This window comes from Mustela nivalis (genome assembly GCF_964662115.1).
Source record: "Mustela nivalis genome assembly, chromosome: 15".
In the NCBI taxonomy this organism is placed as follows: Eukaryota; Metazoa; Chordata; class Mammalia; order Carnivora; family Mustelidae; genus Mustela; species Mustela nivalis.
Genome location: NC_139034.1, coordinates 5,274,354 through 5,383,086, shown reverse-complemented (window position 1 = coordinate 5,383,086; position 108,733 = coordinate 5,274,354). Strand labels below are relative to the sequence as shown.

At 41.3% G+C, this 108,733-nt stretch overlaps 1 long non-coding RNA gene across 1 annotated transcript; it reads right to left on the bottom strand.

The window, feature by feature from the left end:
• Window positions 1–30,412: 30,412 nt before the first annotated feature.
• LOC309848875 lies at window positions 30,413–88,844 on the bottom strand. Its single transcript, XR_014303353.1, has 2 exons — window positions 88,657–88,844; window positions 30,413–30,735 (listed from the first exon to the last, which is right to left on the bottom strand). It is a non-coding gene; the product is annotated as an uncharacterized lncRNA (long non-coding RNA).
• Between the last annotated feature and the right edge of the window lie 19,889 nt (window positions 88,845–108,733).

The following is a 108,733-nucleotide window of genomic DNA, read 5'->3' as shown; positions in this document are numbered from 1 at the left end:
GTCCCCTGAGGACCAGGAAGGTGGGAAACCCTTCCCTTGATGAGGGGTGGGAGGTGGGGGTCTCTGCTGTACTCAGAAGGCTGGCCAGTGATCATGGTGTACCACAGCCATCCCAGAGAGGGGAACGAAAATATGTTTTGTGTGCCATGTAAAGTAGGGTAGCCACAGAAAAGGGAGTGACACAATAACCTGCCTGAGAAAGGAAGGCTCTGGTAAGGAAGTTGAGATCGCTCATGCAGCTGAAATCAAACCTTCTGGGGGTCAAAAGGAAGGTGGAGCAAATTCATCAGGACCCCCACAAACATGAAGTATGCCCTCTCCAGAACAAACCACCCAATCTCCTCACCCCTACACCACTCTCTAGCTCACCAGCCACTAGTCCCCCTACTTTCAACCCACACATCCAAGCAGGTAGTTCTGAACTTTTTCTCCTCACCATCCACCTCATTCTCACTACCACTGCTCTGCTACAGATCCACCTATCCCTCCCAGAATCCAACAGGACCTTGCCACTAGTCTTCCAGACTCTGGTCTCCACCTCTTCAAAATGCCACCCTCCACACTACATCCAGAGAGGTCCATCTGAAGGACAAAGACAAGTGGGTCTCCCCCTATGCAACAACCCTCTGATGACTTCACACCGTCTACTCTGAAAGGTCTGTGTTCCTCATCGTGGCATATAACTGGGACTTAATGCTGTTTGTGATAATCAGGCAACACACTCAATTCAGATCCTCTGAGGCTGTAGGAACTATTTAGGGATCCTCTCACTTGTGGCAGTTGGCAACACAGCGCTAACAGAGCTGAAGGAGAAGCCCATCAAATAATGCTCACCAGTCACTTCCAACATCCCTGGAAACTCTCCCATCACACATTTAGAAACAAGTTTGCCAAACAATGATTCCACCGAGTCCATGTCAGTTTGTCTCATACTTTAATAATTTGTCCCTTTCTACCCTCAAAATATAAACCATTAATCCCCAAAGTGGAATCCTGGGTCTACACTCTTCGGCATCACACACAGACTCCCAGGTACCCGGGAGCCCAGTCAACCCAGTACCCCAGACACAAGACCTCAAGTCTCCATATTGAACAAGTTCTTCTCTTTTTCTCAATACACACCAAAAGGTTAGTACCACTGATATGTACTATCTAAAGTATAATTTAGGCTTTCCCATATATATTTCAGTCTGTCTCCATGTTTTGAAGTGGAAAGTGTTCAACTGCTTTGAATTTTACTAGCTTGCCACAGATGAAAGAACCATCGTGCCTCATCAGTGGGGTCTGTGGGCCCCGGGCTCTATTCTCCTTCACTACAATACATGGTCCCCCTCCTTTGAGGAAAATGTGAGCAGCATTGGGCTGATTACCTGTGTGGTCCATTTCAAGAGATTAGGAGCTACTCTCTGAAAGGGCAGATGGAACAATCTATTGTAGCATTTTTCACGTTAACAATCTCAGGACACACCTGGGGTCTCATTCAAGACATTGTTACAAGAAGACTTTACCTTCAAAGGTTGTGAAACCACCAACGACATTTTAAAGGGAAGACAAAGGCCGGGAAGATGAAATTGAATCAAAAGTATGCAGGGCTGCTCTGCCATGGTCTGGCTTTTCAGACTTTCCAATTCCTAAATGCTGCTTTGTCCAGCTCCACTCTGTATTTTCTGTGGAAATGCTTGCTTTTGTGATCGACTCTTTATGGATTTTCAATACTGTCTCAAAAACTCAAATACAGAAGTCACTCTTGCCCTCCTTGGGACAGGGTAGGGAATGAGGTAGGAAGGAGTGTTAAGGCTGTGAGAACAGCCAACAGGGACCCGTGCCACAGGGGCTGAGGTGGCAATGGAAGCAATGGAAGTAGGTGCCCCTGGGCCAGGCCTACATGTTCGTGAGCGTATTTTCCCCCCATCCCTCCAGCTGCGCGCCACCACACCCCACCCGGTGATGGAGGATGGACGGTGTGGCTCACATAGAGGAATTTCTTCACATTCCCGAGCAGATAACTTCTCCAGAAGCAAGGCCCTTGTCTGAGTCACAGGTCCCAGAGCACGTGTTTACTGCCTCAGTTTCCCCAGTGAGATCAGTCATGGGAAACGGAGGAACCCCACAGGCTCACATAGGCTTGGGATTTATTGGCTACCGTCTCGGGGGAGTCTTGGACATATGTTTTCCTGAACCTTTGTTTTTCCCGTGTCTCTCCAGACATTCTCCATATGCCTCTGTGAGAAACAGAGCAGAGAGGGTCTGGGAATGCAGAAACACGCCCTGGGTTCCTGGCTAGAGAGGGGAGAGGCAGGATTTTTTTCTTCCATTAAGCCCTACCCTGAGCAGAAAGAAATCATCTCTAAGCTCTTGTCCTGGGTGACATTTTCCCTGACACAGGGTTGCTTTTCCTCACCTGTCTAAACTAAGTAAAGAGGATCCAATATCCACTCAGTGCTGATCTTTTCAGCAGATACTCAAAGGATAAAGGAAGGATAATTTATTATTCTTCTGTTTAATCCCATAGAGTGGATTGTGAACTTCCAAACAGTAAGGCATTCTTCTGAGAAAAGAGCCCTCCTTATCAGTTTGGCCCCGTCCAAAGTAACGATGACTTCACATTGGCTTGGGCTTCAGGATGTATTTGTCTCCTGTCAGTTACTGATGCTCAAAACAGGACTGCATGTACCCTCCTTATAAGGGAAATCTGGAAAACGTGAAAACCCACTCTTTCTCAGTAAATGCCCCTTCCCACTTTCTTGTGCTCTCCAAGGAACCCTGAAGTGGAGAAGAGAAGGCCGGCCTTCTTCCATTTCTCTTGGCTCAGCTGGGAGTAGAGGATCTTCAGGACAACCAAACACACCCACCAACTTTACTCAGAAGATATTTCTTTTATAAGGCATAATATCCCAGCGGGCTTGGCATACCTCATGAACAAAAAATTTAACTTGCCATTGAATTGAATTTTAAATACTTTTAGACGTAACCACAGATTATTCGTTTGCTTGTGCAGGATAAAATTAGAGCTGACCCTCCATGTAAATAAATAAACAAAGCTGTGGGAATCTGTGCCATGCCACCTGTTCGCGACTTATGGGACACCAGATACCAGTGCAAACCAGCAATTTGGGGTGGTTTCACATTTTCCCATTTCCTTGTGTGAGGACTTTGGGGTTCTCAGGGAGCCCATTTAGGTAGACCTTTCTCATTAAGTGAATGGTGTCAAGATGGAGTTTCATTTCAATGGCCAAGGCATATATATGAGTGCACACAACCACATGCACATTCACACACAGACACCCAGTGCCTGTATTTATTTATACAGGTGTACTTAAAATACATCCCTTAAAATAGTACGTATGCAGAGAAACTATTCCCCAGGAACAAGAGGGCCATCCTTCTCACCTTTAGATTCCTTGCAGAAGTTTTCAGTCAATACCAGAGTATTTGGTTCCCGCCAGAATTTGCCTGATTTCTGAATTTTTTCATTTAGATTTATCTATTGAGCGCCAACTGTGTTCTCGGAGGCACCGGGATACCAAGATCCCTCCAGGAGCGCATCATACACTGAACTAAATATTTTGATCTTGCAAAATGAATTCCTAAGAGTGCTCTCAAATATTTAAAGTCAGAGGGCTAAGGTTTAGCAGACAAGTCCCAAAATGTTTTACTTTGTACGCAACCAAAGTATATACTGCTTGCTCAGAGAAGAAGATAATAGCAGCCTTTAAATCCTTCCCTTCTTGTCTATTTGTTTTCTAAGTCTTCACTAGAGTATGCAGTCCTTGCGGGCAGAAACCACGGCTCACTGGTCACTGCATCCCTACCTCCTGGCACATGGCAGGCATTCATTGTCCGAAGTCTGACCGACTTACCAAGTAAACCAATATAAAAATTTTCAACATTTGAAATATCTGAATAAAAACAGATAGGATGTGCCAAAGAAATAAATCAGCTTCCCCTATCCTCCCCCAAGCCCACTCCTAAAAGATATATTCCATGAGAAGGCAGAAGAGCTTCCAAAGTTAGGCTCGCTGGTATGAAAGTACAGGAATTTCAGGAATCCCTGCATCTCCCCATAGCTCTGCCAGCCCAAGGCTGGGGCTACAGGAGCAGAGCCTCAGGTCAATCAGAAAGACTTATGATTATGACTTTCCTATTGTTATTTTAAAAGTTGCTAATTCTCACAGCCAAGAGATTGGCTATTATATTCACTTCAGTGTGGCCTAAAAGGAAGGAAATGAATTGACAGGATGGTAAAGAGGGTTTTTTTTTTTTTTCCTTTTAATCCATATCCATAAGTTTCATCAGGCTGAGATGCCTTTAAGTAATACTGACCACTGATCCAAGCTAAGAAAGAATTACACATGACGTGATCACATGGATGGCTGCCGTGGGAGAAATAGCGTCATGTGCTCCCAATCCTCCTTCATGCTGACATCCACAAGCAGATAATGCCAGGAGTGATACTAATTCTAGGTGGAGAGGACTAGCCTGTCCAGCCCTGTGTTCTGAGGTATGACCAAGAGACTACACAGAGCAGAAGAGCAATGATAAATAGTGACCGACACATTGAACTCCCTGTGTGAGATGCTCCATCACTCCATTCTCTGCGGGCATAGAACCGGTCACATCTGAATGGTGGCTGCTCCATCGTGGGTCCCTGAGGGACTGTAGCAAGCAGAATAACTCACGTAAAGGAAACGAGGTATGGATAAGACAGACTGTTTTGTTTTATGTCACTAAGATGTGGGCGTTTTTGTTTGTCATTATTACAGCATAATCTAGTTTATTCTGCCTGATATACCAAACTATTAGCAGAGCTAACAAAGTAGGTTAGAGCCAAGGAACCCCTGATGACAGTGCCACCAAGCCTCTGCACCACTCCGTTTTGCTAGGAGAGAAATGCATTTCCCACATAGGGTGAAAAACAGAAATATGGATATGTCCTTTGCAATGTTGTTGCATTTATATATAATACATATAAAGGCTTTTATTTTATTTATAAATGTTTCCTGCGCATAGTAAGTGCTCTGAAAATGAAGCAATTTATTAATATAATCTTAGCCACAAGAACCCTCTCCTTCTAGATGTTTTGTACATGATGTGAGTCTGGAGAGGAAGGGCCAATAGACCCTAGACTTACATTCAATCATCCAACAAATATTTATTTAAAAACCTATCATGCACCAATCATGATCTAGAAGTCCCTTCCTGAGCACAGTTTATCAAGCTAGAGGGGACATCAGAGATGAAACCAGAGGCAGAATCTACTCAGGAGAAGCACAGGTTGCCATGGAAACCTTAGCGGAGCCACTTCCCCCCAGCCTGGACATCCGGGAAGGCTCCCTGGAAAGGGTAATGTGGAAGTGGTGATCCTGTGTGAGAAGTCAGGGATAGTCAGGTAGAAAGAAGAGAAAGCAAGTGCTCATGGGGGAGAGACAGCATGTGCAAAGGTCCTGAAGGAAAGGAGAGCATGAAACATGCAGAGAACTTCAGTGGCGAGAAAAGGGACTGTGAGGGGAAGGTGATAAGATACAGGGCAGGAGGGATAAAAGGAAATCTTGTCATACCCAAGACACACCTAAACAGTCTTCCCAACAAGTGGAACTTCTTGAGCTCAGTTTCTTCTCCTTGTCTACAAGGGACAACTTGAAACCAAGTCCTGTGGGACAGAAAAGACAGAACAATATAGCATTCATTCACAGGCACTCAATAACTTGCCACAGAGCTAGCATACAGGAGGCAGGGGCTGAGTCCTTCAGCATTCAAGTGCTCTATGATGCAAGAAAGACATTCCTATCTCCCCTCCTTCTATCTTCCCATCAGCTTCATGGAACCCATTCCCACAGGCTACAAAACATCCAAAAGATGCACTGCTCAAGGGGAATCTCTGCTTGGCAATCAATGTCCCACGTTGCTGACACTGTGAATGGAATTTCTGTTTTTTACTCCATCCATTTTTAGGGCTCTGGGACCCAGGAAACACACGTACTATTTGTGCGGGTAATGTGAGAAGGAAAGGAATTGATCCTTTTCCCTGTCCCCGGCCCTGCAGATGGACATCCAAATATATACAAGAATTCCCTTTATGCTTTTAGATTGGCCCCGGCTCTCCTTGCCCAGGAGGAGAATTTGACTCATCATGTCCTCCAGGTCCAGCTGATTTCTGGCTTGATGGTCCACACCACTGATTGATAGAGGATTTCGAGATATGACAAGGTCTTACTATGGACATTGAATCCACCAACTCAGCACACACCGTAGCAGAGATTTGCAAAGAAACTTGACCCCCAGAGCTAATAACGTCTGTGCCATCAAAAGCAAGTCAAAACACAATGACATCCAGCAAAGCAGCCAACAGATGGTCAGTCTGTCCTCTTAGGCAAGAGTATTGCAGAAAAGCGAGCAAAGAAGCTTGACAGGGAGCCAGGCAGGCAGTGAGTTCCACCGGCCCCCACGCTGCCACCACTGTTGCTGCTGTTGGAAAAACACATTCCAGCATCTGGGCTCTGAGCCGTGCAGCTGTGAAGTGTCCACATGTGCAACCGCGCGGGCTCTGGGACGCACGGCTGAGAGCGGAGCCCAGCCAGGCCCAGAGGTCACGCCAGTGGCTAAGGCCCGGCCATGGCCACCTGGGCATCTGATGTGGGCCACTTTTCTTGTGCAGTAAGGCTGGGTGTAAGAAATGCCAAACTTGTGTTTGAAGGAAGATAAACTCTCCAGAATATAGAGGATTCTTTTCCAATCCTTCTGCATTCCAGTCATGAGACACTGGGGCTGGGGAACAAATTTCCAAGAAGAACCACCTCAGAATGGGGCTGAAGAGAGGCTGACAGCCAACAAGAACTCTGAGAAAACGCAGGAGACACCGGAGGTCAGCACACAGCTTCAACCCCAAAGTCAAGAAGTATTTCGGACCGAGGCTACACTCTTAGAGAGTTGCTTCCTGGATCCATTTGCTTGACGACATGGCGTTTCCACATTCATGAGATCTTGCTTCCGAGAGAGAGAGAGAGAGAGAGAGAGAGAGATCCCCCTCTGGCTTCTCCTCCTAAGGTCTTGTCACCAAGTTCGGAGCAGCGCGATCCTCTCTGGCGGCCGCAGATCGGGGAGTTTGGAATGAGAGGAGCGCTGGCCAGATGCAGCAGATGAATTTCCAGACTGCTATTTCCAGGGAATGACTCCACAAAAATTGTTTGTGAACTGGACAGAGGAAATCACTGTTGCAAGAATAGAACACTAGATCTTCTTGGTTGTCATAAATCTGTTTCGCGGCCACTCTTCCTTAGGTGCAGACTAACCCAAAACATGACCAAAAAATTGTCATCATGTGTGAGCAGATGGAGAAATGCCATAGTCCTTGGGCATTTCTTTAAAAAAAAAAAAAAATTACTGGCTTACCACTTGAAATTCAAGCATCCTCAGGAAAAATGGAAGCCACTATTTCTGTGCAACACTGTCCGAAGTCTCTACAAAGGAAATACACAGCAAAGCTTCAACTCGCAGGGTTCTGCTCCCTGAGACAGACAGCAAAGGGGGTGATGGACATTCAAGCAGCTGCTTGAGATTAGACCAGACGTACGTTTTAAAATAAGAGGTGAAAATAGAGCTACCCTATGACCCAGCAATTGCACTACTGGGTATTTACCCTAAAGGTACAAACGTAGTGATCTGAAGGGGCAGGTGCACCCGTTTATAGCTGCAATGTCTACAATAGCCAAACTATGGAATGAACCTAGATGTCCATCAACAGATGAATGGATAAAGAAGAGGTGGTATATATATACAACAGAATACTGTGCAGCCATCAGAAGAAATGAAATCTTGCCATTTGCAACGACGTGGATGGAACTAGAGGATATTATGCTTAGTGAAATAAGTCAATCGGAGAAAGACAACTATCATATGATCTCCCTGATATGAGGAAGTGGAGATGCAATGTGGGAGTTTGGGGGGTGGGAAAAGAATAAATGAAACAAGATGGGATCGGGAGGGAGACAAACCATAAGGGACCCTTAATGTCACAAAACAATCTGAGGGTTGCTGGGGGAGTGGGGAGTTCAGGAGAGGGTGGTAGGTTGTGGACATTGTTGGGGGTGTGCTGTGGGGAGTGCTGTGAAGTGTGTCAACCTGGCGATTCAGAGACCTGTGCCCCTGGGGCTAAAAATACATTATATGTTTATTAAAAATTTTTAAAAATTATTTAAAAAATAAATAAATAAAATAAGAGGTGGAGTGTCACCTGGGTGGCTCATCCGTTAAACATCTGCCTTGGGCTCAGCTCATGATCCCGAAAGCCAGGGATCAAGCTCCGCATCGGGCTCCCTCCTCAACAGGCAGCCTGCTTCTCCCTCTCCCACTCCCCCTGCCTATGTTCCCTCTCTTGCTGTCTCTCTCCGTCAAATAAATAAATAAAATTTTTAAAATAATAAAAATTAAAATAAAATAAAATAAGAGGTGGATTAATAATAGGTCCCTGCAGAAGGTCCTGGGCATAGTGGGAAGAGGCCAGGCAAAGACCCTCAAAGGTCCTCTGAGTGGACACAGGGCCAGGTGGCGGCGTTCCTTCACATTTGGCACCAGCCAGTTTTGGAGTTCACCTTGAGTGGAGACTTTGGCAGGCTAAGGAAGCAAATTAAAATATAGCAAGTCATGAGTTATTATTGTCTGAGCTTAGCTAGGATGGAGAAGCCCTACAGAAAGCGTGGTCAGTTTCCTTTCTGGAAGTCCTATCTTTGACGTATGAAGTCACTTACACCTCCTCTGCTTGTGCCGAGGTCCGAGAGTGATGGGAGTCCTCCGGGAAGGAGGGAGGGGAAGTTGATCTCACATGGATTTTAGCATCCTGGGAGGGAAGGGGGGTGCTATAAATATTTCCTGCCTTTTGTTTTCCATCTTTAAATCCTGGCTAGTGGGTGGGGGACAAACAGGCCTTGGAGAAGGGTCTCAGATGAATAGGAGGGCAGCTGCTGTGCCAGCAAGGTGCAAGGAACCAAGCTCACAACCCCAGAAGGTCTTGGGGTGAGCTCCTGCATTTCCAATGGAGCCCCGGCCAAAGGTGCTCAGAGACTGGGCAGAGGGGCAGCATCCACAAGAGGAGTCATGCAGTCACGGTGCCTTTGTCCCAGGACTGCCCTGACTCTCTTCTGCAAGCAAAGCGAAATGCTGCTTCGGCACAGGGCTGCACTCCGCCTCCTTCTGTCTGCACTGCGGGGCACTGTGAAGCCAGAGGATAAATCTGTTCTCTCTGCAAAGAGCTCTGTAGCCAGGGGAATGCCCCGCATGGTCACAGAGATGCTCCAGCACTCCTCCCTCTGTAAAAATGAGAATGAGAATGATTCAGGACAAAAGGAGGAAAAATATATATTCATGCAAGATAAAGATTTAAAACCCGTGCAGGGAAGTTATGATCCACAAAGTAACCATAATTGAACCACATTACATGCCTGAATCAAGCCATAAATTTAATAGCATGTATTTATAAAGGAATGGAAGTCCACATATCACATTTTCAAAAACAATTCCGCAAATCTGAAAGGAGATTAATTTGACTGCTGGACATTCCTCCGAATATTTTTCTACTTGTGAAATTAAATTCTCTTCCTCACTGGCGCATTGATGTGGAGGCTTTATAGACGCATTATAGAAAATATGTGGAACAGGTGAGGGGCTGTCAGAGGGGCCCTGAGCCATTGTCTTTACAGAGGTCAGATTTTCCGTGAGTTGAAGGGGCTGACAAACCCTGCCTGCTGGGTTCTGTCACAGTGCGGCGAATTACTAATGTTACACAATGGGAATAGTGATGCAATTTAACACCAGGCTGTAATGCACTCGTGGCAGAACACCGAGGGTTAACTTTAAAAGACCTGATTTGGGTGTGCTTAGATTCTCAAAGAATGTATTGCCCGCTTCGTTTTTTGTTTCTGGGAGGGGAAGGGAACCAAATCTCTTTTCTTAATTTCCTCCTCTGGGTATTGTCTACTGGCCATCTTGTGGAATCAAACATTTGTTATCCTAAGAAAGAGAAGGATGAAACTTGTATTCATTCCTCTTTCATTTTTTAGAAGGTCTTCATAAATGCTTACAGTCCGGGCTACAGGTACAGGAAAATAAACTGATACGATAAAAGTTCTAGAAGTTTGTAATCCCATTTGCTTGAGCTATTGCACAGACTGAATTCATGTGAAGGCGTCTCAGAGGCCCCAGCAGCATCTCCTGATGTTATTTCAGCAAAGGTTGGAACGAACCAGAAGGGGGTTCGAGCTACTCCCCTGAGTGAGCTAGACAATCCAAAGTTCCTGGACTCAGTTCAGATCACACCTGGTATCCTCACGGTGGGAAAGAGTGGCACTTATAAACCTCCCATTTAGATGATTTAGCCATACCCTTTCTTTCCCAAGATCTATAAAAGGTCAAGGACCAACAGCCTAGATCTTCTCCACCAGAAGAGAGGCCACTAGAGAGAACCACTAGGTTGTAAGCTTTTTGTGGACAAGGATAGGCATCTGCCACTAACCAACAGGAAGGGGAAAGAATGAGCAAGAGAACAAATGGGTTGGTTGGCAGACTTCTTGCAGAGGAAAAGATCAATGTGTCTGGCATATTGGATAAAGCACTAGAAATGCAGAGATGGGGGTAGAGGAGAGGATGAATAAAGTCATTGGTGGGAGGGACATGGAGAGTACGTCCTTACTGCCTTTCTTAGCAAAGGCTGCCAGTGCCTGTCCGCGGGCTTCCTGCCCAGATGCAGAAAATGTATTTCTGCCTCAGTTGCAGTTAAAGAAAGTGTTGGAGGGAGAGATGAGATTTGGCAAAAATGCATAGTGCTGAGTGCACAGAGGCATCTAATCAATGAGATTTGATTAAAAGGGTGAATTTGAGCCAGAGGAAACAGTGAGTCAAGTGTTGACAGCAGCAAAAGCATCCTCAGAGGGATTCCGGTGCTGAGAACTTCTAGCTTTTTCCTCAGGGCCCTGAGGTCATCTGGGTGTACATGTCTCTTTCCTGCCCTAATACTTTCTTCTTGTAACTAAAAAAAGATTCAACAGAATGATGCCACCTGACTGCTCAGGCATAGGTCCCTTAGAAAATCTTGTTGGGGTCCCCACTCATTTTCTCTGTTGCACTTATTAAGCACCTACCATATGTCAGAGAAATCAACCAACAACCAAAGTTATAACCTCAGGCTTTTACATTCAGAAACTCACCATGTTACTAGGTTTACCCAGGAAGACAATTAATTTTTGATCTTCGTTCACTGTCAAGACAGGAGAATGACATTTAACTTAGGGTGTCCCTTTATCCATTTAAATACATGACGTATAGTCCTAGTGACCATAGTATTTCAGACCCTGGCTACTTGAAGAGTGGTCTGTGGACCCAGGGCGTCGGCAGCGCCTCGAACTTATTAAAAAAGCAGAAGCTCAAGCCCGACCCCAGACCTACAGAATAAAAACTTCAGTTTAGTGTGCCTGGGTGGCTCAGTGGGTTAAAGCCTCTGCCTTTGGCTCAGGTCATGATCCCAGGGTCCTGGGATGGAGCCCCGCATCGGGCTCTCTGCTCAGCAGGGTGCCTGCTTCCCCCACTCTCTCCACCTGCCTCTCTGCCTACTTGTGATCTCTGTCTGTCAGGTGAATAAATAAAATCTTTAAAAAAAAAAAACCTGCAGTTTAACACAATTCACAGGTGATCCATATGCATAGAATCTTGAGAAACAATGGTCTAGAACAGTAGAGCTCAAATACCAGTGCACAGCTCTCCAGGGACCACACTTTGAGAACTACCCTTTAGAGCACCCTCCACAACTCCCCGATACTGTGAAGCCTGACTTTATTCTGTGGCCAGAGATGCAAAAGTGACCTAAGCACTGATTCTTCCTTACACTGCATCAGATTCACCTGGAGGACTTTCCCAGCATCCTGAGATTCCATGTGTATGCCGTGGGATCACAGGGGTGGACTTGTCCCTTATCACATCAGAAAGAAACTGAAGAATATCAAGGACAAAAGGAACATTTTCTAAAAAGGAATAAATAAAGAGCTCATTGAATTTCTGAAGATTTTTCTCAAGGTTGCTTAAGAATTAACTGGCAGAAGGACAGCTTAGTAATTTCAAAGTGTCAGAGTGAACAGTCATTGAAATACGCAAGCACCTATTTATTTAAAGCTCCGTAGAGTGCATCCTATCTTTTATTTAAAAAGTAAATAAATGGGGTGCCTGGGTGGTTCAATGGGTTAAGCGATTGCCTTTTGCTTCGGTCATGGTCCCAGAATCCTGGGATGGAGTCCTACATCAGGCTCCCAGATCCACCTCGAGTCTGCTTCTCCCTCTGGCCTTTTCCTCTCTCATGCTCTCTCTCACTGTCTCTCAGGTGGATAAATAAAAATCTTAAAAAAAAAAAAAAAAGTAAATACACTTTTTTTTCTTTCTGCTTTTGCTCAGCATTCTTGATATAATAAAACTCCATCACCTCATCATTCTACTATCGTTCCTGTATCTCTACACAGCCATTATAATTATTGATCACAAATACAGCATGATTTTTAATTTCCCTTCTTCTTCTCTTTGGCCTTCAGTCTTGCTGGCCACTTGCGAATGTTTTCTGTACTCATAGACCCTCCCCCGCCACCGGAGTGCAAACGGATTACGTCTCTACCATGCCCATCGGCTCTCTGATTTGGAAACAGATGTGGGGAGAACCGTGGCATGGTGAGAGTCAAGGAGGGGTTGGAGCAAGACAGGGATGCCTGCACACTCCCACGACGGGGAGGACATGGCTGGCATGGCTGCTGATTGGTTGGATGGGAGGACCGGTCCCAGTCCATATTTACAAGGCGTACTGACTCAGATCACAGCTCTTACATTGTCAATGTATCTTAAAAATCCCGGTTTATTTGTTGGGGAGTCTGGGTGGCTCAGTGGGTTAAGCCTCTGCCTTTGGCTCAGGTCCTGATCTCAGGGTCCTGGGATTGAGCCCCGCATCGGACTCTCTGCTCAGCGGGGAGCCTGCTTCCCTCCGCCTCTCTCTCCACCTGCTGCTCTGCCTACTTGTGATCTGTCAAATAAATAAAATCTTTTTTTTAAAAATGGGTTTATCTGAGTGCCCCCCATGTACTTAATGTTACAGGTACACTTGCAATAAGTGTGTCAAACAGCATCTAAGTATCATTATAGCTAAAAATAACTCTGGAATTCCTTTGGGACACACCCTGACACCGCCCTAGACAAACACGGCCACAGCCTGTGTTGGCCCTGGTTCCCACCTGATCTTCAAACACCTGTTTCCAACCACTGCTTCTTGGAACCTATTCCCTCCTCCTGTGTTGCAGGCTTCCCGAAAAACTTGCACAATCATAGAACTCAGATGCACATTCCTTCCCCAACTCTTGCCCACCACCAACTGTGATGATGATACATTTGCTATCTTTCCCTCCTTCACTTTAGAGCCCCACTGGGGCAGAGTTTATGTATCTGTAATCCAAATCACCTACATCTAAATCTGCTGTCTTCTCCACTTGGGAAGAATCTGTTAGCAGGAAGATCAGAATATATTCTATTCAAAAGGACTTTCAAAGAGTTCCTGAGTTCTTCAGCCGCAGGCTGTCTCAGTGAGTTAAACGTCTGCCTTTGGCTCAGGTCATAATCCCAGGGTCCTGGTATGGAGTCCTGTACTGGGTTCCTTGCTCAGCCGGGCACCAGTTTCTCCCTCTCCAACTGCCCCCCCAAGTATATAAATAAATAAAATCTTTTAAAAAAAGAAAGAAAGAAAAGAAGCAAAGACAAAATTCTGTTCTTCCTAAAGTCGTTGCTTATTCTATTTAACTGGCCTGTTTGAGAGAGTACTGCTGATTCTTAAATATGCACAGAGTCTAATCAGAGCAATTCAGTTAGCCTGCAGCTTCAATGAAAACCCCAAGTTTGGCTTTTGATTTTTCTAAAAGTTCTGATGTCTAGAAAGTCCTTTGACTCTCTGGCCAGCCCCACCATGAGCTTCAGGGTCCCTCTCAACACCCAGCCCCCATGTGACCACCCGCCTAACCCATGATCAGTACTTGTGATAAATTCACAATGGCCTTCTTGCCTACGGCAGTTGGCTAACTTTTGTCCTATTCTCTGTTTCCCACAAAATTACACAGCTGGCATCTGTGATTGCAATTCCAAGCTGCTGTGAACACCAAGCAAAACTTGAAATGATGAGGACTCCACCACGTCCGCTCAGGTCCTCTGTGCCATTCCCTGCCCTTCCGAGGGGTTGTAGCCAGCAACCCCCAAGCCTTGCACATTTCTGAAACTTCTTCATCATCACAGGTACTGGCCCAAAGCCTCAGCAAGGAGTCTCAACAGCCCTATAAATGAGCACCTGGCAAGGTGTCCTAGATCTCATGAAAGTCAGGGCGGGTCGGGGAGATGCCTATTTCCAGCGTGCCTCTCCCTTCTTTGTTAAGAGCATCTGGGTTTCATGGAAACCAGCGTGTGCAGGAAAATGCAGACAGCTGTTCTGGTCCCCTTGGCTCACACCAGTGTTCCTCCCAAGCTATAGGAAGCATGTGAGCAAACCCCTTCCCTGTCTGGGGCCCCCTAGAAACATTCCCTGAATTCCAGTATTTAATATCAGCTGCAATGTTGAGAGAAAAAATAGAGCGCACTGTGCTCAGGGCCTCTGAGTCCCCCCACCGACGATGGAGAGTATTTAGTCCTAGTTCTGGTTTGGTAGAACCCGTGTCACAGGGTGGTCCTGGAGGGTCTGACAGCTGGAAAGGTAAGATGCAGTAAAAAACCAGAGGGGAACAGAGCACTCTGGGTCGTGAGGACACCGGAAGGGAGGGTAGGAGTGGGATAGGGGAAGCTCCCGTGAGTGTGAATGATAGGGCCCCAACAGTTGACAAGGAGCACTGAACGTTCGTGGCTCCCAGAGTGCTGATGTGACCCCATGCGGCCTCCCCAAATTCCCCTACATCCACACATACCTGCCTGTTGAGTTCAAGAACAGAAGAAAGTAAGAATGGCCACCAACACCTGGTTCCTCCTTTCATCAAAGTCCTGCCCTGTGCCATGTAAGATCTCAAATGTGACACCACATTACGGGGACCAGTGTTCCAGTGCCGGATCCCCACCATGCCATCATCACATCCTTGCAAAAGTCACAGCTACTGTCTGGTCTCCAATTTTCTCCAAGGTCAACAGGTCCCAGCTCCGCAACCAGAGGCAGCCTGGGAGGTGGCAGTATCAGGAAGCCTGGTCCCTTCCAAAGGGCATTTTCCAGAAGCCCCTGTGCTGAAAGACTAGAATTTCCTCAGCCCCCACCTCTTGGTCACCCTGCCCTGAGGCCTCCCCACAGCCTAGCCCAGACTTCCCATGAACCTTTCCTCCCAATCACACCCTGTGCTTAGCAAGAGTCCTGAGAGCAGACCCTCCCTGTGTCCTCAGCACAAAACATCAGGGAATTCCTGGCCTTTGCAATTTTCCAATTCACTATTTTAAGATGTTCTTTGATAAATGAACCTCCATAGAGGGATTTTTTTTCCTGGACTGTGAGAGGAAGTTGCCTCTTTCTCCACATTTAAGTGAGATCCCACTTCCTTGTTTTTTCCACTTAGCTTTTTGCTTTGCCCAAGCCACACAGAAAGGTGGTTGTTGAGTGTGAGACAACGCTCCAGCAAGGAGGCGATTGAGGACAAAGCAGAGCGAATACCCTGCCCCCAACCCAGACAGCCAACAGCCCTGCGGGGTCCAAACGCTGAAGATGGCACGCCTCCCGGTTTCCTGACTTTCCCTGTGTTTGCCAGCCGGGACCTAAAGCTTCGGGAGGTCAGGCCATGAGAAGATTGATGGTCTGCAATGTACCAACAAAATTAGCAAGCCTTCATAGGGAAGCCAATCACCTTGGTCTGATTTTCTTGGGCTGAATTACAGCAAGAAATAAATGGGTAGTGAAAATAAGTATTGTAGCCGCACACCCAAGAGCACGGATGCAGCCAGGGGATGCTGACTCTTGTCCTTGCTCCCCGGCTTCCCCTCCTTTCTCTCCTTCCGCTCTCCATCTCCTCCCCACTCTCCTCCCTCCTTCCCCTTCTGCTCTCTCCTCCTCCCCCTCAGACTTTTGCACTCTCTAAACTATGTCTCCCTTCCCTTGGGACCAGGCTCTGAGGAGCAGGTGCCCCCAGATCCTGATGTCATCTCAGAACCAGCAGAATATAGAGAATCTGGACTCCCAGACAGATATAACCCCACACTCCCCAGGGGCCAACTGCAATCGAGGCAGGCCAAGTTAGGTGCCCATTCATCCTTCCGCCAACAGACCACCACAGATGGGAAGGACCACTGAGATGCTCACTGTAAGCTGAGAAACAAAAGAAGAAATACAAAGAGGCTTTCCACTACAAGCTGTTTTCTAATAAATGGTAAGCATTGTTGAAATATCATCAACCAAACCCAGAAAAGAGAAGGTAGGACAATAGGAAGAGAGAAACAGTAATAAACTTGTAAGTACAGCTAATAAATGTCCAAGGCTTAACAAGCTAATGAAAAAGAAAGGGAGAATATGTAAGAGCAGGCTAAGAACTCTGACATAATTCTATGAGGTCATGTGCTTAATCAGAGACAGATACACATCTGGGGCTTTGAGCTCCTTCTTACACTTACTATGGTTGCAAGCATCTCCGTATTAGCATCACCAGCAGTTTCTCTACCCACCAAAAGCCAAAGGACTACCCATGCGGCCCTAAAATCCTCTCTACCCTGCTTAGGCTGAAGTGGTACTGAAGCGATTATCATGAATAAGGACCAGGATTCTCTGAACATTTTCAAAAGGCATAACTGAAAAAAATGTCCGTGTTGCAGGCTGAATGGATGGAGATGTGTGGGCGTGTGTGTGTGTGTGTACCTCGAAGACACAGTTCGTGCTCCTGCCTTCTCACACCCACATCACAGTGACATGTCTGAACTAGCCCCTACAGAAACCCCTAGGCACCTGCAAGGGACCCCGCACTTACCAAGTCACCAGCCCTGCCACGCAGCTCAGAGACAAATATTTGTGGTAAAGTCATTTGTTCCAGACAGTCTGTCCTTAATGGAAATGCCAAAACTGCCTTGAGGTGGGCAGCCTGGGGTGTATCCTGCTCAGGAAATCTCATCAGATTGCTTCAAGATTTCTTCAGCCTTCCCTCAAAATACTAACTGCATCACAAACATACGAAAATTGACTTCACAAACTAGATAGGTCTGCTTTGAATTTTTATGTAATTAGAAAAATGAAATAAATTCTTTAAAATTTGATTCTAGTTTGCCCTACCTAGACTTTTATGGATTTTGTAGCTAATCAACCAAGATAGCACTTATTTCATTCTTCCCTTAAACCTGTGTAATAACTATGTCCTTTATGGGTGAATAAAGATGATTGATAGATATTAGTATTTTCAGGGATTGCTGTTATTTAAACTTCAGTTATTTATTTACATTTTCATCAAATAGGAATACAAAGTAATAGCAACTATTTAACTGGCCATTAACATATTGAAAATGCTCTGGAGATTTATGTAGTGATTAAAAAAAATAATTACAATTTTTTGCCTCATTTAGAACATTGGGAAACTTTTTTCATTTGTTTTGAGAGTCATAAAAGCCAAAAAATTAAAAAGATGAACAACACTTTCCGTAGGGCAAACCCACTTAATGTAGCAACTATCGACAATGGTATTCGTTCATAAGGGCAAATGAACAAGACTTAGACACGAGAAAGAAGAAAGGAAGGAAACAAAAGGGAAGTAAATGTGACTTTTAAGACAGGACCATCCTAGCTAGATCTTCCAGCCATATTTGAGCGACAGAGATCGCCTTCACGCTTATGATATCTAAATTAAGTCAAATAAATGATATAGGCTCCAAATTTATTGGAGCAGAACTAAATCGCACTCATTTTTGTTTTGTTTTGTTTTGTTCTGTTTTTAATGTAAGGCATGACACTTGGTTTGAAGCTGCAGGCTGCGGTTGCCATTCCCACAACTTAACACAACACCCTTTCATCTCAGGCAGCACCATGCTGAAGGTGGTCTTCAAGACCTCCTTTGTCCGCCTCTCTTTCCAATGCATGTTCCTAGCTCATGGGACTTTTTGCAGCCTTTGGGACAAGACTAGAAATTTTAGCAAGAAAAACTTAGCCCTTTGGGAGCACAAAGCTACACAGTACCAGATTTCTTTTTACCTCTTTCAGACAACTCATTTTCAATTTGCAACAAATAATTTATAGTTGGAACTTAATGCCTGCTAGACCATGGTCATTGGAAACATATGTCGATCCTGTTGTGGCTTCAGAAACAATCAGAAGTCATTTTATTTCCCATTTCAAAGACCAAAACAGTAGCTTACATTTTTAATACATAACCAATTGTTTAAAAACATCTGGAGAGCTATACCTTTCTGAGTTTATAGGCAGATTCTTTCTTTAAAGGCAAATAGGAAAATCTTATGAGGTCTCTTTCCTACAGATCCAATACTCTCCACTCCGCTGGTAGAATTCTTTTGCCGGTGTTACTCACTGTTTCCATATTATTCAGACTCAGAGATACATCAGCAGTACAATGCCATTGCAAATAAAAATTATTCTGCTTTGGATTACCCATTAAATCTCATACTTTTCTTCACCATTAAGTATCATCAAAACACACATGTAAACACACAGACAGACCCAGATGGCAAAGAATATAAATGATAAATGGGGTCAATGGCAGCCCAGAGGACTCTCTACTGAACCCATTCCATTCTTTCATGAAGAATCAATGGCACACAGAAACATGGACTCTGTTACAGAGTCCTTCCCAGAGAGTGACAAGTCTACAAGTACCTACATTTCGAGTGCCATAAGTTAATAAGATATAAGGGTGTATGTGTGTGTAAATTTTAAAGGAAACCCATCATACATTTATCATACATTTGCAGTTGTTCTCCAAAAACTCGACTTTGTACAACTGAGTCTTTTTCAGCAACCAAAAAAAAAAAAAAAACCAACCTGGGCTGATTCAAAGCTAACTTTCAGTAGCATCATTCTTCTTCTGTATTAATTACATTAAAGCTTTCCAACTCTGGGATGCCTGAGTGGCTCAGTTGGTTGGGCAGCTGCCTTCAGCTGAGGTCATGATCCTAGAGTCTTGGGATCAAGCCCAATGTGAATATCCCTGCTCAGTGGGTTGTCTGCCTCTCCCTCTCCTACTGCTCCTCCTCCTGCTCCAGCTCATGCTCGATCTCTCTCTCTCTCTCTCTTTCTCATTCACTCTCTCTTTCTCAAATAAATAAATTTTTAAAAAAAAATCCTTCCAACCAAAGTGTAAAATGCAATCTATCATCAGAGCATGGTGGTAATATTATGAGTCATGGAACTGATGGGGCTTTAATGCCCTAGAAAATTCTATGGAATCTTGTTTTTGAAAAGTTGGTTTTCAAATGTGCTCTATACAGCTCCAGTTTGGGGAACAATTGCTGTTGGAAGACAGTACATTTCCAGTTACCTCTCTCCACATTTTCAGTTTCAGTCTCCAATTGAGGGACAGTTCCTCCATCTCCTGCAGATATAACATAATACTCTCAGATTTTCCTCGTAAACCACAGTCACCATCACCATAAGGCAAGGACTTTAAACTCCTGTGTACAGAAATGTATTAGTTTCCAAAATACTCCTGTCAGACCAGGACAACAATTACCATTAAAGTCTCAGCTTCCAACTCCAAAATTGATGCCATTGACATCTTCATAAGAAGGTGTCACTGAGAAGTCCAGTGAGTGAGAAGGAGTCTCACCCTTGCATCATACCAGCTAATGTGATCCCTTGGTGAAGACTGAAAATGGGATCCCACAAAACTGCATATGATTTGTAACTTGCCCTTCCTGCGTCATGTTCTGTCCAATACTATGCAGAATCTCCTGGGGGGCAGCAAACCTGCTTGATTGAATTTGTCTTCAGCCTGGTATCACTTTCATTACGTTTCCATATGACCAGTTGTAGGACCAGTTTGGAGAAAGTTTAGAAATGCCCCAATTCCAGAATAATATACCAGGCTGAAACAAACATGATAAGAAGGTTTATGTTAACTCCTACTTTAAGACACTGGCGATCAGCCCTGAAATCACTAGCTCATTTCTTCCCTTCTTCTAGTGCTTGAAGCTTTCTGAGACTGACCAACAGTTCCCTCTCTTCATGATCATTTTAAATCTAAGATTTTCTTTTCCCCTGCTGCCCCTGGCAATCTCTATATACCCACACACATTTCAGGGTTTAAGGGTCTAAGATCTCTTTCCACAGGCTCTTTTACCTCACCTTCCAGACTACCTCCATCCTTTGACTTTGTGGCCAAAATGGTGAGTACCCACAGAAGAAATATCTAAAATTTGGAGAGAACATTGGATGATAAAAGTTTTGAAGGTTAGTCAATGTTGGCAAAATTACTCCAGCTCCTTTTTCCCACTCTAATTTATTCCTTGAGTACCTAATCAAATGTAAGACTATTTGCTAACACCTCTTTGACTCTCAGAGAGATAACTGCCTCCTTTATAGGGCCATTTCTCTCTAATATCTCACTCTTACCATGTCCAAGACCAAACACACACAAACCCGTCAGAAGTTATTCCAGAGCTTGGTCCAGAAATCATGGACTCATTCTTAACTACAGTTGACCCTTGAACAACACAAATTTGAACTGTGCAGGTCCACTTATATGTGGATTTTTTAAAATAAATACAGTACAGTACTGTATGTGTATTTTCTCTTTCTTGTGATTTTTTAAAATTTTTTATTAAGTTCAATTAATATAATTTTCTTAACAACATTTTCTTTTCTCTAGCTTACTTTATTGTAAGAATACAGTGTGTCATGCATAGAACATACAAATTACATATTAATTGACTGTTTATGCCATGGGTAGGGCCTCTGGTCAGCAGTGGGCTATGGTAGGTAAGTGAAAGAGTCAGAAGTTATACTCAGACTTTGATGGTGCCCCTAATCTTCACATTGTTCATGCATCAGGTGTATTTTCTTTCTCTCACATTCAGCCCACCAACAATTTCTATCTTCAAACTATATCCTAAATTTAATCACTTTCCACTATCTCCACTTCTACCAGCCTGATCCAAACACCATCATCTCTCACCTGGATAGTTACAAGAGCCTCCTCACAGAACTCTCAGCTTTATTTCTCAGAACCCTACAAGAGAGAAGCCGAAGTCCTCACCATGACCTGCCCACCCACACACCCCCACCTCAATACCTGTCTCACACCAACTCTCCCTGCTTCCCACACACCATACTCTGTGGAGCTTCCTGAAAGTATCAGGTCAGCCCCTACCACAGGACCCTTGTACTTGCCATTGCCTCTGCTTAAAAGCCTCTTCTCTTAGAAATTTTTATGGCTGATTTCCTTCCTATTCCCATTTAAATGTCTCTTACTCAGGGGTGTCTTCCCTAACCACCCCATGTCAAGTAGCAGTTCACACTTCTTGTCCAATACTCCCTATCCTGTCACCCTTCTTAATTTTTTTCTACAGTGATTACCACTCTCTGACATATTACATATTTATTTCATTAGCCCCACACTAGGATGTCAACTTCCTGATGGCAAGACCTTGATGCTGAACAATCCAAATCCCTAATTCACCCTCATACTTTGGTTCTTCTCACTACCTGCCCATGCAGCGGACCACCCCAGGTGTGGAGCCACAATGCGAACAGTACCAAGACCAAAACTCCTCACATGCCAGAGAACAAGACCGTTTGAGAATAACTCTGCTATTCAGCCAAGGATGCAGTCCTCATTCTCCAGATACAGGCAGATTGAACGTTCTGGGAGCTGGGAAGACAGGTGCTGCTGACGTCATTAAAACAGACCTGTAGAATCACTAATACTCTTGTTTCTATTTTACAGATGAGGAGCCAAAGCTGTCAGAGGTCATTCTTCTTTATCAAGTTCATAGAACCAGGATTGCACGGCAAGCCTCACTCCACTGTCCACGCTTTGGCCGACACACCACCTTCCAGGATGTCAGGTTCATAACCCTTTCATCATCACATTCTCAAGGACTGTTTTAACCTCGGATGGCACTGATCACGGCACATGGAGACTCGGGAGCAGCTGCTGAATGGGGTAGGCAGGGTGGTGGCAATCGCTCCTGTCACTTGAGGTGAAGGACATCTCTCTTAGAGAGATTTAAAGTGTCCATAGCTTAGAATTGCTGAAAAGGCTCTGCCTGCTAAAATAGCTATTGCTGTGTCAATGGGTTTGCCTCTTTAACTAACAACTGTGTCCTCCAATTCAAAACCAAAATCGTTTTTATGGAGTGTCCTAAAACTCTCCTCTCCTGTCTGCTCTGCAGAGGTTGCTATTATAAATTAGCATGCCACTTGAAGGTGACTCCGCCCACAAAGGGCCACTATATCCCCCCATGGGAAAACAAAAACAAGGAATAATCATTTAGAATTCCAAGCGTGGAATCTGGTCACAGATGTTCTCCCACATCCTGAGTTTCCTTTCCAAGCAAAATCTGGACATAAGCTGTATTTAGTGATGATAAACAGTAATTAACACAGGCTGACAAAGAATGCCTCTTGGATTCCCCAGGAAGCTGCATCCAATAGCATCAATAAGGGACAAGAGCTGGAGGTTGGGAGCGGTTGGGCGAGGGGCATGCTTGGAAGAGGCTCGTGCACCAGAGAGGCCCGATGTAACACAACATCTGTTCCAGCCTCTGATTTTACAGCTGCCTTGACTGAGAACCAAGGACCAAAACTGGTTCATGTGACGTCAGAACTCCAACACTTTGCACCTCCTGGCTGAAAATCTCCGGCATGCATCAGTGGATGACAAACGAATGGTTAAGAGATGACTAGGATTCATCAAGATAAACAGAACTATCTTGTTCTGCTTCCATCACATTGTACCATGCCTTCATCGGCTTTCTGTTCTCTCCAAAAGCATCCCAGCAGCTCCATCCCCAGAGCAGGCTAGATCAACACTTGGGATTCTCAGCCACTAGAAACAGTTCCCTGTGCACAAATTCTTCTTTGCTTCCACATCTCCTTCCCTCTTCTCTTAGTCCCAGAAAACCACAGATTGCCACCATATACCTACATATGTATATGTATATGTATATGTATGTGTGTGTGTGTGTGTGTGTGTGTGTGTGTATATATATATATTTGCCCAGAGGGCTGTGTCACTCTAAACCTCACATAGCTAAACAAATATGTAAACGTGAATTGCACGTGGGCAGACACAGCGTCAGAAACTGCTCATAAGCTCCTCAGAAAAGTGTATCCTACTCTCTGTAGATCCGTCATCTGCAAGGGACTCTGAGTCAGGCTGGAGGAACTGGGTAACAGGAGTCATCCACAGAATATGCTCAGTTTTCTTAATAAGCTTTAAATGGATTATCTGACTGGGTGTGTCGGTTAGTTGCATCTGTCCTCTCTTTTCCGTGATGACAGAAGGAGCAGGCTTTATTAGTTTTTAATGCTGCGATGCCATGTGCCTTCACAGCTTCTAACTGTGCTGAGGCGCTTAGCAAATCTTCATACGATGGCAATGTTTAGGTTTCTGGAATACTAAAATCTGAAAATTACTACAATTATACACAATCTTTCTGAGCATTTCGTTGGCTCTACTGATCGTTTCCAGCTCACGAATCTTAACTGAACCTCTTCACTTTTTCCCTTTACCCAGAAACGCGTCTGCTCTTTTTATTATTGATTTACAAGGCAAATTTGGCACGCGGTCCACTTACATATGCTGATTCGGGCTTATTGAAGGCAGGTGCACACTTTAATATATGTGGGCATAGGGACCCCCTTCCATCCCGTAAAAGAATACTGGGCATGTTCTCATGTGGAATATCTGTGCTCTTGTATTCATAAACCTGAAAATCTGAGGCTCTTGTATTGCTTTTACATATTACCATGAACAAATTAGAATAAAGCAGAAATAATGTTCCAACCCTACAATGGTACCATATTAAAAGTGTTTGAGCCAAAATCTGGCCTCTATTTACTGACTGAAAGGGATCCAAGAACCAAGTGCTACTCTCCTCTTAGTGATTTTGTATTACTGTTGTATAAACACAGTCATACTACACCGCAGGGACAGGTAAATGCAATACCATATTTCCATCAAAGTGAGACATGTGCGAGACCCTCCAGTTGTCCAGGAAAGTGAGCGGCTCTCACAGATGTATTGTTGTTTGCAGGAGACAGAGCTATGAACAACCCAGTTAATGTGAGAAGACCTCATTTAGTGTTCTCAAAAGTGGCTGCGTCGTCCTGGTGACTGATCCTGGAAGTCGTCAGCTGTGGCTCTCAGGTGTAAGAGGAGCAGGGTGGCAGGTGATGGTGTTCAATATTCACAGGTTAATGTGGTCAACATCTCCTAAGTAGCCTGCTCCATCCCTGGCACAGCCACATGAGTGAAGGGAAAGGGAAGAGTAGGGTTGAGGTCCCTTCCTCAGCTCCTCTAACGATGTGGAACACCGCTAATATAGAGCATCACGTGGTATGCAAGTTGTTTGTTCACTAGCTCAGTTCGGTAGAACTGGTTTCCTCCATCTGAATACAGGGTGGCTAGACCATACAGACACACAGTAGGTGTTCAAAAGGGTGTCCTGAGCGAATAAATGAATCAAAGGAGAAACCCATGGTTGGATGAGCTAATGCAAATTTGTAGGTGAAGTGGTAGATCGTGAAAGGATTGTATGAACTATCCAATCAAAACTTCATCTTACAGAGGAACAGACCAAGGTCACCAGAAGTTAGATGAAGTACGCAAGGGTATAGAGATCAGGGGTATGGAATAGAATCTAGGTTGTTTTCCTTCCATTGTTGTGCCACACAAACACACACACACACACACACACACACACACACACAGGAACTTGCCAATCTTACAACACAGCAGAGTTCACTAGCAAACATATCTTTAATATACTCCTGAATATGATATCTTGACACAGTCATGCTGAGCAACAGTTAGGTTTAGAGCCTTGAAATCAGGTGGGCAGGGCTGAGCCATGACCAAGGTGGCACAGGGAACCACGAGGAGGTAGATGGATGTGAGCTATGACTCTCGGGCTATATTACCTCAGCATAAATTGGAGCCTTTAAGCACAATGACTATAAGCCCAATTCCAAGACTTTGCTCACTTTGTCTTAACTTTTGATCTCTAGTCCCCTCAAAGAACTTATCTGGATGTCCCAAAGTCAACCTGTATGGAAGTGAGCCCATTCCATCCTATAAAATCTATAACCCCATTGTGTTCCCCAGCTCTGTGGGGTAGCACCATCTGCCAGCCCCTCAGATGACCTCAAATTTTCCCTTGTTCCTTCTCCTTACATAGACTCACCCAACCCTCCTGGTAATTGAGACAATAGCTACTATTTGTTGAAGGATGATTAAATAAATGCTCAGAACAGTGTGAAGCACTCCACCTACATTACCTCATTTAACCCCATCAATGACCCTATAAGGCAGGTACTATCACCATCCTCACTCTGTGGATGAGGAATCTGACTTGGAAATTGGTAGTGATTAACCCCATAGCCAGAACTCAAACTTAAGTCTCTCATTGTAATAAGTTCAGTCTAGTGTTTAAGGTCCAAGAGAAGGAAGAACATTACCACCCCCAACTGGACCATACACCAGCAGATGTTTCCCAAACCCCTTCTTTTAAAAATGTACTGGTCACCATTCAGCAAATCCAGATAATGCATGTATGCAAAAGGGTACCTACTCCTTCCACAACCTTCCCCTGGGTCCACTTAGCAGCCTAGAGCCCCGCTGCTAAGATTTAGCAAAAGTGGCCTTTCCAACTGCATCTCCAAGGAAAACGAACACACGATAGAGCGAATCAAGAGCACCCTACCTTGGAGTGCTCAAGAGTGTACAGTGTGGCATAGAAACTTACCTCCATTTGCAGCCTCACTATCAGCGGTGATCTCCTTGCACAGTCGCCAGTGTGGATGCCCTTTTGCCATGTTCCCAAAACAATGATGCTCTTACACTCCCCAGGCCTGTGCACTGAACTGGCTCAGATTCAGCCGGTTGCATCCCCTCCACAGCCACAATCCAGCCTTTCATGCATCATCACTTATCTGTAGAATCTAAAATTCGGCTTTGTTCATCAATAGGTGGTGAGTGTGGTGTCATCAGTGTCCTTTTGTCAAGACCTATCACTTCACATCGCTTCATTTTCATGAGAGAAAGGTTGGATATTAAATTCCCTTGCACAGAACCAAGCATCTCCCCTGTAATAAGCTCATCACAGAGCTGCTGTTCAGAGTTGCCTTTGTTTCTTCCACACAGGGAGGCCGGAAAACCCACCAGGCAACAGGATGGCCGGAAGCCCTTTTGCCGAGCCCTTCACACACCGGCCTCTTATGAACCACAAGGGAAACAACATCCCTATAGTGTCTGGTCATGTAGCCTAAGGAGGGACAAAGTTTAACATACTCATTAAAGTAGGAGGAAAGTTCTCTACATAAATTAAGGTCTCCACCATTAAGATGTGTTGACAAGACTACCTTTGTGTCCACGATAAGGTATTTTCAGACAAGTATTCTTCCAGTCAGGCTTCTTCAGGTTAATCAGGTTCAGGAGCTGGTATTTATCATTCATTGGAAATCATGGGACTGGAGCGCATCCAGAGGTTGGAATGTGCAGTGTGATCAATCAAGATTTAAATAGGAGACTAAGATAGAGACAATGGCTCAGGAAACTCAAAAATGCATATTTGTAAATGATTACATGAAAGGTATACTGGGAAATGAAATTCCTTTTTAGACCCCATGAAGGTAGCACCTTTATCTACAAGAGTTTGATTCAGACACCATGAGAATACTCCAAAATTGAGGCACACCTGGCAGAGGGGTCCAAGTGGCTAGATGCTTTGACTTCAGGTCCTGTCTAGGTGCTCACTTCCCCATGCCTGGTGCTATTACGCTACTAGTACACTCACATGGAGAAGGAAGAGTGGGTGATGAGCAGAGGAATCATATTTGCTTTGTTTCTAACAAAGAATATTATAAACAAAAGGCAAGAATTATATAAGTGACTATCTACATGAAAATCATAAATCAGTGAAGATGGGAGTGCTGGCAGGATCTAGATTCCCTGAGACAACAGTGAGGCTCATGCGGGGTCTTGCACGCTCTCACTAGCCAACCCCATCTGGAGTCCTTGTCAGCAGTCAACCTGCACCTCACAGGTTCCGATGATGAAACACACAGTCACAAGCACAGCCTCCCTGGATACAGGTTGAATCACTATGGCTCCTAGCTGGTAAACCACAAGATGCTTCCACAGGTCAGAAAAGTGGAGAATCCCAAAGAACCCCAGACACCCAGGCAGAAGAGTTCAAGAGAGCACTTTTACAGAAGCCAAAGCCAGGATCATGGATGATGCTGACAGCCTGGAGAGCTTAGCCCACATGAGAAGAAGGACTCCTGATGGCCTGGTCCGTGGCTCCAGGCAACAGACCATCTTCCCTAACTGGGCAAGTTTGATTCTGGATCTGCTAGGTTTTCTTATAATAATTTCTGTGCATGAAGTTTTGTGACACCAATAACTACATTTGTGTGATAATGTATTTTGTCACTCACACACACACACACACAAAAAATGGTTAAGGTTGCTGTCACGAATGGTAGGGCCATGGTGATAACTTTCTATAGAAAGAAACAAAGATGTCTTGACCTGTTCCTAGTACTATGAAAGTTCTGCCTAGCACAAACACCAGAAAGTTCTGCCTTAGCACAAACACCCCTACTATTCAGAACTGACAGCGAGATATTCAGAGATCTGGCATCTGTGGAAATAATCCAGGCAGGCACAATGTGAGGAAGGAAAGACAGCAATTATTTAAGGTTACATGTCTTTGTTAACTACAGTGCATCTCACAATCAGGCACAAATAGTGCCTCCTAGAGAGGGGGTCAGCACAGAGGACATCCCACTAGGCACTCATCCCTGGCCTAGGGACTACAGTGGGCCATCTGAACTTGTCCCCATTCTCTCCAGCAGGAACCATCCACTTTCCAGAACTCTAGGGCCTCATATTTCATTCATATAAGATACCCATGCATCAAATTCCAACTTGACATTTGTCCACATCAGGTATTTCCAAGTTCACCCCTTGAAGGACAGCTGGGTGAGGAGTGAAAGAGGGTCTCCTGCGCCAGGCAGCTGGAAGGCTTAGGGACGGGAGAGTGCAGGGGTCTGCATAGCAGTAAGGACACCAAGACTTAGCCACCCAAACAAGAGCCACCACGGCAGACAGCTCAGGAAGACAACTGTGGCTCTCCTGCTGTACACCTATGGCTCTCCTACAGAAACAGAGAAAGATGTCAACCCCCTAGGTATAGCAAAGTACAAACCTCATCCCTCCAAAAAAGATTCCAAGCACCTGAAACACTGGAATGAGTCCCTATCTGTTACCTTTCAAAGTCAGGAAGTGCTTGCTAACATATCTTACAAGGGCTTACTACTTTCAGTCAAGGCTAGCAAGGAGCATTTTCAGGGTTGAGAAATGAGAACAAAGTCTGTGATAACTCGATCTGCGGGGATTGGCACAATTTTCGGGAACATTTCATTCCTCCCTGTAGACAGCAGTTTTTTCCTGCCTAAGACTAAACAGGGATCCTGTGTGTCAGGCAGAACTCCTGTTCTTCCCAAAGAAGACGCTCGTGAAGGTCAGGAGCATGCTTTCTGCACACGATCCAGGCTACATTCAAGAAAATGACTGATTTCAGAATTTGGTTTCAAAGTAACTTGCTGAGCTTTACAGAGCGTGTTTGAGAGGCAATGTGGCCCAAGGGATAATCATAGTTGTCATTTATTGAGCACTTAATATTTGCCAGACACTCTGTTGAGTACTTAACATATATTACCTCATTGAATTCCCACATTAATCCATGATTTTCCTCACTTCTATGGATGATAAATTGAGGCACAGAAAGTGCAAGTAATTTGGATGAAATTATACAGCAGGGAAGTGGCTAAGGTGGGAATTCAAACTCAAGCCTGTGTGAACTGGAAATGTGAACCTGGGATTACGGCCTTGGATTCCATCTTCCAATCTGCCCCTGAGCCCTGTGTACTCCTAAGCGAACCACTTCCTCCTCTCGGCACCTCATTGTGGCCTTGCTTCAGCTAAGACTTATATCAGCTGTCACTATCAGATCAAAGGCACCACTACTTGTCTGATGGAAGCCAAGTGTAGCGTGACTAATGTTCATCGCTGCTTTCCAAACTCAGATATTGAACCAACAAACGAGGCTCTGAGAACTGCTCTCACGGCATTCCTACCAAATGCTAGAACACATGCACCTGCCATTCTAGTTTCTCTATTTGGAATGCTGATTTTCTACAGGAGGACACTGAAGTACCAATATGTTCAGAATCACACCAAATATCACTTGGCTGCTGAATGGTAGACAAGGAATGAGTATTCAAGCCTGGGTGAGTCCAGAGTTGGCTCAAACACTATGCTTTCCTGACATCCATGATTTTGATGACTCCTTAGTGGAAGGTTACTACAAATTTTTCATTCAGATATCTCGCCATCATCTCAAAAACCATATCTGAAGTTGAAGTGATTATCTTACTCCCCAGGCTGATTTATCTTCCCAAATCCCCCTGTCTGGGACTGGCAGGACCATCTCCCCTTCACCAGAGCCAGAACTCAGGGTAGTCCTACCATGCCCCTCACTCACCCCAGGGCTCAGCACAGTGTGGACCACAAAGGGGTGTTCAGTAAATATTTACTGCCCACATAAAACAAGAAAATCTGTGTAGGCAAACATTCATAATCTAAAGAGTCTAGAAGAAGTGAGATTTGCCTCTGCATTTCAGAAACGCCCAGCAAGTGTCATGCAGGAGAATCATTGTTAAATCATGCACCCTGGAGCCTCGGCATGGCCCTTGCAGCCACGTTCCCAGATGATGAGCCTGTCTTCTTAGCCAGCACGGAGAGCTGCCTGGCCTTGGCCCCAAGCCAGTCCTTGTCCACCATTCTCTTCACAGATGACTTCCACCAGGATTCAACCTGCAACATTCCCTTGCACAGCCCCAATTCGAATCCCGGACAAAGGGATCATTGTCCATTTCCGCCTGGGCTCAGGGACACAAAACCTAGACACTAACAGAAAATGACCAAGGATGTGCTGTGACTTATAGAAAAGAATCCTATCAAACCCTGGTTCCATGTTTAAGGATGAGTTTGAGCAAGGAAAGTTGTTGCTAAAACTGAGCTGGACTAGGTCTGTGAAATAGTACGTAAGAGTTAACAGGTGTCAGGGGAAGAAAAAGGAGATGTTTTACTACTGGATTAATAGTAGTAAAATTTCATTTAACAAAACAACACAGTAAGCATAAATAGAGCAAACCAAAGGAGCCTGGACCTTGGAAGTGCAAGGAATTGCTCATTTTAGATCAAAGCTTTTAAAGATAAACAAGCTATAGGGGGAAAGTCAGGCGGGGGATGAGGGGGAGGTTGAAATTTCGCTTCTATTTCTTGATTCCAGCCACCCTCTCTGGAGAGAATTCTTCTGTTTCATACCACAGTAATCAGTGGGACTCCTCGGGAGGGTGTGGGAGAGCTCTGCCTGCATGGCGCGGGGGTGGGGGGGCTCTGCTCCATTTCTTTCCTTCTCCTGTAGCTCTTCTCTGCTGCGTACCTGTCATACGCACTGTACGGTACAGCTCCAGACTTGCCAAGGATCTCACAGCTAGAAAAGGGAATAGAATATCAAATCAGTTTGGCTCATTTTAAGAGCCACGGTCAGAAACGATGTTTTCAAGTGATTCATCATCTACCTCTTATTAAGTTCCTATGAGGGTTTTGTAAATGTTAAATAGTAACATCAAAGCATTTAAACTGGTGGTCCTCAAAGTGTGATCTGGGGACCCCTCAGGTCCCTGACATCCTTTCAGGGGATCCATGAGGTCAAAACTCTCCTCATAGTGATAGCAAAGCATCATTTGGTTTTCTCTCCCTCATTCTCTCAGAAGGTGCAGTGGAGTTCTCCAGGGGCTACACAGCATACGCCAGTGTCTTCCCTCTGATGGCTGTATATATCTTGTATATATTCTTGTGGTTTAAATTTTTCTCAACTTCAATCTGCAAAACGGTAGATGCTGACAGATATAACTCACATAAACAAAGGCTCTCTGCAGTCCTCTGTAAGTTTGAGGAGAGTAGAGGAAACCTGAAACCAGAAAGTTTGGGCACGTCTAATTTAAACAGACTGGATCAGACCCTTGGTGTACAGATTTGTTAGCAGTTTTTTGCTGTCCACCTTTTATTGTGACTGACCACACTGAAATGTGGAAATCCTATTTAGTCTGAAGTAGGTGTGGTACTATTTATAAAATGGGTAAGTTCTCCAGTTTTCATGAGGACGTTTATATTGCATATTTGAAATCTGGAGATTTTTCAGGAATGTATCATAAAAACCACCTTCCATAAACTGTCTCTCAGGAAACAGTAATGATAACACAGCCAGTCAACTCTCATTTTTAAGCAGGTTATTGCAAACCTACAAAATCTCTGGAATCATCATTTTTATTATTATTCTTAGTGAGGCAGAGAAATCTTCCCATAGTTTTGAAGTCTTATCAGCTCAGTTTCCAGAGATATTCTCTTTCTCCAACTGCCCCATAACTAATAATTTGCTACGATTTTCACTTTGCATGATTTTTGTACTGCTAATCTTACAATACAGGCCTAGGCAGAGTGGTGTTTGATGTGAATAGAGCTTTCTCTAACAGGGTGTTAGCTGCTTGGCGTGGCTGACTTATTAACACAAAGCTACTCAGGGGTGTTTTAAACGTTTGCTTCAGTAAGTTATTTAATTAGCAAAATAATTAGAAAAATAAGTCTACCCTTTGATTTATAATCAGGAGAAATATAGATCCAAGTGAATATGGAACCAGCAAAATTAAGAATTCTATTTAATTCAATGGTGTTAAAATAAGAAACATAACACAGTGAATATTAGAAAATTGGGGAGAATGGTTGTGGACAGTACTGCCAGGAACTACTTTTGGAATAAATTAATATGTTCTGAAAAATTCACGTAAATCTCCACTGTCCGCAGTGTGTGTCAGAGGCCAGAGATGGCGGGAAACACTTGGAAAAGAGGAAAGTGAATTTTTTTTTTTTAATTCTCCCAGAATGGAAGTTTCTCCAGACAGAGACTTTCAAGAGAAGAGGCTCTGATTTTGATAAATTTTGATAAGCTAGAACACTGAGTACTTAGAAACAAAATATACAAAAAGACATCATATCAACCAGGAATTATTGCAGTAATCATTATGACATCATTGAAAAGTTCTATTGTTCTCTCTGTGTTGTGTTTTGTCCAGAGACGGCTCATTCTATTCCTTCTCATCACCCAGTTTCAGTTCTTTACTATCCCCCCCAAACTGAGTCCAACACCTCATGAGGTCAGCCTTAAACACGAAGCAGTCACTGATGCTCCCTAAGTCTGACATAAAATTCAACGTGATCAAGAGTAAATATTTTGTTGAAATTAAAATGAGCCTGAAGCTGGCTTACTTTGTAACCTCAGGTGGTGCTCCACAGGGCCCAACCTCAGTTCTGATCCAGGGACACGTTTCCCTTCAGACACTCTCCCACTTGGAAGTCGGGTGGCTCTTGGGTGGGATCCTGACTCTGCTGTATACTGGCTGAGAGCACTTCATTCTTCAGAGTCTCTGCTCTTCGCCTCCCACACCTGGGAGGTCTCGTGAGACTTACATGCAATTCCCCTTGCACAATCCCTGCCACCAAAACTTGTGTTTCAAAATTTCAAAATAAATGTTATTATTGCAACACTACTTAAATATACAAAACTAAAAAAAAGAAGAAGAAGAAAGAAAAAAAATATTTCAGTATAGCTGGACACACCATTATCAGACAAAATGGGGTAGGAGAAAGTTTTTTGATATATTTAAGTCACTGAGTGTCTTGAATTAAGTGGGAAGTCAGTCTCATTATAAGGCTTGTCACTCTGTACATTTTCTAGGGCTTTAATTGACTCATGTAGAGGAGAGATAAGAAACGTGTGAATAGACATGTAATGTCTTTTTGAAATTCATTTTCAACTTCCCTCAACAACTGGAGGGTAAGAAAACACTCTGAGAAGACAACGGGGAAATTGTTCATTTGCACCGCCCTTCATGACCATTTTTTCAGACGGCAGGTGTGCACTTTCCCTAGGTCTCACCAGGGGGGGTAGACCTTCCTTCAATCAACAGATGTCACTGTGATATGCACAGGACCCTGAGGAAAACAGGAATTATACAGGATCCAGCTTGGAAGTGAAAGAGACAGGCAAACAAATGCTGAAACTTTGAATCTAAGAACTGTGTTAAAAGTATTCACCATTTGGGGCGCCTGGGTGGCTAAGTGGGTTAAAGCATCTGCCTTTGGCTCAGGTCATGATCCCAGGGTCCTAGGATCAAGCCCCATTTCGGGCTCTCTGCTCACCCGGGATCCTGCTTCCTCCTCTCTCTCTCTCTGCCTGCCTCTCTGCCTACTTGTGATCTCTGTCTGTCAAATAAATAAATAAAATCTTTAGAAAAAAAAAAAAAGTATTCACCATTAGGGCAACATCTGCTCCCAACACACACACAAATTCTTCATGTTTGTGTGCAAGAAATTTATGCTTAGGATAATATTCAGGGTTTTACCACACCCTTTACTCACTGCTTCCCAGAGGAAGGAAATTCTAGAAGGAATTGGGGCCAGTGTGCTGGCCCCTTCCCCTCCCACAGCCTGGACACACATGGAGCGCCTGTGCACTAGCCGGGGCCCGCATTGGGCAAGCTCCCCTCTCTTCTCCAGGGGCACTGGGGAGGGAGTGGGTGGCTCTGATGCCAAGTGAAATATTAGCTAGCCCATTTATCCACAGAATACATTTTATCTTCTACCCTGACTTCTTTTTCCCTCCTCTTGGTTGATCCAATCTCAGCTGAGAAAGATATATCGACGGCCCCCCCAAATTCTCAATATCTGGCTGAGTGAACTGGGGGCCTTAAAAAATGGACAAAGATTTACATTTAGAAAACAAAATAATATGGAGAAGACATAGCAACCACAAAGACAGGCAGCTTTAGGGCTTAAGCCTAGGAGTAAATGCAGGCCATGTGGGATTTTGAACTCTTCAGGTCCATATATATTGTACTGTTTCATAACAGGCTGGAATTCAGCAAATACTGGCCACTTGGGGCATTAACAGGCCAGTGGACAAACTGGGGTCTAGAAAGCAAGCTGCTGCTAGGTGTACTGGCTCAGGCCTTACCAAGCCACAGCAGCTGAAACCCAGATTTTCTTATGGTAGAAAGAGGTTCTTTCTCTCCAAAGACCTTTAAACATTAGGACACAGAAAAATGATTAGCAGCCTGTGTGGTTTCTCAGCTATGCCCCCACAGGGCGTGACCCTGGGCGGCCAGACAGAAACAGGGAAGCTGAAGGTCTCCTTGGGAACTACAGAGCTCTCTGTGAGGTTGGGCTTCAAATTGTTTTTCAATTGCTGTGTTCCCCCAAACCTCAATATCTGAATTCAGGACCCAATGGGGAATCTGAAAGGACTGAGCTCTGCTTATTGGGGTTCTTGTCCAACAGCTATTAAAAGTCACCCCCACACTTCTAAGATCTCAGATTGGCACCACCAAGTTTTACAAATTATAGTAGGGCCTCACTTTAGGTTCCAGAGACATGAACTCTGGCTTTATTCTTAGTAGGATTATAAAATGTTATTAATAATGACAGAAAAAAATTGTTGTGTCCACTGGCATATCCCAAGTATCTATAAAAGTGCGTGTCTACAATAGGTGCTCAATGAATATTTCTGAATGGCTGCCTGAATTGAATCATTTATTAAAAAGAAACTATGTCACAGTCTTGGGACAAAGAAACAACTTGAAATAAATGACTATAAACCCGAAAGTTAGTTAAGTATACATTTTTAAATATTCGTGCCTAAAATACTCTGTATCTAAGAATTCTATTTGCTTGGGTAATCAAAGGGAAACTAGATTGGCTTGAAAAGCAGGCTTAGTCTTATTATCAGATGGGGAGTGTTTTTTATAATGAAATCAGAATAAAGGAAGACAGGAGAGGTGTCTTTAAAAGAAGTGTTGAGATTTTAGAAACTGATTTGAGACTAAAGAGATATGAAGGGAAAATGACATCTTAATGGCAGATCACAAAAAGAAAAAGAAACATACACAGGGTTCACTGCTTGAAAAGAGGGCTTTAGAGAGGACCAGATTTTAGTTGTTACAGTTCAAAAAGAGAAAATGGGGCCCAAAGACATTTGATGAGCAAGATGGAACATGCTCTCTGTGAGCAGGTTAGAGTGGTTTCCCCAGAAGAGTCAGGATCCTGGAAACTCCTGAGAACACCATCTTAAAGCCGTGAATAGTCTAGGGGTCTACAAGGGCCTCTGTCTCCTGAAAATAGGGTTAGAGGGCTTCAAAAGCTTTGTTCTGGACAGATAATGGACACAGGTAACCTGAAAATTATTTCACCACAAGTACCTAGAAATGGTAGACTATATAGGAAAAATAAATCCATTATATGGAGCTTATAAAAAGAAAGAAAACTCTTGGTACCAAGTGTAGAGAGACAGCCAAAATCTCCCAAGCTGGGTTTGTGTAGCTGAAAGGCCAACAGCCGGGAATGTAGCATTGCTAACCTCAGGGTTTAGGACTGCATACCCATGCAGCAACAGGCAGCAAGGCCTTAGTCCCATTCAAGGTGGGAAGTTCAAACCAAAATTGCTGCAGAGATCCAGAACCCTCAAAGGACTGCATTCTCAGTGAATGGTTAGAAAGGAACCCGCCACAAGAACTGGGATTCTCATCCATTTTGGCTCAGCTCTGGGAGAAAATCAAAAACAAAAGCCCTAAGATTATAAATCTCCAGACCATAAAACACTGGCATCTGGAATTGAAATTAATTAACCAACATGATCTGAAAAATAACATATAGATTAGGGCCTACTCGTCAATAGCACTTCTCACAAAAACAGTCATAAAATTATATTCCAGGGACTAGCCCTAAACCTCAATTTCCACAAGATTCTAACAACTAAAGCTCTGCTGAAGATGAGCTCACAACCCAAAACCACAGAACACATGAAAAAAGAATCCAACAATAACAAAAGTTAACACAAACAGCAAATAAAAGTGTCGCATCTCCGAAACAACAAAATAAAATTTTATGGAGACTGTAATATAGGCATAGTTAAAAAGATTTTGACATCAAAGAATGTCATATAACCATAGAAAAGAATAGACAATACTTAGAGAAAACAACTAGAACTGCTATATGTAAAACATACAGTTACTAAAATTTAAATTCAATAGGTCTAACTATACATCACGGGTTAATGAAAAATTATTATATCAGACAATCTGAGGAAATTACCAATAATCACCAAGGACACATCACACAGAGATGGAAAATATATAAAAGAGAATAATCAATATGGAGAATAAAATGAATAGATCCAATTTACATCAGAAGTTTAAAACACTATAATTTCTGTCATTGCCCTCCTTTTTATTTTTCATTCCAAAGAACTTCTCTTATCTGTTCTTTTGCAAGAATCTAATGCAAGTTCCAGAAAGAACTTAAAAGTGGACTGAAGTCCTAAATATGAAAAGCAAAACTGTATAAAAAACTGTACAGCAAAACTCTACACGGGAGATTATGATATTGCAGCAGGGAAGAATTTATTTAACAAGATACAAAAAAAATATACCATAAAAGAAAAGATTAATAAATTTGATGGCATTAAAATTAAAACTTCTGTATGACAAAAGATGCTATAAACAAAGTAAAGAACCAACCCATAAGAAAGAGAAGATATTTAAAACCCAAACCATGTAACCAAGAAAATATTTTTACCCAGGATACATAAAGAACATGACTAGTCAATATGAAATTAATTCATCAATGAGTAAATGATATGAAAAGGAATCCCAAATGTCCAATAAGTATTTTTTTAATGTTTCAAACTCTTTCTAGTAACAAGGGAAATGCACATTAAAATAAAGACATGACATGTTACATCCACCTGATTAAAAAAATGAATAAATCTGATAACACAAAGTATTGAGGAGGGCATGAGAAGATGGAACACATACCACTTGCTAGAGTATATTTTGTTCAACTACTGGCAGACCTCACCAATTCCAGACCACCACCAAAAGCAAATATCATAGAAAATCAAGTCAAATGAAACTTTTGATTTCTCAGTGCATATAAAAGTTATGTTTATACTATACCATAGTCTGTTAAGTAGACAATAGCACTATATCTACAAAAAGATACATTCCTTAATTTAAAAATACTTTATCAGGGTGCCTGGGTGGCTCAGTGGGTTAAGCCACTGCCTTCGGCTCAGGTCATGATCTCAGGGTCCTGGGATCAAGTCCCGCATCGGGCTCTGTGCTCAGCAGGGAGCCTGCTTCCTCCTCTCTCTCTCTGCCTGCCTCTCTGCCTACTTGTGATCTCTCTCTGTCAAATAAATAAATAAAATCTTTAAAAAAAATACTTTATCACTGAAAACCTGAACCATCATTTGTCTTTTTGCTGGTGAGTGTCTTGCCTTGGTGTGGATGGCTGCTGACTGACCAGGGTGGTGGTTGCTGAAGGCTGGGGCAGCTACAGCAATTTCGGAAAATAAAACAACACTGAAGTTTGCCATGTCCATTGACTCTTCCTTTCATCAGTGATTTCTCTGTATCATGTGATACAGTTTGGTAGCATTTCACCCACAGTAGAACTTCTTTCAAAATGGAAATCAATCCTCTCAAACCCCATTGCTCTTTTATTAGCTAAGTTTACACAATATTCAAATCTTTTGTGGTCATTTTGACAATCTTCATGGCATCTTCACCAGGAATAGATTCCATCTCAAGGAACCACTTTCATTACTCATCCATGAGAAGCAGCTCCTCATCCATTCAAGTTTGATCGTGAGATTGCCCCAATGTGGTCCCATATTCAGACCCCATTTCTAATTCCAGTTCTCTTGCTGTTTCCACCACCTCGACAGTGACTGCCCCCACAGACATCTTGGAGTCCTCAAAGCCATCCATATTTCTGTTAATGTTGATATTTTGACCCCTTCCCATGAATCACAAATGCTCTTAATTGTATCTAGAATGTTGAATCCTTTCTAGAAGGTTTTCAATTTAGTTTACCCAGATGCATCAGAAGAATTACTATCTATGGCAGCAATAGCCTTTTGAGACATATTTCTTAAATAATAAGACTTAAAGATCAAAACTAACCCCCTAATCCATGGGCCACAGGAGAGGAGATGTTACATCAGCATGCATGAAGACATTAGTTTCATTGCACATCTCCATCAGAGCTCTTCAGTGACCAGGTGCATTGTCAGTGAACAGTAATATTTTGAAAGAAACCTTTTTTTTCTGATCACTAGATCTCAACAGTGGGCCTTAAATATTTAATATATTTAGTTAACCATGTTGTAAACAGATGTACTGCCATTCAGGCTTTGTTGTTCCATTTATAGAGCACAGGCCTAATTTAGCATCATTATTGAGGGCCCTGGGATTTTCAGAATGGTCATTGAGCATTGGTTTCACCTTCAACTCACTGGCTGCATTAACCCATAACAAGACAGTCAGCCTGTCCTTTGAATCCAGGCACTGACTTCTCCTCTCTAGCTATGAATGTCCTAGATGGCTCTTCTTCCAGTATATAAGGCTGTTTCATCTACATTGTGGAGGGTAGCACCACCTTCTTGATTTAGCTTCGCTAGACCTTCTGGGTAACTCCCTGCGGCTTCTCCACCAGCCCTTGCTGCTTCATTTTGCACATTGATGTTATAGAGACAGCTTCTTTCCTTAAAGCTCATGAACCCACCTCTATGCCTTCAAACTTTCCTTCTGCAGCTTCCTCACCTCTCTCAGTCCTCAGAGAATCAGTGTTAGGTCTTGCTCTGGATTAGTCTTGGCTTAGAAGTGTTGTGGCTGGATTGATCTTCTATCTGGACTATTCAGATTTTCTCCATATCAGCAATAGGTCTGTTTTACTTTCTTATCATTGGTGTGTTCACTATAGAAGCACTTTTAAAGTCCTTCAAAAACTTCTCCTTTGCATTCACAACTTGGCTAACATTTGGTGCAAGAGGCCTAGTTTTCAGCCTATTGTGGCTTTCAACCTGCCTTGCTCACTAAGCTTCATCACGTCTAGCTTTTGATTCAAAGTGAGAGATGTGCAACTCTTCCTTTCATTTGAACACTTAGAAGCCAAGGTAGGGTTACTAATTGGCCTAATTTCAATTTTGTTTCTCAGGGAGTCGGGAAGCCTGAGGAGCGGGAGAGAGTTATGGGGGAATGGCCAGTCAAGAAAGCACTAAGAGCACACCCAATGATTATCAATGAAGTTTGCCATCTTATATGGGGACAGCTTGTGGTGCCTCAAATTAAAACAGTAACATCAAAGCCCACTGATCATAGAGCACCACAACAAATATAATAATCATGAAAAAGTTGGAAATATTGCAAGAATTACCAAAATGTGACACAGAGACACAAAGTGAGCAAATGCTGTTGGAAGAAAAAATGGTGTTGATAGACAGGCTCTATGCAGGGCTGTTACAAACATTCAATTTGTAAAACATGCAGTATTCATGAGGCACAATAAAGCAAAATACAATAAAACAGGTTCTGCCTATATTTATCAGGTCAAAGTTAAAGATGGCTACACACTGCCCTAAATACTCCCACACATCCTCTTATCAGAAATGCACAAGAACGTTTGCTGCAAAGTTATAAGTAACAGCAAAATGATAAGTCCATCACAGGGGAAGTGGATAAATAAAATGATGTTTAATATTGTGAAATATTATATAGAAGTTTAAGTAAATGAATAGTATTTACATAAATATACTTCAAAACACTATATTGAATGAGAAAAGTGAGTTGCAAAACAATATGTCATCACTTATGTACATTTTAAGGCATAAAAACAGCATATATTATTGCGGATATATTCTATGGGAGGAAAGCATAAAAGCAAAAATACATGGAACAAGTATACACCAGGATGTTTGTGACGATTTCAGCATGGTAATTCCACTGCAAAAGGTAAGAGGAAGGAGTAAGAGAAGGAAGAAGGCAGCTTTAAATATATCTTTAAATTTTATTTCTTTTTAATGAGAAATCTGAAACATATAAGTGTGTGTGTGTGCATTCACATCTACTTTATTTTTGGAGGTGACTACATGGGTATCTAATAACATATCTACATTTCATAATCCAAAATGCTTTATCATTCAAAATGATTTTTTAAGTAAAATGATTATAGAGAAGAAGGAAGGAGGTCCTTGTAGAAATACATACTAAGAAGAAGAGGCAGTGTTTGAAAGATTAAAAGAGGGAGGGTACCAGTCAGGTGAAGTCAACACTGAATTTATGTGTTCATAATACTTATTATATTTCTCTTAGTTATTTATGTTGCATTTGATTTTAAAGCATATTTGAAGCACTTTACAACAAATGAGCCTTTACAATTGGCTTATTAAATAAGAGTAAAAGAATCAGCCTATGTTCTTTGTAACAGAAGACTAGGCTAGAACAGGTAGCAGGGATGGCGTCATGTAATGTTATAATCACAGGATCTGGGAGAGATTGTCTGAATTTGAACACAAGCTCCACCACTAACTAGCTGACCCCTGTACAAGCCAGCTGCCTCTGTGAACCTCAACTTTCTCATCTGTGAAATAAGGATTCTACTGGTAGCTACTTTGTAGGGCAGTTATAAGGATTAAATGAAAGGATTATATAAAGTCTTTACTTAGTTCCTTGACAGAGATCTAGTAAGTGCTCAATAAATGTTAGTTTACAATTTCTCTTTTTATTCTAGAAATTAAGTATAGAACATAACCTAAGCTTTTTACCAGCTAGACCAAGCAAAAACTAACTCAAGCAGTTACATAGATCCCATTACTTTAGAGGGAGGGATGGATGGATGGAGGGGTGGATGGATGGAGGGGTGGATGGATGGAGGGATGGATGGATGGAGGGATGGAGGGATGGATGGAGGAATGGATGGATGGAGGGATGGATGGATGGATGGATGGATGGATGGATGGATGGAGGGGTGGATGGATGGAGGGGTGGATGGATGGAGGGATGTATAGATGGAGGGGTAGATGGATGGAGGGGTAGATGGATGGAGGGGTGGATGGATGGAGGGATAGGTGGATGGAGGTATGGATGGATGGAGGAATGTATAGATGGAGGGGTGGATGAATGGAGGGATGGATAGATGGAGGGATGGATGGATGGAGGGATGGATGGATGGAGGGATGGATGGATGGAGGGATGGATGGATGGAGGGATGGATGGATGGAGGGATGGATGGATGGAGGGATGGATGGATGGAGGGATGGATGGAGGGATGAAGGGATGGAGGAATGGATGATGGAGGGGTGGATGGATGGAGGGGTAGATGGATGGAGGGGTGGATGTATGGAGGGATGGATGGATGGACGGATGGAGGGATGGATGGATGGAGGGGTGGATGGATGGAGGGGTGGATGGATGGAGGGATAGGTGGATGGAGGTATGGATGGATGGAGGAATGTATAGATGGAGGGGTGGATGGATGGAGGGATGGATGGATGGAGGGGTGGAGGGATGGAGAAGTGGATTGATGGAGGGGTGGATGGATGGAGGGGTGGATGGATGGAGGGATGGATGGATGGAGGGATGGATGGATCAATGGATGGAAGGATGAAGGAGGATGAAAAGGAAGCAACAATGTATCAAAGGCAGGGGAGCAAGGAGAGAGGGAGAGAAAAGGAAATATCTTACTCCTTTAAAGTAATAAAATCTTTTTCCAAATATTGAATTTGAAAAGGGTTTTTGCATGCTTCTCCAAATAATGGACCTAAATCAGTACAATAGGTATATGCCTCAGTACAAACTTAAAAACTCCAATTTTCTATCCCACTGAATTTTACTTCCAAGGAAACTAAGGCTATGATAAACACCCGATGCCTTTACTGTACTAAGAAGAATCACTGAGGCACATATATGGGGATCAGTCTTGACAGATATTTTATTAAAGTTTCCGTAAGGGCTGGATCATTTGGTACCAAATATCAGCAAGCAGACTAAACATCACATCTTTTTCCTAATGTGTTTCTCATTACTAGAAAAGGATTTTTGGTGAGTGGCAAAATTGCAAGGGATTAAAATTAAAAAGATCACTCACTGCCTTTTCAACCTCCTCCCCAGAAAGTATCAAATCTTGGACTTGTATTTTTCCTAGATTTTTCCATTGGCTTAATCACTCTAGCATTACATACAAGAAAAAATTCCTTTGAACAGGTGCCCTATTTATGAAGACATTTATGGCTGCCATAAAAAATAGAGGAAAATTATTATTCCTCCTCCTCTTCTCACTTTTTCTGCTAAAAAGATAGAAAAGTAAATTGGGTCTAAATTGCATGACCTGGTATATTTACCTTGCCTAAATCCTTACAAGTACAGAAAACAGAGTTCATATTTATTTTTCTTCCTTCATTTCGCCTGCAATTCGAACTTGCTTCTCCAGGGCTAACTCTGATTTTGAATTTGTAGAGAGACCTTCTAAGGGCCAATAATAACAATAATGAATTGTTGTACTTAGGAAGCCTCTGTGCTTCATTTCATGCCCATAAGTTAATATTGCTCATTGAAAAAGACTGGGATCCCAGTGTCATCTTTATGGTATAAAGTAGTATATTCAAGACCTTAAATGCTATCTATTATTGTGAAGAATGCCTCATGAACTTAATTTTTTCACTATCAATTATTTTCTTCATAATTACCTCTGTCTTAGAAAATCCTAAGGACTTAATGACATTACCATATTTAAGACTGTATATGGATTATGATGGAGAGCATTAAAAATTCCATGGCATCCTACATGCCATAGAAAATGACGGAAGTAGGGAAACTACACTTGACTCATCTCCATCTGAAAGCAGAATTCTTAAAATCCAATCTGCCCTTTTGGCATATGCACACAATGATCCTGCAAAAATTGAAACTTGTAGGAGTGGTGACTAATTTGGCCAAGCCAGTCATGAACCACCTCTGGAGAATGACTGTTGTTCTGTTGGTAGCCTTTGCATTGCATCTACAATATGTAACCTGGATATCCTATCTCACCGAATTCTTAGCTGTTTCTTCTTGTGTCTGGATTGAGTAAAATGCCTCTCAGTCCAAAGAACAAGCAAATATTCATCCTTCTTGGAAGAAGATAGAGCTGGAGTCAAGATGCTCTTCGAAGAGGTCAATTAATTATTTGTGGAAGAAAGAGGTGAGGTAAATGGGGTTGGGTCCAAACCTTCTTTAGGTCTCCTGGATGAGTTTCACCAAACATTCAGGTGATCCCTTTCCCCCTACTCTGTCCCCACCTTCCTACTACTTTCCTACATCTTCTTCGCACCAAGTCAAGCATGTCAAAAAGGCGCCTGTATCTTGTCTAGAAAAATTCAAAGGCAGCCATCCTGCACGCAAATAATGTGAAATAAATATTATAAAAGAGATGGTGAGAAATGACACCTTGGCTTAGCTCCGGCTAGGAAGAGAAACCTAGGAAGCCTGCTTGGAATGAAGCAAACACCAGCTGGAAAAAGAGGTTCAGGCCAGGGCCTGACCCTGAGTTCAGAGACAGAGGAGAAGGGCAAAGTGTGTGTTCTGTTTTGTAACCTTAATTTTTATGGCTATCTGCTGGTGGGCTGTTTCGCCTGGTTCTGGTCTATTTCAACATCCATTTATGCTCAACAGCTAGTTTCTTAATAAACACATTTTTTACTCTACCTTGCCAAGCAGGAGTCCTTAAACCTGGACCCACCCTGGATAGTTGTAGGAGGTCTAGTCTATCTGATTTGGGGAGCAAATGCACCTACTAGTAACCCCTTGACATGTCTGTCTCCCCCAAACTCTGTAATTCTCAGCATGCTTTGATCCTGGAGCAGACCAGGACCCCTGGTAACTTGGAGAACCTTGGCCCAGTCTTACCACTAAATACCCTGGATATGATCTCGTGGTAAAAGAATCCACGTCCTCTTTCAAAGCAGAAAATGAAAACCAATTTTACTTGCAATTCTCAGTCAATACTTTCTCCATCTCGGCATTTGTAAATAGAACAAAATGATTAAAGACATGCAAAAAAAGAACATGGCTCAGAGATGAAAGCTCGAAAAGAACAGTCTATTCAGATAAACAATGCCACGTAAACAGCCATGCAGGGATCATAATAATTACCTGATAGGGTCTGGGAGGCAGCCTGGTGTGGAGAAGGAAGTGAGCTACTCAGGTTTCAGAAGAAGGTGGGATGAATCTTGGCTTCCTCACTTACTAGCCGCCTAACAGAAGAAGTGACCTAGCCCTCCCCAGTCTTAGTTTCCCATTTTTTGTGATCGTAGTAGCGCTGTCTACCCTGCCCTCTCACTCTCACCACCCCACGCCCCACCTCACCCCCCACCCCTGCTCGGAGTAGTCCTGTCTCGATTCCCGGCTGTAACACGTGAAACACACTACGGCGTGTACAGAACTTCTAGTATGGGGTTGCACCTAGCAGTCACAGAGTGTCTTTCCTTGCCCTTGGTGTTGGTTAATCCATAATAACTCAGTGTGATCAGCTTCTTCACCTTCCGCAGCCAGACATCCCGCACCGTGACCGGAAGCGCCGTGCAACAATGCGCTGTGACGTTTTAAACGACTTTTGCTATAAGACAGATTTTCGTGTATTTCTTCTCTTTGTTACATCTGATCCCTCTTTTTAAATGTTTATTTTATTTTATTTTGTAAAATTTCCTATTTTTAAGGTGCACAACATGCTGATTTGATGTCCATAGTCATAGTGAAAAATTATTATAGTCAAGCTAATTAACATAACTTCTCCTCATATAGTTACCGATCTTTGTGTTGAAAGCACCTAAAATCTACTCTTAGCAAACTTCCAGTACTCAGTACAGCAGTATTAAATGTAGTCTTCAAGTTGTGCTTTACAGCTCTAGACATTCATCTTTATTAACTGCAACTTGTACCCTTTGACCAACATCCCCCATTTCCTCCATCTCCCCACGCCTGGTAACCACCATTCTACTCTCTGCATCTGTGCTTTTGACATTGCCACATATAACTGTGATCGGGCATTTTTTTCTTTCTGTATCTGACTTATTTTGATTAGCATAATGTCCTTCAAGTTCATCTATGTTATTGTCAATGGCAGGATCTCTTTCTAGAGATGATGGACATGCCATTGATAATTCTTACTTGTTTGTTTTTGCTTTTGTTCAAGTCTGTGCTTTTGGTATCATATCCAAAAAAATCATAGCCATGGCCAATGTTGAGGAGCTTTTTCCCTATTTTCCACTAGGAGTTTTGTGGTTCTGGGTTTTATGTTTAAGTCTTCAATCCATTTTAAGTTGGTTTCTGTACATGGTTCAAGATAAGGATCCAATTTCATTCGTTTGCATGTGGCTATCCAGTTTTCCCTGCACCATTTATTAAGAGATTATCTCTTCTCCATTGTGTGCCCTTGGTGCCCTTATTGAAAATTAGTGAATCCTATATGCTGGTGCCTATTTCTGGGGTCTCTATTCCATTCCATTGGTCTACATGTCTCTTTTTATGTCAGTACCATGATGTTTTGATCATTATAGTTTTGTAATGAAATTTGAAAGCAGGAAAAGTGATACCTCTGGCTCTGTTCTTTCTTAGATTGCTTTGTCTCTTCAGGGTCTCTTCTGGTTCCATACAAATTTTAGAATTGTTTGTTCTATTTATGTAAAAATTCTCTCTGGAATTTTGGTAGAGATTGCACTGAATCTACCTACTGCTTTGAACGTTATGGACATCTTAACAATATTAATTCTTCCAATCCATGAACAAAGGATATATTTCTATTTATTTGAGTCTTTTTCAATTTCTTTCATCAATGTTTTATAGTCTTCAATGTACAAATTTTTCACCTCCTAGTTAAATATAACCCTAAGTATTTTATCTTTTTTGTATTCTCAGTCATGAGCTTATTAAAAATAAAAAAAAACTACAGCAACAAAATTGAGCAAGAAAAGCTTGCTTTATTTTTTCATGCTATCATAAATAAGATTACTTTCCTTATTTCCTTCTCAGATAGATCATTGCTGGTGTAAAAAATGCAAGTAATTTTTGTATATTGATTTTATACCCTATTACTTTACTAAATTCATTTATTAGTGCTAACTTTTTTATGAAAACTTCAGGGTTTTCTGCCTATAGAATCTTGTCATCACCATGATATTTTACTTCTTCCTTTCCAATTAATATGCTTTCTTTTCTTTTCTGATTGTTTTTGGTAGTACTTGCTATACTGCAGTAAGTAGAAGTGGTAAGAGTGGGCATCCTTGTCTTATATCAAATCCTAAAAGAAAGCTTTTCAATTTTCCCCCATTGATTTTGATGTTAACTGTGGACTTTTCATATGGCCTTTATTGGTTGAGGAAATTTCTTTTTATACTGTTTTTTGAGAGTTTTTCATCATGAGTGGGTGCTGAACTTTTCCAAATGCTTTTTCTGTATCTGTTGAGACAACCATGAAGTTTTCATCTTTCATTCTCTTGATGTGGTGTATTGCATTGATTAATTTGCACAACTTTGCATCTTAAGGATAAATCCCAGTTGGATATTTCTTGGCCAACTGAAATTGTCTATAGAAATAATAGAATTCTTGGAGACAAGTTTTAAAAAATAGAAATGACTTATACTTTTATCTAAAAGTATAAGTCATTTCTATTTTTTAAAACTTCATCAATTGAATGAAACAATTGAATGAAACATGCATGCTTATTATCTCAACAAACTAGTTTGTTGGAGAGAGAATCTATATCATCCTAAACCAATTTTTATCAAATACTAATACAAATTTCTATGCTGGTTCATTAAGCAAAAGGAATTCAGTGCCAAGTTTTATTGAAGGCTATAATTCATAAATTCTCTAAATCTGACTTTAGGAGAATGCACTTTGAACAAATATTCAGTCCAGTGAGTGCTCATTGGACACCATAAAAGCCTAATAAGGGAAAAGAAATTTCCCTAGGTAAACTCAAAATCAAGACACTCATTCAAACACACACTTTTGTGGAAAAAAAGATGCAAAGTAAGAGAATTAGAAATACTATATAGGATTCTACACTCTAGAGACTTTTCTCCCACAAATTCATTGAACTTTAGAGTCAGGATAGTTGTATCCATGTAAGTATTAGATAAATTCTTCAAACATGAGGCAGCTTGGTCTTCACAGTCTAGAAAATTGTTTGTGGACTTAAATACAAATTCTGGCTTACATATCTAGGATGAATAGGTGGTTTCATAAATGACAATACTCCAGTATTTTCCCTCTGTGAACAGAATCTTGATAAAAATCAGCATTCGAGAAAAAAAAGAAGTGCCTAAGAATTTTCTATACATAATGGGCACAGAGAGGGTCAGTACTGGACACACTATGAATTTACCAGAGACAAATACACAGAAAGGAGGACAAGAATGCAGTGACAGAGATACAGAAATAGAAACAGAAGTCAGAGGCAGCCATAAAAAGAAGGAAGTTATATGAACACAGTCCAGGAACTGAAGATCACCTCACCACATATCACAGACCCTGGGCTCCCTTGATAGCATGTATTCGCAAAGCTGCACACTGGAGCATGAGAAAGTGATTTGGAAAAGTAGTTGCACATGGTAATGAGCGCTTATAGGCGTCATTCCCCTCTACTGGCTGAGCTAATGAACTACACCACTCATTCTCATTTTATCACATAAAAAATACAGGTTGTGACCAAAAAAATAGAGAAAGAATATTAAAAAATCAGTTCATTTCTGGAAACTTGAGGTTACTTCCAACTACTCATTTCTCCTCATTTGTTTCTTGGTTCGAAAATGAAAACAAAATAAAAATAAAGCTTAAGTAGACACAATTAATGTCTCCACCGACAGAGTGATCCCCACACAACCCCCAAATTCCTTCCCATAGTTATCACTGCAGCAGCCCTTCTCACCTGCTTAACTGATGAATTTGGATCCAATTAAGTATCCATATAACTTTGAACTTTTTCTTCCACACAAGACCTGCAGCAAAAATGGATGGTCCCCTTGCAACTTGACCCAGAAGTCAGGTGGTTTCTGAGTAAAATATTTTCAAGGACCTGTATTTAAAAGTGTCCTCTCCTGAAAGGCAGGAGGCCCACAAGAGAGTTGTGGAATGGTTAGTGCAGCCTGAATCACCCCAGTATTGAAATCAGTGACATCTGAGATCGCATCCTAGGATGGCATCCCAACTGGCCTTCTCCACAGCAGGCCTGATGCTCATTGTCAAGTCTTGGCAAAGGTGGGACCCAACCTAAAAGTGTAAAATGCTAATCTTTCCCTCCCTCACAGAAAAGAAAATTCATTTTCTTTTAGTGTTCAAAAATACCTTCTCCATGGTATTTAAGGCACATTATTTATACTCTCAATAATAATTTTTAAAAGTCCTTGAACTTCATTTTACACAGTGACTTATTAGATCTTAATATAAATTCAGGAAAATGATGAGAAGCTAAAATAGATGATTATAATTGGACAGAAAGTGGTAGTAAAAGGGGAACCATGCAAAGATGTCCTGTTTTAGACATCTCCAAGATACTTTGAATTATACAGAATAAATTTTCTGGGACAGTATCAGAGTGGTTGACACTTTTAAAGGAAATGAGTTACAGTTGACATTGGAGTAAGGACTATCTTTATTTTAATCTGAGTTCCCCCTAACTATACAAAACTAAATATAAGTAGTATTCACATAAATAAGATAAAAATATGACTATTGGAGGTAAATTCGTGATTGGAAACACTACGATGAAGATGTAGTCAGCTGACAGAGATCTAAACTTGTATTATGTTCCAGGAAACATGAACGATGAACGTGTCTGCATGTGTTCTTCAAGGCTCCCAAAGCCTTAACTGGGGCACCCAAATTGATAATGTCCATATGGATCTCCTTCGGGACTAAAACCCAGGAAAAGGCTTTGAACCTCTGGTCAACTCAGGGACAAGGAAATTATGCACAATTTTCCTATTGCCCAGGCAATAGCTTAGCCTAAAAATTTCAAAGAGCAGAATAAGATTTTAAACATGTAATGATTTATTCTTGTGGGGGAAAATGGGCTTACTTTATCACTTACTGGTGAGGAAAACAAATCCATGCTACAAAGACTTTGGACCCTTGATTGATTCATTCTGTAGTAGTTGGGATATAATACTCATTGGTTATTTTAAGATTTGCTCAGATTCTAGGTTTGAGATTATACAAAGCTTCTATCTGCAGCTTTCCAAGGTTGTTTCAAGCTAATTCATGAAGTTCGGATCTATGACACAAACATACTTCTATGTTCATATCATATACCTGAGTTAGCCAATATCAGATGTCAAAATTTAAAATTCCTGTCAGGAATAGTTAAAATGTTTAAACAATACTTACATGTAATCACTCATTCATACAGTCATTCAACAAATAGTCACAGGACATTTTCTCTACCAGGAAAATACAAGGCATGAAGATACATCTGACACAGACCTTGTCTTTAAAGAGCTGGCAGTGAATATGAAATAAACTACAAGGTAAAAAAAAAAAAAAAGAAAGAAAGAAAGAAAGAAAAAGAGTAAGAGCTCCCAGAGAGATAATTTAGGGCTGTGTGATCTCAGGTGAGGACAGATTTGTTCTGACAGGCGTTGTGTCAGCATACAAATGCCACCTCATCTAATCCTCCGTTAAGGACTATTTTTCCCATCTGACAGGGAAGGACACTGGCAGATTTAGGTGATATGGCCATTGTCACTGAGGCAGTGAGCAGCAGGGAGGGCTGAGCCCCAAGTCCTGTCTCCACCCAGGGCTGCAGCCAGCAGCCCTGTATTCTGAGACAGCTCCCCAGACTGTCTTCTTCCTGAATCCTGCTTCTCCACATCTACCGAGATGTTCCTTTCTAGACATCCTGTCAGTTTAATTTGCTTGTATTTCCCTTTTTGGATATTAAAAAAATCATCAAATACTGAGTTTGTGGTCACTCCTCTCAGAGTTAGCAAAAACAGACTTACATAAACATTAGCTTTAATCGAAGTCAAGAAATGTTTTCAAAAAATGAAATCTCATCTCAGATGTGCCTCACCATTAATTCTTCAAAATGGACAAAGGTGAAAAATACTGACAATTACTTAAAAATACCCAATTACAGTCTTCCAAAAGTTATTTATGAGGCTTATGTGTCATGACCCTCATGGAAAAAATCAATTCAGGAGATCAGTGTGGAAGAAGACGATTTCATCCCAATAGCTAAAAAACAGTGACAGCAGAAATGAGGAGCATTTCTTCAAGTTCAATAACACACCAAATGAAATTGATGGCTCTGAAACACTGCAAGGAAGTTATGAAGGTCTCTCCACTGGGACAGAAAGATGTGGAACTCTCTAAGCAGCTCCATAGATAGATATTAGAAAATATTTTTCAAAAGCAATGCAAGAGTTGAGAGTGTTTGAAGCAACAAGCATTTAAATAAAGCCTGGCATACTTTGTACGGCTAAGATGAGACGGCATAATGGTAAAGAGTTAATAGAATGAGGTGCCTGGAAGATTGTATAGATACGGGAATTGTGGGTCTTTCCACACAAATCCACAATGTTCGAATCCATTTTAGCTCAACATTTAGTTTTATTTTAGTTTTCAAAATACTGAACTGAAGCTCGTCTCTGGTACCGGAGGCCAACATTCAGGCAAAAACCAAAGGATCTTCGAAGGATTATGCGGAGGATTTTTGTTTTCCTCTTCCCATCCAAAGTCAGGGTTGGATTTGGGGACTTTGGGGATTATGTTGTGCTGTGCTTTGTTTTGTTTTGTTTTAATACCTAAAAAAGAAAGGAATAAATAACCAGTATGACTTCCTAATCAGTTCAGAAGCCAGAAAAGAGCTTTGAGAAACTAAAGTTACTCACCTGCCATTCGATCTTCGGATAAAGCAGTAATTGTGTCAAGTTCATCTCTAGTTTGTGTGCATGTAGCCATGTCTTCTGTCTACCCACATACACTCCAAATATTCATATACACTTTTAAAAAAATCTGCTTACAAATAGTTTGGCCTTACAGGTTTCCTCTGAGAGACTGCCCAATGACGTGAGCAGGAAGCAACTTCCCTATTTTAATTTAATCCCTGTGGCTTAAATACTTCATAAATACTCTAAATTTAAAGTATTTAAAGTAAATACTTCAATAAAAACTTTCATTTAGAGACAAGCAATCATGAAACAGCCTTCTAAAGTACCACAAAAGCAATATTTTTACAAAGTAGTTGTATGGTCCCAAAGACCAAATGCTCTAAACTGGTAAAAAATTGTTTTCCTATCATGCATCTCGCTAAAATATTAGCTTATATTTTTTTCTTTTTTTTTAATTTATTAATATAATTTTTTTATTTTTTATAAACATATATTTTTATCCCCAGGGGTACAGGTCTGTGAATCACCAGGTTTACACACTTCACAGCACTCACCAAAACACATACCCTCCCCAATGTCCATAATCCCACCCCCTTCTCCCAAACCCCCTCCCCCCAGCAACCCTCAGTTTGTTTTGTGAGATTAAGAGTCACTTATGGTTTGTCTCCCTCCCAATCCCATCTTCTTTCATTTATTCTTCTCATACCCACTTAAGCCCCCATGTTGCATCACCACTTCCTCATATCAGGGAGATCATATGATAGTTGTCTTTCTCCACTTGACTTATTTTGCTAAGCATGATACGCTCTAGTTCCATCCATGTTGTCGCAAATGGCAAGATTTCATTTCTTTTGATGGCTGCATAGTATTCCATTGTGTATATATACCACATCTTCTTGATCCATTCATCTGTTGATGGACATCTAGGTTCTTTCCATAGTTTGGCTATTGCGGACATTGCTGCTATAAACATTCGAGTACACGTGCCCCTTTGGATCACTACGTTTGTATCTTTAGGGTAAATACCCAGTAGTGCAATTGCTGGGTCATAGGGCAGTTCTATTTTCAACATTTTGAGGAACCACCATGCTGTTTTCCAGAGTGGCTGCACCAGCTTGCATTCCCACCAACAGTGTAGGAGGGTTCCCCTTTCTCCGCATCCTCGCCAGCATCTGTCATTTCCTGACTTGTTGATTTTAGCCATTCTGACTGGTGTGAGGTGATATCGCATTGTGGTTTTGATTTGTATTTACCTGATGCCGAGTGATATGGAGCACTTTTTCATGTGTCTGTTGGCCATCTGGATGTCTTCTTTGCAGAAATGTCTGTTCATGTCCTCTGCCCATTTCTTGATTGGATTATTTGTTCTTTGGGTGTTGAGTTTGCTAAGTTCTTTATAGATTCTGGACACTAGTCCTTTATCTGATATGTCATTTGCAAATATCTTCTCCCATTCTGTCAGTTGTCTTTTGATTTTGTTAACTGTTTCCTTTGCTGTGCAAAAGCTTTTGATCTTGATGAAATCCCAATAGTTCATTTTTTCCCTTGCTTCCCTTGCCTTTTGCGTTGTTCCTAGGAAGATGTTGCTGCGGCAGAGGTCGAAGAGGTTGCTGCCCATGTTCTCCTCAAGGATTTTGATGGATTCCTTTCGTACATTGAGGTCCTTCATCCATTTTGAGTCTATTTTTGTGTGTGGTGTAAGGAAATGGTCCAATTTCATTTTTCTGCATGTGGCTGTCCAATTTTCCCAGCACCATTTATTGAAGAGGCTGTCTTTTTTCCATTGGACATTCTTTCCTGCTTTGTCGAAGATTAGTTGACCATAGAGTTGAGAGTCTATTTCTGGGCTCTCTATTCTGTTCCATTGATCTATGGGTCTGTTTTTGTGCCAGTACCATGCTGTCTTGATGATGACAGCTTTGTAATAGAGCTTGAAGTCCGGGATTGTGATGCCACCAACGTTGGCTTTCTTTTTCAATATCCCTTTAGCTATTCGAGGTCTTTCTGGTTCCATATAAATTTTAGAATTATTTGTTCCATTTCTTTGAAAAAGATGGATGGTACTTTGATAGGAATTGCATTAAATGTGTAGATTGCTTTAGGTAACATAGACATTTTCACAATATTTATTCTTCCAATCCAGGAGCATGAAACATTTTTCCATTTCTTTGTGTCTTCCTCAATTTCTTTCATGAGTACTTTATAGTTTTCTGAGTATAGATTCTGTGTCTCTTTGGTTAGGTTTATTCCTAGGTATCTTATGGTTTTGGGTGCAATTGTAAATGGGATTGACTCCTTAATTTCCCTTTCTTCTGTCTTGCTGTTGGTGTAGAGAAATGCAACTGATTTCTGTGCATTGATTTTATATCCTGACACTTTACTGAATTCCTGTATAAGTTCTAGCAGTTTTGGAGTGGAGTCTTTTGGGTTTTCCACATATAGTATCATATCATCTGCGAAGAGTGATAATTTGACTTCTTCTTTGCCGATTTGGATGCCTTTAATTTCCTTTTGTTGTCTGATTGCTGAGGCTAGGACCTCTAGTACTATGTTGAATAGCAGTGGTGATAATGGACATCCCTGCCGTGTTCCTGACCTTAGTGGAAAAGCTTTCAGTTTTTCTCCATTGAGAATGATATTTGCGGTGGGTTTTTCATAGATGGCTTTGATGATATTGAGGTATGTGCCCTCTATCCCTACACTTTGAAGAGTTTTGATCAGGAAGGGATGCTGTACTTTGTCATATGCTTTTTCAGCATCTATTGAGAGTATCATATGGTTCTTGTTCTTTCTTTTATTGATGTGTTGTATCACATTGACTGATTTGCGGATGTTGAACCAACCTTGCAGCCCTGGAATAAATCCCACTTGGTCGTGGTGAATAATCTTTTTAATGCACTGTTGAATCCTATTGGCTAGTATTTTGTTGAGTATTTTAGCATCTGTGGATATCAAGGATATTGGTCTATAGCTCTCTTTTTTGGTGGGATCCTTGCCTGGTTTTGGGATCAAGGTGATGCTGGCCTCATAAAATGAGTTTGGAAGTTTTCCTTCCATTTCTATTTTTTGGAACAGTTTCAGGAGAATAGGAATTAGTTCTTCTTTAAATGTTTGGTAGAATTCCCCCGGGAAGCCATCTGGCCCTGGGCTTTTGTTTGTTTGGAGATTTTTAATGACTGTTTCAATCTCCTTACTGGTTATAGGTCTGTTCAGGCTTTCTATTTCTTCCTGGTCAGTTGTGGTAGTTTATATGTTCCTAGGAATGCATCCATTTCTTCCAGATTGTCAAAGTTATTGCCGTAGAGTTGCTCATAGTATGTTCTTATAATAGTTTGTATTTCTTTGGTGTTAGTTGTGATCTCTCCTCTTTCATTCATGATTTTATTTATTTGGGTCCTTTCTCTTTTCTTTTTGATAAGTCGGGCCAGGGGTTTATCAATTTTATTAATTCTTTCAAAGAACCAGCTCCTACTTTTGTTGATTTGTTCTATTGTTTTTTTTGGTTTCTATTTCATTGATTTCTGCTCTGATCTTTATTAGCTTATATTTTTAATCTAATTTCTTTTATTAATTGACAAAGCTGTTTTTTATGAAGCAATTTGCTAAACAAAAACATGGACTTCTTCCAATACAATGCAAAGCTGAAAGCTACCATGGTAGTCTCCCTCTTGCCAGTAGGATATTATTGCTTTGCTGTAATAGCTCTCCAGCATGCCAGCTTTCTCAGTTGTCCTGCTCTGTGTTCCTGCATTCAGCCCTGTTGAGGCAATATGGTGGCCCCGTGCAGGTAGAGGATCCCCGGGTAACTGCTCCCACCAGCTGGAGCTCCTGGAGGATGGGGACCCTGTTCCCTCCGCTGCTTCGAGCCTCACACTGTGCCTGACACCAACCAGACATTTCACAAACATTTAAGAACTGCCCTGACCCAAGGGGCTGATCATCCCAACGTAGACAGGGCGGAATGGAAACAGTAGGGGACAGAGAAGACCTTAACAAATGCCCAAAGAAGAGGGTTTCTGGGAAAGCCCATGACACGAACAGTTTCCAGACTAAGGGTTCACAGATTCCTTAAAGAGAATAGTCTGAACGTTAACCCCTGTGCCCACTATTTGCAGATGTAGTTTTTTTTTTTTTTTTTAAAGATTTTATTTATTTATTTATTTGACAGAGAGAAATGACAAGTAGGCAGAGAGGCAGGCAGAGAGAGAGAGAGGAGGAAGCAGGCTCCCTGCTGAGCAGAGAGCCCGACACGGGACTCGATCCCAGGACCCTGAGATCATGACCTGAGCCGAAGGCAGCGGCTTAACCACTGAGCCACCCAGGCGCCCCTGCAGATGTAGTTTTTATGGTTGTCTTTACACTGGAGATAAATGTTTATAAACAGTATAGGGTTCTCGGTCTTAGTGTGGTTTGTCATTATTATAAAATCCTGAGTTAAAGAATGTGTTTAGGCAATTATTAACATAGATTCCTGAACCAGGAGGACACGGTTGAAAGTTGCTGGCAAAACTGAAGTGTCCAAAAGGGGCCAGAGAAAATCACAGCAGTCCTTAAGACATGGCTCCTGGAAAAGGCTTATTATCCTAATTTAGGATATTACAGGTTGCATTAATAATCATTTCACTGCTCTTCAGAATGATGAGAAATCAACTAGCAAATAAGAACAGGAAAATATCTTTACTTCATAAACCATGTGGTTGTTGACATAACTATAGAGACTGACTTTCCCATAAAAGGCACAGAAAAAGAAGTCTAAAATCAACATGATAAATACAGTGTCTAAATAAATCCAATAAAGATTAAAAGAGGAAAAAATAATTAGCATTCCAAATAAAAAGCTCTCAACTTCTCCAAACTCAAGATAGTCATGTTAAAGAGTCATTTTTGGTAAACACAACATCACAGAGAATTCAAAATCTCAGCTGGTAAAAGAAAAATCCTTCACCAAACTACCTCACAGTTTGGAGAAAAAGTCATACACATAAATGGTTCATATGCCCCATTTTCTTCCTTGATGAATGTCACAACTTTGGCAAAAATGACATTCATAGCACCAGCTATTTTTGCTATGCAAACACACTAAAAAGGATTTTGGCTATTTTTCATATTGAATCAAAGTATGTTTTCCATCTTGCCGTAACCTTATAACTAAATTAACTTTTTCTTCTCAAACCTTACTCAGCTACCTAATAACATGTGAAAATAAAAAAATAAAATTCAAGACAAATTTAAATTCAAGGCAAATCTCTGAGATACTGACTTTACTAGGTAGTAAGTAATTCCATAAATATGCTGAAACACTCTATTCTGATTGAACGCACTTGACGGCATTCTAATACATCACATGTCATTTTAGAGGCTGTGTTCCCATCAGCCATAAATTATATTAAATGTAGAGATTTGGAAACACTGACCTTCCTATATACAGTGAAATTCCTAATCACTTTCCTGTTCTGAAATAAAACTACTGCCCACTTAACAACAAGATATTCACCTAAGGTCAGTCTTCATGATAATTTTGTAAAAGGCCTTTACTCTGGCTAATCTCAGAAAACATTATTTCATCCATAGTAAATTCCTATTTGTGTAACAAAGCTGTCTTACATAATGTTAAAGAATAATTTTTAAAACTAGAAACTGAACACAATGTTCTTCCAGGTTCTCTACCAACTTAGTCATATATAGTAAAAAGTTTCTACTTCTTTCGAGCAATGACTTTATATTCACAATTAAAATTTTGATGACTTTATAATTTCATGCCAAAAACACCCAAGAAAACCTATTCTGAAGGAGTGAAAGGGCATGATAATGTTAACAAAAATTTGAAAAAATCTGCTTGCAACACAAAGGGAAAAGCAGAAGAAACCATCTCTACTCCACAATGAAAAGAGATACTCAGGCAATAGACCTGTTCTTTCAAATTTGTCTAATCATCATTTTAAGATTTATAACAGTCATGGGCATTTTGTGATATAGATATGATCATATGTGCACTTTGTAAATATTGGCATTATTCCCTGACTTATCAACATTCCTAAGTTAGAAAAATGCTATGTGGACATGAAACTATGTGCCAGGAGCTAAGTAAGGCTCTATATCAGCCCCAGAGTTTACAATACCTGTGTGAGTGTGCAAATGTCTAATGGGCAGTCTCCAACCCAGTAAATCCAGTCTATGTCTGTCCTTGCCATGATTTGATCTCATGATGTCCTTCACCATGGCCCATGGACGTGAGTATATATTAGTAGCACTCTGAACACCTATCAAGGCAGGGCAGTGTTACCAAAATGTCAAAATAATCATTTTTTAAGGAACTTAATACTAGAATATTTTTTAAAGCATACAAAAAATGATGGAAGGAAAGAGAACTTTGGTACTTTTGAATTTAGAAGGTTTTTTTTTATTTTGATTTACACATTCCTGCCAAAGTGTGTGGAAGACTGGACATCAACCATAATCTTTTCACTACTTTGAGCCTCTCGCTAATTTCTCATAAAAGGCACAGAAAAAGCTCATGATACATTGTTAGCCCTGACGCAGGATCCAGGATTCCATCACTTTCCACAAGAAGCGGCAATATTTATTAAATCTACAAGAGACCAACAGATGTGGGCAGCAATTTCTATTTATCCTAGATAACAGTCACATCTTTACATTCTACTTATTGGACAAAAAGAGAACTAAAATTATAATAATTCATTCATTTTTAAAATACCACAACTCTGAGCCAATTTTTAAAAAGCATTTCCTGTTAAACTGTTATTTAAACAGCATATACTCTCTTAGGAGACATTTGAAACCATTAGGTCCCTTGAAGACATCCACTTTCCACTAGGTAGAAGATATATATAAACATTCACACACACACCCACAGAAAAGAAATAGCAAAAATAGTCTGATATGTTGCTATAATCTTGCAATCACGAATGACAGTAATGATAATACACAAAAATTACAAGTTTTTGGACCTCTACAAGTACTTTAATTTCCTTCGGGTCTAATATTTTGAAAGCCAGTACTAAAGTAACTGAAACACTGAATATATCATCACCATAAAGAAGCATAACACTGAAGCTCATCAAATACATCCTATTTTCCAGACAAGGAAACAGCCACAGAACTGAAGTGGCTTGCTAAATAAAAGTGGCAGGTAAGTTATAGATAAGAATTGCGGGAAACTGTTATGTTCCATTGTAATTATAATTTTTGAATCTTCAAAAAATTCTCCTATCATAGAATGCAGTATTCCTTTTATGAAAAAAAAAATTTTAAGTTTAGAGAGTTGGGAACTCCTCAAATTCCATTCCTCGTGATAGAATTGGAATGGACCTTTTACAGTGTATTACAAATTCCAGAGGCAGAAATGAGGGACGAACTAAGACGTCTCAGAGGGAAGAGGAAAAAAAAACAATCTTCCAAAAACAAGCTACAGTCAACATGCCATTTAGATAAATTAATATCTCCACTCCCCGAAACTCAGCCAGATATTTTTATTTTGATGGGGGGGGGTAATTTCTGATTTATGGAGAGTCTCAAGAATTTGTTGCTTAATTCTACTTTAGTAATAAAATCTTTGGATATCGCTATTTTGAAATATTTTAGACAGTCCATCATCAAAAGCCCTCACCTCCTAAAAGGCATTCAGCCATTTCCTATCCCATGCCTTTTGCCCTTAATCATCCCTCTGGAAGACTTTTGAACTGTACACAGTCAGGATTTAAGACCTTTAACATCAGGGGAAACATCAGTATGCAACACACCCTAACAGATATTTAAACTCTCATATGCTTTCTATAATTTTCCTAGCTACTGCCTAGAATGGTTATCTAGGACAACTGTAGTGTTTAAACAAGGGTGTGCAATATGGGGTCAAGGGGAGTCGGATGGGTTAATGTTTGTTCAGCACTTTGGACTAGACAAACTTGACACTGGACCTATTGTACTAAATATAAAAGGTGCTTTATTTGACACAGGAGACCAAACAATAGTAAAGCAAAATGTTAAGTGGAGGAGGTGAGGGAGAGGAGGAAAAAGACCACACCACTACAGAACTGATGTACAGATCCCTCTATATTTAAAATGATCCACACTGACTAAGCCTTTGACTACTGCTTTCTGAACAAGGCATTTACAACTACAACCCTTGATGCTGTTGAAAATCTCTCACATCTTTGAAGTCTTGTTGGAATCGCAGAATTCGCTGCACAGAGAGGAGAGTCTAAGAAATAAAGCTAGAATGTCAAATAAGTAACTTAGATTATGTCACTTCTCAGGTCCCTGCAACCTCTACAAATCTGTGACTTACCTGGGATAATGGAATAGGACCAGCTCCGTTTCTAAACTCTTCTAGATATCATTCAGTCATGCATGTTCACGCACAAGTTTGGCAAATATCCATTAGGACCAGTGTGAAAGGGACAGCACATGGTGCCAGAAGGTATATGAAAAAACCAGTGTCTACCCTGGAGCAGACTGGGTCTTGCCAAAAGAATGGGACCCACCTCAGATTTGTCTGTGGTGAGTCATTGAGGAGAGGTGATATCCCCACTAGTATGACAGAAATTCAGAAGAGGAAGGCATTATGAATTGGGGGAACCAGAGAGGCCAATGAACACAGAAATATTTTAACTGGACTTTTAAAGATTTCAGTGAAGAATGGTAAGGACTCTGTTCAGGCTGCTGTTAAAATCTTATGAGAGACATAGTTCTTTAAATAAAACTCAGTGTCCTCTAAAGTAAGGAAAGAACAACAAAGAAAGACCTTCATTTTGCAAGAGGCTATCAGAATGCACCAAGCCCCCTGCCAGAGAATGGGGGAGTGAGGAAAAAGCTATCCTCATTAAAAAGAAACAGCTGGACCCAGAGTGGTCCAGAGCCTATAAAACTCACACTTTGTTACTTTCAGATTAATATTCTCTTTGGATCTAAGTCTTCAGCCAGTAAAAGTCCATCTTTAAAAGAAAAATAAGCAAGAGCATTTTCTAGCCAGAAAAAGCAGCACACCCTCATTGTCACATGATTCTTTTCCTAAAAATGTTACTTCTGGTCCTCCTGCTTTCAGTTATGAGCAATCCCTTCATTCATCCAACACTTGTTCTCTTGAGGTCTGTCTGTTGGATGCTAGAAACATGATGGTGGGCAAGCACGGTCCCTGACCTCTAGTAGTTTACAGTTTAGTAGAGGTAGAAGACAAACAAGCAGACATTCTTCCTTCTAATGGTTCCAACGTGGGCAACACTTGGGGTGAGCCAAGAATTCATAGAATCATGACATTCAGAGCTGTGGGATACCTTAAGGACTTTGTCCAGATGTGGAAAAGGAGGCTCCAAAAGATTAGGCAATTTAGTTCAAAGTCTTAGATCTATACCCTAACTACTGTCCAGTGGTCTTCCCATCACTCCACTGAGCCTTCTTCACACTGTAGAGCATTTAATGTCAATATTTTAATCTTCCCATTACCCAACCATTAAAGACTTGATCAATTACCTTTGACATGCACATCAGTAGACTAGAAGGGTTTAAGTATCTCTGAGCACATTTCCAACTTTCACCATGTTCCCTGCAGGGCTTTAAGAAAGTGCAAGTGGGATACTGGGAATAGAGTCTGAATCTATGGAGGTTTTACCTGCTATTGTCCCAAGAATCTATTTGCTCTGGTTTTGATCCCAGTATAAATCTCTGTGTTCTATGAAGTGTGACAACATAAAATTGGTTTATTTTAATAGAGATCTCCTATGCCAATACTATTGTCCATCATCTTAAATATAGCTATGTATATGGTTACCTAATGATTTCTGCATTTATGCTTCATACACAAAAGGTGCTATTTGGATTCATCTAAGTTAACTGGATTCACCACATAGTACAAATGATAACAAAAGGATTTCCTTTTTATGCTGTATATTTCTAATTAAACAACTCATTTGAACTGAACAGAAAAAGAACAAATGGTTATTTTAAAAAAGTGAATACATATGCAGGACAGAAAATAATCTCAGAGTTTCTTTTACTGTTAAATGTGAGCTGAAATCCTCACTATGGAAATCTCTTTGTTTTCCTGTCCCAAATGCCCTCAGGAAAATTACCTGAAATTGCACACAAGAAAACTCCATTTTATGATATTACAATAACATGTTTTTTGAATGTATAATTTTCCTGGACTTGTCAAATCCTGGTGTTTCCATAAAACACTAAAATTTTTGAAAAATTTTATTCCGTTTTGTACTGTCCCGATTTCACAGCTGTCCCAACTGCTTCCACTGACATTTTACTTGTCTCAGCTCAACTGCCTCTTTCCAGAGCTCTTGTGCTACTTGTGGAAGCTCTGCCTTGTGGGAGGCTGGGAAAGGCAAAGAACAGATTTGGGGATCTTTGGCCAGAAACAGAAATGCCCCCCGCTCACTGGCTAGAGATGAGGGCATTTTCAGCCCTGAAGCCAGGGGTGCTTTGACTTCCACCAAAGTAGAGGAGAGATGAATGCTAGGCAAGAACACAACCCTATAAAAACAATAAAATTAAATAAAAAATAAATACTAAAGCACGAGAAAAGAAAAAAGTAATAGACAAATATCTTTTTAATTGAATAAATGTGTTAAGAAAAAAGCACATGGCTGAAAAATGCTTTTAGAAGAGCTAACTCTCCAAAGTTCAGAAACTCATTTCAAAAGAATGAATGAACTAGAAACAGAGGTATGGTGCCTGGGGATAATATTAAATGTCTTGACTCCACACAAGCACTTGCTCCAGCAGACTGGGAGGCATTTCCTTGCCTTTGCCATCACAGAAGGACGGGGTTCTGCAGTAGAAAGAATAGGTCTCTCACCAGGTCTGGAAAAACAATATTCAAATTGGCAATGAAGAAGTCAAAGTCTCTCTCTTCGCAGATGACATGATACTTTATATGGGAAACCCAAAAGACTCTACTCCCAAACTACTAGAACTCATACAGCAATTCAGTAATATGGCAGGATATAAAATCAATGTACAGAAATCAGTTGCTTTCTTATATACTAACAACAAAAATATAGAAAGGGAAATTAGAGAATCAATCCCATTTACTATAGCACCAAGAGCCATGAGATACCTGGGACTAAACCTAACCAAAGAGGTAAAGGAGCTATACTTGAGGAATTACAGAACACTCATGAAAGAAATTGAAGAAGACACAAAAAGATGGAAGACCATTCCATGCTCATAGATCAGAAGAATAAACATTGTTAAAATGTCTATACTGCCCAGAGCAATCTATACTTTCAATGCCATCCCAATCAAAACTCCACTAGCATTTTTCAAAGAGCTGGAACAAACAATCTTAAAATTTTTATGGAACCAGAAGAGGCCCCACATTGCTAAGGAAATGTTGAAAAAGAAAAACAAAACTGGGGGCATCATGTTGCCTGATTTCAAGCTTTACTACAAAGTGGTGATCACCAAGACAGCATGGTACTAGCACAAAAACAGACACATTGACCAGTGGAACAGAGTAGAGAGCCCAGATATGGACCCTCAACTCTATGGTCAACTGATCTTTGACAAAGCAGGAAAAAATATACAGTGGAAAAAAGACAGTCTCTTCAATAAATGGTGCTGGGAAAATTGGACAGCTACATAGAGAAGAATGAAACTCGACCTTTCTCTTACACCATACACAAAGATAAACTCGAAATGGATAAAAGACCTTAACGTGAGACAGGAATCTATCAAAATCCTAGAGAAGAATATAGGCAGTAACTTCTTCGACATCGGCCACAGCAACTTCTTTCAAGATATGTCTCCAAAGGCAAAGGAAACAAAAGCGAAAATGAACTTTTGGGACTTCGTCAAGATCAAAAGCTTCTGCACAGCAAAGGAAACAGTCAACAAAACAAAGAGGTAGCTCACGGAATGGGAAAAGATATTCGCAAATAACACTAAAGACAAAGGATTGATATCCAAGATCTATACAGAACTCCTCAAACTCAACATACACAAAACAGATAATCATGTCAAAAAATGGGCAGAAGACATGAACAGACACTTCTCCAAAGAAACATATAAATGGCTAACAGACCCATGAAAAAATGTTCATCATCATTAACCATCAGTGAGATTCAAATCAAAACTACATTGAGATATCACCTTACACCAGTTAGAATGGCCAAAATTAACAAGACAATAAATAACATGTGTTGGAGAGGATGTGGAGAAAAACAAGATGCTGGAAACCATATGCTGGAGAGTGGAGAGTTTGCTGAAGCTTTATAGTATCAGTCTCAACCCAATGTTTTACTCGTGCCACTTAGAAATCAATTTATCAACAGGTCCTGTCCAGCTGGGGCTAAAGGAAATTATCCTCTGCAATACCCTCTTAGCTTCAGAGTAGATTTTTCTGCCCAGCAGAAAATCCATGTCAACAAAGAAAGGTGGCAGTCAAGTGATGAGAACACTGACCTGCTTTCCTTAATCGCTCAGGTCATGCCCTGCCTCCCCATGGTCGATGTATCTGCATTGAAGGCTGACTTCTAAGAGTGACTGAAAGAGAACAGGACATGCCTGAGTGCAACAGACTCAACCACCAACTTTTCCAAGCACTGGGACCAAAGCCACCTCTGTTGAACACAGGCCACTTCATCTCGTTTGCTCTCTTCCTTCCTTCTGACTTCCCTTCTCTCTCACCTTCATATTCTGTTGTGAAATTTAGGTATTCAATTTATCCTCACTTATTTTACTTTTTCATCTCTGCAGCCTGACCTTGGCTCTTGCCCTCTTCTCTTGGTTCCCATTTCCAGATGGTGATTGTGTTGTCACTCACCTTGCTTTCTACACAATTCTTCACCCATTGGTCCAGGCTGTCGAATCAATACTTTGAAAGCAAAGGGACTTGGAATTTTTTTTTAATTGTATTTATTTACTTGAGAGAGAGAGCATGCAGGCAACAGAAGGAGAACAAGCAGGGGGAGGGGTAAAGGGAGAGGAAGAAGCAAACTCCCTGCTCAGCAGGGAGTCAGCCCTAGGCTTGATTTCAGGGTCTTCAGATCACGACCTGAGTCAAAGGCAGGTACTTAACTGACTGAGCCACCCAGGTGCCAAAAAGGGATTTATTTTTAATGAAATAAGGTAAAAGGAAACCTGAAACATATTCCCCCATCAATATTTTTTACACAGCACCCCACCCGCAGGTATCCCCAGTAGGTGAAGCATCAATATTACAATTAACATTTGTAATTCTCACTTATTTTATCTGACTATGCCAGAGGGTTTTTTCCTCAGGTGCAAATTTTTAAGCCTTCTAGGTATAGATTCTCCTGAATTTCAAGCTGTAATGTCTGCGTTTCTATTCTGTCATCAGTTTAAGGATAAAGGTCCTAATAAAAAAAGGTATCATTGTAAATCACTTTGAATCAAAGTGACATTCTTGATCTATAAAAGGCAAACGTTATTGCCATTCACATAAACAAGAGTGAAGGTTTATCTGACAGAACAGAGCATCTGATTTCATGATATGAATCATTTTTCTTGTTGACTGCTAGTGACTAAGAGGCACATGATTAGAAGCTTATCATAATCATTCTGGTGAATTTTTTTTTTTTTTTTTTTTTTTTTTGCCGCAGATCCAGATTTTATAAGGGAAAAAAATTATTTAAACCTTGAGAAAGTATTCACTGAAGATATTCTTCCTGGAAATTCATATTTAACACTAGTGCTAATGAAAATAAACATGAGTTAGAAGTAAAGTTTGCATTTTAAGTCATTAATGGGATTTTTATGTGAAGTAATTTATTTTAAAACAAGTAAAAACAAAAAATAAAATAATACATGTTTGAGATGAAAATTACAAATTATGCATACTTATAACAGTCTTCATTGGGTTACAACTTTAATAAGAAGAGTCTATGCATAATTCAACTTTCATTCATTCATTTAACAAGTGTCTTTTAAGAGCCTATTATGGGTATTGTGGAAATAATGAGTGAAGCAGGTAAGTTTCTAAACCTATAGACAGGAGGGTCTTAAAATTAAAAAGGCAAAATAAAAATCCTTTGAAGAACTAAAAGCCAAAGTAAATAACATAGTAAAAAATAACCTGCTTATTTAAATGAATTCAAGTCTCTAGGTCCAAATGGATTACACTCAAAATACTAAAAGAATGTGCAAATACAGGATCATTGCATTTTAACTTCAGAGAGAATGGGAGAATATGAAAAGATTAAAAACAAGAAATGACCTGAGTTCCAAACACTACGGAAAAGCCTAAAAGAAAATGGCTAAGAATTATAATTTAAGAACGTAATATCAATCTTCAGAAAAATTCTTGAATAAATTATTAAATATAGGCCTGCAAACACTTTCAACAGGAGGCAGCAATCCCTGAGAACGGCACTGACTGACTACGAGCCCGCCTTGACACAGGACCCCACTACCGTCTATTGACTGTGAGTATTAGAACAAGCAGGGGAGCAGAATGTAATAGACGCTTGTTCTCCTCATTTCAATCAGGTATTTAACGAAGTCTCTTGTAATATTTTTTTGTGGGTAGGAGTAAAAATTAGAAAGTTAAAAATACAGCTTGTAGATTTCTAACCGATTGAATTGCTAAAGACTCTCAGTTAGCAAAGCAAGGTCAATTTGAATTCCCAATATTCTAAAGTTTTAGTTCACGGGCCTGATACAGTGGACATTCCTATGAAAGAAAGAAAGAAAGGAGGAAAGAAGGAAGAAGGGAAGAAGGAAGGAAGGGAGGAGCGAAGGAGGGGAGTGAAGGAAGGAAGAAAAGACTAGACGATCCTCAAGCCAATGGGTGACCCTACACAATATATTGGGTTTTGTTTGTCTGTTTGTTTTTAAGATTTTATTTACTTTTTTGACAGAGAGAGACACAGCCAAAGAGGGAACACAAGCAGGGGGAGTGGGAAAAGGGAGAAGCAGGCTTCCCTCCCAGCAGAGAGCCTGATGTGGGGCTCCATCCCAGGACTCTGGGATCATGACCTGAGCAGAAGGCAGATGCTTAATGACTGAGCCACCCAGGCGCCCTCTTATACAATATATTGTATAACAGGGTCACTATTTAGAAAATCTCAATAAACTGGAACAAATGAGCCCAAAAGAACAATACCAAATACACTAAGGGATACTTACACTGTGCTTCAATCAGGTTCAAAACATAAACTTACCAACTCCCACAGATGCACCAAATATATATCTACACATTGAGCAATTCCCTCTGAGAGAAATCCACAATCACTCCTACATGTTGGGTGAATGAGAAAATGCCTACATCAAAACTCCTAGGAAAGACCAAGACACATTCTTACGGTAAAACCCATTCTTGGCAGAATACCATAAAATCAGAAGAGACTCTCCCTGAAGAGCAAAGGGTTTGGGCCATACATCATGTGCCCCAACTTTTAAGGATCTCACCCATGGGATAGGTTGACAAAACATCAAGTTCTGAAAGCCAACAGGGCTTGCAACCATGAGTCCCACTGGACTGTAGCAAACAAAGAAACGGGACTCTACAGGCACACAAATACCCATGGCTATCTCCCCAGGACTCAGTGCAGAGGAAGCAGGCAAAAAACGCTCATGGCCCAGCGCTTCACTGGAGGGGGTTTGACTGCATATTTACATTCTGCTATCTTAGAGCCTGGCTTCTGATTAGCCCGTGGGGATGGCCTGATCCTTCCTAGAGCCCAGAGAAGCCTGTGGGTAGGTCCTCCACCTTCTTTCTCCAAAATGTTTCAACAATAAATCCAGCACCATCACCTCTCTGGAAAGAGGTTGCACACATGTTTGGAACCCCAGCTTTTAACAGCTGCTGCAGGTTAGACAGGCCCCCCCACTCTCAACCAGCTCTGACAGCCAATGAGGCTTGCATTCACAAGTTCCACAAGATTATGGCAAACAAAAAAAAAAACAGTTTTTAAATGGATGCAGAATCGTCCCACCCAGTGGCTTCCTACCAGTGGCTTTCTACCCAGGCTCAGTGCAAAAGGAATAGGCAAAAATGCCCATCTCCCAGTTTCTCCCTGAAAGAAGACTTTATCCATAATTTCCCAGCTACAGCCAGAAGGTCATGCTCCTAAACAGCCTACATCAAGGTGTTAAGTGTGACCCTCCCCTTTGAGACACCAAAGGAGTACTCTCAGCTACTGGGAGTTACTGGGAACAAAGACAACAGTGTGAACAATCACAAAGTTTTGAGAGATGACAAAGAGCTTACACCAACCTGACAATGTTAATCTCCTACATGAGACCAGTCTGTCAAGAGTGAGAGAGGTGACTATTTTACCTACTGCAGAAAAACCAACACAAAGTGTCCAGGAAAATGAAGAAACAGGAAAACATCTTCCAAACAAAAGAACAAGATCAATTTCCAGAAACCAACTTTAAGGAAATGGAGATAAGTGCTTAATCGGGTAAAGAGTTCCAGTAATGGTCATAAAGATGTTTGCCCACATCAGGAGAGCAGTACGTGAACAAAGTGAGAATTTCAGTGAAGATATTAAAGATATCTATAAGTAACAAACAAAAACTTACTCAAAGAAAATAATGGCTGGAAAGTCCCCTAACCTAAACAGACATCCAGATCCAGAAAGCCCAGAAAGTTCCAAATAAGATAAATCTAAAGAGATCCACACCAAGACACGTTACAATTAAATTGTCAAAAATTAAAGACAAAGAGAATCTTAAAAGCAGCAAGAGAAAAAAACATAAGGGAACCCTCATAAAACCATTAGCAGATATTTAGGCAAAAGCTTTCCAAGCCAGAAGGGATACCATGATGTATTTATTCAAAGTGCTGAAAGATAAAAACTGCCATCCAAGAATGCACTACCCAGCAAAGTTTCCTATCCTCACCGCAGGAGAGGTAGTTTTTCAGACAAACAAAAAATGAAGAAGTTCATCACTACTAGAATAGCCTAACAAGAAATGTTAAAAGGACTTCTTCAAGCTGAGATAAAAGGACACTAATAAGTAATATAAAAACATATGAAAGTGTAGGGATGCCTGGGTCGCTCAGTTAGTTAAGCCATTGCCTTTGGCTCAGGTCATGATCCCAGGGTCCTGGGATTGAGTCCCGCATTTGGCTCCTTGCTCAGCAGGGAGCCTGCTTCTCTCTCTGCCTCTGCCTGCCTGTGCTTTCTCTCTTTCTGACAAGTAAATAAGTAAAATCTTTTTTAAAAAATTAAAAATTTAAAAAAACATATAAAAGTGTAAAATTCACTGGTATAGGTAAATATAGAGTTAAATTCAGGGTACTCTAATATCTTTATAGTGGTAAGTCACCTAGACCTCTTACATAAAGGTTAAATGACAAACATATTAAAAATAACTACAACTAAAATAATTTGTTAATGGATATATAAAAAGGTGTAAATTGTGATATTAAAAACATAAAAAGTGGAAGCAGTGAAGATACAGAGCTTTTGTATGCATTTGAGTTTAAGTTGTTCTCAGCTTAAAATAGAGCCTTACGGTAACAACAAAGCAAAACCTGTACTAGCAAATAAAGAGAAAGAGAAAGGAAACATTTATAAACATTTTAAACCCAACATTAAGCCCTAAATATAAACCAAATATTAACAGAACTGAACGGAGAAATAGACAGCAATACAGTAACAGTAAGGCACTTCAATACTTCACTTTCAACAATGGATAGATTATCCAGACAGAAAATCAATGGGGAAACTTGGACTTAAACCTGAGCTATCACATTAGACCAGATGGACTTACCAGCCATTTATAGAACATCCCATTCAGGAGTGCCAAAATACACGTTATTTTCGAGTACACATGAAACATCATCCAGGCCACCAAAAAAAAAAAAAAAGTCTCAATAAATTTGATGATTAAAATCACATCAAGCATCTTTTTTTTAAACCATTAATGGTATGAAACTAGAACTCAGTTACAAGAAAGAAAATTAGAAAGTTCACAGATATATGGATATTAAATATCATGTTATTGAATACCCAAAGGGTCAAAGAGAAAATCAAGAGAAATTTTAAAAATCTTGAAACAAATGAAAATGGAAATAAAACGTACCAAAACTGACGGAATGCAGCAAAAGCAGTTCCAAGGAGTTTACAGTGATAAATGCCTACCTTAAGAAACAAGAAAAATCCTGAATAAACCACCTATTTTTTTTACATTAAGGAAATAGAAAAAGAAGAACAAACTAAACTGAAATATAGTAGAAAGATGGAGATAACAAAGATCAGAGGAGATAATGAAATAGAGACTAAAAAGTAATTTAAAAGATCAATGAAACAAAGAGATGGCTTTTTGAAAAATAAATGAAATTGACAGAACTTAGCTAGACTCACTAAAGAAAAAGAGAGAAGACTTAAATAAAATCAGAAATGTAAGAGAATACGTTGCAACTGATATCATAGAAATATAAAGGATCCTAAGTGACTAGTATGAATAATTATAAGCTAATAATTGGACAATCTAGAAGAAATGGATACATTCAGAGGAACATACCACCTACCAAGACTAAATCCTGAAAACAGAAAACATGAACAGACCAATTACTAGTAAGGAGGTTGAATCAATAATCAAAAACCTCCAAATGAAGAAAATTCTGGGCCAGAAGTCTTCATTGGTGAATTCCACCAAACATCTAGTTTAGAATTAATACCAATTCTTCTTAAAATCATCCAAAAAATAGAAAAGGAAGGAACACTTCCAAACTCATTTTATGAGGCCAGCATTACCCCAAATCAAAGCCAGACAAGGACATTATAAGAAAAGAAAATTATAAGTCAATGTCCCTGATGAACATAAATGCAAATAATCTCAATAATCTCAATATTAGCAAACCAATTTCAACAATATATTAAAAGGATTTTACACAACAATCAAGTGGTATTTTTTCCTGGCATGCAAGGACAGATCAATGTACACAAATCAATCAATGTGATAGACCACCTTAACAAAGAGAAGGACAAAAACCATATGATTAGATGAAGAAAAAACATTTGATAATTTTCAACATGCTTTCATGATTAAAAAAAAAAAAGCTCTCAACAAAGTAGGCATAGAAAGAATGTACTTTAATGTAGTAGAGGCCACATATCACAAGACGACAACTAACACCACTCTCAACAATGCAAAGCTGAAAGGTTTCCTCTACAATCAGGAACAAGACACTTTCCACTTTTATTCCACATAGTTCTGCAAGTCCTAGCCAGAAGAGTTAGGCAAGAAAAAGAAAAAGAAAAAAAAAAAAGGCATCCAAAGAAGAAAAGAAGTAAAATTGTTCCTGGTTGCAGATGAAAACTCTCAGACTTTAGAAAAACTTCAAAGACTTCACCAAAAAAGAAAGAAAGAAGAAAAAAAAAGAACAAATAAATCCAGTACATTTGCAGGACACAAAATCAATATACAAAAATCAGTTGCTTTTTTATACACTAATAATGAATTAACAGAAAGGGAAATAAAAAGAATCCAATTTACAATTGCACCAAAAAGAATAAAATACCTAAGAATAAGTTTAACCAAGAAAGTAAAAGACACTGGAAACCATAATATACCGATGACAGAAATTGAAGAGGACAAAAATAAATGGAAAGATATTCCATGCTCATGGGCTGGAAGAATAGATATTGTTAGAATGTCCATGCCACCTGAAGAAATCTACAGATTCAGTGCAGTCCCTATGAAAATTCCAATGGCATCTTTCACAGAAATAAAACAACCAATCCTAAAACTTGTGTGGAACAACCAAAAAAAAAACACAAATAATCAAAGCATTCTTGAGCAAGAAAAACAAAGCTTGAGGCATTACACTTACTGATTTCAAACTATATTATAGACACATTGATTAATGGAACAGAATAGAGGGTCCAGAAATAAACTCACACATGTCTGGCCAATTAATTCATGATAAAAGATCCAAGAATACACAGGGAGGGAAAGGATAATTTTTTTAATAAACAGACTGTTGAGAACACTGGATATCCATATGCAAAAGAATGAAACTTTACTCCTATCTAATTCCATACAAAAACAAACTCCAAATGGATTAGAGACTTGAATTTAGGACTGGCAACCATAACACTCCTAGAAGAATTCCTAGAATGTAAGCTCCCCGACACTGGTTTTGACAATGATTTTTTGGATTTGACACCAAAAGTAAAGGTCACAAAAGCAAAGTGAGACTACATCAAACAAAGAAACTTGTGTGCAACCAAGGGAACCATAAACAAAATGAAAAGACAGCCTACCAACTGCAAGAACATGTTTGCAAACCATGTATCTGGTAAGAGGTTATTATTTATAATATACAAGGAACTCACATAACTTAGAGCAAAAAAAAAGTACCCAACTTAAAAATGGACAGGGGCGCCTGGGTGGTGCAGTTGGTTAAGCGACCAACCCTTGGTTTGGGCTCAGGTAGTGATCTCAGGGTCATGAGATGGAGCCCTGTGACGTGCTCCACACTCATTCAACACAGTCTGCTTATGACTCTCTCTCCCTCTGCCCCTCCCCCCACCTCTCACTCCCTTTCTCAAACAAAATAAACAAATCTTTAAAAATAAATAAACAAGGGTGAAGGACATGAATAGATATTCCTCCAAAGAAAACATGCGAATGTCCACAGGTACTTGAAAGGGTGGTCAACAGCACTAATCATCAGGGAAATAAAATCAAAACCATAATGAGACATCATCTCACATCTATTTAGACCACAATGAGATATCATTTCACATTTGTTGGGATGTGTATTATGAAAAAGACAAGAGAAAACAAATGCTGGTGAGGATGTGGAGAAAAAAGAACATGGTTGGCAAGAACTTAAACTGGTGCCATCACTCTAGAAAACAATATGGAGGTTCCTCAAAAAATTAAAAATGGAACTACCTTAGGACCCAGCAATCCTACTTCTGGGAATATATCCCAAAGAATGAAAGTGGATATCAAAAAGATCTCTGCACTCCCATATTCACTGTAGCAGTACTCCTATTAGCCAAGACAGGAAAACAACTGAAGTGTCTGTTGAAAGATAAATGGATAAAAACAATGTGGTATGTACATACAATGAAATATTATTCAGCCAGAGAAAGGTGAAAATCCTACCATTCGTGGAAACATTAATGAACCTGGAAGGCATTATGCTAAGTGAGATATGCCAGACAAAGGAAAACACATACTGAATGGTCTCATTTAATATGTGGAATCTTAAGAGAGAAAGAGAGAAAGAGAAAAGTCTAGCTCATAAAAACATACTAGAATGATGGTTGACAGGGTATGAGGGATGGGGAGAACAAGAGAACCTAATAAAGTGTTCAGATTTTCAAATGTAAGATGGATGAGATCTGAAGATCTAATGTGTAACACTGTATTGTATAACTAAAATGTTCCAAGAGAGTAAAATTTAAGTTTCCTCACCAAAAAATAAAAATAAAAAAATATGTGAGGTGATGGGTGTGTTAATTAACACTGTGGTAGGAATTCTTTCACAATGCATACCTATATCCAATTATTATATTGTATACTTTAAATGTATTACAACTTTATTTGTCAATTATACTACAGTAAAGCTGAAAAAAATATATTCATATGCATATATGAAACCAGAAATACAAAAAGGAGCCCATTTGTTTTAAATCATAAGCAAAGTAGTGAGGAAAAGTTAAAACAAAACTGGAGAAGTAAGACATTTTTTAAATCATTCTATTTGAATATTTCTCCCCATCTTGTAACATAATGTATATGTACAGTGGAATTTATTAAGGTCAATAAACTTAATTGTATATTCCAATAAGCTTAAAAGCAAGCACAGCTAATTTGAAAACGGGAGGGAAATCCCCATGGCAATAACTTTGCTTTCTAAATTTGTCCACGTGATGATTTTCTTTCATCTTCCCATTAAAGATTTAGACACAAATAAACCTACTCTAAAAAACATATTTTAATCAAAGCAAAACTAACTTGAAAAACAAAATAAACTGTACCAGACGGCAAAGCCCATGTACCAATATCTAAAGCTTATGTCAAAGTAACATAGAATGGTTTTCCTTCTTTGCATTTTTGTTTTACTTAAAGAGCAAAGTGAATCAAAATTATTACACGGAGAAAAAAAAGTGAACACGTTCTTCAACCACGTGGGCAGATGTATAGCATCCAGTCTGTTCAGTCCAAATCTAGAATACTAGGGAGAATCCAGACAAGCGGAACTACATCCGGAGGACATGACGGATAAACCGGAAAATACATGCTTTGTGGATTGGTGGCTAGACTGAGGAGTATTGCCCCTGAAAAAGGATCAAGAGAGGAACATGGAAGCTCCCGGCAGTGCCATGGAAAACAATTTTATTTAGTTTATAGATCTCCAGAAAGTGCAGCATAACTCAGAGAATGGAAGTTACTAGGAAGTAGACAGAATATTTTACCAATCAAAACTATTCAAAAGTATGGTGGTCTTCTGCATTCTGAGAGAAGGCCTCCATTCAATGGAAGAAGCCAAGTAGAGGTTGAGTGGCCCTCTGTTACGAAAGGAGAGTCACTGAATTGGGAAAAAGTTTCAACTGAAGAAGCATTTTTTAAGATTTATTTATTTGAGAGAGAGAGAGCAGGGAAAGGGGCAGAAGGGAAAGGAGAGGGGAAGCAGACTCTCTGCTGAGTTGAGCATGGAACCTGATAGGAAGCTCAGTCCCAGGACCTTTAGATCATAACCTGAGCAGAAATCAACAGTTGGATGCCCAACTGACTGAACCACCCAGCCACACCTGCAGCAGTGGTTTTCAAACTTTAGAGTGTATCTTAATCTCCTGAAGGGTTTATAAAACTCAGGTTGCTGGACCTCATACCCAGAGTTCCTCATTCATTAGATCTAAGGTAGGGCCTGAGAATTTCTAACCAGAGTCCAGGCAATGCTGTTGTTGCTGGTCTGGGATACTCAGAACAACTGGCCTAACCAATTTTCCACAATCCCCACACAACTCAGTTCCAATGCTAAGGATTCTTGTGTGGTTTGGGGGGATTCTCAATGATAAGTACCTTTATCACATACACTTAACCATTCACAATTCCAAAACATGAAATCTCAATGCTCATTGCAATGATCTGTTACTGAATGAATGATCTGTTACTGAATGAATCTGTTACATGAATCTAATTCATGTTTCAGAAAAAAAATTATGAACTTGCATAGGAAAAATTTTATTAATTGGAATAAAATATTTTTTAAAATAAAACTTTCAAAAACCTCAGTTGTAATATGTGTTAATGTAAAAGGAGCAAACTCTTAAAAGAAGAATTGGAGATGTATCATTTAAAAGGGCATTTTCCACAAGTCTATGTGAGAAATGATATTTCTCAATATTTTTCTAACAATATTATCATAAGCCAGAATTATTTTTGTATGCAACAATAAAATATATGTTGAAAGGACTGGCTTTCTAGTGTTTAATCAATCAGCAAATAGTGCATTCTTATTATATGCAATTAGTACAAACTGGTACTTCAGGAGAATGTAAGAAAGTGTTTCTGTCTCCAAAAGCTTGAGATCTAACTTAGGAGAAGAGCTTACACTCCTGAAAAGAAAGATGAGACAATTCCAAAGATGTGGATAACACCAGTAAGAGAGATTTTCTTTTATTCATTCATTCATTCATTCATTCATTCAAAATATTTATTAAGTGACAGACACTGTATTTAGTGATGAGGACAAAATGAAAATAATTGCATGATTAGTGTATTCTGTGCCCTTCAGAAACTCAACCTGTCATGTGAGATGGACATATAGGTAATAATCACAGTCCGATGTCGTAAGTGCAAAAAGTAGAACTAACAGGCACAGTTGAAGAAACCACAGAAAAGAGGGAACCATTGAGTTGATTAGAGCAGTCTTAATAGAGGGAAATCTTTGGGTTGGGACTTGAGATTGAGTGTGATTTTTCCAGATAAAAGATCAGCAGCAAAGGTATTCCTGCCTCAAAAACACGCATATGCAAAGTCAGAGGCATATGAGCCACCTAGGAGATTTCACAGGGCTGAAGGAGGCTCTGCAGAGGGCATAATGGGACAGAGTCAGGTGCTTGGGGGTGGGGGGATGGGAGCAGATCACCACATGGGAAGAGGTTGCTTCAACCTTCAGCAGAGAGCAGCATGACCAGATTCGTATTTTAGAGGCATACTCCAGCATAAGAGCAACTGTTTACATGGAAAAGGGCAAAAACACAGAGAGCAAAACCATTCGGGAGCCTATAGAAAGTGTCCACAACAATATGATGAGGACTGAATGAAGGTGGGCTCCAAGGAGTTTGGGTAGGTAATGGGCATGAGAATTAGGAAGAGGTAAACCCACGCATGAATAACATCACTAGGAATCCACCGGATTGCTGCAACAGTATGTATTCACAAAATATTTATTGAGCTCCTCCTCTACGTCAAGGACTAGGTACTAGCTGCCAATATTCAAGATACAAGGTTCCCAACACCAGACAACAGTCCCTGCCCTCATGGAGTTCAGATCGAATAGGGATTACATAGATAATTCCATGATCACACAAACAAAAATGAAGTTGTGAGAGGGGTGAGCAAATGGGTGAAGGGGGCCAAAATGCACAAAATTCCAGTCATAAAATAAAAAAGTCATGAGGATGTACAGCAAGGTGACTATAGTTAATAATACTGTGTTGTGTATTTGAAAGTAGCTAAGTGGATCTTAAAAGGGCTTATCATAAGGAAAAAAAAGATGTAACCATGTGAGAACAATGTGAACTAGAATTATTGTGCTGATTTCACGATACATACAATGCAGACTCATGACATTGTGCCCCTGAAACTGAAATAATATTGTATGTCAACTATACCTCCATATGAATGAATGAATGAGTGAACAAATGAGCTAATGAATAGGTTGTGACCACAACTACAAAGGAAAGTACTAGAGATTATGAATACTTGTAAGAAGGGGGTTGATTTTTGCCTTTCCAGAAACAACAGGAAATATATCCCTGAAGACCCAATGGCTGAAGTGAGACCGAAGGTGAGAAGGAATTGTCTAGTGTATGCCCTGCTGAACAAGGGTGGAGCACGAGCAAGTTCAAGGCAAATGTGAGAACTGAAGAAGAACTGACCTCCCAGGTCTGAATCGTCTGAATCAGCCATCCCTCCCTTCAGTTCCAACTACAGTAAACAAAACTCTTGAGATCGAGATTTCCATATGATCTAGCATCTGGGGCTCCGAGGATCCAGTACAGGAACCAAGCAATGACTACTTCAGAGGTACGTCAACCAACTGCACTCTCCTGTCAGCACTTGGATTTCTTCCACATTCTCTCCATTCTTCTCTCAACTGTTGGGGTGTCACCTCCTCTGTGAAGCCTAGCCTGCGCACGAGAAAGCAGAGAGCATTCGACTGGCTGGTCAGGCTCAGATATGGGCTGTCTGATAGCATCATCTCATACACTGTCTTCTTTGACAAGATAGCAACAGAAGGGTCAGGATTCTGTCACTTCTGTTCCTAAGCCACCACACCACTTAATAAAGAGATTGCCAATTGCTTTATTCCTTACCTCATAAAACTGAGGCTTATCAATTTATAATTAAACTACAGACAACATAGAAAAGCCCACACATGTTAGATTTGGAAGGCAAATAATATATTTACCAGGTTTAAAAAAAAAAAAAGTTTCTCATTCCAACATTATCTCTGTGTACTTTCTACAGAAGTATAGCATGGTTGTCCTTGAAACTTGGGAGCTCGATCTTGTAAATGAAAAATGAATCTTCAGGCTAAGGATATAAAAACCTCAGGTAGGCCTTTCCAAATTGGTGTGGGAGTTGAAGGGTTTGGAGGCATTCCAACCTAAGCACAGAGTAACATTTATCATGCGCTGCCCAAGTTCATCTTCACTGCTGTGTTAATATGAAATGTTCAGCAGTTATTTTGGTTGAGTAAGATTTATTACTACTTTTAATTTAAAAGAAAACAATCAAACAGAAGAGGGTCCTTTCTTCTCTCTCATCAAAACATTGGTATTCCCGAGACAGAGTGGTTAACGATAGAGAAATCAGAGCTACATTCCATTAGCTGGAAGGAAAGCTAGTCCTCATCACATGAGGAATTATGGGGAGATATTTCCCTTCATACGTGGACAAAACATTTTGAAACATTCAAAGCTGAGGGCAGGTGTCTCGCTAAAAGCCTTTGTCATTACTTATCTTCAGTGTGTGGGTCTTTGGTTCAGCTCCGTCCTGCAGTTAGTGAGAAGCTGCTGGGAGATGCCTCTTGACCAAAGCTTCATATGGGTTTCATTCTGCTGACCACTCATCAAGTATTCATAGGGCAATAAAAGACTTGTTTACATAGCCAAAAAAAGAAAGACTCTTGAAGGCACAACAAAATTGTTGTGCCTGTTTCCAAATACAACCAAAGATAAAATTAGATGCTACCCAAAAAAGCATGTTTGTGCAAACGTTTACCGACTTAAGGGTAAACTGTGGTAACTGTAATTTAACTGAAGATGGTCGGCTTGTGAGATGTGTCATGTCAAAATCTATACTATTCAGTTCTTTGTGTTCTTAATGACATTTTCTGCTTTGAAAATCTTCTGACCGTAACAATCTAGAAACCCATCGGTCATTCCTTACACGATGTTACAAACAAGACCTTATTTTCTGGCAGGATGTCAAAAGCCCTGGCCAAACATCTACTTTTTCCAAGTACAATTGATAGCGGATGACAATGTCCAGCTCTTCCCTAAATTCTGACAACTATGTAACAACAAATAAAACACATTCCAATGATTTACTGTTTTAATTCTACATTGTTGTGTTCTGTGTTTCTTTAAGAAAGGTGCAAGTGTACGTATGAGATCGGGAAACACTGTGGTTGCCATGGTAATTATCTGTGTTTAGAGAGCGTGTGGAGTAAAGGTCCATGTCTTAGTTGAAGAAGAGTGCACGTTAACGATGGCTTTTCATGAGCCTAAATCATGTTAAGTCCCCAGTTTCAAAGAAATGTTTAAAAAAAAAAAAAAGTAAGCTTTTATCTGGAAGAGCCCTAAGTGCCAAAATGTGTTTTGTCCCAGGGACGCTACTTTCCTCCTAGTGATTAGATCATATCTGAAGACTGAAGTTAGGACCCAGAGGGCTGTTGTACCAGAGGAAGCTGGGATTTTCTGATTAGTAAGCTCTCCTGGCTGATTTATGTGGGGACTCTTTTGCCCCCTCACTTCCCACAACCTGGTTTGCAGCCCCTGTAAAGGCCCTGGGTAAATCCTAGGTAACTGGTCCATAAGAAAAAGTCAACTCCTGTAACCTGGACATTGCCATTTGCACTGCTATCTAAACGAAATTGAGCACCAGCTCAGGATAATGCTGCCCTCATGGAGGGGGCACATGGTGTAAGAGAATGGTCGAGTTTCATTCTTCAGTACATAGCTGTCCAATTTTCCCAGCACCATTGATTGAAGAGACTGTCTTTTTTCCACTGTATATTTTTTTCTGCTTTGTCGAAAATTATTTGACCATAGAGTTGAGGGTCCATATCAGGCTCTCTACTCTGTTCCACTGGTCGTTGTGTCTGTTTTTGTGCCAGTACCATGCTGTCTTGGTGATCACAACTTTGTAATAGAGCTTGAAATCAAGCAACATGATGCCCCCAGCTTTGTTTTCCTTTTTCAACATTTCCTTGGCAATTTGGGGTCTTTTCTGGTTTCATACAAGGAGGGCACGTATTGCATGGAGCACTGGGTATTACACATAATCAACGAATCTTGGAACACTACATCAAAAACTAATGACGTACCGTATGGTGACTAACATAACATAATAAAAAATAACAATAATAAAAAAGAAAGAAAGAAAATGTAGACCAAAGTTTAAAAATAAATAAATAAAGGGGCAACACGTTAACTGACTGACTGATGGAATTGTTTTTGCTCTTTCGGGTCTACAAAAGCAAAGGGCCTAACAACTATAGAAAAGGAAAGGAAAGAAAAGGAGAGAGGAGGGGAGGGCAAGGAAGGGGAGGGGAGGGGAGGGAAGAGAAGAGAAATGAAAGAATTCAAAAATGAAAAAGGGCATTTCTCCAAAGAAAATATATAAATGATCAATGAGTACATGAAAAGATACTCAGTATCATGAGTCATCAGGAAAATGCAAATCAAAACCACAATAAGATACCACCTCACATCCACTAGGGTGGCTTATTAAAGAAAAAGCAAATACGGTAAGCAACAAAATGTGGTGAGTATATGGAGAAGCTGAAATCCTCATGCACTGCTGGCGGGAACGTAAAATGGTGTAGCCTAATAATGCATGCGAAATAATGGAATTACCACAGCCCAGAATTCTCACTTCTGCATATAGATCTAAAAGAATTGAAGGCAGAGATTCGAATAGGTATTTGTACAACTGTGTTCAAAGCAGCACCATTCACAAAAGCCAAGTGGTGGAAACAACTTAACTGCCTATCTACCAAGGAATGAGTAAACAATACATTGTATATACACAAAACAGAAATCACATACAGTGGAATCAAGCTTTAAAAGAGAAGGAAATCCTCTCACATTCTAAACATAGATGAACCTTAAGGACACTCTGCTGAGTAAACAAGCCAGTTACAAAAGGACATATACTGTACGATGCCACTTATACGAGATTCCCTAGAATAATCAGATTCACAGAAACAAAAAGTTGAATGGTGGTTGCTAATGGCTGGATAGAGTAGTGAATGGGAAATTATTATTCAATGCAGAAAGAGATTCAGTTTGGGAGGGGAAAGAATTCTGGAAACGGAGAGTGATGATGCTTGCTCATCAGTATAGATGAGATTCATGCCCCTGAACTATACTGTTAGAAATGGTTAAAATAATAAATTTTATGTACGTACATTTTACCACAAAAAAAAAAAAAAAAAAAAAAAAGCAAAGGGCTTGTCGTGCCAGAGGACCTTGGGGTAAACCGTGTTGGTGCATTATTACTAACACAGCAGCAGAGCAGCCAGCAGAGCTAAAGTTGTCCTGTTCTGTAACTAGGTAGCTTAAAAATAAAATAGCAACTTTCCCCACTCACAGCTTTCACAACAAATACCCAAAGTAAAAATTTTTGCAACTGAGTGATGTTCACAAAAATTCATCCTTCGGGTTCCTCAGATACAGTTGCCAATTAAATAACAATCGGAATCATTCAGTAGGTCAGTCCCTGGAGAAAGGCGGGAAGCATCAACGTTCTGCATTATACTTGGCTCTGAGGAAAACCCGTGCTGTGTAGACGTCCCTCACTCGCTTTCCTCAGTCTTAGGCAGATGTTTTCAGAGAGTTATTTCCAAATATTTCCAAGCTTTTGACAATGGAGATCACAAATTAATTTTAGAAAAATATACTCACTCAAAGAAGAGGGAAAAGGGAATAACAGAAGCCTCTCTTAGAAAATAAACATTGGCTCATGGGTCTTCAAGTTAGGAGAAATTTGTATACTACTAATGAAAATCAAACCATGAGTTTAAAGCAAATTGGATATGTGTTGTCTTATTGGCGGGGGGCAGTGTGTGTTGGGGGGGTGGCGAGGAGATTTACAGGATATGAAAGAATGGAATGTTGTTATAAGCAGACTAGTTTGAATTATTGGCACAGGAAACTCTAAAAAGATACAAAATAACCAAGAAGCAGCGATCACAATACATTAAGAATGGGGGGGAAATGCCTATTTTGTGGATTTGTGTGGACTTCGTAATATTTGAAAGTACAAAAGTATAAATTAATTAGGACACAAGCATAATTAATTAGATCATTATGATTAGTTTACTAATAAGTTTTCTTGGCTGACAAATTCTGCAACAGATTACATACAAATAAGCCATACCCATGCATTCTCGAAATGAATTTAGAATTTATTGATTCAGCCACGTGTTCCAAACAGGTGAATCACAGGATCAGGTTTGTTAACTGGGAGTACAGGCTGTGAATCCCATCTCCACAGTGACAGAGTCAGTCCTTGTCCACTTGCTGACCAACAGGAAAGCCGTGGCCCAGATCCCGTGGAAAGGCAAGCCGAGCGGACTCTGAACAGTATTCATCACAAGGGACTCGGCAAAGTTGCTCAATTGGGATCAGATTCCCAGTGAAAACACCAGTTTCTCAGGAGCAATTTAAAGCAGGAGAGTATGTTAGGAGGAGAACAGTTGCAGGTATAATGAGGGCAGCCCGTGCTGGCTGAAGTTAAAATCATTTAGGATGACACTTCACCTACTTAAAAGAATCCTAAGAATTTAGGGGTTATTCATACAAGGTAAACTTATTTCTACAGATGGCAACAGAGTTGATTCCTTTCAGTGGAACTAAATAATGCCCCCAAGAGAGTATTTCCTTCACATAGGGGAGTACTTACTACTAAAAGGATTTTACTCATTCTGGCTCAATTCCAGGATAAGAATTCGACCTCTAATTGTCAGGAGATCCATCTTTAAGAAACATGTTATCATGTATCCATCCTCTATCACCATGGTCTTCATGCCACCAAGGCTCGCTTTACAAATATTTATTTTAGGGGTTGGAAAAAGTCCACACCGCATTTGGTAGTAGTTTTATTTCACTTACTTCAAAAAAGCATAGTCAACTGCATGATTCATTGCAACTTTCTTTGTTGAGTTGCTCTCTTAGAATGCCGTAGAATTGAACTAGACAGATCTTTTTAAAGATGAAGTTTCTTTGTAAATACAATCTCTTGGAATCAAAGCATATTTAAGCCTCAGCCTGTATTGAAGCAAAAGATCTTTTAAGAAAGAGGGAGGGGAAGTTGTGTTTTGGGGGTTTTTTTGGTTTTGGGGTTTTGTTTTGTGGGGCTTTTTTTTTTTTTTTCTCATGGGGTTAAAGAATAAGACAGCATAGGGTATGTAGTGGGTGGTTGTTCAACCTAAAACGGTTTATCACTTTCTATACATGGAACCAGCAGCTAAAACTAATTGGTAACTTCTTTTACAGCTGAAGTTAGAAGGAAAAAGTTCAGCATCCTGGTATTCCCCAAAGTAATGTTTATCAATTAACCTTTGCTCCCAACACTGCTGCATAAAACAGCATTTTCTGATCATTAATAACGATAGCTGGCTCAGCACTTAGGACGTGCCACTGTGCTAAGTGCTTCTACGCGTGATAGCCTTAAACCTCAGGCCATCCCTGTGAAAAAAGAAATACCGTCTCTATTATACTGAGGAGGAAAGCAAAGATCGGACCGCTTAAATCTTCTTAACATCCCACAGTTATCAAGACTGAGTCTGAAGAGCAAATCCCAGGCTCCCAGCCACTGCCGGGTTCACCTCTCCAAAATGTACACCAGATTTTTCTTCCGTCCTTAGAAAGAAAGCCAGCCAAGTTGGCCCAGCATTAAGATTTTTTCCCATGGCTGAATTCAGCACGTGAAGCGCACGATTGACCAGCTTTTCCCGCCATTAATTGAGTAGAAACGCTTTCGAACAGTGAGTCTCACATGTCATTCGTGGGGCTCTGGTTCAAACGCAGGTTCTGGTTTGGCCCCTTTAGGGCGGGTCCCGAGACTGCATTTCCAAGAAGCTTCCAGGAGATGCTGATGCCACCAGCCCATGTCCATGCTTTGAGGAGCAAGGGTGAGGCAAGCACAAGAAATCAGTCCATTAGACTTTAAAAGAGAATCTTAAACACAGGAATGAGGAAGACTACTCAGTAGGACACAGATGACACAGCTCCACACTTCAGAAGACCCCTCCAATGGCACCCAGTCTCCCAATCCCAACCCTACTTCTGCCCCTAATTCCCCTAACACCACCTCACCCCCCCCAGAAGTGAAGAGCAGAGGTTCCAGAAGGCGGACAGCCATGCAGTAGTCATTTACTCTCAGACCGCTTTGGGGCCAAATCTGAATGAGCATTTGGACATGTGGATTTGCAGTTTTCACAACTTGTACGAAAGTAGTACATTAATTAAATAAATTCTGATTCCACTATATAAGGCCAATGACATGTAGAAGAATATTTCAATACTTTAAATGATATTCACAGTAAGTAAAAAGAGATGATTATGAGATAATCCATATTACGAAGAAATACTAGAAGGATCTACAGCAACATTTTGATGGCAGTTATCTAGGGGTAGGATATTAAGATAGCTTTATTTCTTTTGCTTATCCATATGTTGTAAATCTTTTACAACTAATTTGCAAGTAATTTTTGGAATAAGAAGGAAAATGATTTTTATTGTATATTTTTAAAGATCACTCTGAATCCATAATGATTCTTAGCAGCACTGAAGTGGATAGCCAGATATTGTGGACCTCCCAGTGTAGGCAACTAAAAGCAAACAGCACCATCTATAAAATATTCTTACCAAAAGTGATGAGGCTAAACCTAATCCATTATCGAGAGCTAACCCCCTTTTACAGGAAATATGGTAGGTAGAAGACCAAGCTCAGTGATGAAACGAGGAAACCAATGGTTGAATCCAGAATGCAGGACATTCTATAGAAAAATGACCCAGTTTTGCAAAAATGCCATGAAGGGGAGTGGTCTGCTCTGTAGTAAGAGGGACTGGAGAGACATTATACATAATTGCAACTGTGATACATTTATGGAGTGTTATGGATTGTTTGTGTCCCAGTGTCCCACCCCCCCCCACCTAAATTTGTATGTTGAGGCCCTAATCCTCAGTGTGAAAGTAGCTGAAGGTGGAGTTTAGGAGGTAATTAGATTGAGATGAAGTCCCAAGGATGGGGCCCCCATAATGGAAATTAGGGCCCTTATAAGAAAAAAAGAGAGACCAGAGCCCTGTCTCCACCACATTCAGTACACAGCAAGAAGGCAGACTGCTGTCTGCCAGCCAGGCAGAGGTCTCTGGTACCAGATACCAATTTTTTTTAAAAGATTTTATTTATTTATTTGACAGAGAGAGATCACAAGTAGATGGAGAGGCAGGCAGAGAGAGAGAGAGAGAGGGAAGCAGGCTCCCTGCTGAGCAGAGAGCCCGATGCGGGACTCGATCCCAGGACCCTGAGATCATGACCTGAGCCGAAGGCAGCGGCTTAACCCGCTGAGCCACCCAGGCGCCCCACCAGATACCAAATTTGTCAGCATGTTGATCTTGGACTTCCCAGTCTCTAGAACTGTGAAATCAGTGTTTATTGTTTAAGCCATCCTGCCTATGGTATTTTGTCATAGCAGCCCTAACTAACTAAGATATGCAGCCTCAACTGAACACACCATTGACTCAACATTTTTGAGTCAATCAAGAAAATTTGGCTATGCAAGTAATACTTTTAGGTGTGCATTGTGATTTTGAAGGAGATGCAGTCTCAGGTACCTAGGAATAAAATGTAATGATGGGACAGATGTTTTAAATGTCTGCAACAAAAAATGTGTAAATGGATAGTTGAGGCAAAGCAGAAACTGTCAAATCTGGGTGGATAGGTAAGTGTTCACTGTGCCCCTCTATTCCCCCTACGTTTGTGTGTTTGAAAATTTTCACAATGTGATATTTTAATGGGTTTCTAATCTTCCTATGCTCATGTAAAATATCACAGCAAACTAGGACACAGATCTACCTGAGACACACAGATGATTTTTAAATGAGGAGAAGGCATCTTCTAATACAAAGTGAACTTCCAAATTTTTCACATAAACTCACTTGAAAATCAGGATAGCTACAAGGATCTCTGGATTTCGAGAGCTGTGAAGAAACAACAACATTGAAATAAAGCTTTATAGATACCGGTAAAGTTTGGCCTTTGAAACCAGCAACAATTTGTCCGAGGTTATCAGAAGCACAGAGAAAATAATGAGGATAATAGCCCACATGGAGAAAGCCCTTGATGGCTTAAATGTATTTTCAGGTACCTCATTGTATTATGTCTTCTAATCTCCTTTACCTCAATTTTAAGGTGTAAAGATGATTTTCCACCTATTATAGAGATTTCTGCTATTAAAAAAATTAGAGAGATCATACGATCAGTGAGTAATTACGACATGCCGGGCACCATGCTTGGAGCTGGGGATGTAAGAGAGACGCGGTGTGCAGCTTTGTCAACTTCGCCCTGGCAACCAGAGATTCTTTCCCCCTCTGGATCTCTAAAATGTGACCCTGACTCTATCATTCCCCAGATTAAAAACCATCAATTCACAAAAGGCAGAAGCAACCCAAGTGTCCATCCACCGGTGAATGGATAAACAAAATGTGGGGCATACCTACAACCGAATGTCATTCAGCCTTGAAAAGGAAGGAAACTCTGACCCAGGCTACAACGTGGTGAGCCGTAGGACCTGATGCTATGTGAAATAAAGCAGTCACAAAAAGACAAACGCCGTACAATCCCACTTACACGAGGCTCCTAGAGTCATCACATTCATAGACAGAAAGTGAAATGGTGGATAGTAGGGGCCGGGGGAGGGGGACTGGGAATGATTGTTTAATGAGAAGAGAGTTTCCATTTGGGAAGATGAAAAAGTTCTGGAGATGGACGGTGGTGAGGGTATCACAACAATGTGAATGTACTTCATGCCACTGAATTATACACAAAAATGCTAAAAATGATGGGCTCCCCGGGTGGCTCAGTTGGTCCAGGGTTTGACTCTTGGTTTGGGCTCGTGATCTCATGCGCCAGATCAGGCTCTGTGGTCAGCATAGAGTCTGCTTGAGTTTCTCTCTCTCTTCCTCTCCCTCTGCCCCTACCCACTTTCTAAAATAAATAATTTTTAATTGCTAAAAATGGTTAAATTATATATTATGTATATTTTACCACCACACCAAAAAATCCTTCTAGAACTATCACCTATAAAGGAATCCTAAATTCCTTAAAATCTAAACTCAGGACCCAGCCCCTACCTATTATACCAAGCTTTGTTCAGAAGTCACACTAAATGATTTTCAGTTTCCAGAATATGCCATGCTCCCTCACTCCTCCATAGAAGGTCTGTACACAGACCTTTTCTTTCTAACGGGAGTATATTTTTCTTTCTGGGCAAGAGTTTGGCCTTGTGCTGAGGAACCAGGGCTCTGGTACTGCACTTCCTACATGAACTCTCTGCTCTGCCACTTACCAGCTGCACGTGTTACCTTATCAATCCTCAGTTTCCTAATCTGCAGAATGGGCACAATACACCAGTGGTCATTATGAAAGATTTAGTGAATTAGTACATGTAAAGCACGTCGAGTCGTGCCTGGCACCCTTAATAAATAGCCACTTGCTGCCTGAGAATGTCTTCTGATCCTTGAGAAGCAATGCCTAGGACAGGATCCAGCCTATGAAGCCACCTGTGTCTCCCCACCCTCGTCTCAGGAAGTGGGGTGCTCCTTCCTCTGCATTCCCAAGCAGAATTTTTTTTTTTAAAGAAATAAGTAGTGTCACTATTTGCGACTCTCATACTGAACTATGAGGGACTGTACTTTGTCTCCTCCCTGAGGGCCATGTGCCGACTGGGGCAGGCCCACACCTTGGAAACTGTCGGCACAAATTTGGTGAACAGCTGAGTCCACCTGTAAAGAGCGTTCCCATGTGGAGAGGAGGGTGGAAGTAGATAACCCCCTAGGGCTGGAAGTCCCCAATTTCCTCCATCCACACTCAGCATCCACAGTCCACCTTCACCCATCTGGGCATGACAAGAAAAGTAGGCACGCACTTCCGAGGGCTAAGCTTCCCTCTGCCCCCAGCGTAGCCCATCCCACTCTTTGCAGAGGAGGCTTTGTATCTTTAAAAGATTCAGGTATTTTGGGTCCCTGACACAAGCTGAAGTGACGGCCACCTGTCATGGAGGAGGTACTGAGTGAGGACCTGCTTTGTGCCACACATTGGGGATGTGGTGGCAACAAATCCCTCCGGGTCACAACCTGCCGTGGTGCTGAAGGGCAGCTGGGGTTCCCGTCCTGTTCGGCACCTGCACGTTCTTGACTGAAGGGTGTTGTGCATGTGTCCGCTCTTCCCAAAACCAGCACATCCTCCCATCACTTGAAAGGAGTCACTTTAAAAACAAGGTTTTCCATTGACCGACTGTACGTGTAAAAGGATCTCCTTTTCCAGCTCCCAAGAAAGAGGGTTGGGGTTTTTTGTTTTGTTTTGTTTTGTTTTGTTTTGTTTTGTTTTGGGGTTTTTGGCTTTTTGTTGGTGGTGGTTTTTTTGTTTGTTTGTTTGTTGTTTTTAGTTTTTTGTTTTTCTTGGTTAAACCTCTAGTCTGACATTCCCTTGAACTACAGGTAGAGCTAACATTTCCATGTACTCCCCTCACCCCCACCCCTTCCTCTGCACAGGATATGTTAAGCCTCAGGAAGAATGCCTTAGTAAACATCGTTTTCTGTTTAAACATGTTAATAATTGTCGAATTTGGTTTGGGGGAATGTTTTATTATAATGGCTGTTAACAGGAAGGTCTCCAGCTGTCAAATCGCCTCACGTGCTTCATACAGAGAAAAATCTAGGTGTCCCAAGGGTGGTCCAGTACAGCTCCATGGATTAACAGTCAAAGTAGGGGGAGAGAGTGCAAAGTTCATGAGAGAACAAAGAAGAGAGAATTTCCCATTCAAGATACAGTGGCACCTATTTACTCTCATGCTCTGTTGTGGTCTCGGCAAAAGGCAGAGCCTGGGTGGGACCCACGATCCTGTCTTCCTAACACACTCCCGCAAGATGCCGATGTTGCCGATCAGATGGCCACCCTTGGCACAGCGAGGGTCCGCAACGGGCAGAACTCTCCAGATACATTCATAAGCACTGAGTCTTTCAGCCTTTTTACAAAATAATAATCATCCTCAACCAATTATCTTTTGGTCTTGAAGAACCTTGGGGAAAATATTTTAGACATCTCTTTCCCCAACCACAGCCCTGCTGAAGCTGTCTAAACCAGGGTGCAAGTCTTAAATCTCAAGGGAGCCACTTAATGAAAAAGGAAAATACTGACTTGGCAACAGGTGCAAGCGTGCTGCCTGAGGAAAGAAGTTGGGTTCTGTGCTCAAACCAATGAAGAAACACTGTTCCCTCCATCCACACCTTGGAAGGCTTCTCCCTGTGTTCTCCATTTAGACTATGGGGGGCACTGACCGTGAGAATAAGGATGGCCCTCACTGTCCGAACTAGATGAACACCTTTCTAAAGCTGAAAGTTAAACCTCTACTTACATTTCACAGCCTCTGGAAAAGCCTTCCGGTCAAGAAGATGCCTGTTATAAATATTTTTGTTAAATAACGAACATTCTTCATTTAACTTTATACAAATCTGAGTTGTCCCGAGTGGAGTTGGATGATCTTGAATGAAAAATCACTCTTATTTTCCCTTTCAAATATTCAAGACCTTTTGACTCTCTCAAACCTAAGATTTTACGAATCCAGACATTACATCCCCCTAAGAATTTGGCTGATGTTCCATGAACTCTGGAGCCTTCCACAGCCTGGCCTTCCTTCCAGCCTCGGCCCCACTAAAATATTACACAAACTGAAGGTGAATGATAGAAGAAGAGCATTTCCCCTTCTGTGAGAAAACGAAATGACCTCAGTGCTCTGGGATAGTCACATCCAAATATGGCAGGTGTTGGACTGGAAATGTGTCTCCGCACCCACCCTTACTCATGAGCAAGCGTACGAATGTGCCAAAAGAAACACAATGGCTTTGCCCAGGACCACTTCCTGGTCTAATGTCACGGACACAACTCACAAGTCTGATTCCGACCGTCTGACTCCAATTCCCTGATGCATCGTTTTGCCCACAGGTCTCCCAAAGCCCGGGGGGGGGGGGTGCGCAAGCAGGCTCCCCAGAGGCGGTGGCGGCAAGCTTGTGGGCCAGCCAAGCACACAGCCTGGAGAAGAGCGCGCTCTGCCTGCAAGGCTTTCACACAGCTAATTAGCCCTGGAGCCACATGCCTATTGTTCTCCTGCTTCGGTTCAGGCAGGAACCTGATGCCAAACTGCTTAGCCCACCAGGCAGAGCACACACATTCCAGAAATCTGGGCTGCCTGCCAAAGCCGCCCCGCCTGAAAGTCCCCACCCCCTGAAACCCAAACCTGGGGACCATTAGCCCAGGAGCCCTGCCTGATCACGCGCTGGCACCGCAGCGCATGGGGAGAAGGATTGCTCAAGTTACCAGACCCGACGCAGAGGGAAGAGGCTTAGAAACCAAAACCCTCGCCTCTTGAATTGCACCAAGTGGCGGGGGCCACACTGAGCCTGCTCAGGTGCCCGCGCCAGGTGGCTTGGTCGCCCTCACCTTTTGACTTACTTCTGTGGTTTCCCGAGTCTTAGCCCTGAAAAGGAAAGAAAACACTCTGGGACGTTTTATCAGTAGTTTGGTTATGTTGTCAAGCAGTCAAAGTTTGCCTTTGGGTGTGCTGAATTTGGGGCTTTTTTTTTCCTCCCATTGACAATTGTTCCAAGTATCTGACCCTCTCTTGCAAGTGGCATTGAACTCTCCTGTCTGTTTGGGGGGAAGCACGGTTCAGTTACTTTTAAACCTTGAACAGTCTAACATTGGTAAAGCATATCCTAGAGGAGCCTTCATCAAGGCTGGGGATACCAGGTGCACCCTTGACTTTTGCATCAGGGAAAAGGAAGGGCATGATGTATAGAAAATTATAAAATGAAGACACGTAATTCTCTCGAACATTTTCAGAGCTTGCGTTTTCCTGCGTCTCACAACACTGGCCTCCCCCCTCTTTCTCTCTATTGGCTGGCCTTGAATTTCAAAGAACCCAGATCTGATGGAAAGGAAACTTTCTGTAACCCACCCCCCCTTCACCTTTTAGGGTTTTTTCTCGCCCCTCCAAGCTCACTGCTGCCCCCACATCTCCAAGGCATCAAGACTGTTGCATGTTCTTCCTCCCTTCTGCCCTGACTTTTCTTACCACTTCTCCTACACTCCTCCCTTTGCTGATTCTCTTTCTGCTCACAGCAGAACAAGAGTCATCCTTGCCCCTCCCCAGGATTTCTCCTTTTACTTCTTTTTTGGTGAAATAATTCCTCGCTGGCATCCCTGTGCCCTTTCTCCATGACCAGTCAAGGTCACCTCAAGTATGGCTCCTCTGGGAAGCCTATTCTGGTCCTCTCCTTACTCCTGACTGTTCTTTCCTTCTTCTGAACTGTACAATGCTTTTCTAGACTTTTCTTTGGGAACAAGCATAAAATTCCTTTCGTTGCAGTATTTGTCCTACCTGAAATCAAAGACTGACTGCCTTGCTCGTTTTTTTATCCTTTCAGAGTCTCTCATTACATCCTGCACAAGAAATAGTTAAACTGAGTAACACTGTAATGGCTCCTACTCTATATTTTAAAACATAGAAGCTGGAGATGAGGTCCCCAGTGCCATTTTGGACTCTCTCTGACTTCCCACCCCTGCCCCAGGAATGATCCAGGGAGCTGAATGGAAGAAAGAGTAAGATAACTAGAAAATAAAAACAAGGAACTGTGTTCACGGCAGGAATGATGGGAAAGCTAAGTACTCCAAGAAAGCTTAAATTGGGTTAGCCCCTCCCAACCCTGTGCCTGTAACACAGGCTGATGTGCGCTCAGTTGTGCTGTCCAGCCGCTCATGCAAGAACAAGTCAGTCATGTTTCAGAGAACATGTCAGGAACGCAACCAAACCAAAACCATGTCAGGGAGACTAGATGTAGGCACAATTTTAACACCCGTAATTTTCTTTTCATAGACCCAAATATTCACCAGAATCAGGATCATTCTGAAGGACAGTGGGGCCTCTGCCCACAAACAGTGGTATCATCGATACTTTCTACTCTTGGGGCAGGGCGGTATGGAACAAACACGGGAAGAGCAGAAACCAGCCTCCCCCTGGAAACAAGCTTCTAGCAGGAATTAGAGGAATTTTCTCAGGCTAATTTATAGACATTATCTATGCTTGGTTCACATGGACATTAAATTCTAACATGGAAATGAAAAAGTCTTTTTCAAGGGCACTTGTGTGGCTCAGTCAGCTAAGCAGCTGCCTTAGGCTCAGGTCATGATCCCAGGGTGCAGGGATCAAGTCCTGCATTGGGCTCCCTGGTCAGGGGGGAGTCTGCTTCTCCCTCTGCCTCTGTCCTTCTCTCCCAACCCCCACTCATGCTCTTTGTCTCTCACTCTGCTTTCTCTCTCAAATAAATAAATAACATCTTATTAAAAAAAAAAAAAGAAGAAGAAGAAGAAAAAGCCTTTTTTAGTGGTCATTTTGATACTTATTTAAAAGGCTAAAAATTGTAATTTTTTATTTTCATAATAATATTTTCAAATAATTTGCATAGAAAAAAAGGATTCAATGTACAAATTATGTCTCAAATGCACTTATAAAATTCACATGCAGCTAAAAATATAAAATATTCTTTCATCACCCAAACTCTAGGCATGTTCTTCCTTTGGTGAGGTGCTAGGGACAGAAAGTAATGAAATTAGTTGAATAAAACCAAGAGGGTAAAAAGAGCATCAGATGGTCCTTTCAGCTTCAAACGGTCTCTTTGAAAACGTTTTCCACTCCACAAATGCACGTGTATATTCCAAATTCATTTCAAGAATAAGCAGACATTTCGGTCTCTTGTCTGCCAACTCTCTGGCTTCTTCAGCCCACTGTGGAAAGCACTTGACATCTGCAAGTAAGGGACAGCATGACATTCATTTACTTCAAGGTCAAAGGTGAAACATATTTGTCATTAAAGTCCTCAGCAAACCCATAGAGTGGTCCTTTTTTTTTTTTTTTAAATGGAGACATCAAATATTTTAATGTGGTCAGAGGCACAAACAAGAGAACAGATGTTAATGTCTGGTGATGTCAGCACCACAATAATTTTTTTTTCCCCTAAACTTTGTTCTTTCTCCTTTTGCATAATCAGTTTCTGAACATATTCAAAAGCCACTGAGGACAACATGGAAACTAATAATTCATTCTGGGTCAGTGTCAAAAGGCAGTTCCAATGAAAAGACACAAAATACATTTTAAATAATATTCCCTTTCAGAGAGCATCTGGGTGGCTCAGTCAGTTAAGCGTCTGACTCTTGATTTCAGCTCAGGTCATGATCCCAGGGTCCTGATCTTGGGATCATGAGATCAAGCCCCACCTCAGACTCTGCAACTCAGCGTGGAATCTGCTAGACATTCTCTCTCCCTTTCTCTCTGTCCCTCCCCTACCACCCATGTGTTCTCTCTCTCTCAAATAAATAATTTTTTTAAATAAATAAATAAAATAATTTTCACTTCTTTTCACTCCTTATTTTGTTAGAGGCCCATTTCAACTTTATTAATGGTACCAAATATTACCTGTAATTCTTTTTAGGAAGTAATACTTTTTTCTCCTCCAAAGACAGAACAAAACAAAACACCTCTGAGAGTACCCTATTGAAGTTTTGAGCTCTGTCTCTGTCTCTAGAATCAACTGTGGTAACTCTGCAGGCCTCCCCCTGCCTGTGACCAAAGAAGGTCCAATGCCTGGTCTAGACAGTTGGGTTGGTGAAAAGGTTCTGGTTCCACAACCTTGAGAAAATGTTAAAAACCACTGAATTACGCACTTTAAAATGGTGAATTTTATGGTATATGAATTTTATCTCAATAAAATGGTATCTACTTGGGGCACCTGAGTGGCTCAGTGGGTTAAGGTCTCTGCCTTCAGCTCCGGTCATGGTCTCGGGGTCCTGGGATCGAGTCCCTTGTCCGGCTTTCTGCTCAGTGGGGAGCCTGCTTCCACCTCTCTCTCTGCCTGCCTCTCTGCCTACTTGTGATCTCTGTCTGTCAAATAAATAAATAAAATCTTTTTTAAAAAATGGTATCTACTTGAAGGTAAAAAGCTCTAATAAATATCCCAGTTTTTCAAATCATTCATGCTATCTAGACCAGACCGTGCATGAGCTATTGGCTCCTACCACAGCTCTGACCACACCCTTTATTATTAATCCCTTTCCCTTTCCAGCTGTTCTCAAATCCCTCTATAAATCCCTTCTTCCTCTGTACCTAACCACTCCCACCACACTGTCCCCCTCCTGCAAAATTTTTAAACAAATAATTGAAAAGAGTCTTTCTCAATGCAACTAGTTGGTCCTACATATGCCCCAAGTTCTCCACCATCTTATCTGCAAGGATTAAACAACCTTCTAGCTCTAAACATCTGCCTTTTCTGACCAGTCTTCACTCAACCTGAGCTGCAATTCTTGATGCTGTGCCTCTAGTCTTCCATGGGGAAAGCCGCTCCCTCATCCCCACTGTGTGGTCTAATCCACAGATAGCCCACTTCCACACTTCTGCTCTCTCCATTCCTCCACCTGGAAATCCCTGCAGAATCTACCACCAGATAGTCCAGGTTTCCTGGCCCTGTTCTGACCAAGAATAGGAAGAATGGGTAATGTGCAGGAGAACACATCCATGCAACCACAGACTATCTCACTCTGAAAACATAATAATGACAGCCCTTCAACCAGGCACGTTCTCAGTGGACTAGGGTGTATCCACTGCGATGTAGGGGCAGAGAGATCATTTTGTTCTAGTCACTGTTGTGTGTCCAGGACCTCAAACAGTGCCTGCACATAGTAATTACTCAGTAAATATATTGTTGAATAATTTAAGGGTATGGGAGAAAGGAGAAGTCTTCTCTTTCAAAGGGCATTGATGTATTCTGTGCAATGTGTGATCCTCTGTGCTGAGTTGACTATTCATTTCAGACCCATAAACCCTTCAGTAAAAGCAGTTCATCTCTCTTCTCTTTCCCTTTTTGAAATGTGTGTGTTTTATGATAGTAACAGATAGCCAGGAGACTAAGACCATAATTATAAGCCTACTCTTTGTTTTATACTGAAAACAGCAACTCAATGCTCAAAACACCTTTGCTCCCTTTTTAATTGGTTCTAGACTGTGATTCCAAAGAGCCGGTGGTTAACTCTTCATAAGTGTTCTCAAACTCCACAAGTTTGACTCGTCCCCCAGTATACAACAAAATTGCAGCCTTTGGCAGGACTCTTGGACTTAAGAGTGTTCACCCATTCCCTCTTGCCCGGGGAAGGAGTACTGACAGCCACTCCTGCCCCAGGGAAGCCTGTCTTTATCTCTTCGAAAGATAAGCTATCTGACTCTAAGCTTTTCATTTCCCGTCTCTGGACCTCAGTTTTTCTGTGTAAGAACGTGGCTTTAGTCTACATCAGGAGTCTGAAGACTACCACCCTGGGCAAAATCCACCCATCACCTGTTTTTGTAAATAAAGTTTTATTGAAAAACAACCATGCCCACTCATTTACATACTGTCCACGGCTGTTTTCATACTCCAGTGACAGAGCTGCATAGTTGCAAAGCCTAAAATATTTGCTGTCTGGCCTTTAACATAAAACTTTTACTGATCCCAATCTAGATCATCTCCTATATCCTCCCAGCCTGACATTCCGTAATCTGATCCCTCAGACAGATTTTTATTTTCTACCTTCTAGTTAATGTCAGAAGTTACCTGATGGGCTCTCAGGGAACTGACTGGAAAATTTTCCAGTCTCTAAACGAATGTACTAGTTTTTCTTATTTTAGACCAAGTTCCTGTGACCCTTTTCCATTAGACCATTAATTTTAGCAATGTTTACAGATATTTGCAAGGGCTGTTGTGAAAATCCAGGGCAGGAATAAAGTTGATAGTGGGATGTCCTGCTCAGAAGGAGGCAAAGCAAGTGAAGAATGTAGGTGTCCTCCAAAAGAAGGAAAATGGAGGCTAGAAGATAGAGTTCCATTTCTGGAACGGCCACAGATTCCTGCACACTGCAAGTGCTACAAGAACAAAAGGGAAAACTGACTAAAATAAAAGGGTTTGTTTTTTTTTTTTTAACAGAAAAATAGAAAAATACTGAGAAAGAGGAGTGGCATATCTGAGAGGTAGACTTCACATCTAGGGCTTGGAGGGAAAGGCCAAAGGAGAAGTGTCATTCTATCACTAGCAAGGGAGAAGCCAAGAGTTGGGGTTCCGCATTCCACATACTGACCAGCCTAGAGCCACCTGATGGGCTTTTATCCCCAAGGCTGGCAGCTGCCAACACACAGGGATTGGCACTGCACCCTTTAAACAAGGTATTTTTGTTGGTTTCCTTGTTCGTTTGTTTGCTGAAATTTTAGGAAATTTATTTAAGTCACGGGGTGCTCACTTTTAATACACAGACTGTTCTTTGAAATACTGAATGGCTATTCAAATTTTGAACACCTACCATGTGCCAGTGATGGAGTCGAGAGGTTTAGAGGCTTCTTGCTTTGTTTTGATTTGTGTTTTTGTTGTTTTTATTATTATGTTCAGTTAGGCAACCTACAGTACATCATTAGTTTTTGATGTAGTGTTCAATGATTCATTAATAGCTTACGACACCCAGTGCTCAACACATGAGCCCACTTTAATACCCATCAGCCGGCTACCTCATCCCCCACCCCCTCCCCCCTGTAACCCTCAGTGTCTTTCTCAGAGTCCAGAGTCTCTCATGGTTTGTCTCCCCCTCTGATTTCTCCCCATTCAGTTTCCCTCCTTTTTCCTGTGGTCCTCCTCACTATTCCTTATGTTCCACATACGAGTGAGAGCATATGATAATTGTCTTTCTCTGCTTGACTTATTTCACTTAAGGTAATCCCCTCCAGTTCCATCCACGTCGATGCAAATGGTAGGTATTCATCCTTTCTGATGGCTGAGTAATGTTCCATCATATACATGAACCACATCTTTATCTATTCATGTGTTTCAATTTATGTTTTTAACCGCAATGTAGTTGACACAGAATGTGACATTGGTTTCAGGGGTGATCGTGATTTGACAACCCCATATACTGTGCTATGCTCACCACAACTACAACTCCCATCTGTCCCCAAACAACACTATTACAGTACCACTGACTATATTCTTTATGTTAAACAAGGTATTGAAAGAAGCCTGGACACCCACAGCAATCAGAAACTGAGATGCTGTGTTGGACCACCAGTTTACTTCTAGTAACGGTCTCCTCCTGGGCTCTCCTCCCTAATGAAGCTGAGATGTGTGTTAGGGCAATGAGAATGGGTGTCCACTCTCACAGGGGTTTGGCCCCCAGACCCTTCACCAGACTCCTCCATAAGGACACATCCTGAACACACACACACATACACACATGGTGGTTCTGTGCCTGGACGTTTGCACACCCCGACACTGGACCTACGCATGATGAAGTTTCAAAGGATGGGACAAAGGAGAAACAAAAAGTGAAGTGGGCTGGAGAATGCGGGCATGGCCTCAGAAAATGGGAATACCTATTTCAAATTGTCTGGGGAAGGGAGCAATTCAGGATGCAAGAGACACTCCATAGACAGGGCAAACATCCCCCAGCTTTCCCACCTCACTTCTACTACCCAGGACCAATAGCTGTGGGATAAGGCCATGAAACAAGGGATCTGGAGTGTTCGAGACAGGTAGATAGCTACCGAATCAGTTTGAGCAATGCTAAAACCTGTTGTCTTTAAGAGAAAAAAAGGAAGTGATCCATAGGTTCACTACATATTTTCAAGTTTCCAGGTGCTTTTAATATTTTACATGTAAGAAAATACAACCTTTGCCTGAATATTTTTATCAGTAAAAAAGATAAGAAATTCCTATCATCAAAATTATAAACATTTTGGATAAGAATGATAAAACATGTGATAATATGCCATATCGTTGAAGCATACGCATTTCTTCGTTTAATTGGGATAATTATGTTTTGAATGAATTACCCTATGCATTGAAAATAGTTCTGTTGTGAAGGACGAGGAGAAAGTGCTCAACTGGCATAAAGTATACTAAGCAAAATAAGCAAAGGTGTAGAAAATCCCGAAAACTTGCATCTATCACCAAACTGTGACTAGAACACTTTCAGTGGCAACCCCCCACCCCCCACCCCCACCCCCACCCCCCACATTCAAGCAGAGAACCCTTCCTGTTTTCACTGCACCATGGGAGCGGTGGGAGGAGCCTGGGACTTGGGGAACCTCAAGCTTAGGTTCAAATCCCAGATTTCTAATTTGGTCAAGTAGCTTAACCTCACTGAGGCTCTGTTCTTTTGAACTGTAAGATGGTATAATATCGGTATCACACTTGTTTCTTATGGTTATTTAGAGCACAGGGCGAATAATCCAAAGTTGTTCATCATGCCTGGTATTGACTCAATGTCGGCCCTAATTCTATCTCTTAGGACTGTAGCAGGAATAAAATGAGATGTTATCAAGCCCCTGGCACGTGGTAAGCATTCAATATACAGTAGCTCCTGTGAGGAATAGGTGGTTGTACACACAGAGGCATGGAAGGAGAAGGATCGTAAGATGCCCTCCGGGGACTAGCAGGATACCATCTCCCAGTCCACAAAGGGAGGTATTTGGGACGAAAGTCCTGGGATAGTGTCTGTAACTACCAAAGAACCATAAGCATCAGCCAAGAGGGACTGAGCCCAAGTGTCCTAGTCTCTCCTCATTCTGTATACAATAGAGAAAAGACCCTCCGATTCAACAACCCCATTCTCTCGAAGCATCCTAAAGATGACACAGCTCCACATGGGAACGATTGTGGACACAGAACACTAATTGCCCACAGGAGGAGTGGCCATGTGGAGTTGCTGTCTGCCCAGCTTGCATTTTATGACTCGTGCAGAGTGAGGTCCGAACAGCAGCAGACGGCTCTTGTAGCCCTGGTTCCCCTTCCCCACCCACCATAAACTCTCACTATGGTTCTAACGAAAGAAATGTTTCTTTAAGACCATCAGTTGGTATTTTGCATTTTGTTTTCCCAAAGCAGGATCGTTGAATAAATTGGGGGAGAGATGTTTTCATGAGCGAGCACAGCAGTAATCTTTAAAATCCTGCCAGGCTCACAGGGCCAAAAGTAGGCATGGCTCTAAGAGGGGATCACACAGCCCGTTCGTCATGGCAGACTCAAATGTCATTGCTCAAAGCCGTATCAACAGACACACATGCATCTCCAGCTCACTGGGCTTCCCAGGCGAGCTATCTGTCAAAGGCCTAAGCCCCGTCATTTGTCTGAGAATACCGACAGCGGGAGAGAGACCAGGTTGGCAGGATTTGTGTCTGGTATTTGATGTAGGGGCCGAGCACCTGCTCCCGGAGGATGCACTGTAAGTATGCACGTCCCCCTTACCCACTCTCTAGCTGACGTTGGAATGTGCAGAAAGACAGTCAATAACCACAAAAAAGCGTTGGATTTCCATGAAACAGGCTCTTCCAGCCTCTTGAGCTATTTCTATAGAAATATAATGTGCCACCGGGTATAAATAGAACTCACGGCTGCCAGGAATTTACTTTTCTTTTCTTTGTCCTTCTATAGAAGCTAAAGATATTTACAACAGAAGAAGAAAAATGAGTGAAGAATAATTTAAGACACCTTTGAAAGGCCCGCTGCAGCTATTTTTACTTTTTCTCATTCCATTGAAACAAAAGGTTCTAAAAATGAACTTGGCAGAGCTAAGTTTTGATACAACCATTTGGTAAGCTCCTTGAGAGCAGGAGCCATGCATTCTGTTTCTTTGTGTCTACCGCAGAGTGACAGGAACAGAATATAGTGTCGGGAAACAGGACTCAGTGGAAGAAGGAGTAATGAGGCCATGGCCAGTCGAGGACCCGGCAGGGTGAGGACCCGGCAGGGTGAGGACCCGGCAGGAGGCACACGTTGCTCACACATGGTGCCCCCGTGCGATCCCCGTCTGTACACCTTGCATTCGCTCTGTGGGATGAGATGGAGAGAACTGAGCTGCCTTTAAGGTTAGCAAAAGCTAGCAAGCAGAAGAAAAGGTGGAGGTCTGCCTTCCAAGGCAGAATTTGCAGCAAATTCTAGGCAATATTCTCGAGACTAGGCTGTCCCTCCTGTCATCTGCCGTCTGTCATTTGCTCGCTTGCCCATGCTAACCCATCCTTCCCAGAGGGACAGGGTGCACATTCAGTGAGTTTTGTGCACTGTGTGGCAGGGACTTTCTGAGTGCTTGAATGCATCACCTCATATAATCTGCAGAACCCCGCCTGGGGTGGGCACAAGGCTTACCACCCATTTTACAGAGAGACAGGCAAGCCCAAGGGAATGGGTCACTTGCCCAAAGTCACAGAGCAAGTAAGTGGGAGAACTAGAGCAGGAATTTGAATCCGTGGGGTGCCTGGGTGGCTCATTGGGTTAAGTATCTGCCTTCTGCTCAGGTCATGATCCCAGGGTCCTGGGAACTAGCCTTGTGTTGGGATCTCTGCTCAGTGGGGAGCCTGCTTCTCCCTCTTCCTCTGCCTGCCGCTCCCCCTGCTTGTGCTCCCTTTCTCTGTCAAATAAATTAATAAAACCCTTTTAAAAAAAGAATCTGAATTCATGCATTCTAAGTCCAAAGTCATTCCTTCTGAGACTATAGCTTCTCTGGAAGCGCTGACCTTGCTGTCTCCCTGTCTCTCTCCCCATCTTCCCCATCTCTTTCTGTTTCCCCAGCTTTCTCTCTCCCTCTGTCTCTTCACCCCTGCTCCCAGGAATGATCACCAAACTTACTGTCACATACATTTACTTGTACTATTCTCCCACCTGGAATGCCCATCTCTCTCTCCTTCTCCTGATCACTGTTTCCCAAAATCTGTCCAAAAATGTTGTGCAAAAAATCAACTTAGAAGTTCTCATAGTTTCACTTATTTGTGGAACAGAAGGAATAGCATGAGGGACATTAGGAGAAGGAAGGGAAACATGAAGGGGGGGTGGAACCAGAGGGGGAGATGAACCCTGAGAGACTATGGACTCTGGGAAACAAACTGAGGGATTTAGAGGCGAGGGGAGTGGGGGATGGGTGAGCCTGGCAATGGGTATTAAGGAGGGCACGGATTACATGGAGAACTAGGTGTTTTATATGCAAACAATGAATCCTGGAACACTACATCAAAAACTAATAATGTACTATATGGTAACTAACATAACATCTAAAAAATTGTCAAAAAATAAAAATAAATTTGGTAACACAACAAAAAAAATAAGTAAAAATAAAGAGACCAGTTAGAACTAAAAAAAAAAGTTCTCACAGAAGGCTTCATATAGTTACTAAATTCTTTCAAGTAGCTTGCTTTTGCAGAAAGCGCTAGACTCTCTACAAAGACAGACTGTATTTTATTCTCCCCCCAAATGCCTAGAAAAGTGCTACGCATAAAAGATTGGCTCAGGAAGTATTCACTGAACTGAAAAATAAGAGGGACTGTGTGTATCCAGGGTAGTAGGAATCATCAGTGTTCGCCAGTATTCATTTCTCCTCTCCTCTGCGGCACCCAGAAGACTCTGCCCCCAGTCCTTCAAAGTTAGGCAGGGCCATGGGGTCAGTTTTAGACAAACACACATCCCTTTCAGGCTAGGCTCAGGCTTCGCCTTCCTCTGCTGCAGGGACAGTGGAAAGTACCCTTAAAGCGATCAGACCAACATTTCTGTTGAAATGACTAATCAGATCCCCTGCACCAGCGACCCCACACAGGGGACAGCTGCTCCCAAGAGTGGCCTCGACACCAGGTTGAAATAAACTTTGTTGGGGTGCCTGGGTGGCTCAGTTGGTTAAGCGGCTACCTTCAGCTCAGGTCATGATCCCAGGGTCCTGGGCTTGAGCCCCATGTTGGGGAATCCTTGCTCAGCAGGGAGTCTGCTTCTTCCTCTCCCTCTGCCTGCTACTCTGCCTGCTTGTGCGCGCTCGCTCTCTCTCTCTCTCTCTCTCTGTCAAATAAATAAATAAAATTTAAAGAAGAAAAAAGAAAAAGAAATAACCTTTGTTGTGGCAAGCCCCTGAGATTGGGGATTATTCCTGCAGAATAACCTGGCCTCTCCTAACAGACTTATTTCCCTTATGGCCAGAGTTCCCTTAAACCCAAGTGCAGGAGCCAGGCTTCTGTGGGCTCCTTCCTTTCAGAATCATCCTTGCTGATTAATAGAAACTCAACCCCTCTGGATTGTCACTCACTTGGGACACTCAGGCTCTTCCATGGTCTGCAACGTGAGCACGAGCTGGGGGGCTTTTCCCTAGAGCCGTGGGGGAGTTTCTGCCCCAAAGGCGCTGCAGCCCTCCCAGCCACGCCCCGAGACTGTGTCACCCCCCAGCCACACCCCCGCTTCCCTTCGGATCCGCCTGCATACCACAGAACATCATTTTGCCTCTTCAACAACAGTGAAAGTCCCTCAAACTGTGCAACAGTGACGAGATGTGCAATCAAGACAAAGGACACCATTTTTTGTTGTTGTTAAAACTGATATTTAGTTATAAAGTAATTAAACTCTCTTGCATGATTCACAACTTGGCTCTGGAGGAGGCATTTACAAAAATGTTCTGAATCATAGCAGTCTTTATTTATTTTTTTATTAACATATATTATTTGCCCCAGAGGTACCGGTCTGTGATTCATCAGTCTTACATAATTCACAGCACTCACCTTAGCACATACCCTCTCAATGTCCATAATCCAGCCACCTCATCCCTTCTACCCCTACCCTCCAGCAACCCTCAGTTTGTTTCCTGAGATTAAGAGTCTCTTATGGTTTGTCTCCCTCCCAATCCCATCTTGTTTCATTTTTCTTCCCCTTCCCCCATGATCCTCCTGCCCTGCCTCTCAAATTCCTTGTATCAGTGATATAATAATTCCCTTTCTCTGTTTGACTTATTTCACTTAGTGTAATACCCTCTAGTTCCATCCACGTCGTTGCAAACGGCAAGATTTCAGGTTTTTTGATGGCTTCATAGTATTCCATTGTATTGAATTACAGCACTCCTATGATCCAAAATGTCCAGTGTCTCCTAAGTGTAGCTAATGACAAGTGAGAAAAAAATAGTTTTTCTCTGTTAGTTCCTTTTAAGTGAAACTGTTTAAATGGCCGAACATAAATATTAAGTAATACTAAAATACTTGTTACATTTAAGTAGAATAGCTCTAGGTGGTAATGTTTACAAAAATTATTTTTTAAAGGTACAAGTTGTAACCTAACTTCATTAATTCATTCAATCCTTCAAAAATATGATTGATATTAAATAAAAACCTGAAAAATTAATTAAATAAAAGCATGATTGGTAGATATGGTTGAAATGACATTGACTAAAATATTTTGTGTGTCCCTAGGAAATTATAATCTAGTAGGGCAAACAGGACATAGTATCACATAAATATATATGATAAAGTTTATCAGAGGGCCATAAAGTGTTATAGAAAGCAGAAGAGGCGAGATCATTTTCAGAGTTTCAAGATGGCAAACTCACGTTCTATGGAGGAATGAATGTCACTTTATCTAGGCCCCACAGGATGAACAGTATTTCAGCAGATGAATCGAGTCAACGAGGAAGAACCATCTGGTGAAGGATGAAGACCTGAAGAGCCTGGAACAGAGCAGATGGGTAGAGATTGAGGCTGGAAGAAAACCTGGGCTCCTCCACAAAACTCTAAGCCTGGGTGGCTCAGTTGGTTAAGCGGCTACCTTCAGCTCAGGTCATGATCCCAGGGTCCTGGGCTTGAGCCCCATGTGGGGGAATCCTTGCTCAGCATTAAGGCAAAGTGGAGTAGAGGTGAACAGGAGGGAACTGGGAAGCTCCAGCATCAGGAGAGTCATCAGAGTGGGCATGAAGTCGTCGACGATGGAGACAGGCAAGGCAGAGAGGAGGAGGGAACCACATGGAAAGTTGGGAGCCATGCCCATCTCACCTTGGATGGAACCAGCTCATATGAACCATCTTCTCTTCAAGTCCAAGTCTCCACTCTGGACCTTGGCCAGCTGTGTGTACGGACACCTGCAGGTGTTTCTCTCTAGTTCTCAGTCCTTTCTCTAGCAAAGATGCTGGCTAACTACTTACAACGTGAAGGAGGAAAGGGTTCAGTTTACTCCTCCAAGTTTCCTCATCTCAGCCAGCCCATTTCTATTACCAGCTTGAACATACAGGGGAAAAGTCATGAAATTACATGAAAGCAACAATCTACATGAAACCTCACGGTCATCTCCCCCACTCAATTTAACTTTTCATAAACCTCAGAAATTGCCCTTTAAAGCAAGAGCTCCAGGCATTTATAACCAATGTCAAGTATTCTCTTTAGCAATTACCCCATTTGTAGGAAAATATTTTCTATGGAGACAGCTTTCTGAAATGTGCTTGGAATTCTAATGATGTGGCCATACTTGAGTTATGACTTTTTTACTGCATCTGTGCCTTAAAAATGCAAAGCAATATTTTTTTAACAATGTAATGTATGTAGTATATAATAGTATGTACTGGCCCTTCCTACCATGGCTGGATGGCCAGGGATGTGGCATGGAAAGAAGAGGAAAGGAAAGGAACTGTCTATAAAAACGCTCTCAGCTATGTGCAGACAGAGTTGGCCATGCTAAGAAACTAAGACTCAGGATTTCCTAAAAAATCAAAGAGGTTGGCCTGGGGAAAGTCTTCTGTGGCTCACAGTAAGGGCAACCAGGAGCCTGGGGTACTGGGTCCCTGCCCTAACCCATTCTGGCCTGGCTTCCTCTCCACCCTCTGAGCTCTTGTTTCCGGTCTCCTAATCCTATTCTGTTTCCTAATAAAATGTCCATCTCTGTCTCCAAAGTGGGTATCTTGATTCAGCATCCTAAAAGCTCCTTCAGTTTGCTACTTCGTTTGGCATTTCTGATCACAACTTGTCCCTGAATCCAACTAACCCAGTAATGGCTGTTGGCAAAGAAACAGTCCATGACACCTCCTCCTAATACCTGTAGCACATTTCCTCAATACTCCCGGCAGAGTCTTCTCTCATGGTTAAAGTCCAAAGGAAAGAGAATCTAGAAGCAGGGAAGGAAAAAAAAAAAAAAAGCAACTCTTCTGGGGGGAAAAAAGTGACTTCCCTCCCATAACAGTGGAGAAAGATTTTAGGGATTATTGAACACCACCATTTCTGGGGAAATGCATTATATACCAGGGAATGGCTGTGGCTTTACAATCAAACAGGACTTGCCATGGACAAGGCAGAACTAGGCAAGGTGGTCATGAAGCATTTAGAAGAATAAGACATAATTCAGGAATGAGGTAAAGCTCTGCCATCCACTCTACATGAATGCCTTGTAAAGGGAGGATAGAACTTATTCTCAGAAGGAGCCCCAAAGAGACAATGCTCAATTCCACCACAGAGAAACAGGAAATTGGGTACCTCTTAACAAACCCGGGTCCTGGTGGAAGGCTAAATAGCTCTGTGGATATAGCTGCATGAATGACAGTGATGATGACAAGGTGATGGCCAACTTCTATTCCAATTCAAAAACCAGAGGAGCCCCCTGATGAGATGAAATAAAATCAAACTCCTCATTTTCCTTGAGATAAGATCATTTAAGTCTTAGAGTGTGCATCTCTAGTTGCTTTTTTTGGGTGATGGGAAGAAAAGTAACAAGTGGTTTTGTTAATCACTATGATCTTTTCATGCCCTTTAGAAAATATAAAAGTAGCCACAATTTAAGACAGAGCAAATAGACGTGGAGACTGACCCCAACTCCCAAACTTGAAATGTAACAACATATTTGAACTAAAATTAAAACAAGAAATCGAGAAATCATATTGGACTACTAAAACTAGATCCTACAAGTCAAATTTATGAAATAAATAATGTATGGGGAAATATTCTCAAAAACTGTAAAATGTTATTCCAATGTCAGCCAATTTTATTCACATAATCCTAGCTATCCATGTTCTTTTTTTTTTTTTAATGATTTTATTTATTTATTTGACAGAGAGAGGTCACAAGTAGGCAGAGGGGCTGACGGGGTGGGGGGGGGGGCAGAGAAGCAGGCTCCCTGCTGAGCAGACAGCTGGATGCAGGGCCCGATCCCAGGACCCTGAGATCATGACCTGAGCCAACAGAGGTTTAACCCACTGAGACACCCAGGCGCCCCTATCCATGTTCTTAAAGCAGCAAAAGTCCAGTCTGCTTTTAGATATTCTAACATTTAGATTTTTCCCTAATTTCAATGGAACTTTGTCTCTGACTAATTTTGTTTAACTCTAATAGGATTGTGTATCTAAAAAACGCTATTATTCTGGGATCAAGTTATACCACTTTAAATCTAAGGATCCTAAAGTCCAGGAAAATTAAATGACCTGTCCAAGGTCAAACAGCAAGTTGTTAGTAAAACTAGAGCAAAAACTCAAGTCTCCTGATGAGTCAAAAAGTCTTTTTTTCCCTATACTCTGTTTTATTTGTCCTCATTAGAAAGTCAGACTACAGTACAAATTGCCAAGAAAGGCTTGGTTTCCAGAATAAATTGTTTACCAAATAAGCAAATAAGAAAGTCATGAGTAAATAAGAAAAAGTCAAAAAAGAAAAAAATAAGCAAAAGATGTCAACAGGCAAAGCACAGAAGAGTAAATCTAAATTGTAAAAAAAAAAAAAAAAAAAAAAGTATGAAAAGGGGCTCCACCTCAATAGTCATCAGAAAAATGAAAGGTAAAGCAAAACGCAATTTGACATTCATAAGACAAGCAAATATATAAACTCTGGAAATACCAAATGAGGACTAGAAGGTAGAGAAGTGAGGACTCATACCTTGTTTATAGGTTCACGGGAGCACTGATTGGTACAAACACACTTGACAGCAATTTGGTCATAACTCCTAAAGGTAAAGCAGCCATTACCTAAGACCCAACAATTCCACTTCTAGGTATGACCCCAAAGGAGTTCCAGACAGGTGCCCAAAGGGACATGGAAAAGAATGTTCTTTGCCCTACTTTACCAGAGAAAATACTGGAAACAACTGAAACTTACCTTGATACATTTGAAAATCAACTGGGAATGGGTAAATTCTGACATGTTCCAACAATGGCATAAAAAAGATCACTTAAAATGAATTTAGATCTACATGTATCTGCATGGCTAGGTCCCAAAAATGTAATGAGACAAAAAAAGTAGTGCAAAAACGTATGAACTATACAGTAGGGTACTATTTGGGTACTCTTTAAATATTCAAAGTAATACCATATATATTATTTTAATTTATATATATATGGTGGAGATGCAAAGAGGAATATACTATTTGCTTTCCAGTGAAGGTGTTAAACCACAGATATAAATAATACACACCTATTTCTGGGTAGTGATTACCTCTGTAGGAAAAGGTGAGAAATCAGACTGCTGGAAGGGTGAGCCAGTGGCATTCAACTGTACCTCTCTTTTTATTTCCTTTAAAAAAGATACCACAAAATGTTGTGTTTCTGCATGTTCCCACACATCTTTGTATGCTTTAAATACTTTAAAATAAAATTTACTTAAAAAAAGAAATTTTCTTTACTAATACAATATCTATAAATACCCAATACATCATGTAGAACGTGATCCTAAAAATATATGGGTGATTGTGGGGACATCTGTCCTTACATGATTCTTTGTCCACTTCCTATTGGGATCAGCACATTTGGATTAAATTTAAAGAGAAATCTTTAAACAGTTTTGCAGATTAACGTGATTAACTTTGCCTCTTAGTGACTTTCTTTTCAGAAGACAGTTTTCCTAGATTCTTAGTAGCTGTACCTAAAGTTTCCTAGACTCTTAATAGCGGTCCTATAGTGGTCTTTCAGTCCTGTCTCAAGATGACAGATGATAGATAAATAGATAGATTAACAGATAGATAGATAGATGATAGATAAATAGATGATAGATAGATAGATAGATAGATAGATGATAGATAGATAGATAATAGACAGACAGACAGAATCACCTCTTCCATAAGGTTTTCTCTGAGGTGTGGCTTTTTCTTCTAACAGTTTATAAGATATTGGACTTTGGGGAAGGGCTTGGCATGCAAAAGAGATTGGAAAAAAATGGTGAGAGGTTCAGGAACTTTTTCATGACTCTCTATCTGATCAACAGTTCATCCTAAATTTGCCCTCATTTACAATTCCCCATGAAAGCTGCCCCTGCCGAAATGCTGTTATGCTACAATCAAGTGGACACAGTGCTAGCCTCTGACATTCTCTTTTCAAACCTTGAGACTTTGAGTCTCTACATTCAACTGTCCTCCATCAGACACTGTGTGGTTGGAAGAGTTCACAAAATTCGGGGCAAATTTCCCGGTGGTGGATTGGAAATGTCTCTGGAAGCAAACTGCCCCCAAAACTATGGGGGAGACCTCCTGAATAAAGCTCATTTATTTACAATCAGGCCCTGGACAATGCTCTCACAGGAGCTGGCCTTCCAGCAAGAGAGAAAAACAGTGGGTGCACAACCCCAGCTTGCACCTGCTGCTTACCCAGCTCTTCAGCCTCATTTGGGACTCCCTCCCATCCCCTGTCTCTGCTTCAGCTGTCCTTGGGTTCTCCCAGATAGACAGCCACATCCCGCTCTCTCCATCCCAGAACCTCCATACTGCTACGATGCTCCACCCTGCTCCCACCAGATGTCTTCTTAGATCTCCGAGCATCACGTATTGCTGGGTCATCTCACCTGGTGAGGCCTATGGCCGCCGCCTCCAGCCCCTGCCCTCCATCGCCATAGCCCTATGTTCTACATCTGCCTTTCCCATAGATGAAAATAAATAGTCAAAAGGACAACAGAAATGGGAAAGAGATCATTTTAGTGGGGAAACAGTGGAAAGGTCTCACTGAACTCTGTCATCTGAAAGAGTTAAACCCATTCTGAAGATATGCTGCTTTGGGAAGGGAAGGTGGAGGACAGACTCAAAAGCTTCATCTCTGGGAGAATAAATTAAACATAAAAGAGGTACGATACTTACGATGGGACTGGCAAAGTAAGATGAAATCCCCTCCACAATTTTGCTCCCTTTCGGGGCACCAAAGTACTCTAAAATATTAGGTCAAAAAAAAAAAAAAAAAAAAAGGTCAGAGTCCAACAGACTCAGAGAGCAAAGGCACCAAAAGAGCCAAAGATACGGTTTGTTTGTTTCCTCCTGCCAGTGCAGAAGGCCCAGGTTGAATGTAGGCTTTGACAAATAATCTGAGTTAAAAAAAAAAAGATGTGGCAGCCTTAAGAACCTAATTTATGCATCTAAAAATACTCAAATATTTCAAGGTTAAAAAAAGATGATCAAATTTTTTTTAATTTAAAAAATAAAAAAGGAAGACGATCACCCAGGAGTATCATTTTTAGCGTATACTGCAGCACATATTATAGTAAAGTGTCAAAGCCAGTCAAGGGCCAGAGGACTTCCATCCTACCTTGTCTCTCGTCGCCACGGTCTTTAGAGGACCGGTTCTCAGTGACGCTGAACATGGATGAAGACTAGGTTTTGACTAGAAATTTTTCACAAGTTTCTAAACCCCACCTATCCAATCCCATTCTGGTTAGAGACATTTGTTAATATTAACCAACAAATGGTCTACCTTTCATCACGCGAGGAAAGACATTACTTGTTGCCCAACAGCCACATGCCAAATGGATGAATTTGCCACGACTCAGGAATAGCACTTGGGAAACATTGCCATCACCAAGCACAGATTGCCCTGTCCTTCCTGCCAGACTCTAGCAACACATTCCCCAGGCTCACCATCGGGCACCAGAAGGACAACTGGACCGGTTTTTTCTGAGGGTGAGGACATTTAAAAAGTTTGGTCAACTTGAAATACTGTCTGTGCACTTACGGTAATTAGCTACATAGTAACACATTATCCTCTGAACTCCTTATCCCTAAGAGGTGAAATGTACATAAAGTTCTGTCCTTCATTTAATTTTTGTTTACCTTTCTTATGTTATTTATTTTGCTGTTACTTCTTTTGCTGCTTCTGATGTTGCTCATCTTGTTGTTACTGGAAGGAACCTTACCCACACTCCTTATTTCCCGAACAAGCAAACTGACCCCGTCGGCT